Here is a 144,179-nt window from a genome sequence, read left to right as displayed (position 1 = left end):
GGTAGATCCATTTATAAATATTTAAACATTTTAGCCATATAGACATGACATGCTTAGCCGTGTGTGTGTGTGTGTGTGTGTGTGTGTGTGTGTGTCTTTTCTATGCATACCTAGTTCTACACACAGTTCTACATTGAGGATATGATATTCTATCTGAAATATGTAATTGTCTTACATTTGTTCGCTGGAGAGAGAATTTTGAGCAATGGAAACTGAACCGCTTGCATTTACACATCTATAGATCTCCTAATGTAGCCATCTAGAGCAGTTTATTTGATTTATTGTATATACTTGCTCCGAAACAATATAAAAAAGTAAATGCCACAAAAAGAAAGGTCATGTTTTAAAGTCTTCACCAGTTTAAATCCCACCTCATGTACAATTATGTTATAGCCATTGTGACTTTCACTGGTCCAAGTTGGTGCTTTAGAGAAAGCCAGGATGTGTAAATAAGTAAATGTTGTCCCTGTAGTAGCGTGAGACGATCAGGACGTTTCTGATACTTGAGATACTGGAGAGACTGTTACTCGTTGATGGTGCTACTCAGTGAATTGAACCCGATGGTTAGTTTAGACGCGATTGTCTTGCTGTTTTGCTGTTCAGGTTCTTTCGAAGCGCGACGTCAGCCTCCCCAAAGAGTTGATCGATGGGACAATTCACTGTAAACCTGGAGCTGCAGAGATTTTAATTCAGGAGATGTACACTTTGCTGACAAACAGGCAGTGAGTACAGAATGGTTTACTTATGTTTGAGAAAGCTGCTACTTATTCTAATCACTTTTATATATACTTGTATGCATTGATATAATTTAGATGTAACAATGCACTTAGCAGGCAGAAAAAGGCAGATAATATTCTTCCATTTACTTGCTGTGTTTGGTCCTTCTCTCTGCCACCGTGATTATATATTTGTCCGCCGAATCAAAACGTGAACCTCCTGACAATCTCAGGTTAGAGAGAACCGGAGTGTGGGTGGCACTGAGCAGAATGCATCCTCACTCAGACAAACTGTAGTCTTGTATTCATTTCTGGTCTTTATATTTTTGTGATCGATATTTTTTCAAGAATTAAAAGTGTCCAGGAAGAGGAGACCGACTTCACCGACCGTAACTATCAGGAGAAGCTTCCTATGGTGGCCAGATCCACCGCCTCCAAAGCCATCAAGAACAACCTGAGACTCAGCGAGGTGATAGCCGAGCCCAACATCAGCACCAACAGGCAGAAAGCGCGGGCCATCATCCACATGCACATGCAGCGGCGGCAGACCGAGAGAGTTGAGGACCCGAGTAAGTCACGCCGACCGGACAGAGTGGCCGTCGGCGCAGATACAGTCTCGGGCCCTGGGGTTTTTACATGAGTCGATCTGCTCTGACTCCAGGAAGAGGGTTTTGAATGACCATTGAAGAGAAAACAGCAGCGTGAGGTCACAGAGTCACAGTTCAGTCTAATAAGATCTTTGTGATGTTAAAGCAGATACTTTATAAGGTGTAAAAAGACAACCAAAACAACTTTTAATTGTTTTCCTGCCTCTTGCCTTCCTGAAAGAGCGGTTTAACGTGAAACCAACCCTGGGAGAGCTTGCCATCCGGGTCCCACCACGGGTAAAGCAATGCCAGGATGCGAACACAGAAGTGCCTCGGCAGAAGAGCAGCACAGACGCGAGCAGTGGAGCAAGTGAGTCCCGTCTTCTGCCCTCCATTGCTTTTCACAGTGGTCTGCTCCCTGTCCAATCAGCGTCTCTCAACGTATAGGTAGCCTGTACTGTGTGTGGTCTCCCCTGCATGATGTTGCCTGCCACTGTGATATCCCCGTCAAGGAGGGCTCTTGATTCCAATGACTGCTGCTTCTGAACAAAGGCGGCGCACTCTTTAAAGAAAAGACACAAGCACGCATATCAATGTACACGACTGTGCTCGGTTGCTGCTTTCTCCTAATCATCAGTGTAACCACTATGATGTACAGCTGTGTGGTTTGCCATTCGTGGGTGGGTCAGAGTTTATTTTCTTCTTTAAAACAATGTCTAATGGAACCAGTTGTCCAGTGTTGTGGCCCAAACTGTTCTTACAGAGACCTGACACTCATTTTATGCCGTTTTCTTCCTTTCAGAGTCGCGTGCGTCTGCAATCCGAAGTAAAGCCAATGTTCAGTTTAAGGAAGTCGCTGTGAAACAGAAGGATAGGAAGTCCTTGCTTTCCATGACTTCCTCAGCAAGTCTGATTTAAAGCCACTGCCACAGGAGTCACTGGAGAGTCTCGACTAAGATCCACTCAGATCTATCACCCTTTTTTCCATGTCCACCCAGAAATGTCCTGCTGGATACCATCTGTTCAATAAAATACAATCTTCAGAAGTTTGACTTCCCGTGTGAATGCTATGTGAGGTTGGGTGTTATTTGCACGGGCATATATGTATCTGGACAACTTGTTTTACATGTAAAGAATAATGTATTAAATAAAAGTATTCCCCCCCCCCCACAAATTGGATTATAGCTATTTATTTAAATTTAATTTAGTGTTACATGTATTTGAAATTTGAGGTAGGCTGGTCATAGGAAAAGAAAAACAAAATTATTAAAATTAAAACTAATTGCAAGTCTCATCATTCTTGTTGTTGTGCAGCTGCATCAGACGGCGCCACGTTTATTTAGTTAAAGACAAAGATCAGAGAATGAAATGTCTTAATACTTGTTTTAACGTTTTCATCTTTAATGTATGGACATTACAAGGACATTCGATAAGATGGGTTTTGGAAATACATCTTCTTAACTGTACAACACAATATAAAAAATTGAATATGCATCATAGACTTTATCTTCAGCAATTCAAAATAAATTAAAATGCAGCAAAACTTTGTTACTGTTACTGCATACAATGCTGCAGTATTGATAGTTATAAAATAGCAATGGTATGAAAATATTGAGTTTATATTGCTTTAAAGACTAAAGTGAAAAAGCAAGATAAAGCCTTTGACTAAATATTTAGCAATGTATACTTACAAAAAATGCACTACTTTCAAATAATAATAATGTTGGGGTTTCATATATTGTTTTTAACTTGAAGGCTATACAATGTTTTACAGAATCCACCTTTAGCTTCTGAGATTCTTATAAAACCATTCAAAATATAACAGATTTTTCCAAGCAATTCTTGAAAAATACATACCATTAGAGCATTTTGGTAAACAAATAACATCATCTGATAATTAAATAAATTTCTAATCCCCAAAATGTTTTGCTCCTATAATGTATAGTTAGACATTTTCAAAATACTCAGATCCATCAAAGCAACTTGAAATGAACATAAAATTAAATTAAAATTAAAATAAACACTTATTGAAACATTACAGGAGTTGACATACATAAATAAATACAAACACCAATAACAAAATAGACAGCACATATAGATCCTTGGTTTCTTAATTCATCTTATATTTCTCAACTGACTATGCAAATTAAGTCATGGGGAATGTATTGTTACATTGCATGATAATGTAACAAGCCAAAGGACATCTTGTATTCACATTGTTTCGTACAGTCAAATATTATCAGTATCCCGGGATCTTTAAAAACACACACACAATATGACCGTCTACGAGTCCTGCTGACTTCAGGAGCACAATAAACCTGTAAATAAAAGTAACTCCTCGGTATTAAGATGCTCACTACTCTAATGGTATAATACGATGCCTTCCACTTTCCTCTCGTATCACATAAATCATCTGGAGAATAAATAAACAGACAAACAAACAAATACATAAATAAATACAAGAACAATCTGAAACAATTTGGTCATCATGGAGATGAGTTTAAAATGTGAATTGAATGTAAATGGTATTAAGTCACAGCTTGACTGATAATTGTGCAATATTTCACATGGACCTTTTTCCTCATTTTATGAATTTACAGAAGCTTATTAACGTTACAATGAAGAGAAAATACATATTGAATTATTACAAGATGTTTGTTCCTCATCCCATTAGCCTACTTTTTTTATATTTGCAAAGCTTTCTGAAAGAAGTCGTCTGATAACAGTAATCAGATAATAATGCATTAGTTAGGATTTCACTGTGGAGCTCATCAGCTTCTGTAACATATAATGCCGTGTGACACATTCGCAGTTCAGAGACGCACAAGAAACAACCTCTTCTAATTCCACCCATTGATATGTATTATTAATACCAAAAGGAGTGTAAAGGTCATTTAAAAGAACTGTAACTGCACTGATTGAGAATAATATTCTCAGGATGTTTTTCAAGAAATCTCAAAACCTTTTTTTTTTTTAAATATGAACAAAAAATATTATACTCAATGCATGTTTTAATTGCGTTTATATTTTTCAAATAAGCAGGAGTACAGCTATGCCTTTTTTTCAAACAATGAATATTACAGAAGTTACTGTTTTTAATATGTCAGTGGTAAGATGGAATACAGCTGAAAAAAACTGAAAGAATAAGCAATAAACAGCTCAGTTACAGTTACAGTTCAGTTGCTTTCTAGTTGTCAGAAGTGTGAAAGTCTGAGGACTTCTACTGAAGGCTGGATCCCTGCAGTAAACTGTTTTACTGAAACACAACATGTCTTAGTTCTATGGTACAAAGTATATTACAATATTTCACTATATCACAGTTTTGAAGTCATGTGCCCTAAAATGGACCAATCAGATTAAAACAATATCATGTGATAAATATAAATAAATCACAGTGCATTCTCAAATAAATAAATCTATATAAATGTACTTGGTACTTTCCAGTTTTGATGTAAAATAAAGGCAACACAGATAAACATGTCTCTAGACCAGATCCACATCAATCAGCAATTCCAATGTCAACACTTAATGCCAGCCTTACATTCATTAGGATTATTAATTAGGATTATAGTTAGGATTCTTTTTGTTCTACCCAAATCAAAGTGTAAAAAGTAGACCCACATGCCAAGCAGAACAGAAAGAAATGTAGTCCACACTGTTTTGTGTTAGTATGCTTCTAACCAATTAAAAATATATAAGTATGAGGTTTATCATTAAAATAAAAACTAACCCACCTGCTAATTACAAACTATAAACCTACACTTCATAGTGGTTATATTTATGAGTAGAAACCTCTAACAACATATTAAAGTTGCAACTGTGTACAGGTGTGTATTTCTGTGGATAACGTGTGGGTCAGAGTTTTGATTTCATCTCGAGCCAGGTCTGAGCTTTGAGTTACTCTGCGCTTGCTTAGCAGTTTGTCTTTAAAGGGTTTGAGTAAGAAATGCATATTGTTATTTGCTGATTTGTTTTATAAGGACATATCCCAGCTGTGTTTCCCTTACCATAATAGGGACACAGAAATGTTTACAATCATTCTTTTCCTTTGGTTGAGTCTTTTGACGCCTATCAAGATGAAGATAGCTAAGTGTTTTAAATCTTTATTAAGGCACAACTTCTACAGTCCGTTATACATCTTTTTCATTACATCCTATGTCAAAAGAGCTTTTTTCCAGTTCAGTCATATAATGCATTCTTTACTGAGATATTCCATATCTGTCTATAGAGTATAATATTGTGTCATACCCCTAGTGCTGAGGGTCAACATTTTGGGTACAAGAAGTCACAATCATTGATCAAACGAATGAGATTCAACTTTCTGAGTAAATTGGGAATTAGGCAAGACTGTGAGCAGAATGGATCTCAGAGCGTGTGTAAAATGAGAGTAAGACAATACAGTGATGTCCTCTGATTGTACTTCATTGGTTCAGAAGCTCATAATTAGATGGTGGTTTTGCATTTACGTATTTTTTTTAATCCAAGGTAAACTGTACATCTAACTGACAAACCTGTGTCACTTGGCAGGTTTGTAATCCTTTCATAGGAAGTGCCAATGAATGATCTTAAAGAAACGTTTACAACAAACTGTATATTGAATACAATTATTAAATACTACTGGTATATTAGAAGCTTCACTGCCTTCTTTAAAAAATGAAAATCAATGTCCGGAGTGCACTCGCTCTTCTGCTGCAAAGCAATTGTGAAACTTAGTGGCTGAGGGACTAACTTTTCCATAGTTAGACAAAACAACTTCAGAGCTTAAACATCTACAGATCCTCATGATTGTAAAACTTGGCTTGGAAAAGAAACCTGACAGCTTTTAATACCAGTGTTATAGGGAGCTTAATGATTGTCTAAGTAACTAAAGTCTTTTTAAGATGGATTTACTTACACCGTGTACTTTAAGGAGAAAATAAGGAAAGCAATAGATTACATTACATTGAGTACAAAGTGTTTATTGTTTTTCCTACAGTTTTCAGATTCTGCCAGCAACTGAGCTTCACATAGTCTGCATACTATATCATGTTCCCCACTGAACAAAATTGGTTTGATCTTGAAATTAACAATAATTTAAAGTTATTTTTTACAGTAGCTCTTTCGCAGTGCTTTTAAACCAAATGTCAAGCATTTTCCCTTAAAATGGACACTGACTAATCTCCTATTAACCTCCACGAGTACGAAAAATAAATTAAATAAATAATAAAAGTGCATGCCTGTGCACTCTCTTTAGAAAGGATTGAGGCGAATCCCTGTTCCTAGTGGTGAAAAGGGGTTGACTTTTGCCCACATCAATGCATCGTTCAGTGAAATTGCTGACTTTCCATCTTCAAGGAAAAAGACTGGGCCCTGTGCAAAACAAACACACACACAAATAGCATTGGTTATACCTTTGCTGATGTGTCAGTCAATGTGATGGATTTGTGGAAATGACACTGACACTGGCTAAATATCCTACTGAATCCTTGGCTGAAGTGACCATTCGATACACAAATTACAAATTAAAACAGTGGCTACTTTCTACATGTGTTATACACAAGTCACTACTGTCATCCTTAGGGATGTTTGGTGGGTTGCTGTGACTCTAGTATCCCTCTCAAGAAAGTGTATTTTTTGAGTAAAACTGGGAAATAAGTCAATGTCTCATCCAGTGGAGTGGAAATCACAATCAAAAGAAACAGAAAAAATGGTAGGTATGTGAAAAAGACCCAATCAAGACGTTGACCCATCCGCAAATCACAGTTCATGAAGTTTTGATTCATAAATAGTTGAAAGTGGCTTCTAAACATAAATAAATCTTCAATAAGATATAGATTTGTACTTTGTGATCTGTGGGGAGGTCAACATTGTGATTTGGCCAACTCCCTATTGCCAGATCTTATTCTGATTGGCCACCTCTGGGGTAAACTGGGTACATGTGCACTTAACCAACACCAGACAGCGCCTCTGATTGTCTCTGGCAGTTGTTTTAGAGCTTGAATGGAGGACTATCTCTTTGGGGAATGCCAGTCTATACCAAATCAATTATTTTTCAGATAAGCACATACCCCTAATCTCACACACGTCAGCTGACGAAAGGATGCAGCCACTTTTAACGTGAATCTTGAATCCAGGGCTACACATCCAAACAGCCTCAGTATAACAACAAAGAATAAACAAAGGGACACCCTTCACAAGCGTTCAACAAACCTGTATCCTGGATCCTGTTAGACAGGAGATTTGGACATCCGAGTGGCTGGGAAGATTGGACCCAGTGACATAGTCCGGCCCCACCATTCCCCTGAGAGGCTCTTCTTTAATCCTGCCCAGCAAGGTTTCATATTCTTCACTCTGGGCATCAGTTGGGGGGGTGTACGGCACCTCCTCCGGAGATCTAGAGAGTCAAAATTGAAACCGCATCGAAAGCCAAACCACAACCAGCAATGATACGATCATCTGTTGTACTCAATCTAATTTCTATCCTTCAATAACACCGAAGCCATTGATGATTTGTAGGGGAAGTAGAAGATCATTCTTGGTGTAGAAAACGCAAGCTGCACTCAGGAGAGATGGGTACGCTCGTAGGTGCTGAAATATCATGTGCGTGGATTCTGGACTTACTTGTTCAAGGACTGTGTGCATGTTCTCCATGCGTCCAGTTCCAGGGAGAGCTGCTCAATCTGCAGAGGAACAGACACTTCCCGTCGTTTTAGCAGCTGGCTGAAAACAAATACGGCAAAGGAAAACCATCCATCCATTTTGAATCAATTCTTTATCCGGTTCAAGGTCCCCCCTAAACCTGCGCCTCTGTGTGTACTGTCACAGCTGTCAATCATTTTGGTGCATCACAGTCCACAATAATCGTTATGAACATGATGTTGTTGCAAAGCCTAATTAACTGTTATCTCCTATAAACCCTGTTACCCTGTAGCTACTATACAATTGTATACCAACCATCAAATAGTAAACACAAACAACTAATAATGGCTACTTAAGAAAATAATGTTACCAGCTTTTTCTGGCAGCTTACCTTGTATACTCATAAAGTGCAGAAACAATACTGGAGTATTGTCTTCTTATTGCCAACAAAGCACCAATATATCCACATAGTATTAGCAGCTCATTGCGATCTCTGAAAAGGAAAACAATCAGTTAATGGCTGGCACAGCACAGACATAGTCAAAGCTGGACAGAAATAAGGTAATACAGCTTGGGTATACTTACTCACTACACCTGTGAAGTACAAGGCGGTCAGTGCGAATGTAACTGAGGAGGTCAAGGATGGGGAAAACAGAGTCCAGGGTCCAGTCAGGACTGCTTATCTGCTCTGTTGGGGTGAGAGAGAGACGTGGAAGTGTTGACATGGCTTACATGCATATCCGAAGACAAAGTATTAGTGATAACATGATCAGACGTTCTCCTTATAGTCTTAGCAAACAACACATCTATTCTGAAAGAGCTGAATAAGCACAGGATTTTGCCAAAACTGTTCCCACCTGTTGCCACCTGTTTTAAAGAAAGTCTGTCACAGGAGATTAATGAAAGGATTGAGAGAATCGCAAGTAATTAAAGAATACGTCAAACATAATACTGGAAATATTCCAAAGACTCCTACCTTTCACAAACTGAATGCCGATAGGAAGGGCTTTTTCTGGTTCTGGACTTAAAAGGTAATATTTGACGGCTTGGAAGATCTCTCCATCATTGTGTGCCGCTTCTGCTAATTCCACACATTCTTCTAAAATTGGCAATTTACACTTGAAAGAAAGCAAACATGAACCATTATAACATCATTTACAAAATAAAATTATAAAAACAATAGTGTATAATAGTGTACTTTGGTCATGTTTGATACTAGAAGGTTCTAGAAAGTAGTATTTAGATTAATAGCATTTCTGGATATTTTACAACTTTATTCTCTCTGTAATGTTTATGATACAGATCTCTGCTTACTTCATCTGTCTGTGTTACTCAACACTACAAAACACTTTTTGTAAGAGCTATACAGTTATTATTACCAATCACTCACTTTTTCACGAAGGTCATTAATTTCTGCAGTGCTCCCTGGGTAGAAAGCACAGAGTTTGACTAACAGGATTTCGTTATCTGGAATCATGTTTAACAAATCAGCAGCCAGGTCCCTGAAATGAAACACAAAATCCATTAATTTAGTTGAGCATATGTTGGTTTCATTTCTTCTTTGAAAAGAGCACATAATCATTCTATCCACACACACAAATATTTACAAATTTTTGAAATGTGTGATCCCAAATCGGTCACTTTTGTGTATATTTAAATAGGTAGGATATATATTTTAGTCCGTAATCCATATATTTATTTTATAGGTTGACATATGTTAAGGTTAATTTCTACAATCTATTGTCTACATAAAAAATACTTATATGACTTACCGACTAAAATATATTTAAGTGAACTGTCCACACTCATACAAGAACACCTGAACAGAAAATTAAGTGAGTTTTGTACTGGTTATGCAGAATGCATGCTCTACAGCTATGGTGTTTGGCACAGTATTGTTATTCGCATTAGGAGAGGTCTGTGCTGTCAGTATTAGAACAACAAAACGGTGATTGGCAAGATGATGTTTGATACAAAACATGAACAAGTTAGGTAATGTCTTCTAACATATTCGAGCAAAATACCTGTTTCCAACAGATGGAAAGCTGAAAAGAAAATTCAAAGTAATGAGCACCAACAATGCATTTTCAACACAGTGGAGAGCGACAGCATGGGAAACAAACAACTCGGCAATGGATGGAAACGAACCAGCAATAATTGTTTAAACAGCAACAGCTTGTGCAGTGAAAACATGTGGAAACTGATGATGTGAAACAATCAAATCCCCTTCACACTCTCAAGTGGTTCATTTATGGTTCAGCTTTTTATTATTCAATGGTTAGCCCTATTTTGAGAGGATGCTACACATAGGCCCAGACCAAATCAAAAGTTTGACCTAACTGCAAAGAAACATGACAAACTTGTATCTGAGACTATCTTATATATATATATATATATATATATATATATAAGATTGTAAGTAGCAAACTACAAACATGTTCTTGATCATTCAGGAGTAGATGAAAGAAGAATTGGACAATAAATTAGGCCCCAACTGATTAAATGTTTGTATTTTTCATTAGCAGATGGGTCAAACTTTTGATTGAATCCCAGCGAAAGTTTGCGTAATCTTGCCCTTGGTCTCGCCCAGTGGTTCTCAATGGGGTTTATGTGGGCACTGATTAGTTTTTTTCTAATTTCCTTCTGAAACAGCTAGTCCCTTTCTTCTCCAATATGTTTCAGTCACCTTCCTGATAGCAGATGCAAAGAACAAAGTCATGTTACAGTAAAGCCCACTACCCTGGCCACAATACACCTCTAAGATGTACAGGCTGTGGTAGACATGGTAGACACGAGAACACAATTGCCCACAGCCATCATTGTTCACTCACTTTATTCTAGATCATGTAAAATGTTTACAGGTCTATATTAGATTTTATTGTATTTATGTTTTTTATTTTGCTATACGTTTGTTGTATGTTTACCAAAAACTGTTGTATGTCTGTAAAGCGCTCTGTGGCTACCCTGCGAAGGGCGCTATACAAATAAAGATTTATTGATTGATTGATTGATTGTAAGGACAGCAAGCCGAGACCAAATCAGATCCTGGACCTATCAGTGAAATGTGAATTTAGACTTGTATGCAATGAGCACCACTGGTCTAGCCCAGACTCTCAGCATCCGTTCATTAAACCAACACCACAGCTAAACAGTCCCCTCACCATGTAGTAGCTGTCATGTATTTCCACGCAAGCAGCTCCAGCACATAATGCAAGGCCTGCGCTGCTTCTTCCCCAAGCACAGTCCCAACGCACACCGCCAGCTCCAGCTCGTTGCCGCGGATCAAACTAGCCATCGCCATCTTCGTGAAAAAGTGAAAAACACAGAATGACATAAAACAGATACATGTCCATAGTCCATGCTCACCCCAAGACTACAGATATCATTACTGAAGTTTTATTTTGCTGGTTACGTTATGTATTAGGAACTTCACCCTGACTAAACTTCAATCACTGATATCACAGACGGATAAAAGATTCATGAAGCAGAATAATTCTGAAACGAAGGAAAGCTGTTATGAGATGGCAGCTGGCAGTCTAAGCCAGCCTGTAGGAGGGATAGTACCTCTGTATTGTCCACTGCCAGGTGACAGCAGGCAGCCAGCACGGCTCGCCCATCTTGAAAGTACCACTCTGCCAGCTCTTTGCAAACCCGGTGTAACAGCCTGAAAGAAAGCAAGGACCAACATCGCTCTGAAATGCAGCTCAAAGGCCAAGATGGAAGCACAACCGATAGAACAAGCTTAGATTTGATACCATTGTATGAACTCCACCCTGTTTGTGACTTCCATCAGAACCACTTGGACTTTTTTTTATATTGTGATTCTATATACACTCACCTAAAGGATTATTAGGAACACCATACTAATACTGTGTTTGACCCCCTTTCGCCTTCAAAACTGCCTTAATTCTACGTGGCATTGATTCAACAAGGTGCTGAAAGCATTCTTTAGAAATGTTGGCCCATATTGATAGGATAGCATCTTGCAGTTGATGGAGATTTGTGGGATGCACATCCAGGGCACCAAGCTCCCGTTCCACCACATCCCAAAGATGCTCTATTGGGTTGAGATCTGGTGACTGTGGGGGCCAGTTTAGTACAGTGAACTCATTGTCATGTTCAAGAAACCATTTTGAAATGATTCGACCTTTGTGACATGGTGCATTATCCTGCTGGAAGTAGCCATCAGAGGATGGGTACATGGTGGTCATAAAGGGATGGACATGGTCAGAAACAATGCTCAGGTAGGTCGTGGCATTTAAACGATGCCCAATTGGCACTAAGGGGCCTAAAGTGTGCCAAGAAAACATCCCCCACACCATTACACCACCACCACCAGCCTGCACAGTGGTAACAAGGCATGATGGATCCATGTTCTCATTCTGTTTACGCCAAATTCGGACTCTACCATCTGAATGTCTCAACAGAAATCGAGACTCATCAGACCAGGCAACATTTTTCCAGTCTTCAACTGTCCAAATTTGGTGAGCTTGTGCAAATTGTAGCCTCTTTTTCCTATTTGTAGTGGAGATGAGTGGTACCCGGTGGGGTCTTCTGCTGTTGTAGCCCATCCGCCTCAAGGTTGTACGTGTTGTGGCTTCACAAATGCTTTGCTGCATACCTCGGTTGTAACGAGTGGTTATTTCAGTCAAAGTTGCTTTCTAACAGCTTGAATCAGTCGGCCCATTCTCCTCTGACCTCTAGCATCAACAAGGCATTTTCGCCCCCACAGGACTGCCGCATACTGGATGTTTTTCCCTTTTCACACCATTCTTTGTAAACCCTAGAAATGGTTGTGTGTGAAAATCCCAGTAACTGAGCAGATTGTGAAATACTCAGACCGGCCCGTCTGGCACCAACAACCATGCCACGCTCAAAATTGCTTAAATCACCTTTCTTTCCCATTCAGACATTCAGTTTGGAGTTCAGGAGATTGTCTTGACCAGGACCACACCCCTAAATGCATTGAAGCAACTGCCATGTGATTGGTTGGTTAGATAATTGCATTAATGAGAAATTGAACAGGTGTTCCTAATAATCCTTTAGGTGAGTGTATATGTAAAACAGAAGCTTTGCTGACGTAAACTGCAAAAGAAAAATGTTGCTCAATACAGTGGACCTACACCAAACTGAATCTCAGCCTTTCTGATATATTTGACACTTACATTGCTAAGGGTCGTCATTTTACTGTTGATTCAATTGTCATCTGCTTCGGATTGCTTTGTTGTCTGACTGTGCGGCTGTCAGCAGTGATCGCTTCAGCCCACACTGTAAATAACACTAGGGCCATTCCAGTTTGGTTCCACATCAATTCCTTGCCCCCTTAACGCTGCTTTGGCAGTTCTCTGGCGTTTTAAACAATAAAACCTACCCGTTAAATGTGTCCACGTTGTGGTCGTCTGCACTCGGGGAGTGATTGATGGAGGCAGACTGTGGCGTGTGGATGTTTCCTTCACAGGCCGCCTATTGGTAAACAATAGAATTTGACTGCCATGATGGTGAATAGGCGGTTAGACAGTTTTTGCTGTTTATAGTTTTACATGAGAAAACGTCTTGTGATATCCAAGAGGCAAACCATCCCATAGCATACATTGTCTATGGTAATAATTACATTACTGCTTGTATTTGACCTGCCCCTGTACTGTATTTTGTAGTTGATCTTAGTTTAACTTTAATCAGGGCTTTTTAAAATAATTTCAAGACACATATAGACTTATCCATGGAGCACTGAGATTCGTAACAAACTCGCCATCCCTAACACATCGCTGTGAGTTGTACAGCAAATGGGGTGGCCCTCACTTTCAACTCTCAGTTTTGTTTCACTGGTATATTTTTGTTTATAAAGTTATTCTGGGAAAACTTCCATCTTATCTTAGTGCTTTGGTAACCACCAGTACAAATATTTACCAAGTCAGTCTGCAATATGTTTTTCAATTCCACGAATGAGTAATGAACTTTTAGTTCTGTTGCTCCTTGGTCAGGGAACAACCTTCAAAAACTGATTATATCTCAAGTAGAAAATGTAAAGAAAAGTATATTGTGTTGTGTGTACATTGCTCTGTGATCGTCTGGCTATCGCTGCTTTCTTGGCTCTCTTGAATGGGACCTCCTGATTAAAAGGTTAAAATAATATAATACATTTAAATATCTCAAGGCTACCTGAGCAACAAGCAGTGCTTCCTTAAGCTGTCCTCTTGAAGTAAAAAATGTGACCAGTTTCTTCACATCACCTGTGGCAATGCAGTAAGGAATTACATCGTCATTTTCTTCCTGTATTAGCTGGTCAGCTCTTCTGCATTAACAAAAACACACGTACTTTAAAACACAGAAGTATTCCTACTGGGAAAAAAAATACTATCATGATCACAATATTGAATCCAGTATGATTTTTGACTTGTACTACATGGTCAAACTTTGGTTGAAAAATTACCTCTGCATAAGTTTTTTCCAGTATTTCATAGACACACCAGGGGCAACAGATAAAGCTTTGTCCCACTATAACAAAACACATTCATACAGATATTATTTTAGTTTATGAATTGAAACGATGTAACAGTGAATAAATATACAAGCACACACAGATACATACACAGTGCCTTGCAAAAGTACTCACGCCCCTCATGAAGTTTCTTGGACTTTATATTTACAATCTGCACTACCTAGGTAAATAAGTTAGATTTTCAAAGATTAGAAGATTCTCAATTGCATAAGTATTCAACACCAGGTGCAAAAGATTAATTTGAAAGGTTACAAAATGTGTGTCTCTGTGTACTCAAAGTGGTTTAACTTGACTTCAGAGTAAATTCACCTTTGCTGTAAGTTTCCTCAGATAAATATTGATTATCAAGCCACTTGTTTCCAAAACAAGTCAGGGAAAATGGATGGTGTAAAGTACAGGGAAATCTTAGAGGAAAACCTGCTTCAGTCAGCCAACAATCTAAAACTGGGTTTCAGCAAGACAATACCAGAAAAAAAGGCCAAAATCACACTGGAATGGTCAAAAATGAAGAAAGTGAATGTTCTTGAGTGTCCCAGTCAAAATTAAATGGAAAATGAATTCAGAGATTTGAAGATTGCAATCCATCAATCATCCCCAGCAAACTTATCAGAACTGGAGCAATTGTGCAAGCATGAATGGGAAGAAATTACACCATCTCTGGAAGAAACCCATGCAAAAAGACTCACAGCACAGTACTGACTCAGGGGGCTGAATATGTATGCAATCAATACAATTTCAATTTAAATATATTTTCTTTGTAGGTTTTGGTGACATTCAACCTTCTGAACATATAACAGGGTTACGTTTGATCATTAGAGTTCTGAATAAAAGAAAAGTTCATGTAAAAACAGGTAGATATCATTTGTAAGTCATAAACATGTGAAATTTGAAATTTGTGGAAGGTGGTGAACACTTTTGCAAGGCTAGATAGATAAATAGATAGATAGATATTTTTAAATACAGAGTATTGTATACTATGCCTCTTCATAATAGAAGAATAACAGAGCATGATGTGATAGCTATGCAGACAACAACAATCTATGGAAAATATATTTATATAACACTTTGAAGTTTCAGCATAAGCAATATAAGCTTCTCTTGAATTTCACTGAATGTTTTAAAATTAAACGGAAGGTGAGAATACATTGGATTTTGTAAGGCTCATGAAGTCATTGGCTTATAGTTTTCTAAAATGTCATGTTCGTAATTTGTCTGCACTAGTTTTTAAGGAGTTTTTGGATGTTTGGGTTATTTATTAGTTTAGCACTCTAGGGAAATCTGCAAAACCTGGGCTATTACCAAGGGAACATCTTTTATTGCTTTATGTTGTGCATCACAATGGCTTTACCTCTCCAAGCTCAACCATAAGCTCACAGTATCTCTGAATCTGTCCCAGTCTCAGGTGGATTTCAGCAGCCTCTTTTAGCCTCTCTTCTTTGCTCGGTGCTCCAATGCCACCTCCAAACTTTGACATTTTCACTATGGTTAACTCCTGAGCTTCTGACTGGGAAACATCACAGAGAGCAACAAGGGTTTTAATGTGGATTATCAACATTATCTTTGCACAGCCACAGGTACGCCAGGCACAGTGACATTACACAGCATTCGAGAGCAAACATGAATTGAAAACTGAAAGCAATATTCCAAAGATAATGTATTTGCTTACTGTTTTAAATCTGACGAGGTGTTTCATATGCATGATGCCTTTACAGTAATTCTGAGGAAGTAAACTGTCATCCTGGCCCTTGATAACAGAAACAATATCCCAGAGGTTCTTACTCCCTCCTGGTGGCTGCAAAGTACAAAATAAACCGCTTCAGAAAAAGGAAAAGGTTCATGTTTTTATGCCTAGTTTGGAAACTCAGGCCCATACAATTGCTTCAAACCATTCATTTGAAACACAGTTACTTTGTCATTCATTTAGATTAAAAAATGATTTCCAGTTAACTATGCTTATATATTAATTTTGAGTTTATCAACTCCATCATAACTCATACCCCAGTTCAATCATCTGCAATCTTTACCGTATTCTTCAGGTCGATTAAGTAGATTTTAATGAAATATATGTATTGAACAGTAATGAAGCACACAATAGCATTGTTTCAAGCCAGCTCTCAACCTCCCTGTGTCATGACAGACGAGAACTAGTGACACTGGTGAACTCGGGTCTAAAATTAAATTTGAAAATATACTTACGGAGAAACATTCAGAAAACCACCTGAGTTTCTTCACTCGCACATCGCTCGTCAGTTTATCTAACTCTTGCTTGATGTCTCTTGAAACTTTACCGCAGAGAAGAGGTGGGGCGCCAGGCACCATTGCTCGGTCTGTGCAGACAAGGACAGTAAGTGATACCAGGCATTGTACCCAAGCAGTTCGGTGAACTCTTGCGGATACACTAAAGATCGCTTGTGATGGACTGTCTTTGGCTTTTGAAACAAAGCGCTGGTGTGATGTTGTTTTGAGTGATTTCCAACTGTCCTGGGGAGCAACTGTTCCTGCTGCTTTTCAGTTCTCAGTTACTTCATTTGTAACCGAAACCGATCTCATAACTTGTTTCATTTGACTTGTTGGCAAATTCAAGTTCCTTATGTAGTTTCATATTTAGCTTGAAATCTCCAACTGTTTCAAATAATGCAAAAATCTGAGATTAGACATTTGTTCGATGACGGTTTCAATTAAGTAATTGGTAGCTTAGCATAATGAGTCCCCAGGACCACAGTTTTTAGGTCGCACATTTACATTTAAACATAATTTAAAACAAATAAATGAAAAACATTCTGATTGTCCATGGATTTTGTATTTATTTGTTTCTTACTGGTTCATGTAAATTGATATGAACCTGCCTAAATATATACACAGATGAGAAGTAAATTAGATCAATGATTTTTAACCCTGATTCTGGAGAACCTATTGTGTCTATTGTGTCTACCAGCAACGTCAGAGTTATCTCATTAAACCTTATGAAGCCAGTGTGACATACAGTTACGTCCATAAATATTTGGACAGTAGTCATCATTTTGGCTCTGTACGCCACCACAATGGATTTGAAAGGAAACAATCAAGATGTGCTTTAAGTGTAGACTTTCATCTTTAATTTGAGGGTAGTTACATCCAAATTGGGTGAATGGTGTAGGAATTAAACCCATTTTCATATGTGGTCCCCCCAATTTTCAGGGTTAAAAAGTAATTGGACAAACTAACATAATCATTAATTAAATTGTGAGTTTCAATACTTGGTTGCAAATCCTTTGCAGTCAATGACAGCCTGAAGTCTGGAACCCATAGACATCAGCAGATGCTGGGTTTCTTCCCTGGTGATGCTCTGCCAGGCCTGCACTGCAGCTGTCTTTAGTTCCTGCTTGTTCTTGGGGGTTTTGGCTTCAGTTTTGCCTTCAGCAAGTGAAATGCTGCTCAATTGGATTCAGGTCAGGGGATTGACCTGGCCATCATTTCCTGAGCTTCAGCTAAATTCATTGAGATCAAGACTATTATTGGACAGGCAGCATCATGGGTACGCCCTCCTCAGACTCACCGGTGTTGCCAATTATCTCATCCCAGCTGTGGTCAGCAAGGATGTTGACCAGCAGGGGGGCAATGAGAGGCGTCAGGGACCACAGCCTCACAGTGGAGTCCCGCGAGCAAGACGCCATGGTGAAGGGGCAGCTGGAGTGGCAGGTCAAACCTGCAACGATTGAGAAAGTCAACACGTCTGATAGAACCCTACTGAACTTGCAAGAGTAGGCTGTGAAATTAAAAATACAAACTAAAACAAACACAAATGTAGCCTAGCATGTTGTCAGCTTCAGAAATCTGGCCTGGTCTTTTAAGTCAAATAATAAGAACCTAGACTTTTTTTTCCACTCATGATGTCCTAAATTTGAAGTTCCCAGTTGTGTTTGTCTGTTTGTGTTATGATTCTTAAGCTTCTTGAAGCTGAACATTGGGGAACATTTAAAGTCAGACTGGATAGGATCCTTGGATCACTCAGTTATTAATGGACACCAAATGAGCATGATGGGGCGAATGGCCTCCTCTCGATTGGACACTTTCTTATGTTCTTACGTTCTTCTGAAGTTGAGAGGAGACAAAGCTTGCGTCCTACAAAGAACAGTGTCAGATCTGTCTACTAATTATCGCCCTGTATGCCCTGAATGACCAGAGCCCCGGCTATTACACCAATAAGAGGACGTGGTGACGTGGTTAGAAGTGCTTATAACCTAATCCTACAGGAGACTGTGAAAACTCACAGGGATCCACTGTTGTGTGGGGATAGGCGGCCCAGCTGGCTATTTCCCATCCCTGGGATCTCCCCATTACAGCCAGACAATAGCAGACACTTCAGGGTGGATTAAATCAAAACTTTAACCCACCGGCTAATAGCAAAATAAAATGTTAGAGGTTACATTTATGATTAGAAGAAAGAAGCATCTTACTCAAAATGAAGCCGTGACTCAGTACAGTTTTGTATTTTATTTTTATTAGCGGTTGGGTCTAATTTTTGATTTAATCTTTAATGAGATTTTGGTTCCGTACCATACACATCTGCGCCGTGATCATACACGGTGTCTAAGCAGGTCCCGTCTCTCGTGTCCCACACGCGGATGGTGTAGTCCCAGCTGCCCGAGATCAGGAGGTAGGGGACCTCGGTGTTCCACATGAGTCCTCTCACAGGAGCAGTGTGGCCGCTCAGGACATTAATGCAGGCATCCTGGGTGTAGTCCCAGATCCGCACTGTGCTGTAAACGAAGAAAAGCCATGCCTATATGCGCAGAGATAGACATTCATGAATTGTGGACATATGGGAATGATGTCCAATTTGTTTATAACATGCAGTTGATTATTCGTGGATGTCAGTTAGTACCTGGTTTATTAATACATCATTGATATGATTTAAATTATCTGTTTATGTCATTTGAAAGGTAATCGGTGCGCAGATATTTTGACCGTTATGTATAAATAATTTCTAATTGATCGGAATACGAAACAGTGAATAATCAATGGAGGTCAGGAAAACAAACAGGAAAATGAAGACGTGAGTTAAAAAACTTGAACGGGTCTGTAAAGCCAATTAAGATATGCTGATGCTCATTCTACCAAGACTAAAATAAAATGAGCTAAAAGGACAAACACACAGGTTAGATATTTGATTATAATTGCATTATAATTGTCTGAAATAGTTTAAATTATAATGTTGTAGCTTTATAAAGCATCCCTACCATTTTACATGATGGGCACCTCATTCATGTATAGTTTCCTCTGAACTTTCCCCCTGGCATCTGTCAAAACTGTTGTAGCATTAAAAATGCACTCTGAAGAGACTTGTAATTGTAGGTAAGAAAGAAACTAAACTAAACAACAAAGAAACAAACAAAAAACATTTGCGCGTTCGAGCCCAATGAATGTTCTCCTGAAACGTATATATCTTGTTTGGATTTCTTTTTTGTCTTTTGTTTTGAGAGAAAGATTATGATCATTTAATTACTGTCTTTAATAATGGTCAGATGCTTTAAACTGCAAATCTGTCAATAGCCTTTACTGTTAAGCAGCCAATCTGGTGTAAGTGAATCACCCTCCTGCATCTTTTACCCAAAGTGTGTCCACGATACATACATTTAATGCAATGCAGATCCTAAAACAAACCCCATTTCCTACTATGGTAAATTTGGACGAGAGAACAGAAGAAGCACTGTACCAGGATTTCAGGTAAGGAAACTCATAGGAATTATAGAGTAGGATGGTAAAATGTCATTTACCCGTCGTCAGACCCACTGCACAGTATTCCCTCTCGGAGTGGAGACCACCTGACATGAAACACTTTGGCCGTGTGTCCAGTGAACACCTTGAGTGGCTGATCAGAACTGGTTGCTAAATAATACACCCGGACATTCTTGTCCTCACAGCCAGTAGCAATCATATCTCTGCACATTGAGAACAAACAAACAAAAGAAAACAAAAGACACGCTTTTAATTGTTGTTGTTGTAGCTGACTATAGTCTCACTGCTTGCATGCAAGGACAGTTTAACATCGACAGTCAGAAAGTGACACTCAACCGTGTAACATGTTTTGCATGTATGATCAGAGCTGGGGTTCAAACCTTAGACACACTTTTGAAGAATCAAGTGTGATGTACGTTTCACAAACTTGCAAATATTTCATGAAAAACAGTATTGTTATACTATGGTCTATTTATTAGCTGTATTCCAACCCATGGGTGTTAATTTGCCTCAAACAATGCAGAAAACCCATCAAGAGTTTGTGCATTTTCACCGATTCACTGTGGAGGAAGCCCCCATTATACGGGTATCAATATAAAAGTATGGGATTCCCTCTTTTCTATTCACAAAACACATTATAATAACAATGTCTTTTCAGCCATTAATCAATGTCTGATTGGCAGCACCTGGATGGACTGATTGCAATGATCATACTGTATGTGCAGTAGCAGCTGCATGTCTGTAACTGTTGTCACTTACTTGTTGTTCTGGCTCCAGTCGCAACCAAACACTGCAGCTGGGTGCTTATATTTGTGCAGCACTTTTCCATCAATTGTTCGGATTATGCTGCAATTGTAACAAATTAATACAACAACATGAATACAACGTACATATATAAACAAATAATTGGATGATTGTTAGGTAATTAATAATGTTGTTTTACACATCTACATTCCCCCCTCCACCTCATTAACTGTAATATTGTATGCTTAACATTACTGAATAATAGCTTTATATTGTATTGCTATTCTTCTTCTCCTTCTTATACAGAGATTTATATCTAAAAGCACTGCAAAATCAACTCTATACTTAGTTTCAGGCTCTATGAATGCTTCACATAATGCTGATGTTTGCACAAACTTAAATAAAGTGAATAAGCACACAGATGGTTGGATTTTTAAAAGCAATCAGACCGTCATTGCCTTTCCATTTACACCCGTCCATAGTGTTTAAAATACAGCCCAAAGCTGCCTGAAGGGAATTAGGAACGGAACATCATAACTTATTCTAGATGTGTATGTGCAATTCAACAACATTACATTACATTAATTTCATGCCGAATAGTGATGTTAATGTTGTACATCCGAGTAACACTCACCAGAACCCGTCTCCACTGCACGTTGCTATCCGTTTAGAGTCCTTATGGCTCCATGCAATGCAAAATATGCCATTCTTTCCATGCTTAAAATGAGAGGAAAAACACACCAATGAACTCCACAGGACTAAAATGAGGAAGTAAAATGACAGTTCAAAAGCAAATTTAAATGTAGCATGTCACTTTAAAAGGGTACGTTAACCATTAAGGTATGCATCAACATTGTTCTTCAATCCTGATCTTAACTGCTATTGACTGATGCTCTTAAAAGGAATTGATATGCATCAATAGGTATTTGAAGAAAGTATGACCTTCATGACAGTGAAGGTGCTAGCATGACTTATTTAAGATGGTTATGGCTGGTTACAGTTTTGATTTATGATACAATACGCTGCTAATCAAAACAAGCAACACATAATTGAAAAAACAGTGCCATATATCACACACTGTCCTTAAATTACGTAGTTCTGGTCTAAGCCATAACAAACTGAAACGTACCTCATTAAACCTGGTTATCATTTTGCCTTTTTTCACATCCCATATAAAACCACCGTTGCGAGACGTGGCCCCCGCGATGCAGTTCAAGTCTCCTTTTAGAAAAGAAAAGAAACAAATAAATCCATAAAAAAAACATACGTATTACTCCAAGTATCACTTGGCCAGCGTTGGAGATTTGCCGCTCTCACCCGGGGCCCAGGAAAGGGAGTAGATCACCCCCTCGTTGCCTGGAGAGGTGTACACCGCTGTGAGAGTGTTGATGTCCCACACTTTGATTGTTCCATCAAAAGAAGCCGTGGCCAATAAGTTTGGGTCGTCAGGTTTGAACTTGCAGTCGAATATTGTCTCAACATGGCCCTGTGTGGGAGCACAGAAGGAATCCACTGATGTAGGCCTCCATCACCTGCATCGATGCCTCAATTATATAACCTCTCTGAATCGGCAACAAAATTCAATTTTAAACTTTTGCTTAAGAACTTCATATATATGTTTTGGGCTTGGATATGTGTATATTCTATGATTGTTTGGATTTTTTAATGTATCTACACTTTAGTTTGGTGTTATTTCAATTCACATGGAATGACTTATCATTTGGCGGGTACTAAATACTAAATACAAGTACTGAAATTCAAACACTTTGGCGGATGTGGTTTGCGAATTGGTAGTTTTATAATGTGAATTAATTAGTTCTTAGCGATTTTTGGCGGAAATGCGAATTTGGCGGATTAAAGAGTGGCAGATAAATGAGAGTGGACCTGTAGTGGCTATTAACTGTTTATTAAAAATATTAAATTGTTTTCATTGAAGTGTCATATTACACTGCTGAGTCTGGCTCAAGCATGATTACAATCATATTAGTGTACTAAAAACCACTAGAAGCTCTGATAGTATAACACTTTGTATATTTTGCATGAGCATCATGTGGCAGGGATACTACTGTAATTGCGTGAGTTTCGCTGGTCCTGGAGGACCTCCTACCCTGATGGATTTTGTTCTAACCAAGCTCTCAATTACTTAATTGAACTCTTAATGAAGTAATAATTTGCTTACACTTGACTTTCGAAATTGTGTAACTCATAATTGGCTCCTTAATAAGATAATATGTTCTTTATACAATTGTATACTTAACTTAAAACCCCTACTGTTTAAAATAATAAAAAGGTTCTGGTTTAGGAAATTATTAGTTCAATTAAGGGTTCAATTAAGTAACTGAAAGCTCGGTTAGAACAAAACCCAGCAGGGTAGGGGGTGCGCCAGGACCAGGATTGAGAACCACTGGTTTAAGTGAAAGTATCTTACTAGAAGTATATGCAATACCACAGATACAGGTGTATCAGATGTGTATTCCTTACCAGGTCTCTGAGAAAGTCCCATTTCTTAGCTCCCATGTCATAGAGACCAACCCCTCCATCCATAAAGCAGCAGACAGCGTGGCCAGGGGGCAACGAGAAGGCCTGGTTTTGTGACAGAGTGGGGGGGGGGACTGCTTCACTGGTTGAAGATGTGTGATGGTTTCTCGTTGGCGAATTCGTAGAGAAAGCTAAAACGAAGAACCACTGATGATTCAAGGTTTGAAACTGGACTGGTGTTGTGCACACTGTCATGTCCTAAATTAGAGTAGTCAGTTATACCACTTTTTATGGTCACACTTTATAATAAGGTGGGGTGATTCCTCATTAATAAATATATTAATTCCACAGGATTAACACGTGAATGTTTCATGCACTTCATCTGAGTTCTGACAGGGTTAGGGTTCGGTTTAGTGTTCAGATTTAGTGTTCAGGTCAGGGTCAGGGGTTAGAGTTAGGGTTCATGTGCTCAGCATCAGAACTCAGATGAAGTGCACGAGGTATTGATGTTTTAATCATGTGATATTCAGATATTAATTCATGAGCAATCACACCACCTTATTTAAAAGTGTTACCCTTTCTTATCTGACATGCAACTTGTATTATGTAAATCAAAGCTAAGTCTAAAGGCCACGATACACCATGACATTTCCATACAATCTGAATGCAACTCATGATTTCCTCAAAATTTCTGTGAAATCGGAGGAAGTCCTATTTCTTGTGATTTAATGCGATTTCAAGCAAAGAGCAGAGCCCAATTTTCATGAAATCGCATGAAATCAAATTAAATCGCCCTGGACAAGTATCCAATCAGAAACCATGAAGGAGTCACGTGACAACATCGGCTACATCACAGGAAACCTTGAACAGCAGATAGGAAGTTGGACAGGTGAGCAGAGCCAGAGAAGCGACAGTTTTCACACTGCTTACGGCTACACATGAAACTGTGGTAAAGTGGCAAAAGCCATTCATTAAATATTAAATAAACACTAATTAATAAATTAATACATATTTTCCTTTCAGTCTTGTATTTCTTACCTCCAATTTCATTTTCCTCAAATCATAGTCGTATGTCCTATATACACAGGGTTGCTCTTTTCCACAGATCATCTAGTGTTTTGATGTTACTGTATTTATTTTAAATATATGGCCAGCAATTACATGAAGTAGTTACTGGTAAGTTAGCTTTGTTAGTCTTTGTTCAAGTCCTGCAAACGAACCCTCTTATTTTCTTTTTAAGGTGGCAAAAGCAAAATAATCAATATCTCCGTTTTGGATACGGTAGCTAATAATAATACAAACCATAAGTTTAATTACAATAAGACATATACACACACATAGACATTTATATAAAGTATGAGTGCTCTATTACATTAACACAACCATAACAATGATGAATCATGATAAAATAAATATATCTATTAGAGGCAAATCACAAATTTGGACATGAAATTATATAATATACAAACAAGAAAGTGTCATAGTGTATCGCGGCTTTTAAGCTATAAATTAAAGGTATGTAATGGTTAAAATACTTAACAGCTGCTAGCTCAATATTAGGAAATAAATACAAGGGTTCTGAAAGCCAATTGTTTAGCTGAAAGGTACTATATAGAGGAGTTAGACAACTGAAAGAGTAGAAGAGACGCTGTTGAAATAGTGTGATCATTGCCTGTTGTATGATTGTGTTCTCATACAGTCATATTACTCACCTTTCTTGGCAGGAGGAGAGTTCAGTACATGTAACGCATGGAAGCCAGTCTTCTTTAACTTGAAATTATCCAGCGGGGTCGTCCTCGAAACATTCCACACACGCAACACACCAACCTGGGAGTCTGCAGGGAAGGACAGAATAGGAACAACTGTGTGTGTGCGTTTAATTTCATTTTCGTTAGGGTTCAATACCTGTACATGTTTAAAAAGACGTTTTGAAATGGCAAATGCATGCCCATCACAAGTAAATAACAACACATTAGAATATTAAAGACCTATTAACACTTAATACTCTATTTTGTTTATGGGTGTTAAGAGTATATGACTTGTTCCATACATAATGCATTTTAAATTATTAACAAATACAAGATCTCAGGTGTCTGAAGTATTCACATTCAGTGATTAACCATTAAAAGTCCCAGCTCCAGAATGTGATCAATCAAATAGCCCCAATAAGGAAATAGCGTGATTAGTTTTGATATTATTTATTTAAAATGACATACAAATATAATGTCAACTAGACAGATATAATATTAAACCTAACTGACATTTTCGAGTTCCCAAACAAACCGCAGCAGACGGGAAGCTCACCTCCTGTGATGAACATGCCGGGGGCACTGGGCACCCAGGCTAAGCACTGCACTGAAGCGGCGGCACTCGGGAACGTAAACGTCGTGATGCACGTCAAGGACTCCGAGTCGACCAGGCGGATCCCATTGTGGAGGTTCGCAACAAGGAGGTAATCAGTAGACAGGGGGTCCCACTCCAGGGCTGTGATAGGGTCTTCCTCATCAGTGCCCTCTAAAGATTCGGGCCTCAGTACATGTTTTTGGCTTTTGGAACCTGAAATACAATTATTATTATTATTACTACAGGAAGAGCATTCAAAATAGTTTTATATAGGAGCAGAACGACTACGTTGTCTGAGCAGAAAGCAGAAATGAGTAGGGAGTACAGCAGGGTCTACAAGAGCAGAAGTGGCAACAGAAGGGGATGAAAATGGTCGCATTTGGCAAGAGCTAATAAAGCTGCGATGGGAGGGGGAATACAAAAGCGATCTGACAGTATGTCTCAGGTTCAGCCGCAAAAGTCAGAGCAACTGGCGTAAGAAGAGCGGCACTTGTTTTTTTGTTGTTGTGGGTTTCTTAATTTTTTTTTACCAGGTTGAAAAATAGAGAGGCTTCCATCTGTGTGCCCAAACACAACTTTTCCTTTCTTTTTCGGGTGCCACCTGAAAAGGCAGATGTCAGACAGGAAGCTGTGCGCCTCTTTGTGCACGGCCACCCCACAGTCGGGCCCTGAGATGGTCCAGATGTACAGCGGGCCTCGATGGGAGACAAAGGCTACGGCGTCGCCCGAGTTCCAGCACCAGCTCAGAGAGGCAGGGATACCTGGGGTGAAAACGAAGCAGAGGCGGGCTATCACTCCACATCGATTAGCTGAAATACATTGCAGTTGTGAAATATGTTGGAGCAGCGCTGTGTTCAGACATGGGGTTTTGTGTCCACCTTTGGTGCTGTCCAGTCTTGCCACCACTTTTTGCTCAGCGACATTCCATATGATCAGCAGGCTGTCGGCGCTGGCGCTGGCGAACACATCCGGGCTGTGTGGGCACCAGGATATCGCCGTGATCGTCTTCTTGTGCTCTGACATGATCGCCCGGAGCTTGAACTCGTTGTACCTGTGGTCAAGCTGAAAGGAATAAGCTACGGTTTTCAGTTATTGAAGGACGGTAACCATCTTGTTCAGCAGGTCTACCTGTAACATTAGAAAACAATTACAATCTGTCATTTTTTGCAAATAGACGGGTGTAATATTTTAGGATTTTAGAGCCTCCTGGAATTCTGAGATGGGTAAAATATGTTGTCCAATAATGTCTAAAAATGTCTAGAAATATCAGCAGAGAACAAATTGTATGAAAATAAATCAACCTGAATTGTCCAAATATGCTCTGGCACAGGCCAAGTGTTCCTGTGAGGCAAAGTCTGCAACTGTACCCACTGTAAATAACTTTGTAGGTTTATGATCTTACCTGATAGACATATATAGCAAGTGTGGCACAATAGGCAAACCTGTCTCCGCTGGCAGCGCAGACGTCTTTGTTCCAGGGTTGACATCCTGCGGCCAAAAGGCCTACTTGTTTAACTTGTGACATTTTTATCTGCAAATGTAAAACAGTTGGGAGTTTACAAAAATATGCAGAACAAAAATGAAGGTGAGGATAGATGCATTATATTTAAATGAGTTAAAACAGCCCTCCAATATAGATTCATTAATGTTTGTAGTGATACTACTTAAATGTTCTTGTTTTAATGTTTACTTGTAGTTCTTACTAGTTTTGCCATTATGATCAATATACATTGACACTTCTGCAATTACAAATTCATCAGGTTCAGCAGCTAGGTTGTTGATGTTTGTTGTTATGAAATGTGATTGGTTATTAAAAAAATTACACCAAAAAAAACCAAAAGGCACTTGGCCTAAGCTTTTTCACTTGAGGGGTTGTGACAACAAAACAAGTTAAATAGGCTGATGCAGTTCAAATATCAGCACATATAATAGCCAAAAGCTTCAATCTGTAATTCAATGCATTCTAGATTTAAAGATTTTAGGGCAATCACTAATTTTTCTGCGGGAGCATGTGTTTGCAGTGCTAACCAAGGGCCATAGCGTTCTGTGCAAGGCAGGTTTGTAATACAGTTTCAATAACAACAAGAAATAAGAGCCTAAATCTGAAACTTGTAATTGAATATAGAGTATATTAAAGTTCTGTTTGAGAGGCCAGTCATTTTTCCGCAGCAGGGTGTGTTTCGGCGCGCTGACTGGAAATGAGCACTGCCATTCTGCGGAGGGAGGGAGCAATAGTTACACAGTGCAGTTTCGAAAGCAACACAAAAATCGTAGCCTAAAGCTTACACATGTAATTCAATGACTGTACATTCATTTTCTCAATTTGGTGGGATCACTTATTTTTCCGAGGGTTGCTTGAAGCGCACTGTTGAGTGAGACTGCGCTCGAGCTACTGGCATGCTTGGGATCCGGAGTAAGTTGAGAATAGATGATCTTAAATCCATAGCAGCAATAGGAAACAAAAGTGAAAGATGATGATCCAGCAATCAGGAGAGAATAACCCCCCTATGCATGGCAAGAACTATGCTGTCTCTCTTACAGTTGTCAGACTTCCCTCTGGAATAGCTTTGCTTTATGATTTAGACTTTACTATCTCAAACTTATGAGAGTTGTGCTGCACTGGGCGTCTGTTTAAGGGTTGCTGGGTTTCGTTGTATGTTGGTAGTATTTGTGTCTAAAACCAGTGGGAGAGGGAGATGTTTACTGCATCTTATGGGTAGCACAGCCCAACTATCAAATTATTTATGAACAGATCTTATGTACAATGTTTTTAAAAGTATCTAGAACTGTAACAAACAGATTGATGTACCTTTCAGAGTCTGTAAAACAACAAATTAACACAAGTTAAAGGGATACTTGGGTATTTTGGCATTTGAGCCATACAGCCATATATCGAATGGTGTGCAATGTATGGCTGGCTCTGCAGAAGGTCAGAGAAACTATGTGATGACATATGAAAGTATTTAAAATGCAACTCCTCAACCATGAAATATGGCACACTAACAGACTGTACTGGCCTGGACATGTGCAGAGGTCTCACAAAACTATGCGGCGCTGTTTGTGTCATACATAATTTTGTGTACACAATGATTATTTGTTCTAGAAAACACTTAGGCCCTATTTCATATTTAGCAATTTTGTGGAAACCAAAATGTACTTTGCCTTCCGTGGACGTAATGAACATCTGAATATGCATTATGTCCACAAAATGATTTAAGGAAAAATACATTTTGTGCACAAATGTAAAAGTTGCATTTCATTTCGTCAACCCTCTTTCATAATTTCACCCACAAAAACCAATGACAGTTATTGTCCATTTCGTGCAGAAAAGCGCTTATGTGCTCTAAATTATGTCTGACGCAAACGGCGAACCACAGAAATCGGGTTTCCTTTGCTGTATTTCTTCTTCATTTTCTGTATATTCTGATTTGGTAAATGCAACACTGCCCCCTCATTGACATTGCACGCAAGTATGCTGGCAGACACCTATGTGAACGTCTGCGTACGACGCCCGCGCATGCATGCAGAGATGCAGACACAGAAGCATAAAACAGGCTTAAGAGAGCAGGTCACATTACACACAGGGTCCTAGTCATGAGACACTGTACAGTCCTGATGGTAATGGGCAACTTAGGCCATGTATAAAGTCTGACACCTTGGGGAATGTCTCACTAATGGAAACCAACAAATTCTGAAGGATGCTTTTAAAATTGATTCTGTTTCTGGCCTCATTTGTCTATATCCATAGTGTTCCAGCTAATGTTTGGCAAGTTTTTAACCCCTAATTATTTAAGATTGGAGTCAGTTAAAGTGTTATTGTTTTCTGGTCCTTATTTTGCTTTGGTCCGCAATCTTTATCCTTGGCCTAGTGAAAATCCCCTATCACCCCTGCTGACAGAGTGACGGGGAAGAGGGAAGCTGGTGTCTGAGCACTTGCCAGACTTGTTCAATCAATTTGGTTTAAAAAATACACTGCAGGTGAAGTATAAGGACAGAAGATCATTATATTTTTGGTATCTGCGCATGTTTACTGTGCATCTCAAGTGAGAAGCTTCACGTCTGATGAGCAATCACACGAGAGATGAATCTTGTTACTCTTAAAGGATTGTCTGGCTTTCTCCTAAAGTGTCACAAATGTATCAATAATGCAACAGTCAGAAGCTTCCCTTCCAAACATCTGCATCTTAAAACAGGAAATGAATGGTTTATTTTTTACTTTGTTTCTTTTATTCTCAATTTCTAGGGCTGTCTTATTTTTAAAACTAGGACACTGAAATGGTTGTTAAAATAATATGACTATAGTCAGTGGTGTAGTGGTGCCTGGAGAAGTGGGTATACTCTTAATTTATGCCCCCCCTTTTTTTTTAAAGCGGCCCAGCCAGAGGGGATTTAGAAGTGGGTATACATAATGCCGACTGATAAAGAAGTGGGTATATGCCGTATACCTGCGTATACCCTGCACTACGTCCCTGACTATAGTCTCCTTTCATCTTCATTTTGTACCCTGACAGCTGACTTTTGGTGTATCTTCACTGGTAAAAGTATACGCATACCATGTGCCATATAGTTGGTAAGAGACATCCCTACATTTTACACATTACTAAAAGAAAAATTATGTATTTTAATACATTTGAGGAATGCTAGTTTAACAGTAACGTATAGGAAATATTATTATACCCTCAAGCATAAGAATGATATCCTTTTACACCTATGTAGTTTTATACTAATGTACGTGAATGCAGCAGTATCAGTTAGGCTGCAGATGCAAACCATATATTAAACTCAGTTTCTTTAAAATTGCGAATGACACAATTTTGTCTCAATATATCACATGAAAATCTCATTTCTGAAGCAGTGGAATTGCACCTCCTGTGAAAAGTTTGTCTGCTTTTTTGGCCGCTCCTTACTTTGGTAGCTTGATAAGGTTTTTAAATCAGCCATGTCCCAATTTTGAGTTTCTAAAGAAAGGGTTGGGTTTTAGGACACGTATTAAAGTTAACTGCACTCAATTTTCTAAATGCATGCATGTATCCCAGTTCATTCCATGAATAACTAGGAAAAACATAATTTCGGATTCTGATTGAAACACTGAAAAGCAGTTTATATATATATATATATATATATATATATATATATATATATATATATATATATATATATATATATATATGTAGAAATGTACAGTCACGGAAGGATGGTTATAATTCAGCATTGCCAGCAGGGCCATTTGCTTGAGTCCAACAAAACTAGGATCAAATGCAGACGCTTGAGGTTAACGATCGAATGGACATTTGCCTGCTTCTCTCCACCCTGACAGGCTTCTACCCTGCATTGCTAATGCCACTGTGGGCAAAGGAAACAGACGATTCCTGCCCCCCCATCTGTCACACGCTGCTCACAGCCTGAGCGCTTTCACAAAGAATGGCCGTGGCACAATCCCTACCTTCACGTCGGCCTCGTTCTTGGTGAACCATTTGAGGATTTCCATCTCTGTTGCGCAAGCTGCTACACGCTGACATAAACAATCTTCTGTCGAAAGGTATTTAATTTCTGCCCCTTAACCATGGAGAGGGTGGGGAGTGCGAGCAGGCTCAGGGGCTGATGCAGGCTCGCTGTGAGATGCTCGCACAACGCAGGAGCGCCAGAGCAGCTCAGTCAGTAGCCTGGCAACTGCAGATCCCTTTATTTAAATGATCGCCTCTATTCTTCTCTGGCTAACTCCTTAAAGGTGCTTTTTTGGGTGAGTTTTTTTTTTCCTTCTTCGTATTATTTCTGTCTCAATCCACTATGTATGCAGCCCAGAGCAGTCTCACTCTGTGCTAAAAAAAGTCACATGATATACTACTGCAGCATCTTCCTATTTATATCACAGCATCAGCAAATTAATAACAATGACAATAATAATAATATTAAAGGTGCATACAGTCCACAGTCTACAAGTGCTTATTATGAAACTGTCTAATATTCATGTTTTTCAATAGATGTTTGGATCAGGATCAACAGAAACAAGATCTTTCAAAAGAGTGGATCTATAAATGGTATATCTGAATGGGATCTACTTTTATGTGCATAGTCCCTGATGCCGTTTTGTTTTTTCTTTTCTTAATTAGGAGCTACATGTGATGCAACACTTCAGTCCTCTTGTGGAAAATCCCTCCCTTGACTGGAAATTAACAATACTGGAGGGTCGCTCATGGCACTGTTTCCAAGGCAATGAAGACTGAAACCCTAAGTGCCAGTTCAATTCAAGTGGCAGCAGCTCAATCAGAGAAAGTCTGTGTAAGTCCACAGTGCTACGCCAGATCAAAGCAAATTCTCTCTTTCTTTTTTGGACAAACACTACAGCAGGCAAACAAGTAGACACCATTCTGGCACACAGCCATGAACAGTTTGTTGTTCACAAAAACACATCCCTGAAATAAAAGTGTAAGCACGCTACTACTCTAAAAGTAATTTTTTCTTTTCATTTTTCCAAGTCAGTGGAAGATTATCTACACAAATCAGCATTCACGTGTAACCGATGCTTCTACAGCTAATGGGTTCTCATTAAATGAAAGCACTACCTGTTGCTGCCTGTTTGATTTTCCCATAAGTAATTCAAATAAGCCATACCTCGAAGGTTCCTTTCACATTTGGGCTAAATAACCATTCTCTTTATCCCTTTTATGCGTGTTTTAATTACTTTAATGGATGCAAATCTCCACTGCTATTATCCACTGTGGGTGCTTTGGAAACCTTTATGGTGAATTTAGGTTTAAACTTTAATAACCTATTAATGATGTGAGTAATTACTGAATAATTAATATCCATATTCAGTTGTTTGGCTAATTATGTCTGCCTGGTTCCAATCACCGTTTCATGGATGTATTGCTATATTTCTTCAGCACTGATCAAGGTTCCTCTGTGACAAAACAGTGCAGGGCTTTGTGATGCAAATTCAACAGACTTTCTGGAGCAAGATTCAATCACTGACTAACTGTCTCCTTGCTTAGAAGATGACATTGTTTGCTATAAATCTGCAGAAGCTTGTTGAGGCCTTGGACATATTCAAAAAATATCTTCATTATCTAATGAGCATAAGACAATTTACCTCATGATTTTGACATAATCCAACCATTTTATTTTCATCACAATATGATAGGTTTGCAATATTATAAGCTAAAAGCTATAAAAAGGGACAAAGGAACTTGTAGTCTGGAAACAATTGATCTAAAATCCCCAACATCCAACCTGAGGTCAATTATAATTAAAATTGAGAATATAACAATTGAGGCACTTTTGTGAGAATGAATTACAATTGCATTGCTATTTTGTTAAGTTACAATTATTCTGTTGAAATATAATGACAATTGTAACTGACCCCAGGTCCGCCTAAAATAAATCAATTATCTTATCCCAGTAAAGTGTTCATAGGAAGGCCTTAATAAGTCACAGTCAGTATCAACAAGGAAAACGAGAAATTCAAAACTATAACGTTCATTTTGAAAGAGTGTTGAACACATTGATCTACATTCAAATACTTTACTTTTCATGCTGTTTGTTGGTCTGCACAGATTTCAAAGTTTAAACCTGCACCTAATTCAGAATTCACCACCTCGACAACTCATGCTTGAACACAACGGTTCGTTCTGTACTGTGATTACCATCGGGGCTGACTTCATTATCGCCATATCACTGCGTTGCTTGCAAAAATAAATATATAGCGTACAGCATTAGGACACTTAATGCTTTCAAGGGAGAAAAGCTGTGCAATTAATTAGACCTAGAAGCACAGCAGGCACAGTCTTTGGCACAGGAAACGAAAGCCATTCACTTAATGCCACGAAGCGACATGTTTCTGTCCTTGATGACAGCGCATGGCCACCTATTCCCATAGCTGAGCATCCACAATCGAAGCTCGATGTGCTTCACGCGCACAATACAAATGACAGCTACAGGAAACAATATTTATACCAGATTCAGAGGCATATCCTTGAAGCACAGACAGCACATGCAGGAGTAAGCGATCCAAGTGCTTTTATTGTGCATTAATTGGATGTTAAATGGGTCCAATAAGGCTCTTTTGGGAATTTAACTTTCTTGACTGGATGTTTTAATGTGATATTTTGGAAAATGCTGTGTTTTTATGCTGGTGATTTACACCGATCAGCCATAACATTATGACCACCTGCCTAATATTGTGTAGGTCCCCTTTTGCCGCCAAAACAGCCCTGACCCGTCGAGGCATGGACTCCACTAGACCTCTGAAGGTGTGCTGTGGTATCTGGCACCAAGACATTAGCAGCAGATCCTTTAAGTCCTTGAACTTGTGATTCATCAGACCAGGCTACCTTCTTCACTTGCTCCGTGGTCCAGTTCTGATGCTCACGTGCCCATTGTAGGCGCTTTCGGCAGTGGACGGGGGTCAGCATGGGCACCCTGACTGGTCTACGGCTATGCAGCCCCATACGCAACAAACTGCGATGCACTGTGTGTTCTGACACCTTTCTATCAGAACCAGCATTCACTTTTTCAGCAATTTGAGCTACAGTAGCTCGTCTGTTGGATCGGACCACACGGGCCAGCCTTCGCTCCCCACGTGCATCAATGAGCCTTGGCTGCCCATCACCCTGTCGCCGGTTCACCGCTTTTCCTTCCTTGGACCACTTTTGATAGGTACTGACCACTGCAGACCGGGAACACCCCACAAGAGCTGCAGTTTTGGAGATGCTCTGACCCAGTCGTCTAGTCATCACAATTTGGCCCTTGTCAAAGTCGCTCAGATCCTTACGCTTGCCCATTTTTCCTGCTTCTAACACATCAACTTTGAGGACAAAATGTTCACTTGCTGCCTAATATATCCCACCCACTGACAGGTGCCATGATAGCGAGATTATCAGTGTTATTCACTTCACCTGTCAGTGCTCATAATGTTATGGCTGATCGGTGTATAGTGTATTATTGATATGTAATGAATGTATTGTTGTAAACGTTACTTTAGTTATGTTGGCATTAAATTGATACATAGATATGTAATACACAGCAAGGTTCACTGTAACCCACTGTTATATTAAGTGAGGACAAACAATTAGGTGTAATAAAGATGGGTGCTGAAGATATACACACCTCACTCTTAATGTAAGTAACATGGGGTTATTGTGAATGATCACTGTAGTTAGGCAAGTGAAACCGATATTTAAACACATCCACATACGCATGTTTAACTACTTAGCAAGCTGACAATACAAATTCATGGCCTGCGCTGTACTACTATGATTTCGGTGCCAAAAATGCTAATTCCCCTCCCCCAGTTTGGCTTAGTAACACAGTGTGCATGTAAAATGTTACGGACAATGAACAGGTACGCCTACCAACAATGTTTACACTGTATTCTGCAAAAATTAGTTCTAACAGCGACAACTTTTCACACGTTTACATTCCAATTTACATCAATGGAACTGGAAGACACGAACGAATGCAATTACTACCATGTCTTTCATAAGAAGAGTAATGAGTGTCATATCATTGTGGCTACTGGAAAATACCAGAGAGTGGAAGGGTGTAGATTGTATATAGCTTACAGATTACTTATGCCGGCATGTCAGAGAACCACAGAAACAAAACGAGAAACAAAATAAATAAATACAGAAAGAATGTACAATATCTTTCTATCTTACCTTTCCCACTCTGCGTCCCACTCTCAGCATTAATGAGGAAGTGCAGTTGTATTATTTGCTTTCGAGTATTCAAGTAGGGGTCAGTATTGTAGCTATAATGCCAGTGAGGTGCAAAGTAAAGACGTTTCAGACTGAGGGTTAGTGTAGCACAGCTCTAGCAGCGCACACAAAGAGGATAATCGTGATTGAAAGTGAAAGAAACCTAGAGAGGATTTTGCCTGCCTCACTTCCCATTGGACACGGCAGGTACTCAGCACTTAGGACTGCTCCTCTACCTTAAAGCCTAAGCTTAAAAAATATATCTCTTTGTCACCACACAAAACCTGCACACATTCTGAAACACGTCTATTGTTTAAACTAGAGTTCTGTACTTTCCTACAACAAATACATTGATCTACTCAGTTTAATCCAAAGCCAAATTATTCAACAATTATGGCAAGCGGAGTTATCATTTAGAGATATCTTAATTTGCAGTTCAAGACAGGTTTAAGTATTTATGGATATCTTTAAATACTTTAAATATTTAAAAGATATCTTGAAATGCAGCTGAAGATATCTCTGAATGATAACCTTGCAACTGAAGTAAAAATGGCTCATTTGTAAAAGAGAATGACATCATAGGTCAGTACCATTGAAAGAAGACAGCAAATGGAAAACCACCAAAGGTTCAGTACAAGTTCTAACATGATTACCATAGTCTAGTACAATATAAAAATGCTTTAAACAGACATATACTATTAGGAAATTAATGTAAATGCATAGAAAATATATTAACTGAATAATGTTACTGCCCCCATGTGGTAAACTGAAATATTAATGTTAGCATACATACATATGATATGATATGCTATGATAATATATATCGTATTCATGCTAATGGACACGCAATGCGCAAAGACAAGACCCTCTGCCTCCACTTCTATTAAGTTCGAATTCCCAAAAATCAAATTTTCCCCACAACTTCATCACTTTGGCAAATGTATGTATATTTCGTCGTTTGAACATAATGACAATATTTGAATATTCTCGGAAACCTTCCAAGTCTAATCGATCGTGAAAAGATGACACATGTGCAATCGTCCCTGACCTTGTTATACTGGAAAATCTATCAGTGGATACTGCATGTGAGTTAATTTCTTCTGTACGAGGATAACAGTCCGGGAACCAGAAATTGGCGAACAGTTGCTATTTTATGTTAACTATGTTAACTAAGTCAAAGTGCATTTTTTTCAAGTCCATTTAATGTGCTGATATATGCAGTTCATGCATGGATAGTCAGTGGGTGACATAGTCGGTGATTAAGTATTCCTGTTTATTTCATGTTTTTACTTTAAATACAAGTTTAAGTAAATCTTATTTTAGCAAATAGGCCACATTGTGTTTATTCATTACTTGAATCTGTTCATGTTACACAAGCAACAATAACCTTGGGTCATGCACCCAAAAATTAGAAAATCACAAAAAACAATTTAAACAAAATTGGGTATCGCAGGTAAACATTTTTCTGAAATAGGATATTATTAGGATAAATACAGTATATATATATATATATATATATATATATAGACAGGTGACAAGTTAAAGAACAAGCCTGAATAAATGAGTGGAGGAACATAACGAATGCAGATGCCTCCTAACAGGTGTACTGCATGATACAATTAAGCAATTAACATCCCATCATGCTCTGTGACATGTACAGTGAAGGAAAAAAGTATTTGATCCCCTTCTGATTTTGTACGTTTGCCCACTGACAAAGAAATGATCAATCTATAATTAAAGTTTGGAATCTGATTGATTGATTGCTTCTGTGGACAGGTGTCTTTTATACAGGTAACGAGCTGAGATTAGGAGCACTCCCTTTAAGAGAGTGCTCCTAATCTCAGCTCGTTACCTGTATTAAAGACACCTGGGAGCCAGAAATCTTGCTGATTGATAGGGGATCAAATACTTATTTCCCTCATTAACATGCAAATCAATGTATAACTTTTTTGAAATGCGTTTTTCTGGATTTTTTTGTTGTTATTCTGTCTCTCACTGTTAAAATACACCTACCATTAAAATTACAGATTGATCATTTCTTTGTCAGTGGGCAAACATACAAAACCAGCAGGGGATCAAATACTTTTTTCCCTCACTGTATACAAATGCTGAGCAGCCCAGTTGACCTCGATTGTGGATCAAGATGGCAAGAGGAAAGGATCTCAGTGACTGTGAAAGAGGGGTCATTATTGGGGCACGAATGGCAGGAGCTTCAGTCACACAGACGCTCAACTGGCTCATGTTCTGGACAAGTGGGCGAGTGCATGTGTGGGACACCAAGAGAACGGGACAGGCCTGACTGCTGGACCCCTACAGTGAGGGGGTCCGGAGGCTCTGTTGTGCTGTGGGGGGCATTTTCCTGGCATGGTTTGGGTCCACTTGTCCCCTTATAGGGAAGGGTCACTGCAAATCATTACACAGTCATTCTGAGTGATCACCTTTATCCTATGGTGACACATTTCTATCCTGATGGGAGTGTCTCTTCCAGGATGACAATGCCCCATCCACAGGGCATGTGGGTCACTGAATGGTGTGATGAGTATGAAAATGATGTGACTCATATGTTATGGCCTTCGCAGTCACCAGATCTCAACCCAATTGGACACCTATGGGAGATTGTGGACCGACGTGTTAGACAGCGCTCTTCACCACCATCATCAAAACCTCAAATGAGGGAATATATTTTGGAAGAATGGTGTTCATCCCTCCAGTAGAGTCCAGAGACTCGTAGAATCTGTGCCGAGAGCATTGAAGCTGTTCTGGGGCTCGTGGTGCCCAACACCTTACTGAGACACTTTGTGTTGGTTTTTCCTTTAATTTGTCACCTGTCTGTATACAGGTCTATATATTCATATAACTTTGTTGTTTTATAATTAGTTCATAGAAACAGAAAATAAAAACATGAATTCATACATAAATTACTTTAGAAGATGTAAATCCCTGTCGGCAGACACACTTGTCAAATTGAGTTGTTGCTTACAAACAAATCTAAACTAAACACATTCTTAAACAGTCTTGAATAGTGCAGCCATAATCCCCCATGTAATTCAGGCAATGCAACTTACTGTTATTAAGCTGTCCCCAGAGAAAAAATATTGCAGTTTGTTTTCAAAATGGCCCTGGCTTCAAGAATAGATTCTACACAGCACAGCCAAGGCCTACACTAAGGATGTGCCCTAACATTCATATTCTTAAGTAAACGTTTTCTCATTCCAGCAAGAATGTGAATGGCTCTCCTACTACAGTTAGCACAGATTTGACTTGGTCCAAGCCAGTCCTGTCGTTGACATCTCTATTGCCAACTAAAAGCCTCTGCAAGACGCATTAAATAAATCAACAGGTCAACAATGGGAAAGTTGGATTAAGACCATACAGTATAACAGTGAGCCACAGAGCAGAAAGCCAAGCTGAGTTGTGCAATTGCATCTGAATTTTGATTAAATTAGTAACACACACACACACACACACACACACAAAGGTGCTTGAAACACTACTTGGATTCAGTTTCCCTGTAGATTTAAAACCCTTGTTTTATTTAAATTTGGTTTCTGTTTATTTAACTTAACATTCATTTGTTAGATTCCAATCATTTTTCTTTCTAATAAATTGTACTGTACATTCATTAAAAAATATTAAAAACAACAACAAAACTAAAGCACTGATAAAGTAATACTTGATCTGCAGTGCACAAAACAACATTCCAAGATGTGGAATAAATTATACTTTTCCAAATGTACTCTACTGGGGCTCCTAAAAAGCTCAACCAATAAATCAGGAGATGGGAAATATTGTGCGTAATGACAGGAAAATGTCTGACTGTTTGCATTCTTTATATACATATACAGTGGTAAAGTTATACTTGCTATGCTATACAACATTGATATAAACATAAAATAATGATTTTAACTTATAATTTTCATCATCATCATTATTAATTAAAAAGGAGTGAGTGTAAGAATGCATTAAGTAGCAGACCAAATTGCTACCGTCTCTGTTTCACACTTTCTCAACTGCCTGCTTGGTAGCATGAGGCAGAAACTGCTGCAAGCATGATCAAATCGATGTGGGAAATGTGACGAGATTTTGACAGCCTGTACATTTTAGACATGTCCTCAGCTGTCAGTATTGAATCTCTACTGATTTACAGTCTTGGTAAGTGAGATGTTGAAGACGGTATCTGACTGCAACAGTACAAATAGGAGTTGATTTAGTTAGTTTATAAATCAAACTGATATGTTCAAAAGAAGTGGTCAAATCATTTTGGTCAAATGATCATTTTAGGATAAATATTAGGCTTTCATACATTTGCATGTCCTGGATTTTTTACATACTTTTTCACACAACCAGCAACACATATATTCCTGTTATTGAATATATTATATTGAAATATTTTATATTTGTTCACAGTGGCAGATCAACATAACTAATAGTCAACACACACATTAATTTGCTTTTTACAATATTTTCTAATAATTATATAGAAAAGTATAGTATAGTGTAGTAACATATGATAGAGAACATTAATGTATATCCTTTCATGGTAAAAAATAATATGATAACAACAAAGCTAAGCACTATATTAGCATGTCATTAATTTTCTCCATCCAACTATTACTGACATCATTCACATTTGGTTCAGTTTTGTTTTCCTCAGATGGTCCAATCAGTCTGTCTGCAAGAATGCTGTTTAATTACTGCGATTCCCTCGCTCACAAGTTTCTGTCTTACAGGCATCACTTTTTACTCTATGGAGTGCTTGTTTCTTTTGGTCCACATCTTTAATTTGTTTAATTGATTCTTTAGGGACAAAGTGATCACCTTGCACAGTTGAGAAAGAGGTAACATATTCCACCTGGGGGACTCCGTTTCAGAAATGTGAATTTGAAGCAAGGTGTACACCCAGGTCTCATTATTTTGGTATTTATTTATTCATTTGTGGGTCTGTTTTACATACAACAATGCTTTTCAAAACTGCAGTTATCTGTTATAGCTGACAGGAAGTCGGTGATGAATCACTAAGAGGTCAGAAAGAGTATCTAATTTGTATATGGTTATTTGTAAATGTATGTATTTATTATATCTATAGCAGATTTGATTTAAATTCCAAAGAGAATTACAAATTAACAATCTGGTTCTGCTGACTAGAGCTAACAAAAATGGTATTCATTTACACAGATGCAGTTCACCAAAAAACTATAATAATACGTTGTAAGTTTGTATGTTGTCATTTTTAAATGATTAGTGAAAATTAAAGTATATACTAACAGCTACGTTTGACTAGCTGGAAGGTTGAACACATTTGTCCAAATCATCAGTTGCTGTTAGCATAAAGTCTCCAAATTATGTGAATTCATGATTAAATGGGAAACATTTAAGAAGCAAAGCTAAAAAAAATAATGTCTACAGCACACTAACTAGTATTTGTGTATGACCTGATCCATCTGGATACACAAATAATAGCAAAGAAAATAAAGCATATCTATATTGCTACTGCAACCTGAAGTTGAATACCAATACAGAAGGAGCTAATAATGACTGACCAGAGAACATTTATATACTGCTTTTCATGTAAGTTCGGCATTGAATTAAGACTAGCGTTCCCAACCTGATGCTATGCAGTATTTGTCAAGAATTATATTTCTCTCTTGTCACACAATCGATTTCATTTTCTCCTACAAAGTGTTGATCAATCAATACAATGTCTTAAAGCCAGTCTTCAATTTTAAATGTCAGTCCCTTCAGTCGGGACAGTCTAAGCATGTCACAGAATATACAATCCATTCAACAGAATTGTTCAGTGGAGTTCTAGTATTTACAGTATGTACCACTCATGAATGCATATTATTAATTTCAAAAATATATGTTTTACTGGAAACACTGAATGTATCCTCTGTAATTATTATTATTATTATTATTATTATTATTATTATTATTATTATTATTATTATTATTATTATTTTGTCTATGTTGAATCTAGTATACAGTATTTATACTGTTTGTGATCATCTGATATCAATGTGTTTGTTGTTTTTAAAAGTACTAGCTCATGGAAATAACCTGTTATACATTCACAATTAATAGTGTATATTAATCAAATGTAAACATTGGTTTACAATGTTATAGGCAGATATTAACAGCAAGTGTACTTTTTAATATTTTAGTAAGAAAGTAAGTTAACAGGTTAATTGAAGTACATAACATTTTTAGGTTACAGTACATGTAATAAATAACATTTAAAACTGAAACATGAAAAATCATTAGACTACTTGGAATAATAAAAAAAAAAGTCCATCGGGACATTGTTGGAAGTTGAATCAGCTGGTGGCTGTTTCATTTTAAATTACATGGCTGGACAGGCAGTTTTTGGAGGACTTTCTGAGTAAACTAAGGCAATCTCAGGGTTATCTATACTCTGTGTTGCCAAGAAAGTCCTACAGAGTCCTACTCTGAACATTTTCATTTCACACCACCACCACTCTTGAGCCATTTCAATATCATTGGGGATTTGAATAAAATCCCACTCTGTTTTGACAGACACGCTGGGAGTTGTCCTTATTTAATGGACTCTGGGAGTTGCAGGTGATGCTCTGCTGTGATGTAAGCCTCGCAGCTGCTGCTGGGGCAACAAAGTAACAACTTGAAAGGCACATAAATGCAGCTGGCAGTTTCAAAAGGGAACAGATAGGTAGTTGGTGATCCAAAGTGCTACATGGATGTTTTACATTAAGAAGTGACTGGACCCATATTGTAAATTCAGAAGTGATGCAAGTCAAATATTTTAAATTTGAGAAATGGCAGGACTGCGAGTGGGAAGCGAGGGGAAATTACAAGATAAGTCCATGTTTTACTTTATGGAGAATAGACCACAATCAAGAAAAACTGGCAGCTATGTAAATAAAGAGGTTGAGCCAGAAAGAACAAACCAACAAGACTTATCCTTTCCTAAAAAGCACTGAACTTGTTGCTGAATTCCATAAAAAAAAAAAAAAAAGATTTGATAATGGGGAGAAAACCTTTAATTAAATGAGGAACCCATCATCTTCTAGACAATTGATCAAGAGATCTTTGGATGAGAGGGTATGGGAACATGAACCAATGTATACATGGTTGATCTCTTGGAGGAAATGGTTTTCAAGAAGAAAGTCAGTTGAGAGTTCTTGCAATGCCGCAACCTGTACAGCATGGTGGTAATGTAAAGGTTACATGATTATATTGCTGGTAATATAAAACAGAAGTATGTGTTTGTGTGTGTGTGTGTGACAAAATCACACCTGGGAGAGACGTGTTAATTTATTTTCGCTACCTCCACTCTTTGTAAGTGTGAATTGGGTTAGTTTACATGTGGGTGTTACACCATTTCTATGTACTGTGCCAGGAATTAAAAAGAAAATTATAGTCAAGTAAGCTCACCAAAGCTGGACCTTTCCCTTCAGATTCATTTCTATTTAACTGCAAATTAACTAAATACTTTAATTCCAGTCTACAGCAGGTATTGAACGTTAGACCACGTACCATCAACACAAACAGCAGCAATTAACATCACACTAACATACTTCAGGCACTAATGCTCCCCTTTGGTTTGATTTCTCTTAACGACCAGCATTGTAACTTTTGCCGTTTTCACTTGTGCCTTTAGCTTAACAGTAATAATTATGTCTGACAGAACGGAAAACCACTGAAACACTTGATGCTGGTCACACGGGCACATGTGCAGACGTGTATCTCAGAGAGTTTACACACAGATCGCAAACGTATATGGTATACACACTGCAGGCAACATGATTTCAGAAACAGATGATATGGAGAGATATCAGGCTGTGAGCAACATGAAGCAATAGTGTGCAGCAAACACCCCTCTATGTCAGTGATCAAAGGCAATACCTCCAGCGCTCTTACCTGACGCCGAGCTCACACCGGACAGCGCAGAGGTGCTGAAATTAGGTGCATCACACATCGCAGGCAGTTTATACACCTCCCGTCCTCCAGCTGCGATTGGACGCTTGAAGGAATAGGCGGGCGTACGAGGCTCATTTCTGGACGGTGATTGGCTGCTGTCTAAATCAGTCAAGCGTCATCAGCCGCTAGTTTGGTTGCGCCTGTAAACCTTGACCTGAAGGCGGCGATTGGCGCCATGGAAACAACATAATATTCCGCTTTAGAATGTTGGAGCTTGTTTGCGTTCGCTAGACTTCCATTACTACTACTACTACTACTACTACTACTACTACTACTACTACTACTACTACTACTACTACAAAGAAGATCTAAAGCAATGCATTTATTGATAGGGATACGTTCAATAGATAAACCATTGATTGTTACTGTACCGCGGGGTTGTGCTTATCTTCCACACATCTTGAGGAATGCGATTGAGGGGAAAATGGTGTTCACACCTGCCCTTGTATTGCGAAAAAGGGGGCGGGGTGTGTCTTGTCTTTTTGCCTTATTCCAGGAGTGCAGAGAGAAATCCTGGACACACTTTAGCAGGTGGCTTTTTTCAATGAATACTTATTTTGGCAAAATGGAAGGTTAGATATGTTCTTATGTGCATCAGCGTTATTACTCGCGATTATTACCCCAACCACCATTGATTGTTATTTTTATATTTAAAAGACTTCTTAGTCCTCACTAAGGCTGGATTAAATCAAAACGTTGACCCAGCAAACTACAAACCTGTGCATCATATCGGTGACATTTCTGAGTAGAAGAAACTAGCCTCTTACTAAAAATGAAGCCGCAACTGAGTACAGTTGTGTAGTTTTCTATTAGCGGGTGGGTCACAGTTTTGATTGAATCCAGCCCTAAATTTGCTTCTGACATAGGAGCCAGTTTCTCATCAAGTGGCTGAATGTTCTAACACATTTTCTCAACTCAGTGTCGAGGAATTTACAAGTGATACTAGATCTGTCTCCCAACGCATGTGATCAACTCAACAACAGCTGTTCACTATTTTCTGCAATACATTTCACCACAGCCAGAAAAGGAGGCATTTATTTCCCATAGCTATATTTCCAAACTCGTTTCTTATGTTTGTAATGATTGTAATTATCCTTCAAAGTATAATTTGACCCCCAATATCAACACATAATACAAAAAGTAAAGAAACAAATCCCATTACAGTTATTCAGTCAGAACACGGATTAATTGATCACCTTTATGTGTTACCAGTTACCATTTGCAGACCGTTCACCTCGTTTACCTACAGGTGGCGCTCCCGTATCTGCTGGGTTTCACTGCTCTGTTCCTGAGCTGCAGGGGAGACATGATGAAGGGTGTGTTCACCAAAGAAACGACAGCTACCGTGACAGAATATAATTCATGCTAAAGATAAAGCTTGCGAACAATACCTATAGTCAGTTTTATGGGTTCTCCCATAAAACCCTGAAAATCGTTTATTTGTCCGTCTAAAACAATCGCTCCTCACTGTACTGTGTGAACAATGGGACATCAAAAGGGTTCTAGCCTATCAACGGTCTCCAGGATCTAAGATTAAGATATGGTTACTGTTCCTTTGTCCTTAATATTATTGTTTCATTGACTGTCTTTTAGCTTCAATTCTTACATTGTTAGTTTATTTCGTCAAACAATAACAACCTTTTCAGAGATACACTGAAAGATAATGTAGGGATAATAGTATCTGCATGGAAGTTTTAGAAGAAAAAGGTATCCTTGCATTTAAGACAAATCACCATAATTAATATGCTGCATAATTAAATGCATATAGTTAAGAGAAAAACACAAAAAAGCACAAAGCCTGAAATGATCGGTTATTGTGTTTAGATATTAAGACACCACCACACCACAAAAAAACAATGTAAATACAAAACATACATATTACATACATAAGATTGTAAAAACTACCCTCTCTGTTTTGCTGAAATTGCTCAAAATCACAAGGTATATTGATAAGTGAAATGTAATGTAGCATATTTTCATCATCTCATGCTTGCATGTATTTGAATATGTTTGTCCTCTAGTGCCATTACCAAATACACCTATAATACTATAAACTAATATAAGCTAATATAAATGTCAAACAGAATATTGGAATTTCAGAAAAAACACGACTTAGAGGTATCAGTTATCAAAGCATGTTTGCCCATGATATGCTGTTATTAAATGTATTGATTGTAAAGCTTCAATGATGCTTCTGCACTGTGCTTTGGCGCACACACACTTCTTCATTAGCTTCCTTTGCTAAGCAGATGCAGACTCTGATACGATGCAGACACTTTTTATTATGGAAACAAAAGATAATGTGTGTGATCTGCAAGCATTTGGCTACAATCGTCTAAATTGCCTCGTAATGTCCATATAAATGCTTGGCATAAAATGGAGGCTATTCAGAACAATTACATTACAGACATTACTGACATCATGATTACATGTTGACTTTATCCAACGTGAGAGACGTTGTGCAGATCTTCATCACCCGAGCACCTTCCAGGTTCTTCAGAAGTATTTCCTGGAAAAGGAGCTTCTGGAGAAGGGTAGTCATGTGATACCCACTGTATTGCTCGCAGGTAATACATAATGAAAATCACAAACATATACACGTTCTTTTAGAAAAACTGAATATCAATGTATCAACTTAAAATTAGGAGTGGCATCATTTGCTGATGATATTTCATTGTGGTAATTATCAGGTGCTTTGGTAAGATTAAAATAAGCGTAATATTAATAGAATATTGGCATAGAGAACAATGCAATATTGGAAAGCGTTTAAGTTTATTTAGATTTTCTACATAAACTCATTTTTTGCTTTGTTGTAATATCCCAATAGTAATTAAATTCAAACAGTATAGGTCATGATTCCTTAAATCTTTAAATCACCTTCAAGCTTCACATTTTTAATGTGTAAGGTCTGATTGCAGCTAACTAACATGCATTTTAATTTGATGTAGTGAATTTAGATCACATACATTACAGAAACAAAATACAATATCGCCATTATTAATTGGTGATCTTCACCTATAGATTGAATTTAAATATCGGAATCCACTTATAGAAATGTGTAATGTGCAACATTGTGTTAATTGCTAATGAAGTTCCTTTTTCTAAATTAGCTGACTGTGTAGTTTACACGTCATTTAGGATTATTGGGAAATGAGGGAAACTACACAATAAAATAATCCAGCTCAATAAAATAATACATATTGGGAATCTCAGTCTTCAATCTACAGTTTTCAAAGCTTGCAGCTGATGCCATGACTAAATGTTATGTTTCTACTACTGAGATATGGATTTCTTGTATCATAAAAACAAGAGGATGGATCTGAGTAAAGCCTCCTCTGTCTTGACTTCAAAATACTGTCTGCTGTACAGTACAGGCAGAATCACTGTACTTATATATTTGTAGGTGGAATTGTTGTAATGATGTGATCAGCGTGTAAACCATGAAGTTGTGACATTTGAATCATTTGTTTTTGTTACGTCACTACACATGATACATTGATACTGACCAGCCCTTTTTTGCTATGTTGTATTTGAAAACACTTTTCTAAACTTACATTGGCGTCAGTTTAAGGCTGTATGCTCCAACACTATATGCACATCCATTGCAATTGCACAGCTTTGTTACAGATTTAAGATTTATTTAGGCAACTTTGTTTCCTACTGAGACTATGGTTAAATAGTAGACGCTATCATTTAGCTAACTAGTTATCCATATGGCTATGTGAGAAGCCTACACATCAATTGTGTTACTGTTTAACATATTCTTACTTGTCTAACAGTGACTTATTATTGGTTCCTTCACACAAACACACTGTGGTGGCGAGCTTTGGATGCCTGCAGCCAGGGGCTCCGCCCGCCTCTTGTCTTAGCGCCGGCCCCTACTCCCACAGCCTGCATTTGGGGACCCATCCGTGGCTGAACAGCTAAACAAGTTACAACTCTGGAATAAGTGCAAGACTGGACACAGACCGACTCGACATCACCTGCAAAACAACTGTAACATGGGTGAGTACCGCTTTCGGTAGTGTTTAGTGGATTTAAAAGTGTGTTTGTGCGCCTTGGAAAGCGCACGGGAATGGGGGCATTTCTTTGAAGATTGGACCCCCGTGATGCCAAGTGAAAAGTAGCTCTTATTGATGATACTTCTTCAGTTCTTTCTAACTGCATTTACTACCTATCCACTACCACTACAACTGGGTTTAAATGCAGAGGGAAAACTGCAGAAAGTAAAGTGGCCAAAGAAGAATACATGGATCAAAACGTGTTACTTTCTGTTTGTTTGTATGTTTCTGTAAAGACTGGCGCAAATGCAAACCCGAGCATGGCACACAAGGTTACTTCTTTATAAACGGTAATTCATAAGAAACGTTTATTACTCCGACAAGCTGGTTTAATCAAGAGTTCCTGTATCTCCCGGGAGCTGTACAGTTTATTACATTCACTTCATTGCTGGATGGATCATTAAGTGTCCTATGGGGACAACCGCGGAGATCTGCTTGCGAAAGTGATGCGCGGATTGAGGGGTATTGACGGATTGGAGAGTGTTTGTCAATAGATACACCCATTTAGCAACCAGTTCTCCCTGGAATGTGCACTAGTTGTGCACATCTGGATGCACTGGTTATTCACTCAACTAGTTGTGCACATCTGGATGCACTCTGGTTATTCACTCAACTAGTTGTGCACATCTGGATGCACTGCACTCTAGTTATTCATTCTACTAGTTTGCGTATAAAGGTGTATAAAGGTGGATTTTAAAGCGAGATATAGGGGGAAGCCGTTCATAAACCCTGTAATTTCTCCTAGATTGTGGTTATTAAACTGGTTTGTAAGCAGTAAAGTGAAAGGATCTAAATAACTAATTTGATTATTGTGGTTGTCTCCCAGATCATGCGTGGTAGACAGCCTGAACTGATTGGGAATATTTCATTCATTCCGATACTCTTTAATGAAGGCTGTTCCATTATAAACCACATGCACAATCGCTGATGTAATTTAATTTAATGTCAATTGAAGCGTGTGGTATTCTCAGATTGTGTGTGTGTTCCGCAGAGTACAAGTACAAGGGACTGAAGAACAACATACCACATGAAAAAAAAAATGGATGAGATGTATTTGTTTGCATGATAAATCACAAGGAAAATGGGGATGCATATGTCAAAAAGAAGTAGCTGGTATGCCAGTCACTTTGCCATTCTGCCTGATAGCATTGGGGCCTGCAGGAGCGTAGTGTAAAAGACCAGAATTTTCTTAGCTAGTAGCAAATACAATCATGAAAAGGTGATCTATGCTTACTCAAAGTCGTGTTTGGGTTAGGAGTTATTAAGCCTGTTGACACAAGCAGTGTGAGAAAGTGTCTTTGTGCAAGACGTCTGTGGACAAGACAAATATTACATGGTGCAGACAAGGACCGATGTATATAACTTCTGAGGCAAAGACCAAACCAGTTGAAACAAACAAAACAAATAAGTGGTGTGGGTTTTGGGGAATACATTGACCTAACACTGCCGAGTTCATTTTGGGTCATTCTTAATTTCACACCGTCTCTCATGTTGTGTGGGAAGAAAATTATAAAACATACTTGGATGGAAAGTTCGCAAGTTGCCAGGACTGCCCCCCCCCCCAATAGCAGGACATGGTTTTATATCCAGGGCTGGTGAGTGAAAGTGACTTAATAAATAAATAAAAATAAATAAAATCAAAAGTACAGTGCTGTCAAGATATGGGTGAAAATAAGGTTACTGTTTTTGTTAGTCATGACTGAATGTTGGATCTTATTTTGGAGGATTTCTTAAGCTGCAAAATGCTTCTGCTGAGATTCTCAATTCTCACATTGACTAAGGATTGTATTTTTATTTTTAAATCTACAATTCCCCAATTAATTGTGGCTAAAGCTGTTATGTTAAACAGTGCAGTCATTTAGATTATAAGACAAATATGGTTGTAAAGTTTCTAATCGAAAAATAGACTGACTGTCCAGTTTGTGATTCACTGTTGCAATTCATTTTGGTCAAATCGTTTTTTTTTCCAGTACAGAAAAGTTTTGTTTCTCATTCATTTGTATTCTCAGATATGTGGTATTTGCACTGTTCTACATAGTCTATGCTTCAACTCACAGAAAACATGCAAACGTGCCCCCTCCTATGCTTTACAATGTGTGGGGCCTTTGAGATTTCCAACAAGTATTGTACTGTTTATGTTAAGATTTTTTGTCTTCACATTAAAGATGGGGAATTTATAATGTCTTTTCAGTCACAGGCCAGCTTTGCTTGACTTTATAAGTGAAAACACAAACTGTTTATGTTCATTGTCTGCAGATAATATCTGTCATTACATATTGGCAGTGTAGTTACTCAAGGGAAGTCATAAACACTAACTATCTAATTAATAACTAAATAAATTATGCTGATACATAGTTGTTACATAGTTGCTTTGTGTGCCGCAAGAAGCAGAAGTTGGTGCCAAAAAAACTTATATTTTGTTAGCCGGGGGAGTTTAGTATGTGCCCTTTTCTTTTTGTAAGTTTTATCATCTGTGGAGGTACAATGTTTAATTTCAATAGCAGGAACGATCCGTGGATGCCAGATTAAAAAAAAAATTGGCAGGCAGCTTACTTTTCTTTCATGCTGTGCTTGGAACTTTCATCCACTACATTTCTAATGCAAGAACATTTTCTGCAAAAAGAAAGTTGCTTTTATCATAGGCAGCACTCTTGTTTAGATCTTCGGGTTCGTGTGCCCAAATTGTTGATAGTACAGTTAACTTAAACAACGTTTGATGCGTGCTTTAGTTTATGTTAGTCTGGATTTATAAGTGAACTTTAAACTATTTGTCAACAATTTCAGACCTGCGGTGACATAGTAATACTTCTTACAGAATGTGACTATGCAGTATATTTAGTGTGAGTGAGTTAATAACTAATTCTAACAAACTTAATGTATCATTATTTCCACAACTCTTTTATTAATCCATATTGTACCAAGTAGTCAGTACAAAATGGCCTATTTGTAAAGTCATGGCTTTAGAAGGCTGTATTCTATTTTCCAATGGTTTCTGTTAATCCTCTTATAGGAGAAATATTAGTAAGTCTGAGGGAGTTATAAAATTGTTGGCCTAGTAGCCGGATAAGTCAGCATTTAACTTTGTTCATATTCTGAACACACTTACTGAAAGCATCTCCACTGAACCTGTATTTGGGTTATTATTTGTTCTCTCTTTCTAATCAAGCATGTTTATTCTAGGCAGTTATGTTTAAAATGAGCTGATTCCCCTATGTTTTAGTAGCTAACAGATCCCAGCATTTTCTTGAATGAACCCTGAGTGCATGGCTCTCCAGGTTGTTCCAGACTTCCACAACTCTTTGTGTAAAGGGATGCTTATTTCCATTGAACATAATGATTGTTAATTCCACATGTAATTGGAGAGGTTTGCTAGGCTATTGAGTTTGAAGTATTCCCTGGGGTTGTTTTTAACATTTGGAGTAGCCCAATGAAATCAGTTCAGGACCAAAGGAATTCCATTCCCTTAACACGCCTGCATCACACTATCCTTAGAGACTATGGCTTAATCTAGTCAGCCTTCTTTTGACTCTTTATTATTGTGTGGTGACTGAAATTATTCACAATATAGAGGTCTTACTGGTGTGTTTCATAACCCTCATTATCTCCGCAATCATGTTCTTTAATTGCACTGCAGGCCGTTTGTTACAATTAAGCAGTAAACTCAGAGGGAAGATTCCTCCTGTGTTTTGCCTGATATTCCTCAGCTCTCTGGAAATGATAATTTCTGCACCATAGCTCGGATCATGCCATCATCTGACTGTGCTTTGATTTCGGTGTCACGGAAAATAAAAACCTGTATTATCAATGTTGTCCCTACTGGTTTTCAAGTCTCTTATCCAGGCTTGACATCCTTATCAACATCAAAACAAGGAAAAGATGTCAGTCAATACGGTGAATGGCAATATACAGCATTCTGAACCAGGGGACTCGCACTTTTCTTTCTGAGACAGTTGTGTGAAGTATAGATGGACAAATGGACAAAGCACTTTAGGTGAGATATTTTGTCACCATTTCTTCTTTCTTTTTAGTTCTAGTAGTAGTAGTTGTTGTTGTTGTTGTAGTAGTAGCAGTAGTTATTTACTTGGTTGATTCTTGGGTGTTTTGCTTTAGTCCAGTGTTTTAAAAGCAAAGGTGGCGGTGTTAAGAACGGGAAGATCAGTCTTGTAGATGCCATTTAGAAAAGCTGGAGGTTGCCACCACCGAAAGTTGCTGAGAGTGGAAGAGGGAGGGGAGTGTGTGTAGAACAAACGGTTCTTGGCACCAGAGGAGGAAGAGAGGAAGAGGGTGCGGCAGAGTCGAGAGGGCACGTATCGAGTCATTAGGAGGAGGGTAACAAGAGGGGGGGACATGCACATTGTAGCTCTATGGTCTTTATGCAGACTGTAAGTTTTAAAGCACCTCAGCACAATCCTGTGATGGGCAGAACTCACTTCATACAAGTACAAATGTGCTTCATGAGTATTAGCTCAGCTGTGGCTGGTTTCCTCTGGTAGCTATGACCAGATCTTCTCTGTAAATCCACAGTGCATCGTTTTTCTTGGTTGTTTCACCTTGTTTCTTTATTCATACCTTTGGAAAATGCTGATTGAATTTATTACCATGTGAATAATTAAATCTGCAATTTTTGAACCATTAAGGTTTGCCCAACAAGGCATTCATTTTCTGCCCTCTGTGGTAGACATTCACTTATCTAGGGGCCTTAGGAGCATTTGGCATTTTAGTGGATTTATTCAGTAGATGACACTTGATAACTTAAGGGTGTGTTTTTACAATTGTAAGACCTGTAGCCAGGCGTGTCTGAATTATGCCTCTATTGCAAGTTATAACCGAGAGTGAAGTTTAGAAAGAGATTTATACTCCATTAATACTGCATACAGGAAATGGTACATGTGGTGCTATTGTTTTTAAAGTCTATTCATACATTTCAACCAATTCAATGCAGAGATTGAAATCTTGGCTAAATGACCTTTTGAAAAATGTGCGAGTTGTGTGCAAGAAATGTCCAGTCCTGCTCTGCCACAGAAGCCGTATGCAAGAGGCTGTATCAGCAGGGGGTTATTTGGGGAAAGTTCAGAGACTCTCCAAGTCATGACCGAGTTGTGCAAAGAATTCCAAATAAATATGTAGTCATAGTATTCAGATCATTAATCTTAGGCCTTGGACAGTTTTTACATAAGAAGCAATTTTATACTAGGCAGGTAACTTAACTTATGCTTTGGGACATTCCAATGATTAAAACTCGATTAACTTCTTGGGCTTTTATTTGTGATCAAGTGGCACCCCTTTAAGCTTATTTTGAGCAGGCTTTGGCTATTTAACTTGAAAAAAAAAAAAAAAAAAAAATAATAATAATATATATATATATATATATATATATATATATTGGTGACTGTGGCAGGTCAGGCAGGAGCAATCCTAGAACATATACGTATAGGCAGCTTAAAGTGTTGTTTTGAACACAATGAGATCCCAAAATGCTCTCGATTAGGAAAGGTTTAAAACATTGGTGACTGCAATTTCAGGTGGGGGACACTGCTGTTGTACCCTGGAGCAAGGTACTGTACACAGCTGTATACATGGGTAATTGTATGTAAAAATAATGTGTATATTCTAACAATTGTAAATTGCCTGTGACGAAATATTATAATAACTGTTGTGTCAAAATCAGAGAAGTCATAAAAAGAATTAAAGAAAGAAAATAAATAATACAAATATAGCTTTGCTCAGTTTCCTGTTCTTTACTGGAGTGCTCTGATGTGCAGTCCTCCTCTCCGCCCATTTCACATCGAGTGCTAAATACGACACTAAGATCTCTGGAAGAGCATTTAAACTCCAGCTGTGTGTAGCCCAAGGAAAAACCAAGACAGGCTACTTTGCAATAAAAACCCTCTTTCAAGGAAACAAAGAGTAACGACTTAGAGAGAAGGACTAATGCTACTACTAACATCCGCTTCTCCGTTCTTGTTTGCCTGTATGCCGTCTCCCTTCCATCCCATCCTTCTCTCACTACTCGGTTTGCAAACCTGTTATTTGAAGCCTTATATTAATATGTGTGCATCTAAATAACGTAACAGCAGCAGAATCCTAAGCAGTAGTCTAATTTCAATCCAGTATATATTTTCCTTTCCCTCTAATATAGATTTAGATTTTCTAAGACCCAGTGTAAGTAAATGCACCAGAGATGGTGTTGGTAAATCTGTCCATTTCTCCATAATTTATTAGATGCCAATTAGGCATATCCCTCTCTGCGTTTGTTAATTCAGATGTATACAGATTTGTCTGTCCTCTCAGGCCTATATTTTGAGTGGGTCCTTAAATATTACATGAAGCAAATTAAATATCTGTCTGGATCCTAAAGTGTTACTGAGATAAATTGTATGATTCTAACCCTGGGGTTGAAGAACACAAGGAGTGGGTCACTGTAGCACTGAAATAATGTATTAATCTATTTAAATGGAAATTCAATATGCCTCTACCTCACTATAATGATATGCGTGTACATTATTTATTTGCATTAAGAATTTCCACTACATGAAAGGAAATATAACTTGACTTCATTGTAGGAAGAGTGACACAAAATCAAGAAACAGTGAAATATGGTGGAAAAGGCTCATAATCTTGCAATGCATATAATGTTCAGTATAAAATAGAATGCACAGTTAAAGAATATCCCGTTTAATTAAAAATGGCGTGTCAGAAACGAAGGGGTGAGTTCTAGCCCTGGGACCGGGGAGGTGCAGTCCACTTCCTGTTCAGATTTTACAGAGCTTTTCTTCAGAGCTGGTTGGCATGGTTACTCGCTAATGCTGGCTCGAGCGCCGGTGAAACGCCTGCGTTGATCTGATCCATTAACTCTCTCGCTTCGGCAGCAGCTCCTGGCGTGTTCACAGCATGTCCAAGTCTGCCGTGCAAAGAAAACGCAATGAGGAAAAGCAAAGCAGCGTTGGTACACTGGTTAATATGTACTGCTCACAAAACACAGCCTGGAGGTCTCTACAATCCCCAGAAAGTGTATTCAAATTAATTCAGCTGACTCGCTCCGTGGGACATTACAGGTTTACATTTGAAAACTTGTGTGGTGGGGGGTGGTTCCATTGACCTCATCCTTATGGCCTTGCCGTGAGATGTCTGCCCATGATGTCTCGCAGTATACCTGCTCTGTGGGGTACTTCTAGAGACAGAGCTGGCTTAATTAAGTATTTAGAGTTGACTATGCTTGGTGGTCCTGGGAGTTTGATATATTCCCTGACACCAGGAGGGCAGATACAACACTAACATAAGGCAGAATGTAGCTGTGTGCAATCGGAGTCAGCCCTGGCCTGCAGTCTAGTCTGCAATGACCTTTGCCCCTCTGTGACCAATGGACCGTGGTCTAACCTTTGGAGGAATAGAACTATAGACTTATAGACTGTCTATAGATTTATAGACTGGATAGGATCCTTGGATCACTTAGTTATTAATGGACACCAAACGAGCACGATGGGTCAAAGGGCCTCCTCTCGATTGGACACTTTCTTATGTTCTTATGTTCTTAACTAGATTAAGTATCGCATGAGAAAGACCTAGGAGTCTACGTGGACTCCTCACTTTCTCCATCCAAACAATGTGGGGAAGCAATAAAAAAGGCAAACAGGATGTTAGGGTATATTGTCGAATATGTAGAATTGAGAACAAGGGCAGTAATGTTCAGACTGTACAATGCACTAGTTAGAGCTCATCTGGATACTGTGGACAGTTCTGGGCTCCACACTTCAAGAAAGATATCGCTGCTCTAGAGGCAGTTCAGAGGAGAGCAACCAGACTTATTCCAGGTCTGAAGGGAAAGTCCTACTGAGAGACTGAGGAACTGAACCTTTTCACCCTGGAACAGAGGAGACTACGTGGGGACTTGATTCAAGTCTTCAAAATCATGAAAGACATCGACCACATCAAACCAGAGGAGCTTTTCCAGATCAGCAGGGACACACGCACCCGGGGACACAAATGGAAATTGGGCTTCAAGGCATTCAAGATAGAAAACAGGAGACACTTCTTCACACAGAGAGGCGTCACAATCTGAACAAACTCCCCAGCGATGTGGCTGAAGAGACAATTTGGAAACATTCACAAACAGACTGGATAGGATACTTGGGTCATTAAGTTATTAATGGACACCAAACGAGCACGATGGGGCGAATGGGCTCCTCTTGATTGGACACTTTCTTATGTTCTTATGTTATACCGGACGTATTTTGGTATTACTGGATATATGCTTATGTCTTCTATGGGAGAACAAACATTGTAATTAAAAATAGTGCAAATACAACAGCTACACGGCACGGGGGGCGATTTAAATGTTAGGTTCCACTGGGTATAATGTAAAAAATGTCTCAAAGTAATCTGTTGGATTAGTTTATGAAAACTGTTACAAATGTGCTGTAGTGTATCCACTTGATGGGAAACAACCAAGTAGTAAATGAAGTCGTTAGCTGCAAGGCAATCACGGCAAGAGAGAAAAGGGAATTGTTGGAAAGGAGGGAACTGTGGGCTTGAAATAATCATTTAGACTCTTTCTTTACTCTCTCTGTACCTAATGGAGTCTGCTGTGGGTGATCAATTGCATGACTGACCCGTCACTGAGGAGAAGTCTCGTGACCAAACTCTCGTGAAGGCCAATCTGTCATCCAAGGCAAAGCAAACATCAGCCGCAGCAAACCAGGCCCGTCAGACCGGCACAGCAAGTGGCTGTCGGACTGTAGAGACTTTTCTGCGCTGCCCTTTTACAATCCAAGTGCTGCTGGATGAGATCCAATTCGTGACCTTTTTCCATGCTGTGTGCCGCTCCCTGTGCGTTCACAGAACCTCGCTGACTGCTTTACTTTACTTATTCCACCCTGAAGCATAAGCTTGCCCGACTAAATTAGTTTAATCCAAGGTGTCCCTTGTGTGAACCACGAACTGGGTCACGAATCATAATCTAATTAACCATAAATGCGAAATTAACATTACTTTTCTTATAATATTTCTGTTTATTGCAGTCGCTTTATGCACTCGTCCCTTGTGTTACCTGTCTTTGTTGTTACAAAATAAAAGAGTGTGTCTCATAGGATTGTCTTCAGACGAGTTGCGCTAGCTTTACTAGGACAAAACAAAACAGTACGAACACAGAGGACAAGCAAATAGGCAAAAATAACCGGGGGTCTGACTTCAATGCTGGGTGTGGGAGACAGGACGGCGGGCGGGTTCTGGAACGACTACTACAAAAGAGGGAGAAAGAGGTTGAACACGGGAACGCACAGCCGCTGTGGATAGTGATTGCAATCAAGTCCAGCGCCGGCGGCTGTGTAATCAGCTGACCATCTCTGAGCGGCTGACCGGTGCACCAGCGCCAGCGAACGAGCCCAGTTGGGATCACATAACCCAGTGGCAGCTGTGCTGGGACAGAGGGAGCCTGTATACACTGGTTTTGCTGAACGAAAACAAATATAAAGGCCTATTCTGCACCTAAAACTGAATTGTCTCAGTGTATCGAAAATCTGTTCTGACAGATATTGACATCAAGCTAAAATTATACTCATAGACATGAGCTGTTAGTCCACCGCAGGCTCAGTTTTCAAAGAATACAGAATCTTTAGATGCTTCAGGTGCTTTACATGTTGTTATAGCATATGAGTGAAACAGGATTTGTTTTTGTGGGTTTTGGTGTCATTAAAACATTATCCAAAATAGAAAAAAACATCCTTTTTTACATTGCTACATGTTCCCAGATTTTCAGCATCTACTGCTGGGGAGTTTGTTCAGATTGTGACGCCTCTCTGTGTGAAGAAGTGTCTCCTGTTTTCTGTCTTGAATGCCTTGAAGCCCAATTTCCATTTGTGTCCCCGGGTGCGTGTGTCCCTGCTGATCTGGAAAAGCTCCTCTGGTTTGATGTGGTCATTTCCAAAACTAATAATGATAATGAAAACTGGAAAGCATAGTTTCTTGAAAGATCTAAACATGTGTTGTGATAAAAGCAGTTTACATCAATGCTGTAGTCTCCATTCAGCCAGATGGGAGAACATGATTAATATTCTCAGAAACAGAGAGCTATAAATAAGCAAAAAACATCTTGTCTGCTGCTATTACACTGTCATACCTCTCTTGATATTGCTTACACAGATTTAAAGCTGGGTGCGTCATGCCTTTAGGAAGTTACTACAGTAATGACAAACCTGCTGTAGCTGAACAACCATAATGAAATATGTTTATAAACATGTTTTTGCATAATTGTACAAAATATTGAATACAGAATCCAAAATGATTGTGTTTTTAACGTGCTCTGTAGGTGTCGTAGTGCCGTGTTGAAAATCAAGGCATCCCTGGGATTCAGTTTGCAAGCTGGATTGCAAACACAATTATGTATTTGGAAAGCAAGCAAAAAATGACAGTGCTGTTGATGTTCAGGCAGTGTTCACATCTTATTTTCTCTGAGAGGAACATTTGCCGTGGATTACTGTTCAGCTGATGAAATATTGTCAGGAACGCATATATAATTAAAGGATGAGTGAAAGAATAGTGTATGATGTATCAGCAAGAAATTGCTCCTTATTACACAGACCTTCATTAATTGAATTCCTCCTCGTGCATTTGCGTCCTGTCCAAGACACGTATGCTCACATATCTAGGCTGTGCAAGAAGATCTGAGGGCAGAATGGAAATATATGATTATATATGAGTCCACATGGATATGTCAAGTTTGCATACTGGAAAATCAGATTTTGAAGTGTTAGTTAATTTCCATTAGATATATCCTAATTGAATCCTGACTAGCTTGACAGTCATTTTACCATCTTAAAAACTGTGTAATTCCAAAGGCTGTTTATTGGACAATCATTTAAACTGCGATTCAAGGACAGCTTCATTCCATTCCTGTTGAATGCACACACACACACACACACACACACACACAGAGACGCACACACACACACACACACACACACACACACACACACACACACACACACACACACACACACACACAGACGCACGCACACACACACACACACTCATATTCTTTTAAGGCTGTCTCTTTGCCCAAATGCTTTAAACGGGTCTGACAATCAGTTCATTCTCTGGGCAGGAAGAATCAGAAATTAGTATTCTAGTCTTCCATGCTCGGGGAGCACCCACACTGGTAGATGTCAGCTGAGAAAAAAGCAATGCTTTCGGAGGAAATGGAAGTTATTATTTCTGTTTCAATCCCCATCCAAGCTGCAAAGCCAGCATGTATGCCAAACATCCCTTTTCGCTTTTGATATAAACTGGTCCGTAAACATGTCTTGAATGAAGGCTTTGTTTCATATTCCTGAGTGGACTGACTGGTATTTCCTTGATTTCTATATATATATATATATATATATATATATATATATATATATATATATATATATATCTCTATATATATATCTTTTCAGCGTGGTACCTTTTGGGTATTGTATCAACTAATGAGCAGCCCACAAAAAAGGGGGCAGCAATTTTCCAGAAGATCATAATGAACAGTGCTTAAACTGAGATTGTCAGATTATTTAATTGTCCTTAATTAAAGCTTGAGAGCAATTAAGTATTCAGTACAGAGAAAGGGGTATAGTTGTTTAAAAAATCCCTTTTTAAAGCAAATGAGCAGCTAGCAATAGCTAAAAATAGCCTTCAATGCTGACTTCAGATCAGGGCACAATTTCTGCAGATATGTAACACTCTGGTGTTAATCTCCGATCTGTTATGAACATAATTTCAAAAGACATGCATGTTTACATTCATCTTTATGAAAAATCTATTGAGAAGGAACCTGTACTGCATTAAATCGCTCTCCTGAAGGGAAGAAAATATCCACTTCAGTAGGTTTTCAGCACTCATCCAAATTCCTGTATTGTTTTTCTTTACACTCCTCATTTCAGAACCTCCTCAATCAGTTCTGGTTTCTTTTGTTTGAAAGCAGAATAGTTCGCTTGAGTGACAAATTAGGATACAACAAAGAACAAAGAGTCCCTGAAACAGAACATGAATCAAGGAAGAAGAAAAACAAGATCTGATCACATGGATACATTTTATTGACAGCTGTTCTGACAGAGTTGCCCTCTCCGTATGAGTGGTGACACAGGACACAGATCCATAGTCCACAAGATGACAATCTTCTGGAAACAATCACCAATAATGACGACTCTTGTGGATGGGTGACACAGCTGCTGGCAGAAGTTTTACAAACATTACTAATGTATTACTCGTGTAGTTTGACAGGTCATAAATATTTCAATTATATAAAACAAATATATAATAAACTGTGTGGAGTTCTATCATGTTTTTCTCTCAATGCTTTAGTTAATACAGACTTTATGGGGAACCAGTTTACACAAGTATATTTGAACTGGCCCAAAGTTTATTTATTAAAATATAAGAACAATTGCAATGTTTCAAATGGGAAACAGTATTCTGAAATGTAACTATAGAGACTTTATCACTGGCTTCGATCATCATCATCATCATTATTATGATTATTATTATTATTATTAATATTATTATTTATTATTATTATTATTATTATTAATAATAATAATAATTTCTTAGCAGACGCCCTTGTGCAGGGCAATTTACAAAATAATACATTTTACAAATTCAAATTTACACAAGTGTGTGAGATATACAGTAAACAATACAGTATATAAGGTCATACATCCTAGATTGTAAAAGCTGATAAGTGCGGACAAGATGTTAAGTTGCAGGAGGGAAAAGACAGGAAGATCTGGGCATCATCTGCATAAAAATGGTAAGAGAAACCATGGGATGATCATGTGACTTTGTAATTAAACAGGATTGGCTAGAAAGTGTTTAGTTGTCATGGCATTGACCAGTACAAAGACATACCTAAACTGGTTGTTAATTAGTGTTTCAAAAGAGCAATATTGTCTCCGTTTTGGTACCATTGACAAAATTCATCCATTTAACAACTTGTCTGTTTCATGTATCTGCTGTTTCGGTACCACCTAATTATTAATTCACGTGCTAGGAACCTCTGGATAGCATTACACATTTTACTCCAGAGGTTTTGTGAATATCTCTCATTTGGAAGTGGGAAGAGAATCAGTTCAAAATGCTGCTCTGCCCTTAACCGAGCGGGAACACGTGTCGCCGTCTTCGTCTGTGCACCTCTCCTCGGGACGGGCAGAGCAGTGGAAGAGTCTCTCTCATACGTGATGCCAAGGTTCACAAAATGTCCATGAGAGGAAACACCTTAAAGCATATTGACTGGCTTATACAACCAGATTTGTTTCTATGTTAGTTTGTTTCATGTGTGTGTGTGTGTGTGTGTGTGTGTGTGTGTGTGTGTGTTATAGTATTTCCCTATCACACATTTCAGCAGGAGCAGGCTCCATTTGAAAACCATTGCATTGGATTTGTAATTAGCAGCTCATGTCACATCCTCTAAACTGAGGAATGACAGTTAGGCAGGGCACAGCAAACCTCATCTAAATAATACAATCCTGAAATTAAAAGGAAAAAGCCACCGATCTAGTTTTCTGTGCACTGTATTGACCATGTGATCTCACATCTAACAGGGACGCTTATTTGCAAGAGTTTGTTTGTGTAGCTACGCATTTACAGGCAGTTTTCTTGCAGTGTGGTGATTCATCGCCGAGAGCCAATCGTGTTGGACAGAGATGACGTCAGCCTCAACCGGAGACATATCAGTAGTGGTTGCCTGAAGTCTGAGGATGTGTCCTTTCACAGCGTCTCTTTCACTGCTCAGGGAGCTGGGTGGAGTGAAGGAATGCATCACCATGCATGAGTCTAGGCACAAATATACTCTATTTGCCTTCTCTTACCTATTATTTATGATATTATGACCCCCTTTTTATACACATCTTCCTGGAATTTAGTTGTTTTATCAGTGGGGTCACTAGGTTCCTAGGCTAACAACTTTAGCAACAGATGCATTGAGGTTATGGAGGCTAGAGATTGCACTGATGAATTTGAGATTAGAAATGAGGAAGATATGCTTTTGGTTGTATGTGGGTGTGACAGCACCAGCCTTATACTGCAAAACAGCGTTACATTTGTAGAAGTTGATACTGATTAACAGGAGCAGGAGCACATGATCCTCACGCCCACTCTGTGCTACAACGTGCGTTTCTTCAGTTAGTGTAATATCATTCACTACTCGGCTACATAACTGTTTATAAAAATGATGTTGTTGATTTATACATAATGCATAATTATGCATTTTTTTTCACCGTTGGAAATAATTGAATTACACTTGCATTTTGTGTTCAATACATAAACATCAAACTTGTATGTATGAAAATAACTTTCTACTTTCCAGTGTATACATGAGAAAAAATCTATTTGTATCTAATCTTGTTAAATGTATAAACAATAAAGGTAGTAGATAAATATGCAAAAAATGTATGTACAGCTCTGGAAAAAAATATGAGACCATTTAACATTGATTTCTGAACTTGGAGTGGTCTCTTAATTTTTCCCAGAGCTGTTTATATTTCAACATTGATTGCACTTATTTATAAATTATGCTCCTGTTTGGGGGTCCATTAAAGCTAATAGTGTAATGCAATCAATTTAGCAAATCTTTCAAATAATAAGCAAACTGTGCTTTTCTGCAGTGAAAAATGTTCAATGCACAGCAGAGAAAGGTCTAAAAATAGTTTGATAATGAAGCGTTTACACCCCATCACAGAGGCACAGAGTAGGGAGGATTTATACTACTTTTCAGTCACATATCACACCCCTCCTACTAACTCTCTCTCCTACGGTGTGAACATTTCTGGCTTTCCTGCACACACAGCAACACCAAACTGTTTTAAACACCCACCTTTCCCCATTTATTTTATACACATAGGATTCCAATGTCAATTCCCTGTTACACAACATTATATTTCACACAATTTCCTTTCATCTAGAATCATTGTGAATGGTGAAGGTTTTGCTCGAAACATCCCACGTTACGGTGGACGTAAAATGAAAAGTACCGCACATTTCAGCGGCGACGACAATGGTACGTCTGTAAAGTGTTGTATTATGATTCTTGCTGGCCACAGACATTGCCTTGGCTAGAGGCGTCAGCCACATGAATAAATAATATAATAAAATGTCACGCAGCATGTCCCACATCAGAAAAACATACTGATTTTACTGTTCGTTTTACCCAAAACGAAAAGGAAAACGCGTTCTCCGGACGGATCACGAAAGCGCTCGCCTGATAACATTCCTGGATTTTTCTGCATTTAATTTTCTTTCTTTCTGATTTCTATAGCTACTGTACACTGGTTGCTAAGTAACCTTAAATATCCCATGACATCCTTGATGTTAAACAACATAATCTTACAATTAAAGCTTCAGGGCTTTACTGCCAAGATAGGCCTTCAACAGAAATTCTGTATTTGGAACCAATGTTGCCAGTGTCTATTATGAATGATGACAAAAAGTCTGTTTCTCCCAGCGATGTCACAGTAAAAAAAAAAATTAAAAAGGGAAAGCAATGTCAGAATCCGAGAGAAGCTAACAACCCCCCCAAACACAGACGCACACAAACTCTCTCTCACTCACACACACACATGCTATAAATACCACACAGTTCACAAAAAGGAACATTAAGGAACACAGAGAGAGCAAAGTGTGTGTTGTATTTGCTGGCTTTGGGATACTAGGGATTGATGCAGTACATTTGTGCACAGAAATCTAAGCAAAATGAAATCAGCGATGGCCTTGCTGGTTCTGAATTTGTTCATTCTCTTTTTTTCCTGCTGATGAGCTGGGGTGTCATTTAAAGGGTCCCGATGTTCTGTGGGATGACGGAGGGTTTTCCCAAACTGCTTCTTGATATGAATTCTGTTGCTGTCTTGAAGAATACACCAATAAAAATGGCTGTCTGTAGCAGTGGCTGTGGTATAAGAGCGCAATACGTGACGCTCTCTGCCTTCACAGATACACACACGCCACTTATCGAGACTATTATTTGAGACTATTGGATTACGTTGGCACCCCACACCTTAACAAGGACAGGGGGTGCAGGGTGATATTCAAAATAATATCAAAAACAAAATAAGAAATGAATGCGCCCAGCACAGATGTAACAAGGAGTGTTTGATAAGGGTGTGTAGGGAACAGGAGATTTGGCAAGTGAAATAAGATGAGACTGGCTCCAAAGGCTTAGGCAGTAGATCTCGCGGTTGTGTAGGTACAGCGTTTGTGTGGCAGTGCTTTGCCTTCATTTAAACAGACAGTGGACGGTAAAAGCAATCTGTGTACAGAAGCTCCCATCCTTTTCTCCTGGCCAATGTTTTTTCTTGTCCACTGTACGCTTTATCTTTACTGCGCGTCCAGAATTCATTACACATTCACTGATATGTTTTTTGTTTAGTTTGTCTTAATGAATAAGGCTATTGATTTACAACCACAGGTCAGATGACTTATGTTGAGTGTTTGCCTGACCACATAAACCCATAAACCTATTGAAATCGCCAGCGATGATAAATGTGTGTTTCAGCTCTTTGTTTATCGGATCCTGCTCTGATCACATCCCTGGAGGAATGTGATTGTATTCATGGTCTGGGAGTAGAAGCAGAGAAGTCAACCTAGACCCAAAACCTAGTGTGTTCAAATCTGTTTTTATAATTGCTGGATTTGTATGTGTCAACCTTTTTCTATTTACCTCAGAGTCTATTTGTCTGCTGAATGCTACAGAGCAAGAGGTATTAATTTATCTTTATCATGATGTATTTTTGACTTCCATGTTTACAGTGAACAATAATTGAGTGTTTTTTTTTCACTTGCTGATAAGTAAGTTATTTATTTTAAACTCTTTGCTGTTTGGCATAATTCCAAACATTGACATCCTCTTTCATTAAAGAGGGCTAAAACACTGATGAGTACAGTAGGCCACACTTATTTTTAAGAGACAATGGGCATTTTTACTTTCAGGGTTTTTTTTTTCACACCTGTTTAATTATATAATTTTGGGGGGATTTTTATCTAAATTGTGTGGCACATGCTCACAAGGACTGTTGATTGCATTATGCCAATTAAGTACAAGCTGCAGGGGTCCAATGCACCACCTACCACTACAATTTTCCAATTAGTGTTTTTCTGCCATAAGCCTCCTAGGACTACATTTATTGCATTCCCTTCTCAGCCAATGAAACCACAAGAAACAAATACCTCAGTCTCTATGACCTGGACTTTTCGCTTTATTACATCATCATGTTTCTTGTTTAGTTTTTTCCTCCTTGGATTTGTTTGGGGATTTCTTGAGATATGTGAGGGAAATGGCTAAAATGAAGCAAGCATGCTGACCAGTGAAGTTGTCCGTAGAAGGGCTCTTGTATGTAGTTCCTTGTGTCTTATTGTTATTGTCAACTAAAACTGTAGTTAACAGAACAATGTCCCAATCATCACATTAATTTTCATTAAGAAACTTAATAACTCTGTGAAGATAATACTAGCAACCTACTATAATATAATCTCGCCTTATATGATAGTCTATATTATTTCTCCCAAATGTTTAATTTTAATGAACATGGTGGCTCTAAGTGATTCATAACAGCGATTTAAAGTAGTTTTAAATGATTTTACCTCACAGGGAATCTGAACTAAACCACAAATGTAAGCTACAGTCTAGGACTATGGGAAATCTCCGGTCTGTTGGACTGTAACGGAGATTAAAGACGCTTTTGAAAATGCTGTGGTTAATTACATGTAAAACAGATCAATAAACGGGGGCATCTAATAAAAGCGACTCACAACGAATGGGATATATCCTACCACAGTTACAATGGTAGACCAACAAATCAACAGCAATTCAACACTAGAAAGAAACAATCAACAAAAAAATAAGACACCAGTGCGATGGTAAAAGAGGGCTTTGGCATGGTGCCTCCGTGTTGGGAACCAGTGGTTTATGAAAGCCAGTGAAATCTAGTTCGCTTCACTTATTTTCTCATTATGCATGTGCAGGCCCTATTCTGTCACTTCAAAGTTACTTTATTGAGTGTATAGTGATTTGGTGTCTGTTGCTACATATAAGACACAGAAAGCCTGCAGGGGGTTTTATTTTCCTGCCTGCAATATTAAGGCCTCGACTGAACAAAGCCAAACAGAAAAAACCCACCTTTACAACGAAACCACCTGTCAAATACAAATCAACACTGTGCCACGTCTGCAGTCTCTTGGATTGTAATGTTATTATTATTATTATTATTATTATTATTATTATTATTATTATTATTATTATTATTATTATTACTTTTACTATTATTATTATTATTATTATTATGATTGTGATGGAAAGACAACTTTATTTAATAGTCTTGCAAGGAATTCTTGAGGAAATAATGGGATTGCATATTCATCTTTTATCTGTTGCCCTTTTCAGACTTCAGATACTTCCCATCAGACAATCTCACATCCTTTTAGAGTTCTTCTCTCTTCTATTGATCATCATATTGCACCTATAAGTGATTGTAGAAATGTCCTATAAAGTAGACATTGAAAGGCATTTTTTGTGTTGTGCCTGAATGTGGAATGTATATAAATCCTTCAGTTAAAACACCCTGCCCTGCCATGTTTATATTATTTTATATGATTTTATTTGATTTAGTAATGAAAGAATAACTGGGGAATGTATTGCACATAGTTTAGTATCCCAGAAGAACACGTTAAACCACAAACCATGCATAAGGGGAGTTCCTTAGGCCTTGAGCTTTTACTTACAGGACTATACTGTTTTTATTTTGTTTGTTTGTTTGTTTTGGGGGGGGGGGGGGGTACCCTGAGCTAGACAGGGATCTGATTCAAGCCAGTCGTTTGCAATAAGAAATGAACAAAAAGACAGTGAAATCGGTTTTCCACCGTGAAGAGGCATGGCTTACACTACGCCACGGGATCTCCAGCCAGCACCTTTTTGCACTTGTCAGCATAAAAGACCAAGAAGAATCAAGCCCTTAACAACTGCTTTGTGAAAGACAATAAAGTGTGACTTGTCTCTCCTCTGACTGCCATTGATTTCAGACTCGAAGACAAGGCTGTGTTAAGTGAAACAGGACACTGGGTATTTACACAACCTTATGTTTCAGATTCTGATCGGCTAATTGCCTCCAGTAAGCAGCTCAGGGGAACACTTCTTGAAAAACTACAATGATCCCGGCTAGATGCTGAGACAGGGCTCACGTGATTTTGATTGGCTGCTATACCGTGCGCTCGTTCCCACGGTTCTGAGGGTACGGTGGCCTAGCGGGGTGTTATGTTTGCAGGCGGTTAATGGGGTAAAAGCAGAAGGGTAATACAGATTTCAGTGTGAATGGAATGGAATAGGAAATACAACACGATTTGAGATGCTTCTCTGCCCCAAATGAGATCCCTCAACTCCTGCCTGTTATGTAATGCTGTGCCAGGTAGTGCAAAGCTTTTATGTGGATTAGAGTGCATTTGGAAGCAGTTAGTTTTGACCGTAAACACTCAGATTTCACACATGCCTTCAAAGGTGAACATGTCAGCTGTGTAGATAATCCCAGAGTAATCCACAGCACCAGTATATAAACCTCAGACTCGCACAACAAACTCATTTGAAGGAGAAACACTGACACAGTAATATACAGTCATGTCTATGTCCACAGACCTATCCATGGCGTTCCTGACAATCAAACAAAATAAACGGAAAGGAGATATAGACACACATGCATATTCAGGATATTTTTCAACAACATACATTTGATCCCTGACCTCACAAATCCTCCCGTGTCAGGGAACCGGTCGTTCGGTGTAGGAGGTTTGTCGCTGTACTGGTGGAGTTGTGCGTAGGAATAATCCATCCTACATTAGAAGCACTTAGCCATATGCGATGTGGTGTGTAACAGTCATACTCACCAGTCATTGTGTTAAGTGTGTTTCAAACCAATAACTAGAAAAAAACCTGTTTCAAAACTTGCAGGGTCAGAGTTCTTGCATTGTCTCCTAATCCCAATTGCCATCTTTGCATTTGTCATTAATTAGATGAAATTATTAAATTCACATTTTGCACAGCTTGCGTCCTGTAATTTCCTAGTCTAGGCTTGAATTCTACTGCCACCTCTACTGCTTCAATTACCATGTCTGTTCTTAATAATCATCTTCATCATCATCATCCTCAGTTAATTTTAATGTTTACAGACTGAATCTTTAACATGCAAATGCAGAGTCGTTATAAAATGCATTAGTGTTCTTTGGGGGAAGTCTGGGGAAATCAATATTTCCCAGGAAAAAGAAACACACACACACACACTCACACACACACCATCTGTTAGCTCCTCGATGTTGGCGGCTATTTGAATGACGTTTTATGGCTAAGAAGCATAAATACTGATCTCCCTATAGTTTACTTCAATCTGTTAACCCATTCTCTAATGTCATTAAATCTTTCCAGGAAGTTGACATTTTGATGAAAGAATTATTTTTTATTTTTGGGGGTTATTTTCAACAGAAAAGTGACCCTAATCAGACAACCGGACTAAAGTGAAATGCTAGAATCAATCAGAAAAACAGGTGTTAAAATAGATGTACTGATCTCTTCAGTCCCTCGGCCTTATCCTGACTGAATTGTTATGGGATGAGCTTGACAGTACAGTGATTTAGAGTGCAGAAAGCTTCCATATGTCTTGGGAGAGGATTAAGACCGAACTGATGAACAATTTAAAAAGGTATACTTCTATATAGTCGTGCGGTACAATGTGTAGTTTAATTGTGGTCGGTATCTCTTGATCTTTCACTTTACTGAAATGAAGAGCACTTCAATTTCCAGTTGAGTGAAACTGTTCAGCTGAACATTGTGAAAAACACAGACCACACATGCACAAGGAAAAGATAATTAAAGATAGTACTCACAACTCAGTTACTGCTGTAAGATTTAATTGCTGTATATAGAAAAGCAACACCACTAGACGAAGGTGTTTAATAAAGTGTAAATGTAAAAGCTCAATAGTTATAGTACAGAATTAAGATGTAGGTAAAACACAGCAATAACAGAAAATATCAACAGGAACAAACGAGTCAATGCCATGAGCCTCTAGGTTAAAAATTAGGCTGAACAGCTGGATTTTATCTTGTGGTTAATGAAAGCATTTGACAGCATCATAGAGGGAGAGATGAGCAAGCCAAGTGAAAATGCATTGCTACCTGTTTCTCCACAATAAATATGTGACTAACTGTATATTACTCACTGAGCAATAAAGCGCTTCTCTCAAATTAAGACCCGTCTGCATTTGACCTTTGAAACTAATTATTTGCCCTAGCACAAAGCCAACCACTACATCATTTTGCAACACTGAAGGGATATTTGCAGATTTTGGAAATGTAGGCCAAACAAATGTAAATGGTGTATATATCAATGTAATGGGGGATTCAATGATACTGTAATGTGCATGTCTTTGGAGCCGGTCCAAGCAGCATGCAGACCACGATAATAATGCCTGGAGGTCATGACCTTTTGGCGAATCGGGAGGGGGTGCTGGTGGGACACCAGGGTTCAATTTCGGGTGTCAGCTGCCAAACCCCTCTGGAGGTTGACTGTATGTGCTGAAATATGATGTGAAGGTCATGTGTTTGGCAATTGCGTTGTCATGTTAAATTGATTATACCTTTTTACTAAAGCCTCTGAAAGCTGCACTGGTCACTCGATGGCAAGCAGTTGAAAATAACTGTTTGTGGATGTGTCCTGTACCTTCAAAAGCAAAGTGGCACAAAGTTAAATATCCTCAAATATTTGTGAAGGACATATTTTGCCTTCAGATCCTGGCAGACTAGTTGTAGCAGCTACACACAATGTTATTGCATGTTTGATTTACTACAACGTTGACACAGCCAAACGTGTTAAGTTTAGGGAAGAATATAAATAAAAATAAATGAATCACTACATTGTAATAATTGAAGGTTTGTGAATGGTTTCAGCTACACTCATATTTGCTACAAAATGATACAAATGGATACACTATTCATGTTGCTTTTGAGGAGAGGGAGAAAAAAATGTATATATATTGCAGTTTTATTACCTAATCAGTATATAGTGCCATGGTATACGATATATTGCAGCTTAAGAAAACAGTTTCCTGACATATAATATTTCATAGTATTGACTTTTCCGCTCCTACTCCTTCCTCATCCTGTAACCCTTTATATTTTGCGGAGGACAGACAACTTTGGATTTTCTTCCGCTGAATAGTGCCTGTAAGCTACAAAGCGCTTAGGTTTTTCCTTTTCAGTAATAACGCTGCTATTGCATTTCATTATTAATGGCATGCACACTGCACTGAGGTTCGCTCTCGATCACTGTAATGCATTTCTGTGCGCTGCAAACATACATCTTACACCCTGGCTGTGGCGCGACTCTGCTGCTCTCATGTTTGCACCGTGATAAACCAGTTCTCATTTCATACTTGTTTTCATCAATAAATAACAAAACGAGTGCTTGTTCGTCCCATGCTTTTTACATTTTATTTCTACAGATACATGTTTGTTGATGTTGCTTCTGTGCTGAACCTGATTAAGATGGCTAGCCACTACATGTTCATTTTAATTTCCTCATTTTACATTTTCACCTAGACCACAGCCAGTTATCGCATGACAGAGACTGCCGTGGAGAAGAGCCGGTAATATGATTAGAAGCGTTTAATATGTTCATTTGCTCTCGGAATGTGATTGTTGTGGTAGATTTGAATTGATTTGATTAATCTTAAGGGGTCTCCTTTCTTCAATAGCGACACATGGCAGATTCGGGAACCAAAATGGCATCGTTGCATTATTATTCAAACATTCATAAACAAGATTCTCCTTGGGGTACTTAGTGACCTGTTTAGTGTGCTTTGGTTGTGACTAAAATCAGGGAAAATAAGGAGTTACTGATTGTGATTTATATTTTCACATCTAGTCTCATTATATATATTTCTTTACAAAATTTTGTCTCTTTACCTAGGAGATTTAGAGATTACAATCCAGAGAACATCAGTATATGTGTTTCTTAAAAAATAAAATCATGTTCTTCAGTTGGTGAGAATCAGTTAATGCAGCATAAAGAAACCCCACAGGCTGTTGGGATTTTCCATTCCTGCCAAGAGGGGGAAAATGAGTTGGTGGGCTGTTTCATTTTCTAAGATACACCCCTCCATCTGTTCCCAGTGCACAGGGCTGCTTTTAATGCAAAACATCTATTTCAACACAAACCTCAATTTCTCTGTTTAAAAACACCTTCTCCCTTAAGTGGAGTGTGGACTGGAAGCACAGTCTTTTTTTCCATTTCAGACAGCTTGATTTCAACCCCAAATTCAGTGGGCTAGTCATTTAAATACATGCGTACAGTGGCTTACAATGGACAGCATCGAGAAGAAAAATTGATAATCTTCACGGAAGAGTAATTTGAATGAAATTACTGTTGACAAGCAATCTCAAAGCGAAGTAGGGAGTGAGTGCATCTCTAAGCTCAGCTCTGAGGTCTTTCCTAAGCCACTGCCATTGGAGCTTCCAGGAAAAGAAAAGAGAGAGAGAGAAAAATCAAGACAAAACACAGGGTTTGAAATATCTTACTGAGGGCTTTTGTTGAGTTGTTTTGTGTAGCAGCTTCAAGTCAAGGCAAGCAACAATGGAAGAAAATATGGAAGAAGCACAGACACAAAAAGGTACAGTGGAGAAATAAAATATTTTTTCTGTTGTGCATGTGCATGGGGGGGGGGTTCATTTAGGACATTGAAGAACATAGGTTTGATTCGATACCTGAGAGATGGAATAGTGTATATAGAATTATGTAGGATGCTCATATTTAGAGGTTACTGGCTATTGAATGAATTGCTCTCCATTTCTGCAAACATTTTCTCACGTTCATTTGAAGCTAAACGAGGAGAGGGATGCGAGCTCTACAGTAGCATCCTGTGCGGATGGTCCGTGAGAATTGTCTTTGTTAGCCGTCATTTGTTTCACGCTTTCACGCTTGTCTAGACGGGTCAAAGGACCCCAAAGTAAAGTGAACTCGGGAGTGCTGCACTCGGGATGCAGTAACAATACAGCTATTATTCACAATCTCAACCTTGCATTTAATTGTACTTGGAATTTACAGAGGACTGTCTTTAGGGGGTTGTGATTGCTTACACTTGTCATTTTGGTGGTGTGGTCTATTGACTGGAAAGATTCCCCCAAATTTCTGAATTATAAGATGTTTGTTTGTTTGTTTATTTATTTATTAAATTATTTGTTGAAAAAAACAATACATGTAGAACTTGTGTTGGTATTTAGAAATACACCAGAAATCATAGAAAAACATATATTTGGTGTATCTTCCTGTAAACGTTCTGCGTTCTGTGGCTTTCCTAACTCATATTAAGTGACAGTTAGATGTCACGTTGAATATCTTGTTACTGGAGCTGGTGTTTCTTGCGATTTCCCCCTTTATTAAGTGTTTTCTAAGATTTTCTTCTGTTTCTGTTCGTTGCTGTGTTTGTTATTGTTCCCTGGAGCCTTTCCAAAACAGATTTACATGAATTAAACAGTACAGTAAATCTAGGGAAGGCATCCATAGTGCGTTTTAGTTGCGCTGTAGTTTTATAAACCTCGCTCTTCCTCCCCACCCTCTGGGTTTACTGTACCTCCACGATCTGAATAATATTTCTCACAAAAGCAGTGCATGTGGAAGAAGAAATGAGAATAGAGGCATAGTAAGGGACAAGATGAGCTACAGTAAATGTGTTGTCAATCACTCTCCTGCTCTTACATTTGCTCATTATAACTGACCCAGATAGGGTGGAGGGCGGGGGGGGCGTATGTCAGCATTTATATTGCCAAACAAATTACATTAAAACATTGCTCTGTAAGGTATGTTTTTGATATGATTGATTTGCAAAAATCTAAACAAAAAGCACAGTCTGCTGGATGTAATCTGGTCTTTGTTTGTTATGTGGAGACAATGTGAAGTCTTCTGTCAGGCTTTTAATTTCTGTTTTGCACCTGTCAGTGCTGGAAGGAATAGCTTTGTTGTAAGTGTGCTGTAAGATGGAGTAGTCTTAACATCAAGCCAACACATCCCTTCACTTCCTTGCTGATTCAGTGCGATTAGAGTGTACTGGGCTTTGTCATTATTATTATTATTATTAGTGGTAGTAGTATTATTTTTATGTGGCAATCAGTAAACGTGTCCCCTACATACGATACGCTCCACCTAAGCATTTTCCTTGTAGCCTATGCATTTTTTAACCGTCCGAATTTATACTGCCTGTTAGATCAAAACAGATAGATCAAGCTGCAGCCACTATCAACAACTACACAAACCCAGTACATGAAAATGGGGTTGGGCTAATTCTTCCTATAGGGTAAACTGGTGCTGCAGATATTGAAATGCTTCACAATACAGGACAGGGACCAGGGGAAGATCATAGATGTGTTTTCTCTCTCTCCCTAGATGTTGTTTTTATCAGGGAGGGCAGCAAAATAAAAACCTGTAATGGGGGACACAGTGTAATGGCGGTGAGGACCACAGAAGGATAGCATTAAACCATTGCCTGCTTGGTTCTCCCCCTTGGCAAGATTAGGGTTCACTGTCACATCGCTTGCCCATCAAATCTTAATAAAATATAAATAAAACATTAATCTTTAGCAGATGGCAGAGCACTCCAGATTAATTTTGTTCTTTAGTGGTCTTAAGTGGATCAACAGACAGATGAGCCAGTGAGGTAGGCATTTCCCAGACTCTTATGCACAAAGAGATAAGAGTGTGTGTGTGTGTGTGTGTAGGGGGGGGTATATTTGAGATGTAAATTGCTACAATTGCACTGTTTGTTTTAAAAATAGAAATAATGAACTGGAATGTATAGTGAAATAAAATATAGAACCTGCTGCTTAGGAATAGGAATCAGTATAATTTTCAAGCTATTATTATTATTATTATTATTATTATTATTATTATTATTATTATTATTATTATTATTATTATTCAAAACATTTCCACATTTAAAATGGCAAAGATTTACAGTCGAATAATATTATTACTAAATCTGCAGTCCTACATCAGAATGGGATACAATGTAAATGCTACTGAAGGCTACTATAACAAGACAGCGTTGGTATTTTAAATGGTTTGGATTTCTAATTTATTTTCCTCTTGTTTCCTCTTTTCATCACAAATGAAACACATTACAACCTTACAAACCTATTTCTATGACCTGAGAGCACAGAGTTCTCAGAACGGATCTCCACAGAATGTGCAGCACTGATTTGTCTAGGGAATCAAAACACATTATGAATAATAAATAAATATTATGAATAATATGAATAAGAAGTAAAATAAAGCCTTTAGTATTTTTTTTTCAGAATCAGTTGGCCTTTACAAGTTAAGTGCCTGCTTGAGAATGGTGTGTGAGTAAAATGTTTGCAAGGTGCCTGATTTGAAATTCATATTAAATGGTGAGCACAACGAATCCATATCAGTGTAATAGTATTGATTGCTTGGATGTGGGCATGTTTCAACTGCATTTTAAATTCAGCAAATTAATCTTAATGCCAATGGTTTTGAAGTGTTCATTTCTCAGTACCATCAGTGTGAATCTAAGCTTAATGCGTGGCAAGTATAGGATTGGGGAACAGACTTGTGGACACTAATGTTAAGATTACATCCCATTTCCCATCGTCTGGAGGAATTTCTTCAACTGTAGGCAAGACTTCCGTTTTCCTTTACCAGGTATTTTCAAATCAAGGTGTCCAAGAAATGACATCAGATACATCAGCCAAACACATTCAAAAACCTTAATCTCTTATTCATAGACCATAGTTTACGCATAACATATCAACATGTATCAATAATACAGTGTATGGGAAGCCTTTCTCCAATCTTCAGACCTGTCACCACTCATCAGCCCGGAGAACAAGCAATCACACAAAGGTCAGCTGCTTCAAACCATGATAGAATTTATACTGAAGAATTGGTTTTATTCTTTTGAGCGAGGAAGACTTCAAACTCTGTATAAATGTCATTGGCTTATAAAATATTAAGTTTATATATATATATATATACTACACCACTGGGCAGGTCTAACACTTTAATTCTGAGGGAATACTGGTGTTAGCCCTTGTCATTCCTGGTTCCTGGGGCTATTTATCACACAGGTCAACTGCTGGAAATTGCAAGACAGGCTAGGCAAAGGTTGCTTGATTTCCATGCTTGGCAGTTAAAGCATGGATCATTTTGGTGGAAGATCACCTTTAGGGGAAAGCATAGTCTAGTGCAGAGGACTTAGGTCTTCACAAGGGTAGGTGTTTATTAGAATATATCTGATGTGACTGTAGAAAATGAATTCAGGACAGTTAAACTCATCTGGTGCTTAAATCTGCCAAATCACTGATTTGCAAAAAGGGGAAAACAAGACATTGGGTGAGAGGTATTTTCTTAAACTTCATTCGGATCCCTTTAATATAGAAACTAGGTATATCTTGGGTCTGCATTCTGCACCTTTAAAAACAGGAGGGATGAAATTGGGTTGCATAAATCAGGGGTTTCAAAATCAACCAACGTGTTTCATCTTGGCACATCTGAATATCAGGCTGGAGATGCTGTCAATGTGGGCCGAGTCGTGCTTTTGATGCTTGATGATTGTACTGCACTGGTTATTTATTGTGCATGCTATTATAAAAAAAAAAAAAATACTCTGTCACATAGAAGAGAACATAAAACTGGCAAAAAGAAACACGCAATCATGCAATTATTTAATACCTTGCTGCTGCATCTGCCTGAGCAGAAAACGTTTCTAAGAGGTCTTTAAATCTGGACCCAGTTTATTCTGTCGCCACCCAGTTCATCTGAATTTGAAATGGGCAACAGGGCAACAGTCAGGCCCTCAGACTGGACCTGACTCACTGGGGCTCGAAGATGAGCAGGCATATGCACAGAGAGCAGCTCCAGGGGACTGCAGTGAGCAAAGAAGCATCTTGATTCAGCCGCTGCCGGTCTGTGCTAAACGAGATGGTCGCAGCTCGTTCTACACAGCCCTTCAGTCCTCAAGCCCGTGACATATACCAGTGCTCCCTTCAGGACGCTCTACAGATGTGGCGGGTTAATTGTAATTTACCCCTTCCCGGTCGATTGCCAGACCCGATTTAGACACTTGTGCACGTTGATATGTGAAAGATTACACTCAAACCTGCTGTGACACATACTGATCCTTGCACTGAGCTTTTTAACTGGTTAAACCACTTGAAAGCTGACATCATCATCATTATTATTATTATTATATGTTTTTATCCAAGGCAACATACATGTTTTTTCAAATGCTAACATACAATATAATCTATATAAGCAACAGCATAGGGGTGTGAACTGCTTGAAGGATAGAACATCTTCCCATGTGGACAGGGAATAAGCAGAGCATTACAGTCGAGTTCAGATCTCAGCTCCACTCAGTAATAGCGCGAATGCTGATTAATGTTGCATGGAGAACATTAGGAGGGTGAGAATTTCAGGTGAATTCACATTCGGTATCTTAAGTTCACAATTCACTTACAGCGCAGTCATTTTCTTCTTCTTTTCATTCTTGAAACTCCTTGGAAGGGATATGCTTTGTTTGTCAAAAACGAGCATTTAAAGTATTGGACATTTTTACAACAGGTTTGCTTTTACTGCCAAGACTGTGATGGCGGACGGACCTTCTTAGCAAAGCATGATTGATCGGCCTGCTATTGATTTTTCCATGATTGGTGCTGCTGAAGTAAAGCAGTGTTTACTGCTGTTTGCTTGGCAGTAGTTTTCATCTTGTGAGTGACGTCGCTTTAAATATATATATAAACGAATGTGTCAGTAGTGGGGGAGGAATAATCTACCAGCAATTTGCAAGTAACAAAATTGTACCCGATCTCATTATCATTTAAATTAATAGAAAATGTAATTGGCAATTTACAGGTAGGTTAAAGTTTTAATTTAATCCAGGGCATGGTTTGTGACACCTGTCCCGGGTTAATGACCAGGGGCAGACATTGGGAATATATAACTGTTAAAATACATCAGCAGTAAATAGTTGTTAAGTATCAATATAAATGGTGAGGAATGAACCATATTTGGTTACTGCAGATATAGGTTATATGTTTTTGCAAGTGGAATAAGTTATTCAAACACATTTCCAGGGATGCTGTTTTTCCTGGTCTTCTCATTCACATTGCATTTTATTTAGGTATACACACCTCTTTAGTTTATTTCAATGTTTTCCCCTCTAATCTGCATTTAGTTCTGAACTTGTATTGTATTGTGAGTTGTATTTCAGATGTTAGAATGAAGTAGATTTACTTTCTCCGGTGGTAATCATTAAAAGACAATTGACTTTTTGGCAAACAGCACAAACACACACACAACCCCACAATAAAACACAGACCTATGGTAGCTTCCTATTTCTGTAGATCAATTCTTAACCAATTCTTATTTTAAAAGCATCTCTAGCCCTGGAATAATATTGCCTCAATATGGGGATATCTAAAACCGAAACCTGTTATTCACATGGGTTGAATAAACACCCTTAAACAATCTAGATGTCTAAGAAATGTTATATGGGGATTATTAGATATCTTAAGTGTCCCCAAATGACTGGTTATATGGAAAATGTTATAAAGCAGTCAGTCACTTTGGAGGCCATGCTTCTAACCCATAATAACATAGCTTTTAATGATCACATGGTAGGATATATGGAGATGGTCTCTATTTCCACAGAATTTCATTAGGTTTGCTTTTTACAGAAACACAATATGTGTCTCCTGACTGCTACTCCATTTAGGAACTACTGGAAAATATTGTAGCTTGGTTTACATTAGATAAGCTTACCTAATCATTTTTTTTTTATGAAAACCACTTGATACTGGAATAAAAACATAAATCAACCCCCACTGCTATTGGGCTTTGGGTTAATTTATAAATATTCAGCCACGCAGAGGTGGAAAAACACAGGCCATTGTGAAAAGTGCAAATGAAGAAAATGCAAGTCTTTATTATGATATTGCAGTTACATTGTACAGGCTTAGAAGAATGCAAGCCTGCAGTACAATTGCAATATGGCTGTTTCTTTGTCTTACATTACTCGCCATAGTTGTGTTTTGCTGCCTCAAAAATCAATGACAACAGCACAAAATAGGATGTAATTCCAGAAGCCGGCTTTTAAATTAGTTTTTAGCCTGGACCAAATTAAAACTTTGACCTTTGGTCTAGTCCTTGCATTACAAATTACAATCCGTTCCCAGTTTAATTTAGTGTAAGCAGCCACTTTCTACTACTTAAAATGAAAACCGGATAGGATACAGGATTGTAATTTGCAATTCGCAACTCGGTCAAACTTTTGATTTGGTCCAGTCCTTAGTATCATGACTATGTGTAACCAAACATTATAGTAAATATTTTATATAGATATGGAAAATAGTTTCCCAATACATGATTAGCACGGATTTATGTACTTTTTTTATAATAAAGACAGCAGGAAGATGATTCCCACTCAAAAGGGGAAACACTGTTTCATAAAGGAGAATTGAGTTCAGCAATAAATTAAAACCTCTGGCTCTGTTACATCTGTAAACCTTGGCAGTAGATTAAAGTAATCTCCAGATCTGGAAGAAGTATAATGAGATCTCAGGGAGGTTTTAGATATTTGGGATAACAATACCTGGAGTGGCCTTGCAGGGAGTCATTCATGCTGTACACAGGAAATCAAAAACTGTTTGGCCCAAGAATGTGGTCATCACAGAAATTAACTGTGATTAATTGATAGACCTAATATTTTATTTATGTGAGTGTGTGTGTGTGTGTGTGTGTGTGTGTGGTATGAAAGCAGTTTCAGCAATTTCAAGATTGCTATACTGCTTATGCTACATAGCGTTTAAGTGTCATTATAAGGGAAGGCTTCCACATCATTTGGCCAAGAAATGAAAACCCCAGAACTGAATGTTTATGTATGAAACAGCAGCACAGTTTGAAAACCACACATAATCACATCAGCACAAAAGCAGCTCAAGTGGGGCAAAGTCTTCATTTATAATACCTTTATTTATTTATTTATTTATTTATTCACTTGGTAAAATTATCTTTGGCCATTATTGTGCATCTGCATAATTCCGTCTTTAGTGTTCTCTCAATTAGGGCTGGGTGTGTTGTGATAAATATTTTAAAAGCCTGACCTAGAATTTCTTTCATTTTTTTCCTGTGGAGAGAGCTTGAAAACACGTTTGTTCAAATTCATAGGGACGGTTCATGAATTATGCATTTTATGGGGATTTGTATTCCTTAAAAAAAAGACATTCAAGGTTACCAACGTTTGGAAATATAATCATTAGCAGCTATTTAAATATAAAATAATATCTTGTAACAAAATCAATTGGCATGTCATGAGACCGCATAACCTTAAATTATGTTAATTCCCCCTCCTTTATATATGGTTGGGTTTAGAAACACTTTATAATACTTAGCACAGTGTTGAATGTCATCATGTCCAGCTTATCATTGAAATATTTTTTTTTTATTTATTTACCACACAAAGTTATCGTATATAGATTATTATTTACTGTTGCATTCTATTCAGTTAAAAGTGACTTAAAGAAACATCAATGACAGTTTACTCTGTGGGGAAATAAATGCTTTATTTGAGATTTCATTATTAGTCAGTCTATTTCCCAAACAATGTAAGAGAACAAACAGCTATTTTGGTAAAGCTAGGTTTGCAATTGAATTACGTACAATGCACTCCAAATAGCCCCTTGAATTACAGATTAGGGCACAAATAAATCTTAAAGAGTTTCCGTTGTGATGTAGGTGAATATTTTCAAGTTGTATGGAAACTATTTTTGTGAATGAGAGACGTTCATTGTGCATTTATACAATGGTTATTTTTAAGAGAAACAAATTTAAACAGCCCTATTCTTGGAGGCAGGGCAGGTCGTAGTGGTTTGTTTGGCAAGCGAGCTCTACATGACTAATTATTTGTCAATATTAGAGTGATATTTAGCTACATGCTTAAGGCATCTATAAGAATTGAATGGTTGAGGCTCCGGTTCGAGAGTGGGAGACCACTGATCAAGAAATATAAAGAGTGTGGTCTTTGAGCTTAATAACAGGAACCCTTGGCACTGCAGCTGCGATGGAAGGATTGGAAACAGAATTGTTTCTTGTTCAGAAGGGAGACTGAGTTTCAGACAGGAACTTAACATGGATGTGGTGAAGGTCTCTGATGGGCAAGAGAGTGAAACTTTGAAACGTACAGCTTTTTTTCCCTCCATTTCCTCCTTCACAAGCCAATGAATCTGACAGATTTAGTTTGAAGAAATCTGCCATTTGGCACTTTATAGACTTTCACTTTAGAAACTCCCCTTCATTGTAAAGGAGGGAAAATAACCCTTCACATGTAGGTTTATTATTCTGGTCAGAGAAGAGATCAGCAATTTGTGCTCATAGTTGTGAATTGCTAGTCACGGTGCAGACACCTTTTGAAAGAAAAGCCATGTACGATCACAGGATTTCATCTCCTCAGGTCTTTCCTGAAAGACTGTAGACGCTTAATGATGTTCTGAAATACAGAGGGAAATGGCCCAACTGTGCAGGAAAAACACAGAGATTATGGGTACAGTGCAGTCATTAGTGCCATCTCTCAGAAAGCGGCACTTTAATTGATTTCATGACTGTCGGTAATCAGATGGTAAATACTGCTTAAAAAGGCCTTTTTATGTTGCAAAGGTTCAGTGCCTCCTCATGCAGTATATATATAGGATGCTTATATACTGTATTATGTTTAACCATCATCATAATCCAATAATATTAATAATATTATTAATAATAATAATAATAATAATAATAATAATAATAATATGAATAATAATAATAATAATATGAAGAGCAACAGCAAGTATATGCTGCCAGAACACTGAGCATTGCTGAAATATTATTTCATATTATTTATAAGTGCTGCAGTGCAAAAGGAAAGCAGTGGTGGTTAATCCTCATAGAAACCTAAGGATGTGAAGCTGGGTATTTTCTACTGAGCATTTTATTACATTAAGCACCAATGTTGTAAAGTTTTAACAGCTTGCCCCCTGGTGCTGTGGAGAAATCGAGTGATGCATCTGGAGCCTTGACAGTGTTGCGCAGTTGCTACCAGCAGGTTTTTTTTCTATGCTAATCTGCTTCACAAACAGATCTTTTATCTTCCAGTGATTGACATGCTATGATTACTCTGTGAAAACCTTCAAAAGAGGTGAAAGGCATGTAGGCAGCTGTAATCAGGGCTTTCTCACCAACACTTCCCAATTAAAACCAAAGCATGTGGGGCAGACCCATGATGGGCAGTGTGTCAGAAGAGCTCTCGATAATAACGTCTAGCAGCAGAAACGTACTGCTGCTTCTTTTTGTCAGTATTGGTTTTATGTTCAAGATTTAAGATTTATGTTCCATCCAGGTTGCTCACAAGTGCACATTTTCAGGAGTGTGCATCGCAGGGGGTTGTACATGTGTGTCTTCGGCAATCAGGTGATTTGACAGAAAGACTTGGTTTGAGGGAAACACAGATGTAAATGAAAGGGTAAAGACATCCATTTTGATTACAGTGTGATGTATTTCAATAGATTACCGTTTGACGTTCCTGTTTTCTGAAGTGGCATTATGACAGATTTCTTCTCATTGGCCGTTGAAAAGGAAAGGCCTGAAATGGAGTTCTGTGTCCACTGTCTTAAAAACTAACTAAAATGTTAACTAGATTTTTCATCTGGTACCTTCAACTGCCTAAGCCCGGCAACGCGTAGCTGCAATCAAACAATCAGAATCCAAGGATGACAGAAAAACCAGTAAGAAATATGTGGCTCATTAGAATAAGAAACCAGAATTTTAAATGTTCATGTGTAAATATTCAATATTTCATCTGGGTGTTGAGGAAGACAGACACTTATTGGCCACGAGTATCCAGATGCCATAAAAATTGTAAATGTAAGTTTTCAGCTTTCACAGCATTCCTGTGTGCTACTGGATTTCATGACAGCTTCACACAACCTGATTTTGAGATGCTTTTGTACACCTTGTTGTCTGTCCCCGGGAAGTGGCAGTGATAAGGGTGTGAGGGAGCAAACTGATCTTTAAATGTCATTCACAAGTGCAGCTTTTGATTGGCAGCTTGGCACATTTCTATAAAGAAGGTATGTGCAGTTGTCATAAACAGAACTAAACCATAGATAATAAATGCTGTTTGTATGCGACTCCCCCAAGCAGGATTTTCTGTAACTCCGGGTAAAAGTTAAAGGGACACATGTTAAAAAATAGAGTTACTAACAGTTGACTGAAAGCAAAACAGCAAGTTTATTTTTTGTAAAGCAGGTTCTTGTTATGTAGGACAATGTGTGTTAGCAATTGTTAATACATGCAAGTTGCCTGCTAAATAACATATAATAATAATAATAAACACACACCTCAAACATAACTTTGACAAACAAAACAACAAAACAGAAAACAGTTGCTAAATATCCAAATCTTTTTGACTCTTCAATACAATCCACGCTCGGCCGTGGCAGGAGTTTCCACAAATGTGATGATGCCTTAATTTGTGGAGCCCTTTTAGGTCAGCTGTGCTCTCGTTAATGAGTCAGATAGATTTTTCCATCTGGCACAGTCATTAAACATTGAAAAAGCAGGGAGGTAGACACCAAGGCATTAAGATTGTTTTCAACCAGAGCTGCTGTGTGCCGTATCGGTGCCATCTGCGCTGTCTCGGCTCCCAGCGCATCTCCCACTGTCTCCCCCGTCCTTCGTCTCTGCCAGGGAGTGGCTCGTTCGCTTCACATTGTATTTCATTCTTGGGCTGGTGCTTGGATCTTGGGAGTTTGGTGTGTTTGGTGTCTGTTACACAGCAAGGCTAAAAATGAAAGAGGGCATTAATCTTTCATATATAAACACAGAAGAGGTCCGACAAGGCTGAGGTGCTCTGCTTGTAGTTCAGTTTGCCAGCACTGAAATTCAGTGAAGTTCAGTGTTCAGAGAGAGAGGGAGAGAGAGGGGGGCGGGGTGTTCATAGCTTAATGGTTAAACTCTGTTATATTTGTGGCTTTTTGTAGTTGCTGCTGTGTTTTAGTGTGCATTTCAATGATATATCTAAAATTGAGCTATTGAATTAGTCGTGCCCACAGGGTTAATGATCCTTTTACCCATCCTGCCAGGCCAGTCTAATGCAGTGGTGTTCACCAGTGGTTTTATACACTGATGTCTTATTGGCTGTCTATAAAACAAACACTAAAACAAAAACATAGCAAGCTTGCTTCATATATGAGAATATATATATATATATATATATATATATATATATATATATATATATATATATATATATATATATATACATACATACATACAAACAAAGAAGAAATCCCACAGACAGCAGCTTCTCTGGTCAGAAACATTGTGACACATCTAGAAAATGATTTGATACATTAACACGAAGAAGCGAGTGTGTGTGAAAGCTTTCAAGATGTGCTGCATTATTAAATTCTCATTGAAATTCAATGAGGTGAATCATACATTTTAAATTCTTGGGCGCATCAAACAGGCAAGGAAATAGAAGAAAAAGGGGAAAATGAAGCAAGAAAACGAGCGATTTACCTGCCCCGTTTCAATGAACCGTATCAGTATGTGCCTGTATTGTGCTTTGCAGGTGTTTGACCCCATTCATGGCATCATGTGTTTCCCTCTAATGTTTGTTCTGTGTTAATAGCACCAGTGGATTTTAATACGATGCTTTCTCTCAGATGCCTCCCCATCCCCCACTGATCCAGTCTGTGTCCCTGAGATGAAAATTAGCCATCCCCTGTTGGCCTTGTTGTTCTCTCAGGTTCTTTCCAGAGGATTATTGCACTGCCTTCGATGGTGAAGCCTCCAAATACTGCTTTTACCGTAATTAGTTGGAAATTTCAAATTGGCTGGTGTTGACAACTGATGCAGACTTAACAGTGCTTACGTCAATGTTTTGTACTTTAAAATACGTCATTTTAAATGTGCAGTGTTGATTATGACTCTTTTTTTCTAGATGGAGAATTAGTTAATTAGTTAATTAATTAGTTAAAAAATACTACTGTCCTCCAATAAGAGAAATACAATTAAAAAGTTGAAGCAGAAAATAATGTAGTATTTTTTAGCTACATGTGCATTCCAGGGCCATCCCTTTAACAGTATGGCTGAGTGAGGTTTAAATCATAAACAAACCGAACCAGATGATATGTGTTCACTGGTCTTTATTGTACAAACTCATTCAATTTCAGTTCTTAACAGTCAATCGAGTGCTGAAAATGAATTCAATCTATACTTCAATTCAATTGCCTTTAATTTACCACCAGTTCTTGTTGTCGGATTTCACTTTGGACAAAGCAAGAAGTCTCTGCCAAATGACTAAATGGAAAATCTGCCATCAAGGGAGACTATTAGCCATTGGAAGGTGGATTGAAGCATTTATGTTTTAATCTGGTCCTAAGTATGGATAAATACAGACAAGGGGACCACGGAATTCAATTTATCTTTGGTCTTTCTAATGCTGTCGACAGGCCACCATCCAGTTACAATGCACCAGTGTATTGTAGATGTTACATTTGAAATAATCTGGAGTAATGAGTCTCTATTAGCTACTCTCTTAGATAAACGCCTTTCTTTGCGCATATAAATAATTGTGTCCGATAATTTCCACCTATTGTACAGTTTTAAAGCCAAACAATCAATGCACACTTATATTCAGTAACACAACCAGAGGAAAAGGTGCCATCACGGCTCTCTGTTGGAAGTTTCCATTTGATCTGCCAGCAGTGGCAGCTGTTTCCTGAATCCTTCCCAATGTATGGCAATCCTCAGAAAGGGGCTGTACTTGTTTTCCATACAGATACACATACGCCCACCATGCCCCGTGTTAAGAAGTCCCCCTTGTCTTCATTTCCTCACCTTCAACGTCCACGTGTGATTGTCATTTTCCTGTCTTTGCTGGCTGTGGGTTTCCAGGCTCATTTCGGAGTATTGTAATTTGTGTTTGGTTACAATATTAAAGGTCAGCGCATTTTAAATGTTGCTGTCAGGTTACGTTTTGGACAATGCGCCTGATGCACCAACGCTCACTCGATTCATTGCTCGGGATGACTGTGGAGGTGAAACACTCGGACTCCCATTTTGTGGTTTAAATGGTGCTTTTTCCATATTTCCACAGCTAGATACAGTCATGCTCGATTCAGCCACCTGTAGGGGTAGAAAAGTCTGCGTCCTCTTTTCTAACAAACCTATTATGAGTATAAACAGTTAACAGCCAAAAAAATACAATGTTAATGAGATTTCTGAACAAGGCACAGTAATGACACCCATAATATCCCATCGTGAAACAGCAGCATATGAGTCATGTTTGCAGTGTTTTGAGTGACGGGGAGAAAAACTACTACATTATTTAAACTTTCTATACCTAGAACTAGAGCAGTTGTTGAATCACTGAAACACAATATTTAAAACATTTAATTAGAAATGGAATTATATTTTCCACCAACATATAGGGAAATCCACGTTATTTTTACAGCATTAATCATAAAATAAACTTTCCTTTGGTAAGCAATCCAAATCCCTATTAATCAATAACTGGCACCAATAAACACAGCTACACTTAAGAAAGGGTATCCACTTAATGAATCTCGTTTGCCACAGCAACAATTGTAATTAAATAACCATCCCACTGTGAATTTAAACACAATAGTTCCCCCCGAAGGATGAAACCACTACAGTAATTACACAGCAGTCTTCACCAGCCATAACAATGATTCAAAATACCCCACAGTGTGTGCATTGAGGCGGGGACACAGTCAGTACATCGGGGCCCCTCAGTTGACTATTGACTGGTCTGGAGAGCAGAGGTTCAAATATGGGTTGTATGTGGTTTTGTTCTCTGGTTGTTGAGTTGTGGTAGTGAATCTGCCTATTCCAAAAGTGTGGGTTATCAATAGAAATTAAAACCTTTCATTTTAAAATGTATGTGTGTATCAATGGGCAAAGCTCATCTTACTAGTAGCTCTCTCAGCTCTCTCAAAATGGGTTTATAAGGCACTGGCTGTTAGAGGCTGTCCAGTGAACACATATTTAGTTCTGGCAACGTTGTGTGAGGTTGTAGTTTGGTTGTATTTTGGTTCTGACAAAGATACTGTGAGAGAATCGTCGCCACAACTGAACTTTGTCTTGTGTCCACTTTATTCCACTGCTGCCACAATGTTATTTGGTTAGCTGGGAATCTACTGTACATTATAACAGCATGCACTACCCTTCTCTAATACAGAAGCCACCGCAAAGCTGAATTAAACGTCTCAGTGCAATCATGTGTAAGCCCGCTTTGAGACAAACACTATCAGGGATGGGTCTGAAAAAAAAAAACACATTAAAACCATTGACCAAAAATAAACAGCAAAACAATATGGTTGGCAATATTTTCGATGCTAACATTAATAACTACAGCTAGTGAGTGTCTCCTCTTTTATTATATTTTTGTTTGGTTTTTTAACCCCCGGTGAAGCCAGCATCTGAGCTTTTAGACCCAGGCTTCTCTTCGGTTCCCCTGGAGCTTAATCTTTGTAATGTGTCTGATTCACCATTGTCCCAGTGAGTTTGTTGACACACTGTAATTGGGTCACTGCACTGAAGTGCCCGGTCTATTCGCAGCGCAGCGCAGCGCCTGTTGGCATGACGACCACACGGGTCGATTAGACATGCGCGGAGGAGCCGGGGGCCTGCGGGGTCCAAAACCCGCCAGCCGCAGGGGGAGAGGGAAATGTTAATGAATGGGCAACGTCAACAAAATGCTCCAGCCCAGACCATTATTTTATCCTCTGCCTGGTTGTGTATGTGTGTGTGTGTGTGTGTGTGTGTGTGTGTGTGTGTGTGTATATTCAAAGTAGATATAAGGCATTTAATGACAAATAAGAATGTACAAATAAGAATGTACAAATTAGAATGTGCAAATAAGAATGTACAAATGTTTACAAAAGCGATTTGAAGAGTTTTGGGCTCCAGAGACTCGTAATGGTGAAAGACAACTAAGCTATGCATGAAATACATTATGGGGATGTTTGTTGACGACTTTAACCGTTTTGGTGGGATTAGGTGGAGGGAAATGGATCTGTTTTTGCTTTTGAAACAATTGTTGAGAATATTTAATTGCATTAAAGAGGAGCCTTTTTATTTTCCTTCAAAACTGTGTTGGCATATAATTAAACACCGTTATTCATAGTATGTCGTTTGCTCGACATTCCCTTTTGTTAGATCCTGGATGCGGTTCCCATCATTACCCTGACTTCTCTTTGTCCTCCCCCTTGCCTCTAGCACACATGCAACATGATGAACTTCATATATACATATATACATATTAATATCAACAAAGAAGAGTGGCGTGGCTTTGTGTTGTCACGGTGCGCCCCAAAACTGCTTTCTGTGAAACAATATCTTCAGGGAACAGACTAATTTCTTCCCCCAAGAACTAACCATTAGATAATTATGACCTTTGACCCCAAATAGATTAATGGCACCGCTAATCCCTTTGTCGCCAGTTTGACATTGTGCTGACAGATGGAAAAGAGCGGAGTGGGGAGCGAGGGTGGGGGGTTGCCCTCCCTTTGTCAATCTGGACGCACTCCTTCTGTTATTTGAATCGAGATATGTTGCTTACATGAAGCCAGAAATTATCGTTCATATTTAGGTCATTCTTAAATGAAATGTCAAAAGCTCGGCTTGTTTTGCCTGATGGTTGCTCCGGGTGAGAAAGGGAGGAAAAATGAGTTTTTGATTCTGGAGAATTTGTTACACTCTCACATAAAATGCAGTTGCTGTTAATTATGCAAAAAAAGGCCTTTCAATGTAAGCTGGACAATGATTCAGCACAAATATATAACTGTTACACTCTTTTACAGTATATATAACATTCTGCCACCTTCAAATATGCACATTTAGTCATCTATTTCAAATCTAGAGTTCAAGTAAGCTTCATATATATGCAAGTATACAGAAGGCATGTGGTATTAATGATTGGTGGCATTAAACATACATTAATACATACTTACAGTTCAGTTTTCTCTGTAGTGTGCCTTCCTCTGTTGTCAGCTGACACATTAAAGCTAGAAGGGTAGCTGTGTGTTAAAAGCATGGACTACTCTGTGAGAGGAGACACTGACATTGGCTTGGCTTATTCTAACCATTTCTAGCTGAGGTATACCAGGCGCTTTTACATTACAAAGTTAGGGGGACGCAAGCACAAATCTGGCATCGTCTTCAAACTGTGAGAAATTAGGTTTAAAGAGTTAATGTTTTTGGGGGGGATAAAGAGTCGTAGAATAAAGAGGAAGGCAATGGATTTTAATTATTGATAACAGCAAGAAAGCACCTTAGGGCACAGGGTTAAGCCATTGCTTAATTATGTATGAAACATCCTGTATCTCTTCATTCAAGTCATCGTTTGTCATACTGAAGAACATGTGCTTACAGAAGCCCTGCATTGCTGGAGTAATCAAATACATCATGAAAATGCAAGCAGAAAAACTAAAATATAGCCAAGAATGTGGTGGAATGATCTCCGAAGTAATGTAAAAGGAGCTCGGACCTCAAGAAGGGAATCAAGTTCAAAGGGTTATAGGTAGTAGAAATGTAAAAAGATGCGTTTATAGTCCAAAAAAGGCAAAACATTATCATTAATTTATTTGGCTCACAAAAACAACTTACATGGTGTGCATTATATAAAGTTGTTTTTTACGTAGATACTCTGAATACAGCACCTTCTGCAAGTGTACAACAGGAGCGTCTCATCCTGGATATGAAACTACGACCCTTTGGTTATAAGACTGGGAGAGACGCAGATCTTTCAGATACACCTTATTTGATCAGTGTATAATTAATTAATCTGATATTTTAAATATAATTTCATGTACAGGTGTCTTACAAGAAAGCTGAGATGCTACTGGCTTTCTGCAGGTGAAAAAACTTATAATTTGTGTCATATATTTGGATACTTAACAGGTTTAAATAAACAACTTCAGAACAAAAACAAACCTTCACTTTAAACAAGTGCTTTTTTAGTCTCCACAAATAAACCTCGAAAGAGAGAAGGCCAAACAATAACGCGTACTGAATGTCTATAATACTATAATCCTTTCCGAAATCACCCTGAGACTTGGCATATGAAGTCCAATGAGATTGTGCGATGGATGCCCTGAATTTGAAGGGGTTTTATCTCGGAGAGAGGGGGCAGAAAGGCTGGGATTCACTTTGTTACATTAAGATGCTTCTGTGATGAAACCCTGGACGGCTGAACTGAAGGCCGCCATCTGTCCGGGCTATCATGAGTCTCTGGGGGGTTGCAGTCGAACTGTTGAGCAGAAAGAGAATTTGAAGCAAAATAATATAAGTCCAGGGCAGAGGGAATCACTGAGTCACTCCCGCCCCAATCTGAGCAGGACTTCTCTCTGTGCTGCCCTGCAATGTGATGTTTGAATCTAAAGTGTCGTTAATCCAATAGATGCTCATGCAGATTCAGTGTTTTCTTCTGAGACCACCATGTGTTTTGGGAGGCAGGCAGTGGGTTTGGTGCTTTATACTCAGTTAAACATTAGGGATAAGTAATAAAACTCTTAAGTATTACTAGGTATCCATTGATTTCATGTTTTGGCTATGAGTTGCTTGACTTTTCTATGTGTTTAAATAGATATGAATTGTTTAAGCTCTGATAATGAATCAGAACAAGAAGTGTAATTATGCCTAAAATAAGTACTTTATTTGTTTGATGTTGGTATCCAATTCAATGCACATGGTTACTGATTCTCACAGTTGGGTTTCTACTGGCACAACCTGTGCGGCACACCTCTGTCAAGGTTCGAGTAACAGTACAGGCCCATGTTAACTTTAACAACAATTAAGATGAATGGGGGTCTGAGTCTTCAAATTTTGTCGTTTTCTTTTTTAAACCCTCACCCAAATCTAAGCACACATCCAGTTTTAAATAAAATAACTTCACTATAACTGTGGTTCATGATATATTACCACGCTGCACTTCTCGTCCCAATTATTTTTATAGTAGTACTTGAATCACGTTAAAATATGTAAAATACAGTCACATTCATTACAATCGCTCCTTACTTTACCACAGCTGTTCCTTCTGAGCTTCGTGCAAGAAAACATAAATTAGTAACGCAAACTGCAAACTCTCCGGTCTTAAAACGTGCAGATTATTTTGCAGATGTGTGTTCCTCATGTCTCATGGGCTCCCTAAATTGATTCGGTTCTCCTGCGAAATCCCCCAGTAAATGCACGTGGTATTTATTTTCTAGTTTAACGACAGAAGTATGTATCTCTAATGCAGAGAGTCGAATAAAATAAATCAGCAATCCAAAGCTGCCACATACTTCATTGTATACTTAATAACCGGGCTCTTACTTGCTTTTATTACTTGTATTATCCAAGTACATTTGTGTCTCATTTTGTACAAATGTTCAGTATTGCTCTTGCATTTTATTTATTTATTTATGTAGGTAACATAATTTCACATCTTTTAAGAGATCTAATATAACAACCCACTTTAAATGCATCACAATTAATAAGCAGATAAGCAAAGTAAAGGTGCCTGTCTTGACAGTCTTGATCAGTTCACAATTATGATGAGACTTGAGGCTGCTTCGTTAAACAGCCATTCTCCACCTTGATCTATATGGTCACATGCTACTTAGTATAGGTTGTATAATAAATTATAGCTTTAATCTGAGGCCCCAGGCTGTAGCCCCTAAAGTCCCGGCGCTAATCCAGCCCTGCAGCCGTGTCTCATTCAGATTTTTTACCTGAAACCCCCCCCGTTACGACTCTAGAGCCCCAACCACATCTCCACACTGCTGGCCCAGGGCAGAAATTCAAGGGGATCAAAATAAACTAAAAACATCAATCCCAAGACAATGCTGAGCTGCCTTTTATTGTTGCCTGCCTGATATTTATTTGCAAGGAAAGATTTGCAGGCTCAATTTTCACATAGTCTGTAAAAGAAGGATAATTTGTGACAGGGACAGGACGGTGTCACACACAGGAATCAAACTTTTAGCCCTCGTCGGGTGACCGATATGCGACCACAATAAGTAGTACCCATTCTTGAGATCCATGTCCTTTTTATACAGCACTGTTCAAAATGTTTTTTGTAGTATTTAACCCTCTCTGTCTTCTTCAGTGCCTTTTTTACAGGGTCGAGGAACAAAACACAAACAAACAAACACATCTCTTGCGTGATCAATTGTAACCCATTAGCTGGGGATTAAACCCATTTCACGAATACCCGTTGTTGTTTTTTCCAATAATGCTTTCTCATTTCATCTTCCTTATAATGAACCATATCTGTATTGTGTTGTTTCTGGAGGTTGATGCAATTATTCATATTTTCCTCTCCCCAGATATACAGTTGCTTCATAAATAATTGAAGAAGTACTAGTTTAAAGCGAGCCTCAGGCAACGCGTCTCATCCTATGACTGCGCGTAGCGGGCCTCACTGATGGATAATCTATCCTCTGCAACAAACGTTAAGAATGAACTAAATCTGCTACGGAAATATCGCTGAAACATGTGCACCTCCTAAAACATACCCAACCTACTAGATAATCTCTTGACATGAGAAGTAATGCGATGACTTCCACGTTGGCTTCATTAATAAAAACCCACACTCGCAAAGATGTGTGAAGTGGGATTTCGTGAGCCTCTTTTTACATAGGGTTTCTTTCCCTTTGTGTAAGTAAACAATAATGGCAGCTATAAATGTGCCATTTTGTTGAGCTTTCTCCGAGGCCTCTGTTTGTCGGCGCTGTGGTCCTAAACCCTTTTGACAACCTAATCTACAGTAATAGTTTCCACAGCAACAGTCACATTACTCTGTGTCTCCAGTCAAGTTTCAGGGAGATTACATCATCCCTCATTTGTGTTGCTGTTGTCCATACTTTACACTCAGATGATCACGCTCGCTGTGTTTTTATTTCTGTGTGGATGTTTTCGGAGCTCCTCATTAGGAAGCAGCAACGAGGCAAACAGGAAGCCTCTATACGCAGAGCTTTGGGAATCTGTATCTTAATTAAGCCTGTTTAAAAGACAAAACTACGCAGAGACAAACGAGGAGGAACATAATGGATTCCAGTCCTGTTTGCAGTAATAATGGATATATGGAGGCCTATGGATGGGAGTGCCGAGCTGCAAACTCTTTGCTACCCATTTCCTAAAAGTAATTGTAATTGTACTGTTATTATTTCTAGAAAGTACTAATAATAGAGCTTCACTTTCCCTGATAGTGATCAGACTAGTGTTGACCAATGAAAAGCCATGTAAAATTGACCTTTGACTATTGTGCCTCGGACTGTACGCTTGTAAGTACAGTACACTGAAACAAAAAATGCAGGCACATTACATAAACCCTTATAGCAATACATAGGCATGTGTATTGGAGTCCAGTTACTCGTCAGAGCTCTGTTGGTCTGCAGGAATACTTTATTGAACTAGTTCATTTTTAATGACACGTTTCATTGAAATAAATGTAGAAATGCCTTATAAAATACTGTATTTTATACCCTTCCAGTCATTTTTCATTATGGTCTGGTATACACATTAGTATATGATTGAGGTGTGACTTGATTGACCAGACAATAGGGGGTAGAGAGCGACACTATCCTGGCTTCCACTTCCAAATACTCAACAGTGATCATTTGATATTGCTGGAATAACAGAATCATATGTTGCAAGGCTGACATCTAGCACCTGCTCACTAACGTCTGATGTTCGCCTAATTAATGCCATTCTTGTGGAGTCTTATTTCAATGGACTGCGAAAGGCAGGGGAATTCAGCGGGGAGAGCTATGCGAACGGTGTGCTAGGGAGCTGTTTAATACCAGAGAATTCTGGTATCACAATCATAAGCAGCAAAAAGCATCAACAATGGAAGAAGAGTGGTGGGGGTGGGGGCCTGCATGTCTGTGGCAGTTTCAATGTCAACAGACATCAAACGATACATCGGGTGTATTATTACTATTAATAATATCAATATTAATGAGAATCTACTTTTCATGCAGTATAATTGATTGAATCTGTTTCTACAAAATAGTATGGATGTTCCTATAGCGTGTATCGTTGTGGTCGTGTATTTTTCTTTACATTTCATGTATCATTGTGGTTTTGAGCATTATTACCCTGCCTACTTATTTGGTTTGCATTATATACCACTAAGCTACCCCTGTCTTCACTGTAGACATCTCCTGGTATTTTAAAACGACACCTGCCTAAAATCAAAGTGTTTCCGCTCTGCCCCTGCCAGTATTCTGCGACATGAAGTGCTACACTAATTGGCTTTTGTACTTATGTACCTGCAGTCAGGCCACACAATGCATACTGAACTGAAAGCCCCCCAATACTGAGATCAAAGGGTCTGAATCCTTTTTGGCACCTGCAAAGTACCCCTCCTTAAGCATGCATTAATGAGAATCTCCTTTATGTAGGGACCTCCTGATTGAAAATAATGGGTCCGTTTAAAGATACCAGTGTTCAGAAACGAATGCCAGTGAACAGAATACCAGGCCCTAGTATGAGCACAGGCGTTTGGCTATGGCCTTAATAGCCTGGCAGTGGCACTCGGCGGATGGCAGCTGAGAATATGCAGAGATACTGTGCATAGCTGTGAAAGCGAGATCTAACGGCTACAGAAGCACTTACAGTACACTGAGCCACAGTTGAAATGATTGTTATTCCAGTCATGGCCCTGTTTGAAGCAGAAACGGAGCTTGTCAGATTATTACAGCACCAGGGCGGTGAATGGTGTGCGAGACCTACTTTCACTGTGTTTAATCATGCTCAGGAAAGACGGGGGGTGGGGGAAAAAGAGAGAAAGTGAATGAAAAAGGCCTGGAAAAAGGGCGTGGATATTCTCCAATTAAAAGTTACGTCGAGTCCAATTTAAAATTGACTGAATAAATGACAAACACAAAGAATAAAGGAAGAGTGAGGTTGATTACACCTCCAGAATTCAAACTATGTTGTATCTTACCAATAGCGTGTTCTTTAATGATTCTTTAACCGGTGCGGTGACTGAATAAACTGTGGACAAGGCCTCCCCTTGCCCTCCAATGAATGGTTAAGTTGCATCCAAAAGTAGTTCAGTTTATGTTTATTGTATTAATGGGAGGGCTAAACCCAAGCCTCATTTCTCATGCTGGGTTTTATCTTGATTCATATTGCATGTGTTGTGTGATTTATCCACACTAATGGGTGTCTGTTGCAACAATAAGACAACATTGTCCAAAGCATTTCAGTAAATGTAAATGTAAATTAACAGGTTGGCTCTGCACACTGAAATGCGTGGCCTGACATTTGGAGACACTGGATCTGGCATCTTGCATTTGGGACCCTTCTCATGAACAGACCCTCAATATTTTATTTTGGCGACAGTGAAAAACTGAGCTGCTTTCATATCATGTGTTTTCCATCATTTTCTATTATTCAAGCCAAAAACAACATCAAGTATGTGTGTAGATATTTGTTTGTCTCCTATTCATTTATCTTAGCAGGCCTCAGCAGAATGTTGTACAGCTGTAAAATATTCTCCCTTGATTTAAAATGTATACACTTATAAAATTCGAAAATGTTTGCATGTAGTTCATGTGGTGTTTGTTTACACCTGTATGTTGACTGATGCACATACTATATTAAAAAACATTGACATGTAACATCAGACATTTAAAATTGTAGGCATGTATTTTCAATTTAGAACAATCAACAATGTTATCTTATTTTAAGTAAAGTAAGTACATTACACCACTATTAGTTTTCTATCAAAATTCCTAAATATACACAACAATCACAACCCACCTTGCATCCAAATCTGATCTCAGTCTTACAAAAAATAACATCCATTTAAATGAAAAGGAGCAACCAAGCCTGCTATTCTACAAAAAATCCTGTTGTTGAAAAGGTGTCTAGTGCGAATTTTCCCTCTGTGAATTCTATGGTATACGTTCAATCCCCTGTACACAAATAGTCTATGTTCCACTTGGTAAAGCTACAAGAAACTGACACAAACGTATACTTGATTCACACGGATGCAGGACAGCGCCCTGTCACCATGCCAAATGTATTCTCTTTGCATTACTGTTGCAGCAGGATTGTGTAAATGATGTGCGTTTCAGCTCTGTGTTTTGCTCTGGGTAGGCCAGGTTCAGTAGTCTCTGTGTGGCTGATTTTTAGAAGAACATTTTCATCCCAGCTCATTTAGAGAACAGAGGCAAAGAAGTCTGTGATAAAGTCTGGGGTCCCTTAGTAACCTCATTGATGTCATGTAGTTGCCCAGCCACCAAAAAGGAGTAATCCTCTATATGATACCTTGCTCTTTAGAAAAACTTTAGACTGCTCGTCTCCGAAGACAAATAAACTACGCTGGTGTTATTCTAATTAAAGCGGGGCCTGAGTGTTCCTCGTTTGCCTGTCTTTTGAGGGAGAACATTTCTCCCTATCACTTCCATTTAATGTTGTGTATTTCAATATATTTGTTTCCCATTACCAACAATTTAATTGTTTTTTCCAGATTGCAAAAGAGTTCACTAATGTCTGAACAGACCAAGTTAATCAAGGTCCTTTCTTGAATAATAACTTTCGCGATAACTCGAATAAAGTTTTGCCAGCTCAGTGGAACAGAAGGAGGAATGGCCTCCTTCAAATCAAAGATATGTACTTGTCCATCTTGTCCATGAGAAGTATTAGGTGATTATATAACAGATGTTGCAGGTAAGGTGATCTGAATTCATCAATGTGCTAATCAGTAGGGAATCACATTTGGCCTTTACTATAGTCAATGTGCTTAGTTGTAATAACTATGAAACTATTAATTTTATCTCTTCAAACAGGGAAATGTTCTTGTTTTGAATTGTTTCCAAATCAACTACAAACAAGCTCAAATCTGGAGATAAACTACAGAGCCTGACCCCAATTATATGTTTGTAGGCTGCGCAAATGGTAACAGCCAAGATAAATAAATGTTTCATCCATGAGCAGTCCTCGTGTACCATTTGAAAAGCCGTTTAACCTTTTAAAAAGATGTAAAGATCCATTGTCGAATCTAACCGTATGGTATGGAATAAAATGTCAATTGTGACAGTAAATGCAAAGCATCGAGGTACAATATACAGTGAGGGAAAAAAGTATTTGATCCCCTGCTGATTTTGTACGTTTGCCCACTGACAAAGAAATGATCAGTCTATAATTTTAATGGTAGGTGTATTTTAACAGTGAGAGACAGAATAACAACAAAAAAATCCAGAAGAACGCATTTCAAAAAAGTTATAAATTGATTTGCATGTTAATGAAGGAAATAAGTATTTGACCCCTTCGACTTAGTACTTGGTGGCAAAACCCTTGTTGGCAATCACAGAGGTCAGACGTTTCTTGTAGTTGGCCACCAGGTTTGCACACATCTCAGGAGGGATTTTGTCCCACTCCTCTTTGCAGATCCTCTCCAAGTCATTAAGATTTTGAGGCTGACGCTTAGCAACTTGAACCTTCAGCTCCCTCCACAGATTTTCTATGGGATTAAGGTCTGGAGACTGGTTAGGCTACTCCAGGACCTTAATGTGCTTCTTCTTGAGCCACTCCCTTGTTGCCTTGGCTGTGTGTTTTGGGTTATTGTCATGCTGGAATACCCATCCACGACCCATTTTCAATGCCCTGGCTGACGGAAGGAGGTTCTCACCCAAGATTTGACGGAACATGGCCCTGTCTATCGTCCCTTTGATGCGGTGCAGTTGTCCTGTTCCCTTAGCAGAAAAACACCCCCAAAGCATAATGTTTCCACCTCCATGTTTGACGGTGGGAATGGTGTTCTTGGGGTCATTCCTCCTCCTCCAAACACGGCGAGTTGAGTTGATGCCAAAGAGCTCGATTTTGGTCTCATCTGACCACAACACTTTCACCCAGTTCTACTCTGAACCATTCAGATGTTGGCAAACTTCAGACGGGCCTGTACATGTGCTTTCTTGAGCAGGGGGACCTTGCGGGCGCTGCAGGATTTCAGTCCTTCACGGCGTAGTGTGTTACCAATTGTTTTCTTGGTGACTATGGTCCCAGCTGCCTTGAGATCATTAACAAGATCCTCCCGTGTAGTTCTGGGCTAATTCTTCACCGTTCTAATGATCATTGAAACTCCACGAGGTGAGACCTTGCATGGAGCCCCAGACCGAGGGAGACTGACAGTTATTTTGTGTTTCATCCATTTGTGAATAATCGCACCAACTGTTGTCACCTTCTCACCAAGCTGCTTGGCGATGGTCTTGTAGCCCATTCCAGCCTTGTGTAGGTCTACAATCTTGTCCCTGACATCCTTGGACAGCTCTTTGGTCTTGGCCATGGTGGAGAGTTTGGAATCTGATTGATTGATTGCTTCTGTGGACAGGTGTCTTTTATACAGGTAACGAGCTGAGATTAGGAGCACTCCCTTTAAGAGACTGCTCCTAATCTCAGCTCGTTACCTGTATAAAAGACACCTGGGAGCCAGAAATCTTGCTGATTGATAGGGGATCAAATACTTATTTCCTTCATTAACATGCAAATCAATGTATAACTTTTTTGAAATGCGTTTTTCTGGATTTTTTTGTTGTTATTCTGTCTCTCACTGTTAAAATACACCTACCATTAAAATTATAGATTGATCATTTCTTTGTCAGTGGGCAAACGTACAAAATCAGCAGGGGATCAAATACTTTTTTCCCTCACTGTAATGAATCCGACGTTTTCTTCCTAATCCTTTTTCATGAAGTCAACACTATTATTTTTCTCTTGGTTAGGCTATGGACAAATATAATTATTTCCTTTGATCTGTTTCTGCAGTTCCTTACTTCCTTGTATTCAAATAATGTTGTTTTTCTTGTTTTTCCCCAGCTAACCAAATCACACTATAGCAGAATTGTAACAAAGAGAACACAAATTTGTAGACTCCAGGGCATGTTGTCAAAGCATTATAAAACTGTTATAAAATTACACACAGAGAATGAACTGCGGAACTGCATTCCAGAGGGAAACAAATGACAAATAAGAAAATGCATAGAATGAAATGTTTTATGGAGTTCAATGAAAAACATTTAACTACATTTTCTCCATTTATGCATACAAAATAATACAATTGTTGTTGACGTGAATTATTATATGTAATGTGTAGACGATTACTTTGCAACAATCTGAGAGTACAGACCGCACGGTGTGGTCAGGATACAACAATTCTTGAACACTTCTCTGATGCCAAAGCCACAGCTTCTCACACAACATTGCCCAAATGAAATATGTTAGCGGCGTGGTTTGAGTAAAGCCTTGAGAACCGGTTACCACAAACTTGTACCCTATCATGTTTTTATTTAGAAATAATGGAAAGTGACTTCCGACAATCACAATTTAAGTTGTGTGGATTGGTCAAGATTTGGTCCAGAACTCAACCAGCCATGAAGGGGCAAGCATTACACCTGAATGTCTAATCAACCTTCTCTGACCTGATGTTGATCACATGTTAGAGCCTTAAACTTAACCGGTATACATGCAAATGCATCGATATACAATGTAAAAAACAGGTGTACTAATGCAAATGACTTAATTCATGGTTATATATGGGATGGGGTATTTAAATGTATGTCTATGTCTCCCAGTTGAAGAAAGAATGACTTCTGAGGACATATAGTACATTGCCACAGAAATCCCAGCCAGTGCATACGTGTCCGTGTATAGCTTTTATACTGGAGAGTAACATGTCATTGCAGATGGTAAATAAGTTCTCGAACTCTGAAACCCTGTGAGGTCCAAGTCCTGTTCTGGTTTATGTGGCATTGGAGAACCATTTTCAAATGGGAGGAAAGTGATTTGCCGTGCATTTGAAGACGTGCTGCCTGAGGGAAGTGCTTTTGCTTTATCTCGAGGAACATGGCCGGCATTTGCATACTGTGTCAAAAAGTTATGGCTGTGGATACAATTTTCAAGCACCTGTAACGCCAGCCAATGTGTGCATTCTTACCTGTCAACAACCTCATCAGATATGATCATTTCCACCTTGCAAACACAATGGTTTAGACTACAGGGTATTAATAACAAATGAATAACATTACTGTCAGAGTCAGAAACATTAGTTTTCAGAAGATGAGTTACTCCGAGTACAAAGAAAAAAGCTTATTTTAGAAAGAACATTACAGGTAATATGAGGTATTAATTATCATCACCCATCACAGTTCTTCACTCGATCGTAATCAAGATAAGTGTGCTTTTGCGGTTGTCCTTTGTGAAAATAGAAGGCTTTTCCCATACAGTTAGATTCAGAACGATAAGTCCTCACATTTGTAATTCACTTGCAAACTGTACTCATCCTCAAATGTTGCGTTCCTCACGGTTATTGTTTTAAGAAATTCGGGCTTTACTATTTCCCTCAAGCTGATAAATTATGTAAAACACATAAGCTGCACTCTTAACTATGCTTGGGGGTTTAATATATGTCTAGGTGCACCTTGGGCGTCTCATACTAGTTATACTAGCATGGGCAGCATTACTGATACTTTAATTCTGGTCTAATTGTGGGGTTTATTTTTGTAGGTTTATTCTTTATTTGTAGTTCACTGGAATTTGCTGTCAAGTGATAACTGGAGTGAATTAATAACTATTGACACTTTTGGGAGGTATGAGACAAGGTTCAAAGCCTCGTTCCACATATCACATATCACGGACTACGCCTCGTGCAGTGTCACAATTATGGACTCTTGGATAAGTTAGAAACATCCATACTGACTGAATGTCTCATATTTATTTCAAGAAAGGTTGTTGCAGATGTATAACTGAAATTAAGCCTAGGGTACTTTTTATTATATACTAACCCATTTTGTAATTCTAGTTACACTAAAACCTGTTTATTACTATAGGGTGTAGATCAGTACCATATTTTAAATATTGAGTAGATAATTTGGTTAAATTTGCCTTATGTTCTGTCGTTTCTTGTTGATTGTGCCACACATGGGGATGGCTATTATTTGAGGAATACCCTATTAATACATTGGTGAACTAATGAGCTAATTTGATGGTCCAATGAGCAGACGTATGGCGGGATACACATTCATGCATTATCTGGGAAAATACATACGCATACTTTCTCAGGTATTGATATGCTGACAAGAGGAGAATTTGTTTTACACAAAGAATGTGAGAAATCCAAATGGAAAAGTAAACCAATATTCTTCTCAGGAACAGAAAAATAACACTTCAGTAATAAGCTGGTAAGCTAATGTGACCTTATAACAAATTATATATTCACATTCACCTCCAAAATGATTGGCATCTTTGATGAAGACGTGCAAAAAAGGCTGTATAAAATAAACAACCCAAGTAATGAATTATATTTTATGCTCACAAATATGGAAATTACTTGTAAGCATAAGTGCCTGGATTTTGTTAAACGGCATTGGCACTTGGATTGGAATTGGGTGCCATGATCAGATGAGACATAAATAGAGCTCTTTGGACGTGCACACCAGCAGTGAGCTTGGCATTGAATAAAGGATGTGGATGCAGAAAAGAACCTCATACCTACCATACAATGTGGTGGTGGATCTTTGCTGTCCAGGGTCCCTTGTTAAGGTCAACAGCATTATGAAATATAACAAGGGCCGGATTAAATCAAAACTAGCGGTGACATTTATGATTAGAAGAAAGTGTCATCTTACTAAAAATGAAGCCGCAACTGAGTACAGTTCTTTAGTTTTCTATTAGCGGGTGGGTCAAAGTTTTGATTTAATCTGGCCCCAAGTTAAAGGACATTTTAGCCAAAAGAAAACTGGTTGCCTGGTTGAAGTGGATCTTCCAGTGAGAAAATTAGTCCAAGCACACAAATAAATTGTTAATTGACCACAAAATCAACATTTTGCAATAGTCATCTCAGTCTCCAGACTTGAATGCCATTGAAAACTTGTGGTCTGAGTTGAAGAGGGCAGTGCATGAGTGCAGACCGAAGGATATCTGGGAAGATTCTGTATGGAAGAATAGTCTAAGATCCCTTCCAATGTGTTCTCCAATCGCATAAACAAATATCTTTTATCCTTGCAGGGGTGAAAACAAGGGTGCCAATCATTTTGTCACATCATTTGTTTTGGAAGTAAATGTATCATTTTAATAATGTATTTGAACTTTAGTTCGTTCCCTTCTATCATTAATAAAGTACAATATATTCCACATATTTTTCCACATCATTGTGTAGGTGACTGTGTGTATGAGGAACACATGGTATCATACTCAGGTTTTCCGGCAGAAATTTGCATAGGTAAGTTGGGCTGATACTAAATTGCAGAGGGGAGGAAGATTGCGTATTGTCGAGCGGGGGGTATTGTGTATTGTGTATGGGGTTTAGCCAAGGAGAATGAGAGCAGGGGGCGGAGCACGTGTACTTTAAAGTTTAGCTTTAAAGTTCTGTTCTGTCATGCATGTTTGGTAACACATGGGGACCCTTGGGAGGACATTAAGACACAGCATGTTTGTACTTCAATTCAAAAGCCTAAAAGAGTGTGATGAGTCTAACAAAAAAGGGTGAAGCTTTCTTTTAGAATTTAACCTACTGTTTTCCGCAGAGTACTGCACCCCACACATGAGCTGAAACGCACTGGAGATTGTCTTAAGACTGGCTGGTTGTGTGTCTTCATTACAGCTGGTGTGTTTTTGGAGGGGAGCATTGAATGTTAAACCCCGTTATATATGATGCTTATGCAATTGCTCATGCTGAAGGATGACAGATTTAAGAGATCCACAGCTATTTGGGCATGATAAACAGAGCTGTTTGATTGGTTTCATGACTCATGTATGGACTAAAACACACATGGTATTGTGTGCTGAAGAGGAAAATCTCTGTGTTCATTATCATGCCTCTGCAAAGTGCATGAGGAGCGTTTAAACTTGTAACCAGAGATGAACTGTGTATCGACAGTTTATCCACCATTTCACAGTGTGTCATTCAGGTAGTGTGTTTAGTTTGTCCTGTGGGCAGCAACCTGGAAGAGAATTGTGCTGATAAACAACTATGGAATTCAAAGGGCAATCAATCTTGGTGTGAAACTCTTGATTAATCAGAGCCTGTAGACTTCTTTTTTATGCTTTCACAATCAATATATTTTAAGGGAATTCTCATTCTAGCCCTGGCTCTGATTGGTTTAACATATTGTTGTTTTCGGTTTGGTATCAATCCTGGGGTCATTTATACTTACAATTGCAATTATAGTTTACAATCATAATTGGTTCGATTATAGTTGTAGAAATGAACTGAAATAAATGGTAACATACAAAGCAATATAAATAAGTATAATATATATTGTAAAGGTCATTAATATTGTAAATAATAAAACAAATGAAAATGGCATGGACACAAATGATGCGACCCTCAACCTAATATTTTGTTGCACAACCTTTAGAGGCAATCACTGCAATCAAATGTTTTCTGTAGCTCTCAATGAGACTTCTGTGCCTGTTAACAGGTAGTTTGGCCCACTCTTCCTGAGCAAATTGCTCCAGCTGTCTCAGGTTTGATGGGTGCTTCTCCAGACTGCAAGTTTCATCTCTTTCCATAGATGTTCGATAGGATTCAGATCAGGACTCATAGAAGGCCACTTCAGAACAGTCCAATGTTTTGTTCTTATCCATTCTTGGGTGCTTTTACCTGCGTTTTGGGTCATTATCCTGTTGGAGGACCCATGACTTGCGACTAAGACAGAGCTTTCTGACTCTGGGCAGTATGTTTCACTCCAGAATGCCTTGATAGTCTTGAGATTTCATTGTGCCCTGCACAGATTCAAGGCACCCTGTGCCAGGTGCAGCAAAGCAGCCCCAAAACATAACCATGTTTCACTGTAGGTATGGTGTTCTTTTCTTTGAAAGCTTCATTTTTTCGTCTGCAAACATAGAGCTGATGTGACTTGCCAAAAAGCTTCGGTTTTGACTCATCTGTCCAAAGGACATTCTCCCAGAAGGATTGTGGCTTGTCAATATGCATTTTAGTAAATTCCAGTCTGGCTTTTTATGTTTTTCTTTCAAAAGTGGAGTCCTCCTGGGTCTTCTTCCATGGAGGCCACTTTCGCTTAAAAAGCGACGGATGGTGCGATCAGAAACTGAGGTACCTTCACCTTGGAGTTCAGCTTGTATCTCTTTGGCAGTTATCCTTGGTTCTTTTTCTGCCATTCGCACAATCCTTCTGTTCAATCTGGGGTCGATTTTCCTCTTCAGGCCGTGTCCAGGGAGGTTGGCTACAGTTCCATGGACCTTTAACTTCTTAATAATATTTGCAACGGTTGTCACAGGAACATCAAGCTGCTTGGAGATGGTCTTGTAGCCTTTACCTTCACCATGCTTATCTATTATTTTCTTTCTGATCTCCTCAGACTGCTCTCTCCTTTGCTTTCTCTGGTCCATGTTCAGTGTGGTGCATACAATGATACCAAATGGCACAGTGACTACTGTCCTCCATTTAAATAGGCTGAATGACTGATTACAAGATTGGAGACATACATTATACTAATTAAATAAACTTTTCACAGCTTCTTTGCTTTATTCTATGACATACCAAAGGCATGCAAGTATACATGATGCAATAGCTTTTAATTTAATCACTTTTCAGGAGGAATTAACCATTATTTCAATGAGCTGTAAGGGTACCAACAAATTTGAGCATGTCTGTACATGACAAAATATTGTTCTTCTGTGTCAAAACAAGGTTATTTTGTTATTTATAATGATGGCAATGTTCCAGTTTACAATCTGAGTTATAGTGCTGCCACCAAACTATTATGACACAATATTTTCAGATTTAATATAAGCTAAGTTCACTGTTTATTAAGGTATGTAAATGTAAAGGTTCCAGTTCAGGCTTCTTAATAAACATGTTCATTAAACAACAGTGAAAACACTATCCTAATATACAAAACTGTACAATTAGGTTTTATTTATTTATGTCACATTAAATGCTCTTAAATATGTCAATGGGGCAGCAGAGGTTTAAAAAATGCTCAGTCTAGTGGATCCCGATAGAAACCGTTCTAATTATGGTTCTCAGTGTCAGCTAGACATTTTTATGATGTAAACATAGATCATAATAAAAGCATTGTGAGTTTTAATATCTGGACTAAAAGAGGAGAAAGAAGAATATTAATCAGTTTTTTTTAAGAAAACATTTTCAATGTAAAATTAATTTAATGTGGGTGTTTGCAGTAACTTTGCATGCTGGGTATCAAATTGCATATAAGGAAATTATCATCACCATTTAGAATTGATCTGTTCAGAGCTTTTCCTCCAGATAAAATTGGGCAACATTGGGCAACGAAACCATTGCCAGTGAACAAACAAACTGATTTCAAATGTGATTTGCTGCTGCTTTGATATGAATACGGAACAGCATATTTGAACGGTTTGAACGTTGATTGAGATCTGGTTTCATTATGTATGATTTGGGTGTGTTGGTATTTTCTCCTTTTAAGTCAATCTGAAAATGTGCCAATTGCAATGTACTGTATCCTACTTACTCAAGCTGTGTGTTGTTTTTAGTGCCGTGAAAACCACAGACTATCACATTCTGAATCATATCTTTCCTCTGTTCGTGGGATAGGCTCTCTATCTCGGCTGAAAATCTTTAATTGTCCCCTATCGTCAGCCAACGCTGCTTGATAGACATCAGTCGATACAACAACGGTGCTGCAGTCTGGATCAGCGATCTGCCATCTTTAAAATGCACAGAGATGCTTTCCCCCGTGGTCAGTAGTGTGCGCTGACAACAGGAAGCAGATTGAAAATACGAATAACAGTAAAGCATCTGTTTCTAAGCCAACTCATGCATTGCCATTGTCATCTTCATTCATGGCATATAAAACACGAGGTGTATACGTATCAAAATTTTAAAAAGGCTACGTAATTTTTTTAATTTCTAGTTCTTGTTTTAAACTTGACTATTCTTCCTCGGCTTCCCCCCAGTGTGCTCCTCATTCTGAGGTATGAGCATTTGCATCCATTTTCAGTTAACGGAACTGGTCAGACATTTGACATTTCTCTGAGGCAGGGGGACCATGCAACTTACTAACTATATCTATGCTTTTCGTTCTGAGTTTTCTCCAGGTCCTCTGGTTTCCCCCCACTTTCTGAAGACAGGCCGCTTCGGTTGATTGGCTACTCTAAATGGCGCTGTCATGTGATGGACTGGCATGCTGTCTGAAAGTATTCTCCTGCTGTATCGAGCTTCAGTCTGAGACCATGTTAGAGAGGCCCGTCTCGGTCTTAGCTGTCTATTGTGTGCTTTTTATATGGATCTAGTTTAATGAGACTCTCCTTTCTTCATGAGTTTGAACTTCATACGTGGTTCCATTACCTTAGGGTACTATAATGGCCCATGGCATATGCCCCAGTATGTGTATTTGAATTGTGCTGAGCACCCTTAGCTTCCATTGCAAAGATCCAGAGCGTCTTTGAAATACTGGACGTCTGACGTTCGGAGCTGTTCAATTAACTGGAGCTTCTTTGCCAAATCAATTAATAATGATTTTCTACCCGAAGCTCTCAACTGGGAGAGGTCTCCGAGTCAGAATCGGGCCCTATACGGATCACAGGTTGGCATCATTGGCTTCTCGTTTGTCAAAAAACACACTCCTTTTCTTTTATTCTTTTCTCGGATCATAAACCATACCCCCTGTTTGGATATTTTTCAGTGGCAAATAAATGACAAATGGACCCTTTCAGCCTTATGTTTTCAAATAACTGTCATATTAGTAATATTTGTAACTTGTTACATAATCTCATTGTTGATACTGTAGATCATGTGGCTACATTAATAAAAAAAAATGTGTGTTAAAGTCCATCCGTCCCCTCATTTATTGTGTTGCACTTTTTAAAATATACTTAAAAAATAGGATCCTGGTGGAAAAACAAAACAAACAAAACAATTACATTTCCCACCAGTGAGATTTCTGACACCATCTTCATTATAGAGTTTATAATAAATAATAGGGAAAGAAACATTTTATAGACAGTTACAAATGGAAGCAATTCATTGATTCAAAGAAATGCATTCTGTGAAATTCTTGAATGCCGAGCAACAATAAATAAAAGCAAAACAGATTAAGATTCTGGCTATATATAGACAGTGCTTCACATTCCTAGACTCAATTAATGGGCAACACTGTGCAAAACAGACCACTGTGTTGTTGATCTGTTTGTAGCTTTAGAGGAGGAATGTAGACTGTCACATCTGGAGTGAGACTATTACCAACATCACATATTGTAATAGTTTTCTTTGTTTTGGTTCATTCTTGTTTTCTGGAATGCATCAGTTATTGGTAACGATAACAAACAGGAAGGTTTTGATCCATCATAAATAAATGGACTAAAAAAAACATCTTCACAAGAGCACGCCAAGCACAATGCATCACATTTAAATTTGAAAATTGAAGGAATTTGTATACTCCTGTTGTTACATTTCAACGATTAGTAAATTGCAACATGTTGAGATGCTAAATGTGTATGGTATAACAAAAAGCAAATACAAAACTGATATTTCATTATATTTTTGTTTTACCATACCATTTAAGATTATTGGGCAACCTAATGTGCACATTAGACCACAACAAACTAGTAGCCTTTGTTAATTGTGAAACACTGAACATCTGAATGTCAAATTTCAGACTTTTTTGTTGGAGTTTCACTTGAAAAGACGTTAATAAGGAGCAGGGGTGTTAGTTTCAGTTGTGTTTTTCTTCAGTTATTTGTGTGTACCCACTGAGAAAGAAGGCATATAACTTTGAACAATGAATAATTATTACAGCGGGAACATGACTGCACAGAATGTAACTGGGCCATCCAGAGTGCGACTGGCAGTTTGGCACAATTCTCCCATTGTCTTGTCGTTGCTTGTTTTCAGATGTACAAAGGACACTATAATAAAGCTGCCCTAGACAGATCGTTACTGCAATAATACAATAATACATAGCATCACGCGTTTTATTGACCTGTCTTCAAAACCGCTGAACAGGTCTGCAAAGCTCAAAGCAACTAAATACATAATGGAATGTAATCAAAGATAAAACCAATAACAGATAATTATGATTGAGTAAATGCTGGACAAATTACAAGCCCCACGGTTGTGATTTATTTCAATATAATGATTAATTCAATCATATCAATTTATAGGTAAAGGAAATGTCTTCTAAGTCTTACCATTTAGAAAGACATCAATACAAAAGTAACCAACCCCCTATACTTATGAACATCCTGTAATCAGAAGAAAATACTAAATTCTATAATTGCTTTTAGATACAGTTGCAATGCACTAATGGCATGGGAAATAAAAGCATTTCAATATTGAACAGTTAATTGCCAGCCCAATAAGACAGAAACTTCTGAGCCGTTTAATTCGAAGCACTGTTAATTTATGAGTGCTCTTTGTAAGTGTCGGAGATTAAATGGCTCAGTGATCTAAGACATTTGCCACCATCAAAAGAATGGGGTGTAAAACCTTATTACTTCATCTAAGTAGAAGAGATCACTGTAGTGTACAGATTCTCACTGGAGACGCTATACATGTACAGAGACAGTGGATTCGGATTCAAATTAAATCTGTGGGAAATTAAAGCTGGGAAACAGGAAATGGCTGTGGTCAGAGTGTGTGAACAGATGGAAGCAGAAAAATATGCCCCCAACTAGCATCTGTTTTAGATGAACAATTATGTATTAATTATTCATGTTAAATATGCTAAAAACATACCTTTTTGTTTGTCTTTACACTTATTCACCTCTTCACTATTTGATCTCTCTGCTTTTGTTGCAATTGTATAAACGCTACTCCTTGTATGGCACCTTGCATATAGGCTTCTGACAAATGAATGATGATAAAACATGAATTGTACTAATGTTTGTGAACACTTTAAATCAATGAGTGGCTGTTGCTGGGAAGCCTATTTGAAATGCATTTGGTATAAGCCACGTCTCCATATTTGTATTTAGCTGTGGTAGTGAAAGGTATCCTATTTGCATCAACAAAATGAAGTTGCCATTTGCCAGTTGTAAGTGCCTGGCAAACTGTCTTGTTGAAAAGATGTCATAGTAAAAAATGCAATTACTCCTAAGATACTGTAGTAACTCAATAAAACAAGTCACTTATCATGCTTACAATGGTCGTGCATAAGGAAGTTTGAATTATGGAAAGGTTGTGGGTACATGGCTTGTAACTCATTTAACTGATTCTTGGCATCAATGCAATGCGCAGATTAACAGAATTTAGCCTTTTTCTTTCTATCCACCCCCCATTTTTCCTTAATAACGGCATTACGGCTGTCACGAGCAGATGCACAAAGGGTTGATGTGTGCATCTGGCAGCAGGGATTTGGCGAAGAGGAGAGATTGCACTGGTCAGTGTCCTGTGATTGCAGGTGGCAAGCAGTGCTCCTGATATGCTGTCCTGCGTTGCTGCATAGAGCACACGGGCCCTCATGACACAGAGACAAGATGCTTAGTAGAGACTGATTCAAGAGCCAAGGGTGTTTGATCGGCAAACGATAACACTTTTATGTCCAAAACAAAAAAGATAAAAAAGAAAACAGACAGATACTGACAATTGCACAATGTAGACAAGTGTTCAGAAATCTTGATACAATGTAAACCGGTTTTACTAGGGAATTGACTTTCTGGCTGCAGTGACGACATTGATTTTTTAAATACCATGCATTAGTATTACATCGGTAGTATGATTTAATTTTGTAGGTTTTAATATACTTCATCTATTGATGTCACTTCCTGTTCTTAACTAAAAAACTCTCTATATATACTTTCACAAGGAAATATGGGAGCAGTGTCAATGCAAAACGGGATGTTAGATATCGTGTGGATTTTGCTAACTAGAATTTCCAGAGTATATTATTAATAATAGTATAATTTATTTCTTATCAGATGACCTTAACCAGCGTTTTCAGAATAAATATTTGCAGAGCGTTACACGTTACAGTAAAAACAAAAAGTGCAAAACACAACAAGCATATATTTGAGTGCAAATGAGCAAAAACCCTGTTGTGTGCCAAGGGGTAGGGTAGACATAAGTGGAAAAGTGATTGCTAAATTACATATGTAATCAGGAGCACAAGGCAGTATATCAGTTTAATCAGATGGCACATAAAAGTGCCAGGATGTTGGCACTGGTATTACATGTACAGTCTGCACTGCTATGTCTTGTGCAGACGCCGAACGGTGGTCTCATTCTGACCCCGGTGGGTGGGTGGGGGAATCCATTGTATCGCACATAACGGTCAGTATCTCTCCATACGGTATTTCATAATTCTATGCCAAAACATTTGTTTTAACAGTCAAATAAATACTGATGTGGTTGTATTTGGAGCATATATCTACAGCTCTGTTCCAAAAAAGGAAACTCGGATTCTTTTTCCGTTGTTTCCCTGACCTCTATTCCACAATCGGAGCAGATGTTGATGGGGAGGTTATAAACAGCCCTGCCAGTCGGCTTTGTGGAGGATGTGAGGATTTTATGCACTGCATCATCAGTTAAGGAGTCATTGAATGAGCCTATGTTGCATTGCTAAAGAAGACTGTCAAAACCCCAGCGCTGCAAAAACACACTAAACAGATATGTGCAGCTAGATTGAAAAAGGAAATGTAATGCCTTCAATTTCAAGAAACCAATTCAATGTGTCATAACCAAACCTAATTAGGTAATTACTGCCTTTCAAAACTAGTGTTTCCAAAGTCGCAGTCAACAGCTTCACTTCTGTCATGTTTCGGTACGGAAGTGAAATCTGAATGTATATTTAGTATTTAGATATTTAGTATTATATTTCCCGGGCCTGGAGGTTACCGGATTTCTTGCTTGCCACCTGAGAGAAGCAATGGTAAATACAAGAATGGCAGCAGCATGCCTCTAGTGTGAAAACAAAATTAACATACTGACTATGAGCCGCTCGATCCCAAGCCACGCTGTCATGTGATGTAATGAATAGGGCTGTTGTCTAAAAGTGAATGAAAGGACCGACTGAATACTCGAGCAAAGACAATGAACACGTATTGTGTCTCATCACAAATTGGTTAAGCGGCTTATTAGAAATGTGAGAAACTATACCAATGCTCAAACTTGATCTTTTTTTTTTAGTTATATTTTTGTGTTTGTAGAACAGTGTCTACCTCTAAATTGATACTAAATATCTGTCTGTCTATCTTTCTATCTCTTAGGAATGAGAATAACGTAAGGCATGCAATACCGCCACACTGCACAGAACAGCAATTAAATGAGCATTTCAATATGTTAGAAACATTGTGAGAGGTGTGATTAGAAACATACATGACAACAAGCCTTTTAAAAAGCCCATTCAACACAGACATCAATAGCATGATGTTCTGTGATGTGAGGGGATGCTGTCCACTTCTGGTCAGAGTGCTGTTTAGTTTTGGGCTATAAACCCTGTCCGCCTTTTGCAATCAGTACTGCTCTCTCTGCACAGCTGCTTCTAAACTACACAATTGTTATTAATTAAAACAATTAATCAGTGAGTTGTGATTAACAATTGACAATGCTACACGTTTCAGCTGACTACTTGTGCGCAGCAATCATGTTGATATAAATATATAATCCTGTCTGAAATAAGGTCAGAGTGAAATGTGGATTCTCATTTTCTTCCCCTTGTCTACAGGGTGTTTCGAGTGCTGCATTAAATGCTTGGGTGGCATTCCCTATGCATCGCTGATTGCCACTATTTTGTTGTATGCCGGGGTGGCGCTGTTCTGTGGCTGTGGGCATGAGGCCCTCTCTGGGACCGTCACCATACTGCAGAACTACTTTGAGGTAGTAAGATCTCCCGTGGATACCTTAGATGTCTTTACAATGTAAGTATTTGTTTTTTTAAACAGGATCTCCAACACAAGACACACAAGTTGGTGTACATCATCTATAACCACCAAACCCCCATGCCCACCCCCATAGATTTTATACACACATTTTATAACATGCAAATCAGATAAATGCCACACTACATGCATTTAAAGTGAGTGTCCACTTGTGTCTCTGGGTCGTTGTAGCATTGTTGGACTTGGAGATATAACATGGTCAATAAATCCAGTCCCCATGTCCACTTCTCTGTTCCAGGATAAAATAGGCGGTTTTAAATCAAATACGAAGTCCCCTTCAAAAATAGAAGAAGTCTGTTTTGATCTCTTTGAACTGTAATATTACTATATTTATTGACTGGAACTCACAGTTGGAAACGCTTTGAATAAATAGCAGACTTAAGATATGTGTTAAGCAACTCCGTACAGGCAAGTCAATAAAACCCAAGCCATGTAAAATCAACAATCAATACATCCATCATACCAAGGCATGCTACAAACAAACTTTCTTAGAAATTGCTGTTGTCGTGAAGAACATTTTGAAAACGTAAAAAGGAAATTATTCTGAGACCTGATATTATATTGTAAGCAGAACTGCTTGTCAAACTGCTGCCTGAAAGAGCCCTTAGTGGTCAAATATTGATTTGGAAAAAATAACTACATTTCTGAGAGAAATTATTCAGCTTTAATGAGACAATGATTTGGCACTCAAGGCAACTTGTAGAAGCTGCCATAAGATTCATTGAAACAACCAGAGGACAACAGATTGGTATAGCATTACATTTGCATTACCTATTTAAAAATTACATATTTATAGTACAGCAATCCTAAGTAAAAATGTAGTTTGTTCCTAATTCTGTATAATTATGAAAGAAATTAGCCTAAAGTTGTTGAGTTAAAGACAAATAGACAATCTCTTGTGTTATGCATGGGTCCCCCACAAATACTGACTGGGGATGAACGATTTCTTTCATAGTATGTGAAAGTGTGCCTGTCCTGTAGTATTATGATTGAAGTTGAAGGACATTTGAACAAGTCATTAGAGGTCATTTTGGAGAGCAAAGGTATTTCAGATTATGCTGATGCATTTATATTAACTCTTTAAGTCAAGGTATTAAACCATGCCATGATTCTGTATAAAATGTAATGACCCTAAACACACAGCCAGATTAAATCAAATTGAGAAGAAAGATGAAGAGCAAGTGATGAAATGGCACGGGCTGCTCTCCTGACCTTAATCCCACTACAATAATGTGGGATGACATTTTGATGTGAATAAATCAGGGGAAGTGCCCTCTGGGTCATTTTGTTTTGGGAAATGTAAACATTTCAGTCATATTGTTGGTGGATTCTGACTTAGTCCATTCTTAGTTCCGTTTCAGTAAGAGTTCCTGAAAACTCAATATTCACGTAAAAAGTCACCAAATGTTTTGAATGATTTATGCTTTTAAAACATGCATTTGTGCTGATTCTTCAATAAAATATATCACATTCCTCTTCAAGTTTTAGATCTATATATTCTTCCACCTTTTAATTAACTGTGCTATGCATTTATTTAAGTTAAGACAATTTCCCCCCTCTAGTTGTAATTATAAAAATTTTGATTGAAAAAGAAGATCTTTAGGCATTCATCTTCTCTTTTCTAGAGTATTGTATGTGTGCCTTAAAGATTAAATCCATGCTTCTTGCATATTCAATTGTTTGTTTAGGACCATTTCATTACAAGTTTACCTGAGGCATATTCTCGGTAAGGTTTACAAAACCATGCAAGGATGATTACAGTTTGCTTGGGAGAATATGTTTGCACTGTAATTAAGAAGGGAAAATTAAAAGCTTGCTTTAAAAATAAATGGAAGTTCTTTGGGGTTGTGTTCACTCAAACTGTTAATTTTGTTCAGATTTGTCTTTCATATATCATACCAAAGTAAAAATAAGAAGTCATAATGAGAATCAAGTATCAAAGGAGAATAAGAGCCACACAGTTGAAATTAGAACCAAACCAAGAAAATGGCTTCCTTTTGATATTCATGGGTGTTTATAAAGAAATAACTAGTGTAGGAAAACAACCTTGTTCTGTGCAATTTAAGTAGTTTTGTTTTATTCTACACTATAAGATTTGAGATACACCAATACTTCCAATAGACTCAACTCTGTTTCTGTTTCATGACATGTTCATGAGCATTGCAACTGTGTGTTTCTTTATTTTAGTGTTTAAACACTGTTTGTAGTCTGTTTGTCAATCCACCAGCCACAAAAAACCTATACAAAGCACAGGACTGTACATCCTAAACTCCCTCACTAAACTAAAGCCAAGCACATCCTTATATTGCAACCCCACAACAATGAGCCCCAAACATTTGGAACCCAGCTGTATCCTGGGAGCTGTAGTCCTTTAGATGTCCTCCATTTTAACTGCCATGACAAACTACAAGGTTCAGTTTAAATACACTGTCGCCCTTATACTGGGTACGGGCTGCTAGGGCCCGATATAATATAAAGCCAAAAGGCTCATCACATTTTTTTTAAGGAATTGTACTGTCTGTAGATAGAGTTTAGTGGCACAGAGCTTTTTGATGTTATTAGCATGTTGAAAAGAATTAATCACGTAGAAAGAAATAGTGACTTTAAGGGAGAAGGACTTCTGGACTGAATTATCATGAATTTACCAATCACAAGATATATGAATATTGAATTAAAACTGCAGTTTTAGAGGTGAATAAAGAGGCAAAGAGTGGCAATCCTAGAAGCGCAGTATTCCAACAAAACACACACATTCCCGGCTGGAATAGAGATATGAAAAAATCCTTGTAACGGTCGCAGAGTACCCAAAAGGTGCACCAGTGTTGTCTGCACTTTCCCATCGGTATCCAGTCACAACAGCCCTTAAACAACTATTCACAACACGGAGAACAAAATGACCTTGTTTTACCCTGATGCAAATTAGGTTGCAACCCACCCCCCACCACCAGACTCCTTGCCTGTGTGTAGGAAAATGCAGTGCATAGGTTGCAAATGTGGATCAACTAGTGAATGCCAGAGCTTACAGCGTAGGCTGTGCTCCTTTGTCCAGGCATCAATGGCGCATATCTGGGTTATGTCATAGCCCACTGTGAATGGGAGTCCCCAAGGGGTGGCACATAATTGGCCAAGCTCTTCCAGGGCTAGGTGGACACGAACTCTGGCAGTTTCCTCCACAGTCCGCTCAATAGCGCCCCACTGTGGCTGTTCGGATTGCCTGTGAGCCTGCAGTGTAACCAGAGAGAGCCGAGTACATCCTCCATAAAGTGCATTATTGACAATACAAATTTGGGGCACCGTGTATGTTGTCCTCTCATGTGTAGAGATGAGCGACTTTCTTTGTCAATAGACTGAGTAGATGAACTGTAGCCCAGTCCAAATGGGTGGGATCCTTCTGTAGTTCTTTTATTCAGAAAGACAACCCAAGTCAACCAATCCAGACAATGGGTCACGCAGTCTCTAGGTATGAGCTGGCCACTCTCCGCAGCTCTCCCTCTTCAATCCCCCCCTTTTCTTTGTCCACTCAAACGCATTGGGTGCACGTAAATTAACAACGGTGGTTATGGCAAGAGCCCCCCTCGTTTACAAAGATAATTCGAACATATATTTCCATGGCAACAGCCCTGGGTTTCTGGCAGTAAGCGCTGAGGAATCAGAGTGATTTATTTTGTCTCTGAAAATCAGATTGGCTTCAGCCCTGGCCAGGAAAATGATTCACTCTCCAGTTGCTTGTGAGATGTGCTCTGTGGAAGACAGCCAGCTGAGAGTTCACACTACAGAAGGTAGATGGTGGCGAGAGCTAGTCAGAAACACATAGCACTCCCCCTCTCTGGTATACATCTGATATCAAAATTAAACAGTGATGCTTGGTTCGTATTGGTATTTGGTGGGAATATCATACACAGGATAAAATGAGCCTCTCAAAATTAAATTATCATTGTCATGAAATGGAGTCCTTGGTATTTGTGTACCTTTTCCACTGCTTTGTTCCTCTTATATTTAATTCTCTCAGATGTGTTTTTGATTGGAAAACACCGAACTGCACACACACTGTCAGTTTGGGGATTGTGGTGGCTTCGACCTCTGTTGTGTACAACTGTAAATCATTCCTGACATCTCCATTTCCCCCAGCCTGGGCTGTTCGATTACCTTCTTGTTTAATGTTCTGGTGCTCGGGTGATCCTATGGTTCCATAGTTACTGGGAAACACAGGACGGGAGTTTAAAATCATACTTAAATGGAGAAACAGAAACGTTGATCTCAAACGATACTCTCTCGGTAAATTGAGAATTGTTACATAATTCCAGCAACAACAATATAGAAAATCTCCCAAATCAAATCATTAAGGTTGGCACGCTGTTCAACAGGAAATCTGAACTGGCCCAGTGTTACCTGCCGTGCTCTATTTACGCTCCAATATCGCAGATGTGTCACAGTCTTCAGCACACGCCGATATTCTTGGAAGCAGGTGAACTCTTCATGCGTGCTCTGACAGTGGACATCACATACCGAGACACAACCTGGACACAGTCCTTTTGGTCACCAATCATGCATAAAGAGGTGTATTCAAATTTTTGCTCTACTATTGTCATAATCATAATAATATAATTTGTTAGAAAAGACACAGGGTTTTCATATATTGACTACATACCTTCTCTAAACAATATACAGACACCATACAGACACTGACCTACTCACAAATCACAAACTACAAACTTGTTCCTTATAGCATTTTGATTTATATGTTGTAGAAAATGACTTCTGACGCTAAATTAAACTGATAGGGTACAGGTTCGGATTTTTCTATTTGCAGGTAGGTCAAAGTTTTGATTTAATCTGGCCCAGGTGGCTATGATTATTACTAATATTTTATTATTATCATCCTACAGGATTGATATCTTCAAGTATGTTATCTACGGTGTTGCGGCGGCGTTCTTTGTCTACGGGATTCTGCTGATGGTGGAAGGATTCTTCACAACAGGTGCCATCAAGGATCTCTATGGAGACTTCAAAATCACCACATGTGGAAGATGTGTGAGTGCCTGGGTAAGTCTGCAGTGTGACTGAAGGAAATGTGATAATAAATGAGTAGGTTTCTCTGCCCCAAATCCACTTTTCATATTTAAGAAGCCGTGTTTTATGCAGGATACCTGTTTTAAATGTAATGCTGCAGCAAACAATATTAACCTGACTTGAAAGAATTACACACTCAGGATCACACACTCAGTAGACCTTTGCTGCATGTTATTATATTTTTGGGGTTACTTTTAAATGCAGTAGTGATCAGAATAATTAACAAAATGTTGTGGTTATTTCTTTAAAGCATCAAGTATCACTTGAAATGATTAGTAGTGATATCTTTAAAATGCAACTGTGTTTAAAATGCAATCGCTGAATTGTGATTGTGACAGCTCTTGCAGTTCCTCACTTTTTCTGACAGTCAGGCGCTGCTGTTTTCACATCAGGGACAAGTTTATTTTCCAAGTCTTGTTCCAAATATAGAATTGTTGATGCGTTATTGCATCCCTAAGTGAAAAAACTTCACTCCCAGTAATCAGTAATTACTAAAGTAAGCAATGCAGTCATAGCCCTTAGTGAAGCAATATTAGGAGCTGTGATAAAGTTGTCATGTCACAAAGCCCAGGTATCACTTGATCAGATGTCAAACTTAATAAATTGCTTTGTAAAATGGCTGGAGAGGAATGCACATTATGAGGAGGAAAAACATAAAGTACTCTAGTAAAATATCCAGACACTAGTACCACCAATCACAAGAAAGCCCTCAATCTAAATTCAATACTTTAGCAAGAGTCTCTAATTCAACTGAAAACACAAGACACAGTCCCTAACCAGTGAGAAATTCAACTTTGAAAGAGCAAAATAACTTGTGCAATTCTACCTTTTTTAAACCTATAAATAGCTCTTCTGTATTTTAGTGCTACACAGTGAAACATAGATACACTGTTGTCATAAGCATTGCGAAAACGTATCTTAGCTAAATATTATTCAACAAAGCAAAATGCATTTAATTAAGTTCCGCCACATGGCAAGCTGGGGTCGATCTGTTTTCTTTGGTTCACATCCCAGCTACCATGCTTGTTTAGGGTTAGAAATAGTGACATTTCTAGAGTTGATGAAATGTAAATAAATACCATCAATGCCACATAGTGCACATACATTTTTTCAGATGCATCTCTTCCCACTCAGCCAAATGTTGGACTGAATTTAAATAATTTAAATGTATCTCAATGATACTTCCATGTGACTAGTACTAGCTAGTACCAGGTTGCAAGAACATTTCCAAATTCCTTGCAACCGACCTTTACATTCAGTAGCCTTTTGCATAAAACCAAAAGTTTTCCCCTTAAGTGTTACTCGAGTTTAAGTGTTTTGGACAACACATTGAAATCAAAGTGCAAGTTCAGGGAGAAGCTGCTGTATTTATTAGTGAATATGTTCAATACATAAAGGAAAACTAAGATAAATAGCAGATATAAAAACACTTTACATTCCTGTGATCTTGAAATGCTAAGAGTATGTCAAAACCTCTCCGACATTAGATAATTCCCATAATTCCTTGTGTTAAAGGTAGAGACAAGTGGGGAAAAAATATATATTAGATATTGTTAGGTCATTGAACAAGCCAATTCTCTGTGAAATGTATGCTAATACGATTATTTCAATAGAAAATATGAAAAAGTGCATCAACACAGCGTTTCAGTACCGTCATCGCTGTCAGGGATGACTATAATTTATGTATGTGTGTATTTATTAATATATTTATTAGTACATGCCCTTATTAACATCAGAAATCAGATGAACTACATGACATATCCATGTGTTTTTCCATGTGTTATTAATATATTAATTAATGACGAATCACACCACCCTACTTTAAAGTGTAAGCACATTGGTTCAGGGCACCCTGGGTTAAGTGAGGCCCTTTACCAGTTATTCTCAGCCCATGTTTTCCTCCCCGCAGCACTCGGGCACTTTCACATCCCACAACCGCTAGAACTGTCTGTGTGTGGAAGACATTATACATCTTTAATTTTATATCTCCCCCTCTGGTGCCACAGAGGGTACCTGTTGGCTTGCATAGCTCCCTGTCCTGTTCTCCCCTGCTGGAAGGCAACCAATAGAGCAGTAGAGTATTTTTGGAGTGTCCTCACCACACTTTGGCACAACAGTTCAGTTCAGCCGGAGACGTCCTCTTGGCAATGGCTCTTGACATGCATTCAGGGACCCTCCGTTGCTGCTGCAATGCATCATACTGTCAGTACTCCTCATGTCTAAACACAAAGTTGGTTAAGACTATTTGCATTCCCTATTATGAAAAAGGCCTTTTGAACATGTAGAAAATAGAAATATACTGGTGTTATTTGTTTATTTTCCCTATTTAACACTCTTTGGGTTAATTTGTCCAGTAAAAGGCTTTGCTTCTTGTCTTGTCATGATGGTTTCTATCATGCACTGTGTTTTGGAGGCACAGCGTGTTCCTCTTTGACTCCTTCATGCAGAAATATTGAAAACCAACCAAGTATAGAAGTGTGTGGAATTATTTTGATACCTCCCTGTGATGATAATATACAACCTGAAAAATGTAGGTCTCTGTGGTACAATCTGGGATACAGAAACCCTCCAAAACCAGGCTTAAGGAGCCCTGTCCAATAATGACTTCAGTCCCAATGTATTCCCAATTACAAGGGTACCATTTTGTTTTTTAATGCTGCCAATAAAATACCGAAAATGCATGTTTAGTTCACCTAGTAGTAGCAGTTTGCAGTGCCTGAAAATGCATATGATGATGATGATGATGATGATTATTATTATTTACAGTTCATCATGCTGACATACATCTTCATGTTGGCCTGGCTGGGAGTCACCGCCTTCACATCTCTGCCAGTCTTCATGTACTTCAACATTTGGACTATCTGCCAGAATACCACTGTTGTTGATGGTGCAAACTTGTGTCTGGATCTCCGCCAGTTTGGTATGTATTTCGGTGGCATACATACCCCATTCATCCCTGGTCGATACACTATTTTATGCCTAAATAAGGTTCTTCCCAGAATTAAAAGGGTTCAGTATTTCACTTGTAGCTTTGAATCACATTATCTGGATTTTGAGAGAGAGGGAGAAGGAGAGAGAGAGAGCAAAATGGCTAGTCAGGCCCAAAAAAGCATCTGTGGATTGAACTGAGTTGAGAGAAACAAATACATATGTATTTGTCTATGTCTATGTGCTCATGATGTTGATTTGTGTTTGGTTGCAGGGATTGTCACTATAGGAGAAGAGAGGAAGGTGTGCACGGGATCTGAGAACTTCTACAAGATGTGCGAATCGAATGAGGTCAGTCACCACACGCTTACCTGCGTGCTCGTGCTCATACAAAAGGAATTGTAGAAACAAGCTGAAGTGCATGCATTCAGTTGTGAGTTTAACAGATTGAATAGGTCATCGCACCTCACTGAGGGATCATCTGCCAAAAACGTATACCTACCCACCTTTCATGACTAAATCAGGCAAAATAATCACCTTTACAACTGCTATATGTATGTATTTTGCTTACCTGTGTGAATATGGTGAAGAAAAAAACATTCTAGATTGGAAATACATTTCAGTGTGCCACCTAAAATCACGGTTTGCATTCATGCAAGATATGTTTGCACACATTTCCTCAGTAAACCACACGAGCGCCTATTCAGGTAAACAAACAAAGAAGCAAACAGAATGACACTCATATCGGATTTACATCATCTTAATGTTTCTGACTTACACTGTAATAACACATTGGAAAAACTGTAAATCAGTAAAATCTTTAAATAGCTGGATGAATGCCTTAATATTTTTAGAACCCAGTCAGAATGTTTTATCGCCTCCAGGGTGCACTCTAACCCAAGAGCTGTACAAACGCTTTAAGGGCTCAGTTTCCTCGTATGTATGAAGATCCCTATTTCATTTGTTTCCTCTCTCACCCTTGTAAGGAATTTGCAGCCATTATAGTAGACATTTTCTATTCTGACTTTGCAAACAGGAACTGATTTCATTTCAGTCAAATACATAGAGAAAATAGGCAGGCAATTGCACAGCTACTAAATGAAACAAAACACTAATCAGTAGGGGTTTGTCATACGAGCAAACTGAGGCTATTCTAATGATTTTGGAACCGGTGTGACTGTGTGTTTGTAATACTGTCATGCATGTGTGTAATAAGATGAGAAACATTTGGTTTCAACCCACTAATGCAATTCATTTGAACTTTTAAGTCCTTGCAATTTATATCCACGTGTTACATTTGTTATTTTAATGTATGTTTTGTCCACTCCTGTTAAATGTGGGTAATTTGCTTTCTTGTGTATGATATGAATCCTGCTAGTAAGCATATGGAATATCATATATAGTAAACAGTGTAGAATATAGACACAGTATTTCATATTGGATGCAGACGTCCTTTTATCCTTGAGATCCTATAATGAAGACTATGTCATACACATAAATTACTTAGTGGCGTCTTAAATATGTAGCAGTTCGGTATGATTCCCCCGCGGACTACAGCATGTCCTAAGTCCGGGCTTGAGTGCCATTATTAAAAATCTCTTTGTTCTTCCCTTCCAGCTGGACCTGACGTTCCACTTGTTTATTGTCGCTCTTGCCGGAGCCGGAGCCGCAGTCATTGCTATGGTGAGTGAGGGCCGGGAATCTATTGCTCTCTTTATCGCGGGGCAGTAACCCAGATCTGAATTGTGGCCGTGACTTACATGGATAACCCAACGCAACGCATACTTCACATCGAGACGTTTCACCCTTTGGGGCGGTGAAACGCAATAAAAATCAGTTACCGTGGGCAGTTACATTTGGCAGCTGTTAATTATTGTGCTGGCAATAACAGTAAATCTCACCATTAATAGATATGATGTGCAAGTGTATTTCACATAAGGGTAGACTGGAATAATGGATCGATAATTAGCCTGACAAGCAACTTTAATGGATGAGAATAAAGAACCCCAATGAACTGTACAGAGATAAAAATCCCAGACGCCGCTACTAATTTACACTCTTTGAATTCTATAATTCTTTGTTTCTTTTTGTATATTCTTGGGAACCAACATTTTCTATTAAAGTATGTTCATTTTACTATAGAATGCTGCCAGGAATACAATATTTAGCACAGCAGAGGTAGTGAACAATGTGTCCCCAGTTTTAATGCGGCAAATTGTGTTGGTGCGGATAATGGCTCGCTCTGTGTCTCTGGAATGAGGTGCAGATAGGCCTTGTGATTGTCTGCACCTCGTTAGTGCACAAATAAATACACACAACCACTGTAAAGCAACACAAAAACCCATGCATGACACTTCGAATGGGAGAACTATGACTCACAAGAAGGACGGGCGACAAATGAGAGATAATTGCGCCGAGTGGAAATATTGCGCCGCAGCCGACTGCAATACTGCTGTGATGGATCCCCGCCCCCCCGAAGCGAGCACGCACGGCCGCGCGGTGGCCATGGCAACAGGAGATGGAGAAGAGGGCCGGGACGCTTGAGCGCAGCGCACAGCCGCCTTCCAAGAAGCAAAATGCAGGCGGGAGATAAGGGGCGCTTGCTTACTTAAAATCTAATTAGGGAGCCACTGCGTTGCAATTTTCAGAGGATCTAAAAGGCGGCAAGAAAACAAAGAGAAAGAGACCCTTCTTTGGGGAGATAGTGGTTCTGCTGCCCAAACAGCTCTCTTAGAAAGCTTAGCACATAATCCTCAAACAGTAAGACTGGAAATGCACACAGAACTGCACAGCAAATCAATCAAAAACCAATACCGTTCAATTAACTGATCCAGCTAGAGAATTCAGGCTCGGAAATGCAATAGAAATATATTTAATTAGATGATATATTTATTTACTTTAGTATTTATTTAGTACTATTTTCTAATTATTTCTGGTTCACATGTTTGCTTTATACCCTGAGCAAATTTTAGTGGGGGCATTTGATATAAAATGTGCTTGTTTTTCTCAAATTCAGTGGCATTAAAAAAAAAAAGATCTAATGAGAGTTTTGGTCAAACAAAAGTGATAGTTATTGTGGATTTCAAGAGATGCGACAAGCAAAGTCAACACACTCAATGGAAATACTAGAAAAATTTGTCAATGTGAGTTATCTTTCAAGTGGAGAATAACACCCAAATGGACTATGGGAATGATTGCGTCATGCATCAGATTTCAATATCAGTTTTATATCAGAGCTGCTGATTGGCCTCTGTGCGCTGTCAGTGAAGCAGCCAAGTCCCTCCCGCACGGGTTCACTTCCTCTTTTGCTGTGACTTGAGTAGAGCTGTGTATTCCTATATAATCTGAAATAGTTAAATAGTAAATCATATCCACAACAGTTTATTTCATTTTAAAATCCATGTCTCTATAAAAGTGTATTTCCTAGTAGTTCTGTTCTTATTTGTATTCATAGTACAGTGCTAGTCAGTCTTGGTCCTTAGATTGTTATAATTTTCCTTCCAGATGAGTTCCCAATTACTTAATTGACTTAATAATTTGTTTCACTAAACCTGTCAACAAGTCTGTCTGTTGCAGATTTCACATAGCCTATAAAAGAAGTGAGTGACTCGGAATCTACATCTGTTTAGGAGGTAATGCTAATGAAAAGGTCTTATCGAGCAAATTGCCAGTTCGATTAAATAACGGAGAGCCCAGGTGGAATGGAAACTTGAAGACAATATCCACCGGGGATTTCATGTTTTATTCCAGCCTCAGCTCTTAATGCCTTAATCAAATCAATTAGTGCCTTAATAAGGCTTAATTAGATGTTTCCAGCTATTAAGCGATTCCAAATGTTAGTGCACCTATAAAACAGGCAGGGCTGTGAATTTCTTGATTCCTGAACTATAGTATTACTGATATAGACTGACTGTTATCGATAAAAGCAGGTGAGGTGTTATTTAAAATAAAGCTGAAGCAGGACTGCTGTGTTGATCCTGACTAACATCGTTGTAAACATCACTGAGCATCGCAAGAATAGGTTAAGACGGCAGGGGAGGCCAAATCTGCTCCACACGGGCTGCAAGGTCTTTTCCATTTTTGTGCCTTTTGAGCTTTGTTTTATTGAATCAGTTTAACACCTTCCCCAGCAGGCGGTGATTTAAGGAGTCGCCATAAAACCTGCTGGAGTGTAGCCCTTGAGATATGAACTTGAAAACTCTTCTCCTGTAGCCTCAGATAAATTAAATTCCTAGAGGGCCCTGCCGTCTCCCTCTGGTGTTGTTCCCTCTGCCTTGTTCTCCGTCAGTTTTCTAAGCAGCCTAGCCTATTGAATTGACAGAGGTGTCGAGACTACAATAAAATAAAATAAAATCTTGAGATAATCACATTGTTTGGGAAAGTGAATTGCTTCTGCTTTGTGACAGCTGAAAAAGCAATTAGGCAGAATTAAAAGGATAATTTATTTAAATGATCACGCTCGATCTTTTTTGTTTATTTATTTTTAGGGGAAGAGGGCAGGTCTTAAAATTATGCACAATTACCATAACATTAACTCAATTGACCCAAGTGTGGCAGTCAGATCGATAGCGCAATTAAATGGGATGTTAGAGCTATAGGACAACAGGCCTTTTAGCCCCTGATTGGAACAAAGGGATTACTTCTGCCCAGTCATAAAGACTGCGAGAGATTGAAATTTATGGGAGCCCCTGGTCAGAGGAAAGGTTGAAGTTGCAACGCATGAGTAATGAGAGTGTGCAACGACAATCAATCAGTCAAGAGAGGACAGTTGTTTGGCGAAATGACCCTTTTGTCGTGGGTGACACTTAATTCTGTTAATTGGCCAAATGGTCTTGTAATATAAAGCATGGTTTGTACAGTAAGTGCCTTGTGTCCGTGCAATCTGTGTGTTTTTGCTGCTGCTGTTCTTGTTTCTCAGGTAAACGCGGGTAATTCTCTGGAAATGTAAACATATTTTGGAAAGTTAAATTAATAGTGTTCCCTATTTGAATGCCTTTTAATGTTATGCCACACAGTGTGTTTCAATTTCAGAAAATATGGCGCACAGTGTGTCTGAACGCTCCACCCAGTGGCTAAATAGCATAATAGCAGGATTTATGATTGTGTTGCACGTAGGTAAGATCGTTTTGCAGGGAAGAAGAAAGGCGAAGCATGTTTGTGTGTATCACCCATATACCATATTGCACACCCTTGTTGGTTACAGGAAGAATTGATCAGATTAAATGTATTGCAGCTGCTATCATTAAATTAAAGATGTTATCACTGCAGAGTGAAAACTATAAACTGTCTCACATCAAGATGAAGGATAGATATAAACACATACAAAAACATTTGATATTGCAAAGACCATCATGCATTAGAAATAGTCTCTTGGAATGACTTGTAATTCTTGAAAGAGTAGTATTTTTATTATGAGTGTATTACTATTAATTATTATTATCCAGTTATTTTATGTTAAATACACCGATCAGCCATAACATTATGACCACCTGCATATTATTGTGTAGGTGCCCCTTTTGCCACCAAAACAGCCCTGACCCGTCGTGGCATGGACTCCACTAGACCTCTGAAGGTGTGCTGTGGTATCTGGCACCAAGACGTTAGCAGCAGATCCTTTAAGTCCTGTAAGTTGCGAGGTGGGGCCTCCATGGATCGGACTTGTTTGTCCAGCACATCCCACAGATGTTCGATTGGATTGAGATCTGGGGAATTTGGAGGCCAAGTCAACACCTTGAACTTGTGATTCATCAGACCAGGCCACCTTCTTCCATTGCTCCGTGGTCCAGTTCTGATGTTCACGTGCCCATTGTAGGCGCTTTCAGCAGTGGACAGGGGTCAGCATGGGCACCCTGACTGGTCTGCGGCTACGCAGCCCCATACGCAACAAACTGCGATGCACTGTGTGTTCATGTGTTCATGACACCTTTCTGTCAGAACCAGCATTCACTATTTCAGCAATTTGAGCTACAGTAGCTCGTCTCTTGGATTGGACCACACGGGCCAGCCTTCGCTCCCCACATGCATCAGTGAGCCTTGGCCGCCCATGACCCTGTCGCTGGTTCTCCGCTTTTCCTTCCTTGGACCACTTTTGATAGGTACTGACCACTGCAGACCGGGAACAGCCCACAAGAGCTGCAGTTGTGGAGATGTTCTGACCCAGTCGTCTAGCAATCACAATTTGGCCCTTGTCAAAGTCGCTCAGATCCTTACTCTTGCCCATTTTTCCTGCTTCTAACACATCAACTTTGAGGACAAAATGTTCACTTGCTGCCTAATATATCCCACCCACTGACAGGTGCCATGATAACGAGATTATCAGTGTTATTCACTTCACCTGTCAGTGGGCAGAATGTTATGCCTGATCGGTGTATGTATTTAATATTCTTTATTTGGGCATGCACCATATGTGATAAAAGTCATACTTTTCCAGTAAATAGGATCTTTATACATCATATTTAAAGAGCAGTAAAATGTTACAGGATGAATAAACGGAGCTGTGAATAGTAACATATGTTTTAAAGTAGGTGGTAATTGCATTGTGACTGATGTTACCCATGATCCACTGAATGTTTTGAAGCCTGTGACTCCAAAAATAATGTTCTGGTATAATTATATCACACTAAACCTTTGACAGGCAGTATGTTTTAAGTCATTTCCATGAATTGCAATAGTAAGTAAAATCTATGTGGTGTCAACCTTTTTGCAAACAAACAATGTCTCCAGGAATCAGCAAGACATTTATTAAAGAAAGACAGCCTTCTGCTCACTGTACTAATCATTGTGTTCTCTTCTATTGTTATTTCTCTCACTATTAAAACAGGTCATGGGTGTTTCGGTTCTGATCCGTAACTTTGTCACAGTGAAGTTTCACAGTCTGGGGAAATACTGTACCAAATTCTAAAGAGAAATCCCCCCCCACCCCTCGCCATTGCAACATCAGACAGTTCAGGAGTGAGCGCCGCCAAGAAGATTCGCTCAGGCTCTCCCAGATTGCCCTTGAGGAACACGGTGTTACAAACCTTTTTCACAATGACCTGATTCCATTAGCGCCGCGGCCTACTACACTCCACTGACTGCGGCGCTGTGCGATTCCTGTCCCATTACAGAACTGACACACATGCACATCCCCCAGCAGTAGTTCTTGTGCGATATAATAACTAATCTCTCTTTTATTTTAATGACCCAACCGATACATAAACTGCTTTGTATGTGTGTGGCTTACAATGTTTTTTCTTTTATTATTTAACTCAATGCTTATTAATATAATTGTTCGTAAAGTGTATCCCGAGTGAACGTTTACTGTAGTACAGCCATGGTAAAACCACGGTAAGTTGGAAAGCACCATTAAAACGGTGGTAAAGAATGACCAAATCCAAGCGCGTCGGCCAGATCGGCTGCATCTCCCGGTAAATGTTCACAAGGGATTAAACAACAATTAAAAAAACTGTGCTTTTATGTTGGCTTTCTACTAATAACCCCTAATAATTTTCTCTTGCAGGTGCATTACCTAATGGTTCTCTCTGCCAATTGGGCTTATGTGAAAGACGCGTGCAGAATGCAAAAATACGAGGATATCAAATCGAAGGAAGAACAGGAACTCCACGACATCCACTCCACCCGCTCAAAAGAGCGCCTGAACGCGTACACATAAGACACACAGCCGCTGTCTAGTTCCTGCTTTGCTTCCTTTCCTGGGGGGTGGGTGGAGGGGTCAGTTACCTTTTTCTAAGCTTACAGGTATTGTCACTTTAAGGTGGCGTGGGTGACGCCCGTGTCCCCCTAGCTATATTACTGCTGACATCCATTTACCTCTTTTTGGGACCGTTTTGTTCTTCCCTGCTTATCCTTTTAATGTCCCTTCAAAATGCAATCCATCTTAGTTCTCAAGTGAGTGAATTACCCACCATAACTCAGAGTGCCATCGCTTTGTCACGTCATCTTTTTTAAAGTCACCTCGACCGGGCGGTGTTTTATTTATCTTCATTTTGGTGGGGAGTGATTGGGGTGAGAGAGTTTCTATCGCTTTTATTTTTTGGGTTCACCTTGTTGTATAACGGATTTGTACTTTTTTTTTAATGCTCATTTTACAGGGCTCTGGTCAGGAGTAGGTCGTCGCTTTTTTCGAATGACGGGACCTACATTTTACCAAATTTGTATGATTTACAGTCAGATTATATAGGCTTCCAAGTGTTACATAACCAACAGTATTATGATCATGTACAGATTCTTTCCCAGCAAATTCTGTGTTAGTTGGGGGTGCTTGTGATAAAAAAAGAATAAAACAAAAAAAAAATCGAAGTTAATTTCACACTCTGTCGTAGCTTGACCAAATTGACAGGAACTTGGGCTGTCTGTTAACTAACTGTGCCAAGCCCTTCAAAACGGGACAACAATCACTGTTCAATCCAGCACTTCTGTAATCGTGAATGGGCTTAATAAATATCAGTGGTAACTCTTCAGGAATACGGATACCATATTGACCATGGGAACGACGGTAATTGAAATCATTTACAATTGATCAGCCTTCGAGGATTTGCCTTGGACAGACTCTGTAGATCATTGATTTTCCATTAATTGCAAGCCATATTTACACATGCAAATCATGTTTTTATTCTGATTAATTTTTTCTCTTCTTTTACAGTGAGTATTTTTAAATGCAATTATTTTTTTTTCAGTATTCTGCACTGTATATATATATAAATATACATATGTTAAAAAATAGAAGAAAACTTCAGTTTCAGGTCATTTCACAGAAGCTTAAGAAAACATCTCAGTGTTTGACGTCCAGGTGATATTCTTGAGAAAGCCATTTGCTCGTTGAGATAAAATAAATAAAGACAAAATTGTGACTTAATTAAGGTGGTAAAGAGATGATATTCCACTCCTGTGGTGTCGTTTCTCCAGAGTGAAAAGTGAATATCATAATTTGAGAGCTAATAAACTTCTTTGTTAAACTACTTACTAGACGACATTAAATGTCACTAATAAAATGTTATCCTTAATTATGGACCAAACTTGATGTTTTGGATCTGTCTTGCCTACTTCTACTGCCATAGGTTTGCAGTACAGTGTCTCATATTTTTCTTTTTTGTGGCCTGACAATACTTGTGTTGTCAGTGTTTCAAAAGCTAGTTTTGTGCACTTATTGAACCATCGTGAGCTCTTTCTTGGTGTAAGTGCATTTCTATTAAAACAAGAGTTGAAATCTCTCTGTACTGTTACTAGTCATGCAACATTGGTTTTTAACAAATCTTGTATTAGGTAAAGGCCGTAAATATAGTTGTTATTTGTGGCATGGTTATGCATTAAATGGTAATAGATTTACTGATTCAAACGTTTTTTATTTTATTTTCTTTCTTTCTTTTTTTTTACACTTAGACTGTCTTGCTGGGTCAACTGTTTTATGATATGTGCAGTAATTACAGTTCCTATGCTAACAGTATTATGCTAAATCTCTTTATGATATTAGGTTGTAGTGTTTGATTTGTGTCTTAATATAGTTTGTGATGATTTTCAAACCATGGTCTTAAATTGATACTTGTAATGATGTTACGTATTCAGTATTAACCTGATGATGCTTTTGGCTTTCTCCTTGTATTAGTCTTTTGTACTTTCACAAAGAATGCTTTGTAGCAGGCTGTAAAATTAATCTGTTTTGTACATAAATGTGCCAACAGCTTGACGGTGGCTTTTTTGAACTGTAGGAACAAATTGCTTGCATAAATAAAATTCACTTGTGTACTTGTTATTAATTAATATGAGTTCTGTCATTATTCCTTCCAAACATCTCCACAGCTTTAAATGATAAAGGATTTTGGTTGCAGCACACACATTATTATTATTATTATAGATGCCTTTATTCAAAGTTTATATTAGTACTTTATAACACACATGCATTTGGAAGGTTATAGAGTGATACAGATGTTATTGAGCAACACATTGCTACAGTAATGTTAGTTAATAGTCACCACAAAATAAAGCTGTCCATCAGTATGTATGTATGATGTGTGATGTTTGGTTCACTTTAATGCTGTGATGTATGTATCTCCTCAGTTGAACACAGTGAGTGTGTTCAACTTTTACTTATGACTGACAAGATCCACTCTGGCAACTTTCACTGCTGATGAATTCATACATCAAAAAGCTGTGAACTATGGCTAAAAGATATACCCTGTATATACGACAGACGTGAGCAAAATTTTTAGAACTGCCTGTATATCAATAGGAGCTGTATTTCAAGTGTCGCTTTAAGAAACAATGTAGGAACTCGACCCATAAGAAAAAGCTTGAAGTTAATTTGTGAGATACAGCAATATCCAGTATACTTTATTATTATTATTATTATTATTATTATTATTATTATTATTATTATTATTATCATTATTTATTTCTTGGCAGACACCCTTATCCAGGGCGACTTAAAAAATATAAGAGCAATACAAAGTGCAAGAATACAGTTCAGTACATCAAACAAGGCATCAAACATTACAAATTCCAATTTACATAATACAAAGCAATTCAAAGCATAACACATTTTACAACTTCCAATTTATACAAGTAAATACAATAAATGAGGTCTTACATCCTGGAAAGTAAAAGCTAAGTGTGGACAAGATGTTAATTCACAGTCAAGGGCTACGGGAAAGGGAGCAAAGGGGAGATCAATAATACAAGTTCTAGTAACGCAAGAAGCAAGATCAAATGTTGTGAAGTGCTATCTTACAGGAGAGTAAAAGGATTAATATTACAAGTACTGTCTGAAAAGATGCGTCTTGAGTAAGCGCCGGAAGGAGGTCAAGGACTCTGCTGTTTTGACTTTGGTGGAAAGGTCGTTCCACCATTTAGGGGCCAGGGATGAGAAGGAGCGGCTCTGGAGGAAGGAGAGTGGAGAGGAGGCAGAGTTAGTCTTCTGGCACTGGAGGAGCGCACTGGTCTGGAGGGGATGTATGGAGAGACGAGTGTCTGAAGGTAACTTGGTGCAGTGTGGTCGAGACAGCGGTAGGTGCGGGTCAATGTCTTGAACTGAATGCGTGTCGGTATCGGGAGCCAGTGGAGGGAGCGGAGCAGTGGAGTAGCGTGTGTGAATCGGGGCAGAGAGACACCAGACGAGCCGCAGAGTTCTGGTTGAGCTGGAGCGGCGGGTAGTAGTTGCAGGCAGGCCGGCCAGGAGGGAGTTGCAGTTGTCCAGGCGGGAGAGGACCAGTGACTGGATGAGTAGCTGAGTCGAGTGGTCGGTGAGGAAGGGACAGATCCAGCGTATGTTGCTCAGGAAGAATCTGCAGGTGCGTGTCAGCGTGGTGATGTGCTGGGTGTAGGAGAGCGCAGGATCGAGGGTGACTCCTAGATTTTTTGCGGAAGAAGAAGGAGAGAGTGTGGTGGATTTCAAGGGGATCGAGATGGGGAGCTCAGCAGAAGGTGAATAAGAGGAGGAAAAACAGAACATCTGATTTGGAGCGGTTGAGCTTGAGGTGGTGTGCATCCAGGCAGAGATAGCAGACAAACAGGAAGAGATGCGAGAGGGGATGAGAGAATCAGAAGAAGGAAAAGACAGGAAAATCTGGGCATCATCAGCGTAGAAGTGGTAGGAGAAACCATGGGATACGATGAGGGGGCCCAGGGAGCGAGTGTAGAGAGAGAACAGGAGGGGGCCCAGGACAGAGCCTTGGGGTACGCCTGTGAGGAGACTTGATAGGTCCAGTCATTGAGGTAGGAGGAGAACCAGGTGAGAGTAGACCTAGAGATTCCAAGGTCAGCGAGGCAGGAGAGGAGGATGGAGTGATCAACAGTGTCAAATGCTGCAGAGAGATCAAGGAGGATGAGGACTGAGGAGAGAGAGGCCGCCCGAGCACAGCTGAGGGAGTCAGTGACAGCCAGGAGAGCCGTCTCAGTGGAGTGAGCTGTACGGAAGCCAGATTGCAGAGGATCAAGGAGTGAGTGTTGGGAGAGAAATGCAGAGAGCTGATGGTGGACAGCACACTCGAGGGTCTTTGAGAGGAAGGGAAGTAGGGAGACAGGGCGATAGTTCTAAGGAGAGGTGGCATCATGGGTTGGTTTCTTGTGGAGTGGGATGACAGCAGCTTGTTTAAATGCAGAGGGGAAACAGCCAGAGAGGAGTGAGGAGTTGAGGAGGGAGGAGATGAATGGGAGAAGATCAGGAGTGGTTGCTTGGAAGAGGCGAGAAGGGAGATGTTGTAGGTTTGTGACCTGGGAGGAGAGAGGAAAGTTCAGAGTCTGAGATAGGTGAGAATGAAGAAAAGGAAGTTTGGTCAGTGAGAGACTTGGGTGTGATGGGAGAGGAGGGGGGGCTGTTGAAGAGCTTGCAGATGTCTGTGATCTTGCAGGAGAAGAAGGAGGCAAAATCATCTGCAGTGAGAGATGAGGGAGGAGGAGGGGGAGGGGGGGCAAGGAGGGAGGAGAAGGTGGACAGTAGAGAGCGGTAGAGTTCGAGGGCAGCTGGGAGTTTGGACCTCTTCCACTTCTGTTTAGCAGCACGCAGACTGGATCGGGTTGAGCGGAGAATAGAAGAGATCCAAGGCTGAGGAGGGGAGGGACGGACAGGACGAGACGCGAGAGGACAGAGAGAGTCGGAGGAGGTGAGTGAGGAGAACAAAGAGGAGGTAGCACAGTTGACAGATAGATGGGAAAAACAGTCAATGGAAGGTAAGAGAGTGAGGGCAGTGGAGGCAAGGGTGGAGAGGGAGACAGTAGAGATTACGGCGGAAGGTGACAGAGGGAGTGGGTGGAGTGGGGAGGGAGGGGAGGAAAAGGGAGAAGGAGATGAAGTGGTGGTCTGAGATGTCCAGGGGTATCACGCAGTGTGTTGACGGGGAGCAGCCTCTAGAGAAGATGAGGTCTAGCTGGCAGCCTGCCCTGTGAGTAGGGGGTGACTGGGAGAGAAAGAGGTTAAAAGAGTGAAGGAAAGGAAGAAATCAGCAGAGTGGGAGGGGTTATAGAGGTGGATGTTGAAGTCTCCCAGGAGGATGGTAGGTGGACCGGGAGGATGGTAGAGAACTAGAGGGAAGAGGTGAGAGGGAGAGGTGAGTTCCACTGCGTGGAATTCAAAGCTGTTGGTCGTGATAGAGGATAGAAAGGGGGGACAGAGAGGAGGAGAGAAGGGGAGAGCAGGAGCCCTGTTCCTCCTCCCTGCCCTGGTAAGACTGGGGGAGTGGGCCAGGACGAACAGAGAGGATAGGGCAGCAGGGGTGGTTGAGTTGTCCAGGGAGATCCATGTCTTGGTGAGAGTGAGGAAATCCAGAGAGTGGTGGGAGGCGAATGCAAAGATGAAGTTGGCCTTGTAGGAAGCTGAGTGGCAGTTCCACAGGCCTCTGGAGAGGGGAATAGAGCAGAGGGAAGAGGAGGGGAGAGGCAGGGAGATGAGGTTAGAGGTATTAGGGAGGCAATGGTGTGCAGCTGCACGGTGAGAGGAAGGAGAGAGCAGGACAGGAATCGGAGAGATTGTCATGGCTGCCGGCTGTTGCTGTGCGGCGTCTCCTCATAGTCTTCTCCTCGCTGGAGTCCCACAGCTAGAGTCCCTGCCCTTTGTAAGTGTGGCCCTTCGGAAGGGGGGCATTGAGGCTGCTGGCACTGACTGCTGGCGCGGAGGACGGGGGGGCTGTTAAATACTCCACCTGTAGCTAATTAGGACAGTGCACACCTGCGTTGCGTTGAATGACACAAGGCTATCGTGTATAATTGACAGCTGTCCTTAGGGTTAATAAATAATATGCATAGTTAACTTTTTACCTTATTAACTTCATGATGTAAAGAATGCCAATATATATGAGACAATGTCCCTAAATCATGTCCATGGGACTGGGCCAGACTCTGATTATCTTTCGATCAGGAATACCACCCAAAGGGAACTCATGAATGATTTTTCTAACAAAGCTGCTTATAGGCCGCTGTGTGCTGTCACTCAGGCAGACGCGCCTTCTGCCTGCTTTAACTGGTAGAGCACACAGACATCCTGCCTATTATTCCTGTTCACCTGGGACTCCCTTAATATTATTTGTGATTTTAAATCAGTGCTATCATACCCTGTGACTAGCTGACAAAGCGTCGGACAAATTACTTAATACTGTTTGTATTATTAACTGAGTTCCACAACACTGATTTATGATATATATATATATATATATTCTGTCTCAGTCAGTGTGTGTGTGTGTGTTTGATGATGTTACGATGAATTCATGTTTCCTCGACGGATGTGCGAATGCAGTTACAACAAACCGTGCGGCCTGTCAATGGGAGTGTGCGATTCCTCTCTCAGAGTACAAAATGGTGCTTCGAATGTCACCACAATCCACCAGAGCTGCGGCAAACTGACTCTGCTGCCCCGCGAACGTGCGCTCTGTGGATAATGACAGCACATTAACGACAGGACTGCAGACGTCTGTGTTTTCTCGAGATCTTGGCAATTCTACATGCAGAACAGAATAGATAGTTAAAACTGGAAACAAATATTCAGTATGCGAGTAATCACATGAAGTGCAGTGACAAATTGTACGCGTCATTTTCACAGACTACAATAAACCATAGACCCTTTCACTTTCACGTATTAATTATGTCATCATTCCATCGTATATCTTGTGTGATCCCCTGCAACACCTCATGTAAGAAATCTATAAATGCATCCAGTTAAGCATCTGAGTATCTTCAGTTTAAAAGCAGTGAAATACAAACTTCTTCTGCAACTGAAATGTTTATTCACGTATTTATTTCGCAGAGATGCGCAGGGGAGCATAGAAATGTGGAACGTGGAAACTTTACACCATAAGTAACATCACAAACATTTTAGGCTGAATTTGAACTGGTATTTACCTCTCTGGCAGCTTATCAGAACCGTCACACACAATGTTAAGCCAATAAACAGAAACGTTCAACTTGAATGGCGATAATCATTTCTGGTTATTTACCATCTGGAAAACAAATTGCAGTAGTTGTTGTTTCTCTGTAGTACATTTACAGAAGACAGTGTCAGTTTATCAGTGTCTGCTTTTCAGTCAGTGTGTGTGTTGGCTTCGGCTTTGCCAAGGTAATTTTAGTTTTTAACCACTTATCAATATATATGTATGTGAGGGAAAAAGTATTTGATCCCCTGCTGATTTTGTACATTTGCCCACTGACAAAGAAATGATCAGTCTATAATTTTAATGGTAGGTGTATTTTAACAGTGAGAGACAGAATAACAACCAAAAAAATCCAGAAAAACGCATTTCAAAAAAGTTATAAATTGATTTGCATGTTAATGAGTGAAATAAGTATTTGACCCCTTCGACTTAGTACTTTGTGGCAAAACCCTTGTTGGCAATCACAGAGGTCAGACGTTTCTTGTAGTTGGCCATCAGGTTTGCACACATCTCAGGAGGGATTTTGCAGATCCTCTCCAAGTCATTAAGGTTTTGAGGCTGACGTTTGGCAACTCAAACCTTCAGCTCCCTCCAGATTTTCTATGGGATTAAGGTCTGGAGACTGGCTAGGCCACTCCAGGACCTTAATGTGCTTCTTCTTGAGCCACTCCTTTGTTGCCTTGGCTGTGTGTTTTGGGTCATTGTCATGCTGGAATACACATCCACGACCCATTTTTAATGCCCTGGCTGAGGGAAGGAGGTTCTCACCCAAGATTTGACGGTACATGGCCCCGTCCACCGTCCCTTTGATACAGTGCAGTTGTCCTGTCCCCTTAGCAGAAAAACACCCCCAAAGCATAATGTTTCCACCTCCATGTTTGACGGTGGGGATGGTGTTCTTGGGGTCATTCCTCCTCCTCCAAACACGGCGAGTTGAGTTGATGCCAAAGAGCTTGATTTTGGTCTCATCTGACCACAACACTTTCACCCAGTTCTCCTCTGAATCATTCAGATGTTCATTGGCAAACTTCAGACGGGCCTGTACATGTGCTTTCTTGAGCAGGGGGGCCTTGCGGGCGCTGCTTGAGATCATTAACAAGATCCTCCCGTGTAGTTCTGGGCTGATTCCTCACCGTTCTCATGATCATTGAAACTCCACGAGGTGAGATCTTGCATGGAGCCCCAGACCGAGGGAGACTGACAGTTATTTTGTGTTTCTTCCATTTGCAAATAATCGCACCAACTGTTGTCACCTTCTCACCAAGCTGCTTGGCGATGGTCTTGTAGCCCATTCCAGCCTTGTGTAGATCTACAATCTTGTCCCTGACATCCTTGGACAGCTCTTTGGTCTTGGCCATGGTGGAGAGTTTGGAATCTGATTGATTGATTGCTTCTGTGGACAGGTGTCTTTTATACAGGTAATGAGCTGAGATTAGGAGCACTCCCTTTAAGAGAGTGCTCCTAATCTCAGCTCGTTACCTGTATAAAAGGCACCTGGGAGCCAGAAATCTTGCTGATTGATAGGGGATCAAATACTTATTTCACTCATTAACATGCAAATCAATTTATAACTTTTTTTAAATGTGTTTTTCTGGATTTTTTTGATGTTATTCTGTCTCTCACTGTTAAAATACACCTACCATTAAAATTATAGACTGATCATTTCTTTTTCACTGGGCAAACGTACAAAATCAGCAGGGGATCAAATACTTTTTTTCCTCACTGTATGTTAAAGGTTGAATCAATATCCTGTACATTATGAGATCTAGCTGTGTAACTTGTTGCATATCTGATCTAGGTGGTATGAGTGATTCTCTGCCCTGTGTGTGCACAGTTCTGTTTGCCATGGTGACTAGTCCTTTTGATGGGACCTCTTGAATTCGGAGGCCAGGATGAGTGCTAGTGAAACAAATTAGTATCCCACCATACACAAATATTCAGAAACACTTGAGAGAAACAGTGATATAGGCCTCAATTTGCCAACTTCTTTCTGTTGAAGGGATTTCAAATAACTACCCAAACAGAAGCAAAAGAATCTGAAAAACAAAAACACAGATAAAAGATCAAATTGGACAGGCAATGTTCATAATTAAATAACTGATTTTGCCTTCCATATGAAAAAAAGACAATCAGTTTTGAACATCAGAGCCCAAGAGAGACCAAACCTTATACATAAGAGTGCAAGATGAGGAACACGAATTAACAAAGGATACTTAAGAAAGGTCAGATTTTCTAAATAGTTCAAACCAGTGTCAACACTGTGCTTACTCTTTCTGAAAGTGCCTCGTGTTTGACAGGACGTTAATGTTTCTTCTGAAGGAAATCCAAAAGCCAGCAAAAACCACATTCCCACAATGCCATGCCACGCTTAGACTTATCTAGTCTTTGGTTTGCATTGAAGGAAAAGTGCCACCTTGTGGTCCAAAATACCAATTGTGTTACCAAACATATTTTCATATTTTTTTATGTTAACTTTCCTTATACTGTGGTATACTATTGAAAAAGCACCACACATGCAGAGTTAAGGTAAGGAAGTGCTATGGATAAACTATATTTTCAATATTGTAAAAACCATGTCAAAGTCAAATTATGCATCAGCCTTTGATGTCGGTACACATGAATGAATGAAGGCCTCACCAAAATCTTTGCACTTGATTCACTTGATGCCAGTAAAGCTCCTGATCACACCCTCCCCTCTTCAGTTTGGTCTACTTGGTTGTTTGTCCTCTTTTGCGATCTATTCCAAAGCCAAGTTTCTGATCTGCCCTTCTTGCGATGCACCTGCCACATGTCAAATAAGACCAAAGTCATGTTCTGAAGCTTTATAAAAACGTACATTGAAGGAGATGAAAATGTTTAACGTTTGGTATAACAAGTAGAGATAGAATAATAAGTAAATTAATCTAAGAACAAGCAAAGATATGTTTTTATTGATTTATTGGCAGACACCCTTAAGTGCAACAATACAAATCAATAAAAAAATCACATTAAGCATTAATACAAAGTACAATTTAAGAATTTCAGAAATGCAGAAGTGGTTAATATAAAACACAAAGCACACATCCTAGATCAAAGAGGTGACAAGTGCGCGCTCATACAAATAATAAAACCATACAAAAACTGCAAAACTGCTGTCAAACTGTGGTGTTTTGATATGAAGACTCGAAGAAGGCATTGATGCTGCCTGTTTCTGTTTCAGGTTCATGTCATATCAGAGTTTGAACATGTGATTCTCTTTTTATCCTTGTGCAACCTACCCACAAAATCACCAACATAAATATAATCTAGTCATACATGCAATGCAAGACATGAACACAGAGTGGCAGTGCAGTCCTGTCTATTTCAGAATGGCTTCACACACCAGATAGAGCCCAACAGGGTTAGCACTATCTGACACCCTGGGTGCCACGATCCAGGGACTGTCTTTATGACCTTAGTGAGAGATATTCCTTTGACATATTTTGCCCATTGATTCTACCAGCCAATGGCACTGCTTTATTTTCACATGCGGGCCTCAAGCCGTTCACATGTATCTTGGCTCTGACATTTGTTCTGTGAAAGAAAATAATTGTACCATCTCCACTTCCATGTGTACATTCTGCCATGATTATATAGCTTCATTTACAAAATAAAAGCAAGAACAAGAACAATGAATGTGCGTGCGTGCATGTGCGTGTGCATGTGGGTTTGTGTGGAAATTCAGAAAGACGACTATAGTACTTCACTGCCTTTAAGTTGAATTAACCTGCTATTTTGGTCTGTTTTATTGAGGAATTGGTTCCATCAGGTGGCAGAAAGGGGTAACATCAGAAAAGCATATTTCTTCCTTTTCTTTCATATTTCTTTTTTATAATGGAATTCTGAAGAACTTTGGCTTAGATCTTTTGTATTTTTAATGAATGTATTTATATTTAAAACACAAGGAGGAGGAGAGCATGGCAGTGAGAATCAAACTACAATAGAGAGGACCTGGTACAGAAGTATTGTATTTGGACTTTAACACTTTGACGTGTAGAGAGGGACCCGTTTCATGGTTTTGTTAGTCTCCACTAAGAGCTCGGTTTGTATTTGTTTTCTTTTGTTTTCATTCACTCAGGCTCTGTAAAGAAATACCCCCTGTGCCTGTGTCTATTCCCTGAGGCCCCGCCTAATTTAAGATTGTAGAAGCATGGCGACCCCCCACAGTGTTACAGTACATTTACATTTTGTTTGTGCTGCTCTGCTGTATTTTGAGAGTGATAGCAGGCAAGAAGTAGTGGATCGGCCATCTTTAATGAGTAAAACAAACAAACAGATGCTGTATTGACACTGTATAGAAGTCAAAGGCTCAATTTAACATGAACAAGAACTTTGAAGAGACAGGAATAATGAATTAAATTACTGTTTGCTCCAACTTTAGCTTTTTTATTGATAAAACCAGAATTGCTTTCATGAAATAACATGTTTTGCATGTTTTGCTATGAGTTACAATAATAATGTAGGGGTTGATTTCAAATAGTGAGCAATACAAAGAAACATACATAAGAACATAAGAAAGTGTCCAGTCGAGAGGAGGCCATTCGCCCCATCGTGCTCGTTTGGTGTCCATTAATAACTAAGTGATCCAAGGATCCTATCCGGTCTGTTTTTGAATGTTCCTAAATTGTCTCTTCAGCCACATCACTGGGGAGTTTGTTCAGATTGTGACGCCTCTCTGGCTATATTAAGATGCAACCCAACAAATCTTCTCCCAGCGCGTGATGCAATCGAAGCCTGACACTTCAGAGAATGGGATAGTCACTTGAGCTTATTACAGCTGGTGAAATGAATATACTGGGAGAGTAAACATGTCCTTCATTCTTGAAGTCTTTGAATGTCAGGTTAAATCCCACATCCCCGGTATCTTACTATATTAAAAAGGAAAAAAAAAGACATTCTGCACAAAACCATTTTGCATTGATTTTGAAACCTACAGTGGAAGCAGCTGATCAATAATGGTATGAGCTCCATAGCAGCTGGTTCATGAACTGTCTTGGTCGTTGCATTGGAGAGCGCTCATTAAAACGTAATCCACTGAATTCTCTATTACCAAAAAGCCATTTCTGCAGACTGAAGAAAGGAGACTGGCTTTTGAAAACCGATAGCAGGGAATACATGCATTTAACACCAAAAGACAAAACAAACAAACACACAGGAAAAGTAGTTCTGGTCATTTCTTGGGTGGGGGTTATAACTCTGCTTTCATGGGACAAATAGGACAAATGTTTTAGCCACAGGGTTTTCATGACACCTTTCTCCAAGGCATTTGACAGTGGTTCTGTAAGATTTGGTTTTGCTCTCACTTTACCGTCTCTTATTGTTAAAGAAAATATGACATTCTTATTTAATTTTATTTATTCTAATTGTGACTGTTGCTGTTGTTTGCACACACTGTCTGGCATCCATCTTGTGCTCGTTTAGCCAGCCACGACTTCAAGGCCTTACTTCATTTCTGCCCAAAGTCATCCCCCCCTTCCATGTAAATCAAAAGGTTGAGCTGATGCATTTTCATCCTCCCCTGCTCTCTACACAGGAGGAGCGCAGTGTCCATTTGCTCTGCCCTGTCTGGGAATTGAGGTACTGCATGATCGTACCAGACAACAGTTGTTTGTCTGCTACAGTGCAGGTCTCTGAGAAACTGCATGAGATATCCATGTGATTTTCCTGTGGTAATTCCCTGCAAGTCCACAAGCAATGACACAGAGATGTACAGTATATATCAATGGCAGCTTTAAAATGGTAATTTAAAAATCAGAAATGGAAATGGGTTTATTCAGACGTGTCACTGAAATCAATGTTTGAGGGACGGTCTCAACTGCCTAATCAGATTTGATGTCTAAGGTGAAATGAACTGCAAAATTTGGTTTTAAACCTAATGAAGAATATCTATGCTTTCAGGAGATATCAATGGGAGACTGGGATAATAACAAATACCTATTAATTAATAAACATTTCTTAAAAGAAGCTTGCATTTTTACTTATGTTACGCCAGTGTTTTGTATCAACCCATAAAAACCATTTACTTTTGTCGTAGCACTGTGTGAATGCCCAGAGGGGGCTCTGTAATGCATTTGCAAGCAGGACTAAGATTGCATATATTGCTGTCAAAACCATGAAGGATCACGGTTCATTACAGTAATAGCAGCGGATGGTTAAACGAAAGAGCCGCTGTTTCATAATGGCGGCATTTCCCAATAATGCACACGGCTCACTGCCTTCCTGAGAAGCCTTTCTCCGTATGGCCGTAATTTCCTACCACACCTCTTTGATCCTGACAAATGTTCACAGCGAATGGCGCTTACCGCTTGTTTCTCGGGCGCACACAAATCAAGGATGTTGACAGCTCGAATATGATCACACAGGAATCTGGGGAATCATGTGACTTTGTCAGCAATTGTCAGTCCACACTGTATCATCAAAACACTCATTTGGGATGTGTGTGTGTGTGTTTGTAATATACAGCTTTGGACAGATGCAGATACCTAGACTATATTATGCATTCCATACAACACATTTCCAAGAATATGCTGTTGTTATGTACACAGTAATTCTGTGGATATAAATCAATGCATCCTTCCGCTCTAATTATTGCTAAGACCACACAGGGTGTCATCTCCACAAGCCATTGTACAAACTGCTGTGTTGTCATCTTTTTTTTCCTCTCACAATTGAGAATGTTGATTTCTAATTGGACTTTTCTGATATATATTGCTAAGCATATGAAAATGACATCAGTATTTATCAAAGGGTTCTGACATGAGTTTTATCCTGTTTGGGGGCTTCCAGGTTAAACACAAAAAAACAAGATGACATTATTGTAGACGCTCTACTGTAGAAAAAACTAAAAGTAATAATTTGTGATGGCAGACTTTTAAAATATGAATATACAATACATCTGTGTGGCCCCCTAGTGAATCTACAGGGCATCTAGAATTTCCTTGTCATGCAAAACAACCAGAGGAAGGCCAATTAAGGGTCAGTTTAAAAAATTATGTAAAGCAGGGGGAAAAAAAGCCTTGGTCATCTGACACCAAGAGCAGAAAGAGGTTAGAACAGCTGAGAGAACTGAAAACTGGGAAACGGTCAGAGGGAAAAGGACACACAACTCTGAGTTTATTAAATCCTTCCTTCAAACGAGGACTCCTTAATTTCAGAAAGGCTTTCAAAGTCTCTTCGGCTGGGTAATGCCTTCAGAAGGAACAGAGACAGAAAGGCGCTTTGTCCTGATTTCACTGTCCCAGCTGTCAGGTTGTCAGGGGGCACTACGGGTTCGCCGTAGCATCAAAACACAACATGCAAACATGTCAGTAATGTTTTGAATGCCAATGTCGAGAGATGTTTTAGAAATTCCAGGGTTCCCGTGGTTCTGGTCCTAAACGGTAATATCCATTACACAGTAAACCAGGTTATGCTATCCTGCTGGCCTTTGCCATCCCTTCGACTACACCTCAGTAGCTGATTTTCTCATCAGGGAGATACAAGTAATTATTGTGGGTTATTTTTAAGTCTATTTGCGAATTTATTGAAAGCACAGTACAGAATAGGCGATTGTTTTCTGTTTGAACCTGTTTAACTTTCACCATTAGTTCACAAAGTAATGAACTGATAAAGCTTTAAATGTCACCAAATCCATTTTACACTTCTGAATTACTCCCCTAAAAATGTCTACAAATTGTCAGCCACCTTTTTCATTTTAATGTGTTTTATTTATTGTTTAATATTATTTCATTTCTTGTCTGCATTTTTTATCCATTACAAATGCACGATAAAACTTTAATGCTGGGAATTTCCAGGAAGTTATTGCTTTAATATGCTCCACATACCACTGTTGCTTGTGGAAGGGGAATCTTAGTGTTATGATGTATATTAAAAAATGTTCTGCCTTTATTTGTTATTAGTATGCTAAACAATACCACTGTTAGGCATTCTATGTGAATTTTTACAGAGATTAATCTTTTGTTTGGTCTCAAATGCCTTAGGTCAATCATAAATAAAATATCTGCAAAACAGGAGTAAAATATTAATATGAAATTTGTATTTGTTGTCTAGCTGAAACACACCAATATTTTCCTGATTTACAAACAATGATATGGTGACTTGTCAGGGTTCGTCCCTCGTAACCAGTGTCTTCTGTGACTGAGAAAGTGTTTATTATTGAGTTTACTTACTTACAACACAGCTGCCTTTGAACCTGACATGTTTATTGCTTTCTGCGCACTCTGGCTGAAAGTTATTCATTCAGAGACCTCCAGGGAAAGACTAAAATGTGTGTCTAAATTGTTGCTGAACAGACCGGGAACAGAAAGAAAAAGAAACCTGTACCAGTATTTGAAATCATTAAAGAATGGCTTTTCATATTTTTGATACCATACTTAAAGCATAACATACACAGTTTTGTGCAACTTCACGTGTTGCTATTTTGTGTAAGTTAAATGTGTAGCACTCTTCCAGATTGATTCTATCATATAAGCAACTTTTAAAGATATCGCTGCTCTAGAGGCAGTTCAGAGGAGAGCAACCAGACTTATTCCAGGTCTGAAGGGAAAGTCCTACTGAGAGACTGAGGACCTGAACCTTTTCACCCTGGAACAGAGGAGACTACGTGGGGACTTGATCCAAGTCTTCAAAATCATGAAAGGCATCGACCACATCAAACCAGAGGAGCTTTTCCAGATCAGCAGGGACACACGCACCCGGGGACACAAATGGAAATTGGGCTTCAAGGCATTCAAGACAGAAACCAGGAGACACTTCTTCACACAGAGAGGCGTCACAATCTGAACAAACTCCCCAGCGATGTGGCTGAAGAGACAATTTGGGATCATTCAAAAACAGACTGGATAGGATCCTTGGATCACTTAGTTATTAATGGACACCAAACGAGCACGATGGGGTGAATGGCCTCCTCTCGATTGTAAACTTTTTATGTTCTTATGTTCTTAAAACTTTACAATTTTAAACTTTCCAGATAATGTCCAATTCGGTAGCAGTATAAAAGATTAAAGGAGTACTAGGTAAGCACATTTGTCCTCAGTCTGGCCTGAAGAAGTGTGGACCAAGGCTCACAGACTTGAACACCAGTGGTGAAATTCCTGCCTTGAAATTCATCACAAGATATGGTTCACATCTCTACATCACAGCTTTATGGACTGAGCCTTAACTGCTGCCGGGATGAAATATTACTCTGCAATCAAAAGTCCAGAGCCACCCAAGGGTTCTGCTGAAATGTCTCACCTGGGCAATCGTTTTGTAAAAAGTAGCCAAATTCAATGACTTCCATCCACTCTCACCTGCTTTGATTTTTATTCGTTTTCGTTTTTTAGGCTACAATCAAATGACTGTGTTGTAATGACAGATCTCAGATGAGAAAGGAGAGATTGTTTGCAATAATAGGCATCTCTCTTCCAACAATCATGGAAAACGTGCCCTGACAAGAATTTTATTTGGATTTTCAGCTTTGCTCTCCATTTCTCTTTTATTTTTAGTTAGCATCACTGTTCTTCAACCATGAATTGTTTATCAGCAATAATGTCATTTACACAAGTGTCAATGTAAACAATGATTAAATTCCATGACAAAGCACAACTACACTGTTAGCCTGTCATATCAGCAATTACTGACTCGTTATTTTGGTTATTATATTTGGTTGGTGGAAGAATGTCTGGACGGCCTACGTGTCAAAATCTATCTGATCAAAAAAGATATTTACGTTGTTTTTTGTGTCCATTTCCAATTCAGACTCATCAGACAGCCAAAGTATTGAATGTATTGTATTATTTAAAACAAACAAACCAATAAACTTGTTTTAGTTTTTATTGTAATTAACTATTGATAAGGATTATAAAATATTTTATTGCAGACGACAACCTTAGGTATGAAATAACTACTAATTAAAACCACAAAGAAAGAGAACACGTTTTTCAGTAACTCAGAAATTAAACGCATGTCCCATTGATTAAATGTACTATGCTCACTTTAATTTCTGATTTTAATTGCAGGATAAAAGGTGGAAATTACAGAGTCCTGAAGAGGATAAGGATCTGGAGACTCAATCAATCCCGGTGCTATTTATAATCTGCCAGCTTCTGTGCTTTACCTCTGTTTTCTAATAAGAAGTCAAGCTGCACATCAAAGCCAGTAGAAAGCACATAGGCAAGCATATCATCCAAAACCCTGTAACTATGCTCCTGTCTCTAAAATCAAAGTATTTTAAAAATATTTGGCATCATTTAATATTTAATTGACTAAACATAGCATTCCTAGTTTCATTCTGAATGTGCAAAGTGGTGTATGAGGCCTACAGTGGAAAGAGGCAGATTGACACACCATGCATTATTCCAGAAGCATTTCTCCCCTTTCCTGTTACAGGAGGGATACGCGCAACATCAAAGTCAACTTTTCTCATAAACATCACGTACATTTGTCAGCTGCTCAACAGCTCCACTCCCCCCTCCACTGTTCCGCAGAGGCCTCAATGTGCATGTCCCCCCAAGTCTGAAATGAAACCTACAGCCCTGGCACTAGTTCATTCCATGACTTTCAGGTTTCGGGCCCATCCTCTTTTGAAAATGTTCAATACCACAGTGACACTGGTTGCCAAATCAGGGTTTGCTGTTAGATGTCCCTTCTGCACCAAACCCTATGATTTGTGTGATAAGTGCATTGCATTGCACTGCAAACAATACTCTGACAATGTGCCTTTCTGAGGATGTGTGCTGTGAAGTCATACTGGTGCACAGAGGAGAGAAAAACAAAAACTCCTCATAGGATGGCAGATGGTTATAATTATAAAAATGATAATCTGGGGGTCCTTGGCTTAAGGCTGAATGAAAGCCTCCCCAAGATGCTTTTACTTTCAATGTTTTCCAGGTCACGCCTACAAAGCTTCAAAGGTAATCTTCTCAACCTATACGTGGTCTTCTTTGAGGTCTTTAAGCACCTATTGGGATGCCTTTTATAGC

The 144,179-nt window shown here is 38.9% G+C and overlaps 3 protein-coding genes across 6 annotated transcripts in view; 2 read left to right on the top strand and 1 right to left on the bottom strand.

Annotated features, from left to right (window-relative positions):
• Positions 1-2,456, top strand: part of spata4 (spermatogenesis associated 4) — a 3,757-nt gene extending 1,301 nt beyond the window's left edge. Inside the window, exons 3-6 of the mRNA XM_066717817.1 lie at positions 604-722; positions 1,065-1,285; positions 1,545-1,673; positions 2,106-2,456. Coding sequence (XP_066573914.1) covers positions 604-722; positions 1,065-1,285; positions 1,545-1,673; positions 2,106-2,221 — 585 coding nt within the window. The 3' untranslated portion in view covers positions 2,222-2,456. The remainder of the gene's footprint in view (positions 1-603; positions 723-1,064; positions 1,286-1,544; positions 1,674-2,105) is intronic.
• A 3,789-nt stretch (positions 2,457-6,245) lies between these two features.
• Positions 6,246-27,257, bottom strand: wdr17 (WD repeat domain 17). Of its 2 annotated transcripts, XM_066718142.1 has the most exons (29): positions 27,106-27,257; positions 26,582-26,765; positions 26,234-26,464; positions 25,665-25,916; positions 25,073-25,195; positions 23,364-23,551; positions 22,200-22,368; positions 22,012-22,103; positions 21,517-21,599; positions 20,898-20,984; positions 20,177-20,341; positions 18,957-19,159; positions 17,956-18,105; positions 16,617-16,747; positions 16,087-16,212; positions 15,769-15,924; positions 14,352-14,416; positions 14,081-14,213; positions 13,293-13,384; positions 11,486-11,585; positions 11,083-11,222; positions 9,946-9,966; positions 9,312-9,423; positions 8,898-9,039; positions 8,507-8,609; positions 8,313-8,414; positions 7,904-8,002; positions 7,493-7,676; positions 6,246-6,652 (listed from the first exon to the last, which is right to left on the bottom strand). In XM_066718142.1, exons 1-29 carry the CDS (start codon positions 27,226-27,228, stop codon positions 6,533-6,535), a joined length of 3,876 nt encoding a protein of 1,291 aa, XP_066574239.1. In that variant the 5' UTR covers positions 27,229-27,257; the 3' UTR covers positions 6,246-6,532. The 2 variants fall into 2 exon arrangements, with proteins under 2 accessions (XP_066574239.1, XP_066574240.1); XM_066718143.1 differs by lacking the exon at positions 9,946-9,966.
• A 19,952-nt stretch (positions 27,258-47,209) lies between these two features.
• gpm6ab (glycoprotein M6Ab) lies at positions 47,210-128,107 on the top strand. 3 transcript variants are annotated; one of them, XM_066718140.1, is made up of 7 exons: positions 47,210-47,359; positions 110,140-110,332; positions 115,240-115,396; positions 118,190-118,343; positions 118,626-118,702; positions 119,969-120,034; positions 125,850-128,107. In XM_066718140.1, exons 1-7 carry the CDS (start codon positions 47,356-47,358, stop codon positions 126,000-126,002), a joined length of 804 nt encoding a protein of 267 aa, XP_066574237.1. In that variant the 5' UTR covers positions 47,210-47,355; the 3' UTR covers positions 126,003-128,107. The 3 variants fall into 3 exon arrangements, with proteins under 3 accessions (XP_066574237.1, XP_066574238.1, XP_066574236.1); XM_066718141.1 differs by lacking the exon at positions 47,210-47,359 and adding an exon at positions 70,572-71,078 and having other exon boundaries at positions 125,172-125,943; XM_066718139.1 differs by lacking the exon at positions 47,210-47,359 and adding an exon at positions 70,574-71,078.
• The last annotated feature ends 16,072 nt before the right edge of the window (positions 128,108-144,179 follow it).

This window comes from Amia ocellicauda, chromosome 12 (assembly GCF_036373705.1).
Source record: "Amia ocellicauda isolate fAmiCal2 chromosome 12, fAmiCal2.hap1, whole genome shotgun sequence".
NCBI lineage: Eukaryota > Metazoa > Chordata > Actinopteri > Amiiformes > Amiidae > Amia > Amia ocellicauda.
The sequence above is the reverse complement of the archived record's forward strand: the minus strand, read 5'-3'. Positions and strand labels throughout refer to the sequence as shown.

Coding starts and splice junctions, on each gene's coding strand:
- wdr17 (XM_066718142.1), bottom strand. CDS start 27,228: ATGTCACAAGTTAAACAAGTAGGCCTTTTGGCCGCAGGATGTCAACCC. Junction 20,342..20,897: donor GACTGGAGCCAGAACAACAA/GTAAGTGACAAC, acceptor CTCAATGTGCAG/AGATATGATTGCTACTGGCT. Junction 14,417..15,768: donor TTATGGTTGAGCTTGGAGAG/GTAAAGCCATTG, acceptor GTTTTGTTATAG/TGGGACAAAGCTTTATCTGT.
- gpm6ab (XM_066718139.1), top strand. CDS start 71,042: ATGGAAGAAAATATGGAAGAAGCACAGACACAAAAAG. Junction 115,397..118,189: donor GAAGATGTGTGAGTGCCTGG/GTAAGTCTGCAG, acceptor TATTATTTACAG/TTCATCATGCTGACATACAT. Junction 118,703..119,968: donor AGATGTGCGAATCGAATGAG/GTCAGTCACCAC, acceptor CTTCCCTTCCAG/CTGGACCTGACGTTCCACTT.